Source organism: Mytilus galloprovincialis, chromosome 6 (genome assembly GCF_965363235.1).
Source record: "Mytilus galloprovincialis chromosome 6, xbMytGall1.hap1.1, whole genome shotgun sequence".
In the NCBI taxonomy this organism is placed as follows: domain Eukaryota; kingdom Metazoa; phylum Mollusca; class Bivalvia; order Mytilida; family Mytilidae; genus Mytilus; species Mytilus galloprovincialis.
The window spans coordinates 35,998,012-36,142,190 of NC_134843.1; the positions used below are offsets into that span (position 1 = coordinate 35,998,012).

Sequence of the window (144,179 nt, forward strand, 5' to 3'; positions counted from 1 at the left end):
GAAAATTTAAAGCTACATCAATTTTATTTTTTGATTTTCGGGCTTTTGGCCAAACTATAAAAGAACACAAATCCATGTTTGTCAATGAACTCCACGTTACTTAATTTCATAATACACAAAGAAGCCCATTTAGGGCCAAACATTCTCTAGTCTTATATAGCATTAAATGTTTTAAGGATGTCATATTATCATAATTCAAAATTGAATTTGTGTTGTTTATAGTTTATATCTGAGATACTGAAATTTCAGTGACAGTCATGAAGTAGCTAATATGAATAAAAAGATGTGGTATGTTTGCCAATGAGACAACTTTCCACAAGAGACCAACATGACTCAGAAATTAACAAATATAGGTCACCGTACGGTCTTCAACAATGAACAAAGCCCATACCGCATAGTCAGCTATAAAAGAAATGACACTGTAAAACACTTTTCAAAGTTATCCCTTGTTCATCATAACTTTTAAGTTGTGATATCATCCATGAAAAATGATCGAAGTGACATGAAAACTGTAGCCACTAATTTCTCGTCAAACGGTTTTTGACGAATACTAAATGTCTTTCCTACTTCGTTATGGCATAATAGGGTATGTTCTAGAATTAAATCAGCAGTGGCTTCCCGGGGGCAGAAATAGCACATATAACCACCTACAATAAAATAATTTAAACAATATTAACTATATTTACTATTTACTTCAGGATAAATTATTTTTTGTTTACTGTCTTAATCAGAAATCTGATGTAAGGTGACACATGCGTGTCGCCTGACAATTATTGTCACGTATCATAATTTCCATCGCTCATTCACATATTTTGTGGCATACCTAGTTTAATAAATTTCTGTATATTAACAAAGTTCGTGTTTTCCCATTTCCAAATTTCTTGAAGCTTGTTCACCCTTCCAATTTTATAATATACTAGTATGTAGCTGTTTTCATAAGAACAATTAATTATATATGCATAAAAAGAAATGTCATAAGATGTTGGGACGTTTCGTAAATAATTCATCGCCATAATTTCATAATATGCTATCAGATATACGTTTTTAGTGTCAATATCAATAAAACAGTTTCCAGTTACGATTATCTTTTTTATTTTTAAATACCATAATTACGATTATCTTTTTTCCGAGTTACGATTATCATCCCGAATTTTTCAACGGCTATTTTCAAAGCGCTTAGACAATTCCAGTGCACCGTTACGATTCAAATATGATGAAATGGTATAGATAAACCTTGCAGCTGAGTAACTATTGACAAAAACATGCTACAATTAAGAAAAATGAGTGTAAAGATTTTACCTATATCTACCGTCGCCATATTGGGATAATCGTAATTGCAGTTACGATTCTCTCTTTAATACCAGTGATACTATGATCATGCATATACTATAAATAAAGTGTATTTGCTATTTACTATCAATTCCAAGTTTACTATCCTCGGCGGTCACTGATGTATTATATAGAGACTAATTCCAAGTTTATATATTATATACAGAGTCTCTATATAATATATAAGTGACCGCCGTGGTTAGTAAATAGCAAATACACTTTATTTATAGTATATATATGTTCATAGTATACAGAATAACAGAAAACAAAAAATAACGGACTTTGGAAAATAAAAGTGGAGGGCTAAACAAAAATGTCCTATAACTTTTGATACCTTTCCCGAAATTCTCCAGTCATAAAATCTTTTACAAAAATTCATCCTACAACAGTTTACATACTTTCAATCACGCTCTGAACGCCCGCGATTTCGTGGGTGTGTTCTAGTGTTAATTAATCACCAACATTGAAAAAAGACTAAAATAAAATAATCGTAGATAACAGCTTCTCTACTACGTCCACTGATGAAAATGTCGCCGATGAACACGTTTGGACAACCACTAATTAAAAAATAAATTAAAACCCACTGAACATTACAATATTAATAGTGTGTTGGATAGATGATTTCTCACTTTTAATCACGAACATTGAAAAAAACATAACTAAATCTCATGATCTTCTGTCTCGTAACAACTTCTGGTAAATTGAAGCAAATGTGTGGGTATGTTTACTTACTTAGTAATCGAAAGGGTTCACATAATATCATGTATAATATTTCTCGGGGTAAAAAGTCTACTCCGGATTTTATGGTCTATGGTGAATCGGGAAGATATCCTTTAGAAATTCAATCAAATTACGAGTGATTATTTTTTTTTTATTATTATTTTTTTTTAATTTGTAACTGGAAAAATTTACAAATTAGCTTTTATTTTGTATAACTTAGCTACTGCCAAATGTGGTACAAATATGTTAATATCGTTAAAACAAGTCGCATCAATGTAAGACACGTGTGGTTTGTCGTATATTTTAGACTACATATCTGTGTTACCTAAACTATGCGACTTGTAACCGTAAATAGAACTTAATTGATCAATTTAAACAAAATTTTCTTGCAAGTCTACAGGGATCACCAAAATCATTAAACTACCGTTTATTTAAGGAGAATTTGAAGTTTGAGAAATATTTCAGTAGTTCGAATGAGAGGCAGATTTTTTCATTTTTAAAGTATCGAACTCTGAATATAAATTACCATTTAAAACTGGCAGATGCCAAATGTTAGAAAGAGAAAACAGAAAGTGTGTACATGTATTATGCAAATTAGATGATATTGGAAATGAATACCATTACATTTTTGATTTTTCACCTTTTAATGACGGTAGAAAATAATGTATTAAATTTCATTATAGGAGACCTTTCCCTATGATTTACTGAATTCCAAAACATGCTCAGAACAAAATCAGCTGTTTAAACTTATTAAAGAGATCAACAACAAATTGAACTCTTATGGGTGAATGGTCCGTGTATCACTTAACAATTCAAAATTTTAAAAAGTTTTGAAATTTAGTTTTTTGGGATTTTTGGTCAAAGTTTTAAAATATCAACATTCTAATTTTTTCAATTGTTTTCATAATTCTAAAATTTGTTTTAAATTTAATAGTTTAGATATTTATTCAAACTTTAAAATAATAAACATAACATGCAGTTTTGGTCATTTCTCTTTTTGAAAGTTTTTGGGTTTTTTTTATTTTTTATTAAAATATACGAAAGGGGAAAGGACCAAAAAGTGGGTAACTGTTATATGTGCGAAACGGAATACAAACGGAACGTAACGACATGAAATTTACCATTATCTAATTAAAATATAGAACTCGGATTTCGTTATACTACATACGAGATCTAAGTACTACCCGTATAACCTTTCACTTCTGAAGGATTTTGCATGTGACTTTTTCAACCAATCAAAATTCTAGTTATCTAATCTAAACAGCGCACGCGGAACATATATTTGAATGAGGTTAATTGAAAGGTCCCGAGAGTATCAAAAAATAAAAACAATGGGACTTCCAAATTTATGGCTTCGATTGTTACATTGTTTGGAAATAGTTTTTAAATCTGTTTCGGCGTCATTACATCATATAGTACCATTCAATACAAAACATTATGATAGTAAATAGTACATTTCGCCATGAATATTTGAAATATGTGACGTTTGTCGTAGTTTTCAGATATGCCCCGTGCCCCATATGCTTTATGACTTGAGGTCGGATATTAATCGTAAAAATTACGAGTACCGTAAACACTCTTAAACTGTACACTGTAGCGGTGGATCAAGGATTTTGATAAGGGGGTGCAAACTATGCATCGTTTGGAATGGGACATGTAGAAATGTCTAAGCATTAACCATACATTTATATGTGTAGCTCCACAACCCCCCCCCCCTTTTTTTTAAACCACATCGGCTTACCTACAAGACAAGAAAAATAACCAGCGGCGGATCCAGAAATTTTCATAAGGGGAGCACACTGACTGCATAAGAGGGGTACCGCCCCAGTCATGTTTCAGTGATTCCCTATATATAAATTAACTAAATTTGTCCTATAAAAGGGGGCTCGGGAACCCTGGGCTACCCCCTAAATCCGCCTCTGTTAACTGTCCTCAATTAGCTGCTCTGGTGAAGAACTTTAGCTTAGTTGGTAGTGAGGTGCCTTACTGTCCTATTTTTGTGAACTATCAGGGGGGGGGGGACGCTTATATTTTGTATCTAGTATGTAGTATAACGAAATCCGAGTTCTATATTTTAATCAGATTGGCATAATGATAATTTGGTATAGAATTATTTGGTTTAAGACAGGGTTTACGGGGAGCGATAGAACCAGCATGTTTTATATCTGGGCGGAAGGCTATTTCAAAGTCGAACTGTTGATGGAAGGAAACTATTCATATAATAAGTAGTTCGATAGGATACTGATGGAAAATTATTGAAGTAACAAGTTATATACTGGTGTTTGTTTCTAAACTGATCTGGTAGAATATCATTTAGATAACATGGGGTCTTTCCATTCACCATATTATGAAAAAGTAGGAGTTTATGCTAATCTCTTCGCTGTTGAAGAGTCTCCCACCCACATTCTGCAAAAAGTAAGCGTAAACTGGTGAGTTTTGTTGCACCGGTAACGATGCGTGTGGCATCGCAGTTTATATGTTCAAGCTTGGTTTTTAGGTATTCGGGACAGTTATCCCAGACAACATCAACATACTCAACTAATGGGCGTACGCAGCTAAAATACATATTTTCAAGAGATCTTCTGTCAAGCCTAAATTTTAGGCGACGTGGTAAGTCAAGTCGAGGTAATGTCTTTGTTGTAACTTTTTCGATGTGAGAAAGTTAATCCTACGTTCTTATGTGTCTGAACTCTTTTTATTATGACGCCATTCATATTCAGAGGTGGATAATAATCTGGTTCGCTTTTCCGTGAGGATACAAGGGATTCTGTCTTAGACGGATTAAAGTTTACTAACCATTTATCCGCCCAGCTTTTTATTTTACGCAAGTTGCAGTTTAAAGAAATCGACAAAACAAGTGGATTATCTACAACCGCATAAAATGCATGTTTTGTCCGCGAATAGTTTAATATTACAGCTTACTTCCTTTATAATGTCGTTGATGTAAATTAGGAACAACAAGGGACAAGAATTTAGCCTTGTGGTACTCCACCATTTACAGCAGTCCAGGAAGATTCTATTGCATTTATTACAACCCTCTGTTTTCTGTTCGACAAATAATCATTAAGCCATGGGAGAAGGTCTCCAACAATACCCATTATTTGCAACTTATAGAGCAATCCCTTATGTCACACACGGCCGAAGGCTCTACTAATATCGAATAAATATGAATCTAATATGTTTGGACTTCTGACTGTCGTAACAGTGGTTCTAAACAATCAACCTAATTGTGTCAACAAAATTGAGGTCCATGCTATCCCTTTATGAAAGAAATCAACCTCTGGGTAAGTCTTAAAACTTTTCGATGTAGTCCGGCCTGTAAGTGATTTTTTTAGGGTATGCCTTCCCTACATCTTTAGAATAAAACTAAATTGAAAATCCAAATGCCTATCAATGTTCTGAAAAAAAACGCATACTTTCGACTGATTTTTAACTATTTTTGAAAAATTAAGGTAGCATGTATAGGTACCTTAGACTTAAGTATTATCTTAGGCGTTTCCTAAGTATAAGGAGTTTTTGAACAGATATATCATGTTAAGGAGGGGTATTTGCGAAAAATACCAGTCGAGAGAATGTTAAATTTCACGAGCCGTAAGGCGAGGGAAATTCATTCTCAAGACTGGTATTTTTCGCAAATACCCCTCAATAACATGATATATCTGTTTAATTACACCGAATGTTAGTGTACTAAAACGCATTGATGATCGTGACGTTACAAGCGTCCAGTCGGATAGAGTATTTTTTGGCAAATACCACGGCAGAGAGGGTAAAAAAGGCATATCCTTTTGGCAAATACCCCGGTGGCGTTAAAAATGAACGATATTCATTTGATAACAGTAAATTGGTGAAAAATACACTGGCTATTAACCAATCAAAACCCCGGATTCTTACATAAGGTGTAATTAATGCATGTATACCACTTAAGTTTTGTGGGCGTGACTTAAAACAACTAAGATTTTACTGAGGAAATACTTAGTTTAAGATTTTTTATGCATACCACTTAGATAAAAAGGGCGGAGTTTCCTTAACTTAAGTGTTTACTAAGGAAAATCTTAACTTAAGTAGCTGTATGCATACGGGCCCAGAAGCGCTTCTCTGGATTTAACTTGAAACGTGGTACACGTGTTCCTCGTGATATGTTCTTTATAATTTTAATAAGAGTTTTGACCCCAATTTCACGGTCAACTTAATTAAGAAAATAATAGTGAGAGTCGGGAATACTATGGACACATTATTGTTTCTGTGTGTAATTACTGAAAGTTGATTTAAACTAGATTGCAGTAATCCTGGTAATTACGAGTGTCCAAAACTTATTGTTATCTTCATTTATTTATTTTGATTTTGTTATCCAAAGAAGATCAAACAACACATATAATAATCCTCAATCGTATTTTAATATATCGTTATTCATTTAACAGCAGTATACTACTATTGCCTTTAATAGTATATCTCTAAAGGATGTACTTGGGTGAAATTAGGCAATACCAAGAATTTAATATGTATACTATAAGTCTAACTTAACGAAAAAATTAATATAAACAAGACCCCTTATATAACTATCTACCGCAAAGTTATGTATGGGGCTAGTATCGTGAAGCAATCTTAGTGCTAACGATCATCTAATTTTCTTTAAGTCATCTTCGAATGATCGACGGCCCTTAAAATTCATGTTGCATTCGTAACCATAAGAGTACTCTTTCAAGGGGTACAATCAAAATCACGTGATGGATATACACACACCGGAAGCAACAGTCGAGCAGACCGCTTGAAAGGTAAGTAGTCGTATTTACTTGTTTATATCAATAAAATTTAATAAATAACGTAGTGCACCGAATGTAGGATACTATCTAGTTTTGAAATACACAATTATCCTTGCTGGAAAGCGTGCAGTTAATGCTAACACTTCGACACAGTTCCAAAATTTCACCGTCGAAGTGTTTGCAATAACTGCACGCTTTCTAGCAAAAACAAGCGTGTATTTTAAAACTACATACTATCCGACATTCGATGTTATCAGATTATTACATGGCATTTTTCATATCGCATGTATTATCAGCCCTAGGTTCAATATCAGCCCAAGAGCCGCAATGACATGTTATGATCTTTTTATCATATGCTTCAACAGTAGAGAAAAATAACAGATTCATATATTGATCCTTTTACGTGGTTCCCGAAGTTTAAAGAGTAAAAACATGAGTTCACGGCCGTCGGACCCAAAATTTGATACATTCAATCTGAAATCTTTCTATTATATGCCTCAACAGAGAGAGAAAGAAAAAAAAACATATTAATATGGACGAATCGACAAAAAAAAAGTCAACAATATACATAATGATCATTGTTTGGAAAAGTCAACTTTTTAAAGAAACTTTCTAAATTATGTTTCAGAAAAACTTAAAAAATGCATTTGTTAAATAATTTGTTTGGTTTGTTTTTTTTTTTTTGTTTTTTTTTTTTTTATTATTTTAAACAATATACTTTCCAGTATTCAAGAAATTATTTTGTACACTACTTTGTAATGTTTTTCACTGAAAACGTAACATTAAGGTGTATTTTCCGGAATTGGCCGAGTATTACCGGAATGCCATGTGATAACGTTACGGAAAGGCATGTGATAACAATTGAAGCATGTGATAAACTTTTCATATCAGCCCGCTAAGCACCAATTCGAAAAATATGGAATTTACGTCAATTTAATGCTATTATCATACGGTAAAAATTATATGTTATTTAGTCTAAGTATATGATAATCCAACTTATTAATCAAAATGTAATTGATATAAACAAGAAAATGCAACTACTAACCTTTCAAGCGGCGAGTTCGACTGTAACTTCCGGTGTGTGTATATCCATCACGTGATTTTGATTGTACCCCTTGTCTTTATCCTTCTCAGAACGCTATCTTATTTCGATCTTAACGACTGAATATCTCGAACGCCGATAATCAATTTTATATCGTCTTTGACTATTCTTAACAAATTAAGAGGGTGTCAGCTTTCTTTTTTGACTAAAAACTTATTTGTATAAATTTGTTAAAATTGGTTTTATTTATAAAAATAAGATGTGATATGGTTGCTAATAAGACAATTATCTAACGATCTTACAAGGTTCCAATGAGGGGGGTGTAAAGAATTATAGGAAGTCGTATGGCCTTCAACAATGACAAAAAATCAATATTATATAGTTGGCAAACAATTCTCGACATGAATAAAAGGAAAATTCAATTGAGAAAAACAACGGCCTAATCTGTAACCAAAAAAAATCAAAAAATGAATATGAACGACATGAACCAACGTCAACCACTGAACTACATGCTCCTGACTTGGGACAGGCACATAAAGAAATGTTGCGGGGGTTAAACATGTTTATGAGCACTCAACCCTCCCCTAACCTGGCCGGACAGTGGAGTTTCAGCACAACATAAGAACAAACTCTGAAAATTAGTAACAAAGGCTGACAGCTAGTTCAAAGCCAATAACAACTAATGAAAATATCATGTACCAAAGACTAAAATATCAGTCAGTACAGTCCGTACACAAATGGATCTGTGACAAACGAGATGATTTTAACTTAGTAGCAATATTCCAACTTCACCTGTATTTGGTATAAAAGCAAAATACTCAAGCAAATCAAACGAATGGATAACAACTGTCATATTCCTGAATTGATACAGTATTGTTTTCATGTAGAAAATAGCGGATTTAGCTTGGTTTTATAGCTAGGTAAACATCTCACTTGAATGACAGTAGGATAAAATTCCATTATATTGACAACGTTGTGTTATGATCTTAATCACGTTAAAAATAAACAAAGAAGCACAAAAAGGCATAAAGTAAAAGCACATCAAAAATGAAGGTCAAGAATACAAAACATACAATAGCACAATAACGAACAATAAGAACAGAGATACGTCATATCTAAAAAAAAAAAAAAAAAAAAAAAAAAACGTCATATCTAAAAAAAAAAAAAAAAAAAAAAAAAAAAAAAATCACACACAAAAACACATAAAGGCATATAGACATACATGTTAAATTGATATCACCAAAAACACACTATACAGTAAAAGTTATATTCATAAAGACAAATAAGAGAATACTATAACACGTTATTAAGGTGTCAAACATCGCCGTTACTAAAAATCTATACCTCAAGTCCTTTGTGTATTAATAGGATGCTGAAAGTTACTCATCGTCTGAGTCGGAATAAATTAAGACATTCATGTTTTCCTTTGTAATCAAACATGGTGTTGGGTATTTGTAATCAAAGAGCTTCGTTTTATTTGTAATTATGACATAAGTACGATCAAATGTTTTTACTTACATTCATCTTGAAACTTTATTGAAGTCTGTATTCTGGGTTGAAATGAACTGAAATATAAAGCGAGATAAACAATAACGACTTTAAGTAAAACTATTCCAACGCTTTCCAATCAAAATACGCAAGTAAACAATACATCTGTGATGAACCCTGTGAGTATTAGGACCATATGCGAACAATTACATTACACTTATTGTTCATTAAAATACGTTATTTTAATAGGCTAACAGCAATATCGCGTCATTCTGGATTTTAACCTTCATTTCTCAATGAAATATAACATTCATGATGACACGATAAAGTGTGCAGGTGAATAAATGAAAAACTTGATAGAAATTGTGTTTCTATGATCTAGCTTAGCAACAAAATGTAATTATACGTATTGAATGCTTCTTTAAGTAACGTTATATAATATCTTATGATTTTAACTTCCACATTATCGATTTCCCATTTCTTAGCAGTAATATACCCTCTGCTCCGCAAGGCCGTAACTAGCCTCTTTTAATAGTGAGGCAAAATATATTCGCCGAGCGTAGCGAGGCGAAAAAATTTTGGCGAGGGGTCTTGGGGCCGCTCAAGGCCCCCAGAAGTTTTGAGAAAGATAACGCAAAATCGTGCATTCTGAGCGTTTCCCTGACTCTTTCTTACATAGAACGCAAATAATTTTTATACGACCGCAAAAATTTTTTTCGACAATATTCTGGTCTCAAAGCAAAAACATAGATTCGTTGTTATTTAGGACTTTAAGGTTTTAGGGAAAACATCAAAAGACCGACATGTATGATAAAACAAAAGTCATTATTCTCATAATCATTTTAAAATACCGGATCTGTCTGTCTGTTCTTGTCTTGTATTGTGCTGACTTCTGATTTTTTTATGACTAGATTTAAATATAGTGACAGTGCAGTAATATACTTTAAGTACTAGTACTGCTCAAGTCGACACTAAGGACCATATTGACCTTGTTTTACGGAATATATGATTCTTTCATTATTGAAGATCCTCCAGCAACTAGTCTATCAAGATGAAGAACAGGAATAAAAACTTTTACCATTGATCATTTGTATTTTTTTCTATACATTGACATTGTGTGCGATTAGCTCCTGTGCCCGTGTACTTCATATTCCTTTATTTTCTGTTAAAGGGTCTGAACACGAATGCAATTTAACCCTTGAATGTAAAATGTCATATGGCAATACATTGGTGTCTTTTTCAACAAATGATTTGATACCGGGAAATTGGTGGTCTTACTTTAATTTAAACCATGTCAGCTATCTAGTTTTATCATATACTTAGACTGAATAACATATGATTTTTACCGTATGATAATAGCATTAAATTAAAGTATTTTCCATATTTTCCGAATTGCATGGTGCTTAGCGGGCTGATATGAAAAGTTTATCACATGCTTCGATTGTTATCACATGCCTTTCCGTAACGTTATCACATGGCATTCCGGTAATACTCGGCAAATTCCGGAAAATACACCTCAATGCTACGTTTTCAGTGAAAAACATTACAAAGTAGTGTACAAAACAACTATTTGAACAGTGGAAAATATATTGTGTAAAATGATTAAATTAAATTAAAAAAATATATATATATATATATTAAATAAATGCAGTTTTTAAGTTTTTCTGAAACATAATTTAGGAAGTTACTTTAAAAAAGTTGACTTTTCCAAACAATGCTCAGTATGTATGTTGTTGAATTATTTTTTGTCGATTCGTCAATATTTAAATGATTTTTTTCCTCAGTTGAGGCATATGATAGAAAGATTTCATATTGAATGTATCAAATTTTGGGTCCAACGTCCGTGAACTTTTTATTCTTTCAACTTCTTTTCGGGAACCACGTAGAAGGATCAATATATGAATCTGTTATTTTTCTCTACTGTTGAAGCATATGATAAAAAGATCATAACATGTCATTTTTCATATCGCATGTATTATCATCCCTCGGTCAATATCAGCCCTCGAGCCATGCGGCTCTTGGGCTGGTATTGAACCTAGGGCTGATAATACATGCGATATGAAAAATGCCATGTAATAATCTGATATTATCCACAGGCGCTTGGGTATATGATACAGATATTTTTTTTTGATTTTTTTTGTTGATTAAGATATTCAATTAATTTCTATATTTATAATACATATCTATCAGTTCTGTGCATATCTCACCTAGTTTCGAGTGATTTAAACGACTCAGAGAAAAAAAACAATTTTACAATCCTTACTAAGAACAATTAAACATGCACAGAAGTGATAGATATATATTATAAATATAGAAAATTCAATATTTCAATCATCAAAAAAAAATTTTTAAAAAATATCTGCATCATATACCCAAGCGCCTGTGGTTATATATACACAAAAGGCAGTTTTGTATTCTTTGATAGCAAGTTCAATTCTCCATGCAGAAACGACCATTTTTTCTGTGTCCAGTAGCATCGTATATTCTTAAAATATTTTCTCGCATAATGCCTGGACATCGGTGGACATGCAACATTACACAGTGTGACACGTTTACAAATAAACACTCAGACTATATATATATAGCTAGTCATTAAGTAGGACAATAAATGAACAAAAAACAAACCCGGGACACAGAACTACAAACAATAGACCATCAACTCTGAAAACCAAAGTAAAATAGAAACATGGAGTACGAAAAACATGCAGGGGCACATCAGAGAGTGAAGAGAACTTGCTTCTTGCAAGTCACTTTCCGTGAAAACAATTTGATATGAAGACAATCTTTTGGTTTTTTTTTTGTTTTTTTTTTAAATTTAAAACATGAGGCATTTGCCTCATTCGCCTCAATGTAGTTACGGCCCTGCTCCGTCTTATGGTGTTAACATATCTCAATTGAAACGTTATATTCGTGCATGCTCACACTATACGGACGTCATATACATGAGTGTGCTCTTTACACAGCAACTGGTTCAACGGGGAAATGAGGGGGAAAGAATAAAAATGTCATTGACCGTTGACACTCCGTAAATTTCATGGACATCATCACGAATTTGTTCATCTAAATTGTGATTTTTAAAAAGACCAAACAGCCTATTCATTTCTACCAGTGATTTTTCCTCAAAATTTTGTGTGGAAGTATTTTATGATTTGGGGAACAAAATATGATGCAAAAAATTGGAGGTCACTGACTTCGTTTTGTCACTATAGCAACCTCAATTTGGTGTTTTCTCGAATATTAACATAATATTTGCTGATTATCCAAACTCTAAAAAAAGTCCGTAATATCAAACCTACAAGCATAATTCTTGTTTCACGTTAAACAGTAGATTTGTATCTATCAAATACAGGTTCAAAAGTTTAAGACTCGTATAGTTTTGATCTTGAAAAATATGATTTATTTCGTTCCCGCCAAAAATAAACGAAAAAATGAAAAACGTTTCCAGTATTTAAAAAAATATCTACCAGTGATTTCTTCATAAAAATTTCAAGACGGGAAGTGCCATGTGTACTCTTCAAAATAAAGCAATAAAAAGTGTATGTCACCGACCTCTCAAAAAAGTTATGAGTGATTTTCATGTTTTTTTCTCGTTCGTTTTGAAGAAAAGAGTTGTCTTTCTTCAGAACATTGCATCTGACGTCATAGTACAAACTTTCCTTGCTGGCGCACTATTTACAAAAGATCGCAAACTGGACGTTTGAAACCCACATCTTCATTTCCAAGAATTACAACTATATTCAACTATTTTATTGTCCGGTAATACAAGACATTAAATGCATGTATCAGTATCAGTCTGAGATCTTATGATGTTTTGCCGTACAATATTAACCTTCAGAAACACCCATCCGTCGGAATGGAAAATTGTTTGAAAAAAACTTTCACGCCACTTTTGTTAGGAAAGTCTGTTTTCTGTCTCTGCCCCTCATTAGCAAAATTTTTGAAAATAATAAAAAATAAAAGATGGCACTGGCTTAATTACAGAGTATTAGACTAAATCAGACTAGATGTGTGTGGTTTTTTTTTTTTCGCGTCAATTTCAGAAGTTTGCCGTAACAACTCATTCGCTGCTGTTGACAGACGGACATACAAAAGCATGGACGGACTTCTTTATGTCATTATTTTACAGTTTGTAACGACTATTATATTATTGATTTGTACGTTTCTTTGTGCTGGGTATTCTTGTTTTTGTTTGAGCAGTATTTCTATCACGTAGTGATGTCATTTTAGCGATAGTTTTGCCCTGTAATCGGGAGGTGTGGCTAGCCATAAAACCAGGTTCAGCACACCATTTGTTTTAATGTCCCGTGCCAAGTTAGGAATATGGCAGTTGTTAACAAATAGTTCGTTTCTATGTATGCTGGGGTTTGTATTTTTGTTTAACTTCAGTATTTCTATTATTCTTTTGTTTTCCTCTTATAGTTAATGTTCCCTCGGTTTTAGTTGTAACACGGATTTGTTTTGTCTCAATCGATTTTAGATTTTGAACAGCGGTATACTACTGTTTCAAATATACTCATATGGTCCGGTAATTAATACGATGAACATTACCTTTTCTGAATATTCCACAATATGTCATAATTTAAGTGTTCCTAAAATGATATTTGACATATCAAATCATTCGGTAATAATTGTTACATGGTTTATAATTAAATAAATTAAGCGCTTTGTACTCACATGTTTAATTAACGTAAAAACAGTTTTACATGGTCATTATTGAAGTTTCCTTGTGAAACAAAGTATGTCTACTTCAACTTTCCAAAATAACGTTTCAAGAACTATCTAAATCAACCTTTCAACAAGAAGTCAGCTGTTTTATTAGAAGTAACTTGATGAATTGAACCCTTTTTTTATATTTGTTTTGATGTTTAAATTTGTAATTCAGTAATCAAAATTTCTTAAATAGTTAAAATTAATTTTAGTTATTTACTGAATAGACAATTAAACATTTGTGCAAAAGAGAAATTTGGAATATTTTCACTTTATAATTTTCCACGTGATGATGAAGAAAACAGGATTTCCTTTTTTAATGTAATGTACCTCTGGTATTTTGTTTCCAGATTTCCCCATACCTTATAGTGTTGGTTTTTAATATATTGACAGTTCTGTGTTAACGTCTGTAGAAACTTCTACCAGCTGTTACTCAAAATATTGAGTAACAGCTGGTAGAAGTTTCTATAATTTTGATATTATTTGTCCAGATGGTAGTAAACTACATTATAAAAATAGAGATAGAGTTGGTGCGATTTTTATATTTGAATATACTCTAAAAGAAATGCACTACGAAATAACTTGTTCTCGGGCCAGTTGGGAGATACGTTCTTTGAGAAGATGATTTCCAATTTTTTTTTTAATTTTAAGTTATTATTTGTCGGAATGTGTCCTTTTATGGCATTTAAACAAGTATCGTTCATGCATATACATTTGCTGGAGGACTGTTATTCCCTAATTATAAAAGGTATCGGCAGCCCAGCAGCCCAATATATTGGTTAGCACAAACATGCAAATATTTTTTTTTAATCTGAGGAAAAATGTAAAACAAATAATTATTCCTATTCATCATACCTTTCCTGAACCAAAACCGATTCTGTGATGCCGTGTGGTGACTGAACGGCTCATTACAGTAATGTTTCTTTTATAGTGTCGCTACGCCTATTGTTATCGATTTATGTACAATTGAACAATGTGTTAACTTGAATTGCAAAGTGAAAGCACATGTCTTGAATAACACAACGGATGCCACGTGGAGTACGAATTGCTGGAGATTATCTGTTGTTGTTTTTTGTTTTTTTGTTTTGTTTTTTTTTTGTGTTCATGTTGCTCGGTCATATGTTTATATATATGTAGTGTTTTGTAGTCTGTTTGGATTTTCGTCGTATTCCATTGCTAAGATTTTGTCGGTCTCTTTTCAACTTATGAATTTGATACTCCCTTTGATATCTTCCGCCTCTATTCAACTTATGAATTTAATACTCCCTTTGATATCTTCCGCCTCTATTCAACTTATGAATTTGATACTCCCTTTGATATCTTCCGCCTCTATTCAACTTATGAAATTGATTCTCCCTTTGGTAACTTCCGCCTTTCATGTGTGTGTCGTTTGCATGCATCCTAAATGTGTCTGCTTAAAACTTTTGTCAATCAAGATTCGTTATATGTAAAGTATAATACATTTCATCCGCATTTGTGGGTCATCCTGACCTACAGTTCATTTTAGAGTCAATTTAATTAATTTTAGTAATACGCAGAGGAGTCTTACGGACACATATTTTGGTAGTAATAGGCTACCGTGTTATATATAAATGCATAAGCAGAACACCATAGACTTGCTCAAGTTTCGTTGTTTTATCTTATCGTTTACTATTTTGAGATTATACTATTGATAATAAGTATATGAAAATAAGCAATCTTAAAATGAATGAATAAATTAAAGACACAACAAGTGAAAAAAATAAGGTCGAATATCTTATATTTGACAATATGTGTTATTACGAACTGCTGATCAATAATTAAAAAAAATATCATTCTTTCTCGCAGGGAACTTACTGTATTTATAAAATTTTCGCAAAATTTGCATTAATTGATTTTTTTTTTTTCGTTTAAGGAAGTTCACTGCTCTGTTTCAAAATAACAAGCTTTTTTAAAGACTGTTAAAAATTGATTGTATAGAAATTAAGGACATAAAAAGCAGTAAAATTTAATGGTCCGTGTGCTTATTTTCCAGATACAAGCCATTGTAAATTTTGCAGGAATTAAATCGCTCTAGACTTTTCATAAATTAAAATATTGGCACCCTTTTTCTATGAAATATTACGAAACATAACAAGGTTTTGAATTGCTTTTTAAAAAAATGGCTATTTAGACTTGTTTAAGGATACAAGAAAAAAAATGTTTTTTCAACTTTTTACCATAAAATGTGTCAAAACCGGCACCGTCCAAAACCTTTTGAAAAAAAATGTTGCTGATTATTTGTACATTATTATTTTGATCACTAGTAACTGATGAATTTCTTTTTTTTTCTGTCTGAATCTGCATGCAACTTCTAATCATTATAGAATAGAGAATTGAAACTGAATATGACAAAGAAACAACAACTCGACCAATGAACAGGAGACAGCCCAATGATTCCACTGGATATTCCACACAGCGAGAGATCCAGCGACTGGAGACGGGTTACAGCTTACAGCTGGCCCCTGAATAGTAATGTAAATTAGTTCATCAAAATTGAAGCTACAATGAACTCCGAAACATTCAAATGAACAAAAATGAAAAAATACAAAATTCTAAAAAATGCGAGTGATTCCCGACTTAGGACATACGCATAAATGTTTTTTTTGTGAGATCTCAACCATTTTCTTTACCTCTAACCAATGTGAAATATATTATTAAATGCAGACTTGATAATTTTCCCAATACACTTACGATGTGTTCAGTTGAGATAGTTAAGATGAACATGTTGCTGATTTCAGAACCGCATTTATATCGTCTGTCATCTCAAATGTGACGTCACCGAATCGAACTTTATATCATCGATTTTGGGTGATTTTGTACTTACATAAGGTAGCAATACACAGTTAGGAAAAAAACTTAAAATTGACACTTATAATTTTTTAACACCCTCTTTCCCTTCCTGTCTAACAAATAAGGCTTAATATTTGTGTTATACATGTATATATTTATAGAAAGAGAATCTTCCATAGATCTGATTTCTAATGGTCATAATGGTGAAATATAATCCCTTTTGGGTGTAACCATGGCAACAATTTGCATTTCTTTTACACAAAATATAGCAAAAAAGGGGAACATGTCACAAAAGTCTCCAAAATTTGGTCCAAAGGAAAATTTCAATCAATTACAATGATACCTTTCCTGAAACCATAGGTTTATATCTATCAAGTGGTCCAAAAAAAACATATGGCCTCAGAACACAATTATTCTTCCCCCTGGCTACAATGCATTTTTTAGTTAAAGTCAAATTGAATTAAAAAATTTGCACCGCTACAAACATGAAATAAATTTAACTGCTTATAGACCATTATTATTCTAATAAAATATGCTTGTCCCAGGACAATCCATCAGTGCTTTTTCTTTTGAGGGCCCTATTAGCATGCCAATGGTAGGATTTGAATCTTGAATAAATGATGAAGGCTGATTTCTACCCTACTTTCATTTTGGCCAAATCACTACTTTCACTTTCAACAATAATTTTTTTCCACATGTATTACTTATTTCAATATATATGCAACTGATAGGACCACTTAAATAGTAAACATTTCAAAGAAAACAGTAGACAGATTACTTGGGAAGAAATACCCCATATAATAATTGGGAACTATATTCCTAGACCACGAACAAAGGGAATTAATTGTGATCTGAGGCCTATTAGACCTCAAAAAATTAAAGTATCCATATGAAACTTTACAGTTACTTAGCATTATATCTTAGTAGTATAAATGCCAAATTTTATTACATTCTGACAAATAATAAAAAAGTTTGGAATGTTTTTATATTAGTATATCATGTATATATGTCTGCGGAACATGCTATTTGCAAAGTTTTAAGAATTCAGTCAAAATTTTATTCAGAAAATATTTTTTTGGTATTGTTTTCCCAAAATAAGCCTTGATCCAGTTATTATAACTTGTATTTAGTTGAAATGAGACAACTGCTAAAGCAAACTGCCACTTATATGCCATTATTTTTCATATCTATATCTCTATGTGTATTAAATCAGAATTGGTCAGTATGATAAAGGTACAGACATAAAAAGCATAATTGTGGATGAATAAACACTAAAAAATTGATTTATTCCCTTCAATCTATCCCACCTATTGGTTATTTACTTCTAAACAACTAAAAGTAATTTAGACTTGACTCTTTTAAATTTTTTAAAACATTTTATTTGTCATTATTTTTAAATGTCTTTGTATGTCATGTTATGTCCCAGGATCAACTCAGTTTTGTAAAACCTTATTAAATTGCATTTATAAGGTACCCTTATGATTTAATGAAGTAATGTGGTACATTATCACAATTTTATTCCTTTAATTTTCATTAGAAATCATGTAAACTTTAAAAAATGCCAATATCTGCCACATATGCCCAAATATGGTAAAAATGTCTTATTTTAATAGACTTTGTGTAATTTCTGTTTTCTTTCTTGAAAAGTAATCAGACAAAGATCATGTTGTTATCTGTTAGACCCTTTATTTACAATAATTGTGTTTTGTCCAAACTCATCTCCTAGGCCTCAGAACACAATTATTCTTCCCCTTGGCTACAATGCATTTTTTAGTTAAAGTCAAATTGAATTAAAAAATTTGCACCGCTACAAACATGAAATAAATTTAACTGCTTATAGACCATTATTATTCTAATAAAATATGCTTGTCCCAGGACAATCCATCAGTGCTTTTTCTTTTGAGGGCCCTATTAGCATGCCAATGGTAGGATTTGAATCTTGAATAAATGACGAAGGCTGATTTCTACCCTACTTTCATTTTGGCCAAATCACTACTTTCACTTTCAACAATAATTTTTTTCCACATGTATTACTTATTTCAATATATATGCAACTGATAGGACCACTTAAATAGTAAACATTTCAAAGAAAACAGTAGACAGATTACTTGGGAAGAAATACCCCATATAATAATTGGGAACTATATTCCTAGACCACGAACAAAGGGAATTAATTGTGATCTGAGGCCATATGCATTTCTGCTCGTTTTTCCATAAAATTGAATTGAAAAGATCGAGCGCAAAATCTTTGTTGGTAAACACTACAATAATTTATGGACCTATGGACGGTACGGATAGGAAAATACGGACTGTCAAACAGATAAATTTCCTATAAAACATGCTAAAAACAATATAAGTGTTCATATAAACCCATTAAGACGGCTATATTCTTCTTCAATTATCTAGAAATCAATTTTATTGTACAAAAACTTTCAAATCTAAAAATTCACCATGGCCATAATGCGAAACTTAACTTCTAACTGTGTATTGCTACCTTAAGGATTAACATTTTTTTTTGCCAATTTCACTTTAAATGGATTTCTGTGTTCTGCTAGCTAAAACGAGCAAATTGGCCTGCTAACTTTGAAAATCGGTTCAGAAATAAATATTTTATGAAGATTAGCAGTTTCCACTGAAATGCAACAAAAAAGTGATTTCATGAAACATGCCATGTCAAAGTGCATTTTCTCCTTTTTTAGTCAAATTTCTAAAACTATACATTCTAAGCCTGTCTTTTCTTGTTTAAAAACTAAAATTAACCTTAACAGTAGACAAATTTTACAATTTAAAGCTATTTTAAAGCTCTAGAATGTCAATTTTGTTGTGTATTAGCATACCAAAGCCTTGGTTAAAATTTAGTAAATACTGAATTTATTTATAACAGCGGGAAAAATTTAGGCTTAATTCATACTAAATTGTGACTTTATACTTGCTAAAATAATAAATTTGAAATAGTCGCATGAAAAAATATAAAGTGTTCCATTCTAAGGCTTCTACATAACGCGCAATCTTCTTTTCCAAGGGGTAGCCAATAAAGTATCAATGTATGACCGAACCAAGTCTTTGTGTCAATGATTTGTCTAAAAATAAGCAATTCTGTGCTTTGACAAATGCCATAAGGTAGCAATACACAGTTAGGAAAAACACTTAAAATTGACACTCATAATTTTTAAACACCCTCTTTCCCCTCCTGTCTAACAAATAAGGCTTAATATTTGTGTTATGCATGTATATATTTATAGAAAGAGAATCTTCCATATTTTTGATTTCTAATGGTCATAATGGTGAAATATGATCCCTTTTGGGTGTAACCAAAAAAAGGTCCTGTTTTCTGCAGGGTTCGTGGTGCTCAGTTTTTAGTTTTCTATGTTGTGTTTTATAGACTGTTATCATATATAACTGGGTTTTATTTTGCCCTGGCGTTGCCTTTTAGGCATCAATGAACTTATAATTTTGAATATCCCTTTGATATCATCTGCTTCTTTTTCGCTAGAATGGCATATACTGGAAAAAATGTTGACGCACATTCTATAGTAAATCGGATTGTTTTAAAAATTCTCACTTACATTGATATACAAGGTGGCCGTGTATCGGATAAAAAAGTAAATGGTATGTTAATTAATCACCAACATCGACAAAAAAAAACCGAAAACAACTTCTCTTTTACGTCTACTGGTGAGAATATCGCCAATGATTGGACAACCACTAATTAAAAATGGATTAAATCCTATTGAACAAACATTATCAATAGTGTGGTGAATTGATAATTTCTGACTTATATACATTGATATTCAAGTTCGTATATACATTAATAACAAATAATGAAAACTACATGATTAAATTAATATTCTCTTCCAAGATTGTGACGTCACCGAATTGAACTCATCATCGAAGGAGTAGGCCTGGTAAGTCTCCTTTTTGACCCCAAAATATAGCACTAATAGGTGTAAAACCACTAATTCATAGCCCCATTGCTTTCTATGTTAAATTCTGCAATTTCAAGCATTAATAGCTTCTTTGTCTTAAGTTCAAATAAAGTGGCAGTTATTTCATGTCAAAACTGTACCTTATCCTGACTTATGATGCAAAAATCAACATACCTTTAATTGCATATTAGAGCGTACTGGTTCCCGAAGTTTGATAGTACAAAAACAGGAACTTCTGATCTGAACAACATGTCAAATGTGCCTTCTTGTATGTTCTTTCCGACCGGGCCTGAATTTGTGATTCTATACCTATAACAGCACTAAACTTGTTATATTGACTTCTGCTTGGCTAAATTTCCTTCTATGATCTATTTCTAACACTGAGAAACACATAAAGCTGTTGTCAAAACACTGTATCACTGAATTCAAGCTCTAATTGGACTGGTAGTAACATATGCGTCAAACAAAGAAAACTACATCTGGATACTAATAGTGACAGATATGACACTTTTTCAATTTTACTAGTTTTGATTTGTTAATTACTTCTCAAATAACAGTGTTCTGACCTTAATGTCTTTTTCTTTATCAGAGATTCTTACTTGAATATAAATACAGTGGTCCATATATAAAATATAATTGATAATTTTGTCCCCCCTTTTTTCTACATGTTACAAAGGAGAGTGATTTGATAAAAACCATACTGTTGTGTATAAACATGGATCAGCAAGAGTAATTTATATATCTCCAAGCTAGACAACTTGCTAAAATGGTTATGAAATGCATTTCCAGTGAGATTTTGGAATTCCTATATAAGTATACACCAATTTTCCTTGAAATAAATAATTCACTAAGAAATGTCCAAAAAAGGGTAAACTACCTTAGTGTAACAATTTGAAGGCTGTAATTTGACACTAGCATATTTGTTACATAAAAAAAATAATGTAACATCATTTCTCCCTCTCTCTCTCTCTCGTTCTCTCTCTCTCGTTCATTCACGCACTCTCTCCAGCTCATTCACTCACTCTTCAGCTCATTGACTCACTATCTCCAGCTTTCACCCATTCTCTCCAACATTCACTCACTCTCTACACTACAGATCATCTACTCTTCGGCTCATTCACTCACAGCACTCACAGCTCTCACAGCTCTCTCTCTCTCTCTCTCTCTCTCTCTCTCTCTCTCCAACTCACTCTCTCTCTCTCCAACTCACTCTCACTCACTCACTCTCTCTCTCCCACTCACTCTCTCTCTCTCTCTCCCACTCACTCTCTCTCTCTCTCTCCAACTCACTCACTCTCTCTCTCTCTCAAACTCACTCACTCTCACTCACTCTCACTCACTCTCTCTCTTCAACTCACTCACACTCTCTCCAACTCACTCACTCTCTCTCCAACTCGCACTCTCACTCTCACTCACCAACTCACTCACACTGTCTCTCTCCAACTCACTCACACTCTCACTGTCTCTCTCTCACTGTCTCTCTCCAACTCACTCACACTCTCACTGTCTCTCTCCAACTCACTCACACTCTCACTGTCTCTCTCCAACTCACTCACACTCTCACTGTCTCTCTCCAACTCACTCACACTCTCCAACTCACTCACATTCTCCAACTCACTTACACTACTCACACTCTCTCACACACACTCTCCAATTGACTCACACTCTCCAACTCACTCTCTCCAACTCACTCACACTCACACTCTCTTCTCTCTCTTCTCTCTCCAGCTCATTCCCACTCTCTCCAGCTACTTACCATTAAATATAACCTTTCCTTAGACATCCTTCTAGGCAATTTACAACCCAATAGGACTTAGTTCACTTATATGAACAATCACAGTATATCCAGGAGAACACCATTGTCTACCAGTATCAAGGAAAGGGCGACACCTTACTTTCAGTTAAACTTCACTACAGATCATCTACTCTTCGGCTCATTCACTCACAGCACTAACAGCTCTCTCTCTCTCTGCAGCTCACTCTCTCCAACTCAAGCTCACTCTCTCTCTCCAACTCACTCACTCACTCCCACTCACTCTTTCTCCAACTCACTCACTCACTCCCACTCACTCTCTCTCTCCAACTCACTCACTCTCACTCACTGTCTCTCCAACTGACACTCTCACTCAGCAACTGACTCACACTGTCTCTCTCCAACTCACACTCTTACTATTTCTCTCCAACTCACTCACATTCTCACTGTCTCTCCAACTCTCTCCAACTCACTCACACTCTCTAACTCATTCACATTCTCCAACTCACTCACACTACTCACACTACTCACACTCTCCAACTCACTCACACTACTCACACTACTCACACTACTCACACTCTCCAACTCACTCACATTCACTCACTCTCAATCACACTTTCCAACTCACTCACACTCACTCACACTCTCCAACTCACTCACACACACACTCTCCAACTGACTCACACACACACTCTCTCTGACTCACACTCTGCAACTGACTCACACTCTCCAACTGACTCACACTCTCTCTGACTCACACTCTCCAACTGACTCACACTCTCACTCTCACTCTCTTCTCTCTCCAGCTGATTCCCTCTCTCTCCAGCTCATTCCCACGCTCTCCAACTACTTATCATTAAATATAACCTTTCCTTAGACATCCTCCTAGGCAATAGGACTTAGTTCACTTATATGATGATTGGCAGGAGCAATGCTTATGTTCTACTCCGCTGTGAACAATCACAGTATATCCAGGAGAACACCATTGTCTACCAGTATCAGGGAAAGGGCGACACCTTACCTTCAGTTAAACTTCATTAGGTGAGGAGCCAGTTTATTGGTTTTTTGACATGAAATTTTAAATCTAAACCAAAATGTTGTATGCTTTGGTATTTTTATAAATGACTTCTTGCAGTTTTATCTTACAGACGGATGTTTATGATATATTGCTATCATTTGCATGATGGTTTTTCATCATTCTATGTACTTTTCAAATATAATTGTGGAAACATGTTTTATTTAATAAATTATTGAGAAAATTGCAAACATCCATATTAAAGGACGATAACTGCAATTGATATTTTATTCAGGGCCCGTATGCATAAAGCTACTTAAGTTAAGATTTTCCTTAGTAAACACTTAAGTTAAGGAAACTCCGCCCTTTTTATCTAAGTGGTATGCATAAAAAATCTAAAACTAAGTATTTCCTAAGTAAAATCTTAGTTGTTTTAAGTCACGCCCACAAAACTTAAGTGGTATGCATAAAACTCCTTATACTAAGGAAACGCCTAAGTCTAAGGTACCTATAGAGCTTCCTTAAATTTTCAAAAATACAACAATGTAGTTAAAAAATCAATCGAAAGTATGCGTTTTCTGCAGAACATTAATAGGTTTAAAATGATTAATAACTATATCAGTATAAAAATACTAATTATTCGTTATTATGCTAAAAATTAACGATCATCGTAATTTTCTTCAAATCACGTATAATCAACAAATCAAGAGATAACAGTAAGTAGTTATATACTATTTCCCATATCTCGTGTGTATACCGAAAAGAACTCGGTTTTTATACTCATGTTATTCATAGTTCTATTTTATTTTCTTTAATCTGTACGTGCACGTTTTTTTTTAATTTTTAAATACACCGCGCGGGTATCATTTGTAACCGGTATCATTTGTAATCGTTAGTTCTAACAGAATTAAGGGATGAAGAGAGAGCATGCAATCCCACATTTTTGATATCATCGAAAATTTGTAAGACCTACCCAGAGGTGGATTTCTTTCATAAAAAAGGGGGGTGGACATGGACCTCAATTATGTTGAAACAATAAGTTAATTGTTTATGGAATCACTGTTACGGTAGTCCCCACTGCTACACCTCATGGAATTCGAAGTTTATATAAGATCATATAAGGTAATAATGATACCTTACTCGTATCAATTTTTTTTTATTTCCTTATACATGTTATATATTCAATGAGATATATTGCGGTTTCGAAAATATTGGTAAGTCAGTACTTCAAGATATTGAGAATATACTTACTGTAATAATTTGTTTTAGTAAAGATTGTAGGATTTTTGAAAAATGCCCTAGTTTGTATACATATGGGCCCGTATGCCTAAAGCTACTTAAGGTGGTATGGGAGTCTAAAATAAAAATGATAGAATTTGTTCATACTTTGCCAAAACGTTGTATCTATTGATACATGTTGAAAAATATAATAAAAATGATAGGTCACCGCGCATTTTCTCAAGCTACAGGACGGGACAAAATGACACATTTTGTATGGATTATACAGGAAAAAAACACCATTTTGTGATTAGAAACTAAACAAAATGATAGAATTGTTAAATACTTCAGGAAAAGATAGCTTTCAGACACTGCTTTGAGAATATCAAAAGAAAAGATAGGGTCACCGTACGTTTTTTCCGGCTAAAATACAAAATAGGAAAATTCCATACAGAATCCTTCAGAAAATGCACTTTTTTAGAGTTACCTCCCCTTAAAATGCCAATTTAAAAAAAAAAAAAAAAACATCCAAAAATTATTAACATTTGCAAAAATATCAATATTTAGAAGTTATATTCATATAAATTGGTACTTTTAAATGAAAATGTACATTAAACATCTGCATTCCTGCATCAAATTTTGCTAACTTGATGGAAAATCTGGACCTTTGATTCTCTGTTTTTTACAATCCAAGATGGAGGAAGACACCCATACCACCTTAAGTTAAGATTTTCCATAGTAAACACTTAAGTTAAGGAAACTCCGCCCTTTTTATCTAAGTGGTATGCATAAAAAATCTTAAACTAAGTATTTCCTAAGTAAAATCTTAGTTGTTTTAAGTCACGCACACAAAACTTAAGTGGTATGCATAAAACTCCTTATACTAAGGAAACGCCTAAGATAACACTTAAGTCTAAGGTACCTATAGAGCTACCTTAAATTTTCAAAAATAGTTAAAAATTAGTCGAAAGTTTGCGTTTTTGGTAGAACATTATATTGTTACCTACAATTTGATTGATTAATATATATATCAGTAATAAACTAATTATTCGTTTATTTATTGCTAAATAATAAGTAAATATTAAAGATCATCGTTATTTTCTTCGAATCACGTATAATCAACAAATCAAGAGATAACAGTGGGTAGTTATATATACTATTTCCTAATCTCGATGTTATGTATACCGAAAAGTACTGAGTGTTACACACATGTAATTCATGGTACTTTTTTTCTTTTGTTTACTTTGTACGTGCACGTTTTTTTTTTTTTTTTAATTATTAAAATACACCGCCCGGTATCAATTTTAACCGTTAGTTAAAAACCGAATCAAGGAATGAAGATAGCATGAAAAACCACACTTTATATATGTGTGGGGGTGGTTTCTGTTTTGCCGGGTGGATGGGGTTGGGTGGGGGGTGGTGCGTCATTTGAACTTTCAATTCAGTTTTATTCTAAAGATGTATGGCATACCCTAATTTTTTGTTCACTTACCGGGACAAAATCGAAAAGTTTTAAGACCTACCCAGAGGTGGATTTCTTTCATAAAAGGGGGGATATGAAACAATTAGGTTGATTGTTTGGAATCACTGTTACGGCAGTCAGAAGTCCCCATGGAATTCGTCGGTTATATAAGGTATTTGTGATACCTTACTCGTTTTAAATTATTTTTTCATATTACCTTATATATTCAGAGAGATATATTGCGGTTCGAAAATATTTCTAAGTTCGTTAAGATGTGGAGAATATACTTACTGTAATAATTTGTTTTGGTAAAGATTGTAGGACTTTTGAAATTTACCCTAGTTTGTATATGGATTTCTGGAAAACAATCTACCCTCCCCCTTTTTTTGTTGTAAAAGGGAAGTGATAAAAATGTTAATTTCACATCAAAATAGATTTTTTTTAAACTTTAAGCAAATGTATGTTCTTTCCGACCGGGCCTGAATTAGTGGTTCTATACCTTTTACTAAGTTGTCAAAACGAAATTATTACATCAAGTTTTCTTGTTTTTCTCTGAATTTTGTATTGGTGGCGTAATGAAAAAGGCGACCATGTCTGATGACGATACATAGAAAGAACCCATATTTTTACTTAAGGTGGTACCTAACACTTTAACTAAAATTAATTTGGCTCGTTTAATTTTCTTCAAATTTTGATAAAGTATTTACTTTGACCCTTTTACAGAAATATAAAAATTTCAAAAAATTTGAACCAACCGTTTTATCAGAAAAATTACACTGGTTATATAACAGTTTGACAAACACTAATTTTGATCATTGAGAAGCTTTATATTGCCTTCACACCGCAACGTAATTAAAACGTTTAGCTGATATTACAGAGTTATCTCCCTGTAGTGTTAGGTACCACCTTAATTATTAACAATTTCATCACTTCAGTTACTGAACGCAACACTCGTCAATCAGACTACATAAATTGGAACAATGGAAGCAAGAATGGCTTACGTCATTTAACCTAAACAAATATTAAGGGTATACTTCAAGTTAGGTGATTTAAGGTAAAATTAAACAAATCAAGAAATCTAAATTGATACTTTAAGCTAGAAGAGTATTAGTTAAGTACCATCAGACAAGGAACTCGAATATAAATAACATCACAAATAAAGCAAATGCGTCATTAAGATTTAACAAAAGAAATATAAAAAAATCAGCAACGTGCTTACAAAACATATGTCAGACCAAAAAATTAAACTGGTCGAGGATCAATAACAAGGCCAATGCAGAAATAATTAAGTAATGATATCTTTATTAATTAACTAACAGTGTTATCTGGGGTTGTTGTTTTTTTTAGTTTTTTTTTTATTTATTTATTTTTAATTTTTTTTTTTTTTTGGGGGGGGGGAGGGGGGTTTCCTTTCAACATATTTTAACATGTTTTACCTAGAAATTGAACTATCAAAATTTGAGTTTCCTCAATGTAAAATGATCTGGTGCTGTTTAGAAAAGTCTTCTACTTTTTTTGTTGTTTTAAAGGTACCGAAAACTTAATTTTCACAAATTGTAATAACATATATGTTATCAGTAAGTCGCCAAACAGACTTTATTCTTTTAAGAAACTATTCGGATATCCGCACTTCTACATTTTGCAATTTTTCATCTCCCTTGGTAAAAGTGGAAAAAGGAAAAGGTGTTCATTTAATTGAGTGGAAACACAACGCCGAAGCTTGCAGCATGGTTGTCCAACGATTAATAAAATTGAGAATGGAAACGGGGAATGTGTCAGAGAGAAAACAACCCGAACATAGAACAGACAACAGCAGAAGGTCACCAACAGGTCTTCAATACAGCGACAAATTCCCGCACCCGGAGGCGTCCTTCAGCTGGTCCTTAAATAAATATATATACTACATTATTGTAGTTAAGTGATAATGAACACAATACTAAACTCCAAATTTTGCACAAGTGACTAAAATTAAAAATAATACAAGACTAACAAAGGCCAGAGGCTCCTAACTTGGGACAGGCGCAAAAATGCGGCGGGGTTAAACATGTTTATGAGATCTCAACCCTCCCCTATACCTCTAGCCAATGTAGAAAAGTAAACGCATAACAATACACACATTAAAATTCAGTTCAAGAGAAGTCAGAGTCTGATGTCAGAAGATCATGATGTAACCAAAGAAAATAAACAAAATGACAATAATACATAAATAACAACAGACTACTAGCAGTTAACTGACATGCCAGCTCCAGACATCCATTAAACTGATTAAAAGATTATGTCTTCATCATATGAATATCAGGCACAATTCCTCTCGTTAGGGTTTAGAATCATACCATCATAACATATATGAGAAGAACATAACCTGTGTCATGCCAACAACTGCTTTTTAACCATTTACCAACGAATATACCATCCTTCAACGATTAATACAAAACTATAAGGAGAGCTGATGGAGACCGTGTTTTGTTAACAAAAATTTAAATTTTTCGAAAAACTAATGATTTTCTTATTCTAGGCATAGATTACCTTAGCTGTATTTGGCACAATTTTTTGGAATTTTGGATCCTCAATGCTTTTCAATTTTGTACTTGTTTGGCTTATACAACTATTTTGATATGAGCGTCACTGATTAGTCTTATGTAGATGAAACGCGCGTCTGGCATACTAAATTATAATCCCGGTACCTTTAATAACTATTTAATGCATAAAAGATATATAAACAAGGCCTAATTTATGCAATAGCAACTTTAACATATCAACACAACAACAATCAAAGCATACGTCAACTTGGACAATGATACAATGATAACCATTTAGTAACTGATTATTGACTCGTAGACTATAGCACTAAAGTAAATGTAATGGGTATGGTATACAACATATCACTCTTTGTAAGATTTTGGAGGATGATCATAGGTCATGTATATGTTGTGATTTAAAGTTATCTCCTTCTTGGTCATAGTGCTCCGTCACCTCATACTGTGATGCCCGGCTGTACTCTGATTGCCTCTGAAACTGTTCAGTGTTTATGTCATTCCCGGGTCTATGAGTTTGTGGAGGACTCGTTATCCTTCCTTGCTGAGTAGAACTGAAGTAAATTACCTAAAGTGTAAAAGGAACATTGTAATATAGAAATAAAAACAATTTTAAGGTTATACGTCCGCCAAAAATGGGCATTATGTGTTTTTTATAAATTATTTATCAATATTGCTGTGAAAGCGCACAAAAATGCTCAACCCCGTTACATTATATGGCTGTCGTTGGTAGATGTATGTCATTTTTATTTTTCGATTTTTGTTTTATCAGACCGTTCGAATTGTCGTTTGATTATCCCATTTTATCATGGCGGGTACTTTATGGTTCACTATATCAGTATGGATTTTCTCATTGTTGAAGTCCGTACGGTAACCTATAATTGCTTACATCCAAGTCATTTTGACTTTATCGATTGTTGTCTCATTGGCAGTCTTACTCATTGCCTAACTTCTAACATACATGTGCAAATTTTATTTACCAAAGGCCGTAAAAATTTCAAGTTTTGTTTTATTTGAAAATGATTTTACGAAACACCAAGCTCACTTACTAAATGTGGGGTAATATAATACTGAAAACATATCGTATATTAAACCGTATACTGAGCTAAACGTGTTTTTATACTTTTTTGGGTGGTTACTTGCTATCTCAGTGACGTATATATGTATACTTTTATTCGTTGTAATTGAAGAACAAATGGCAGAATCAATACTTTGAAAATAAACCGGAAGATCTCACATGGATCTTATTTTGTTTGTTTTATTTTTACAAGTAAATTAATTATCAGTAACTGACTTGCTGTTTTCTTTATTCATTTATCTATTTTTATATTTACATATGACATCTTACTTCAAAATATAACTTCAAAATAGTTTTGTCGATGGAAACAGTGATAAATCTTGCTTGTATTCGTCATTAAAAATAAATTTAAAAAAAAACATGTGAAAAACACCGAAGTGACACTCAAACTCCTAAGTCGAAACCAAACTGACAACACCACGTGACAAAAAACGAAAAAATAAACAACAGTATACAAAACACAACATAGAAAAATAAATAATAAGCAACTAGAATATGAAAAATAAGATGTAGTTGTCAATGACACATCTCTTCACAAATGATACAGAAATTAACAACTACAGGTCACTGCACATCCTTCATCAATGAGCAAAGCCCAGTTGGACATATGTGTAAATCTTGAAACCTGCCAAAATATAATGTGAACTAGTGCTCCGTGATGACTTTGAAAACAACGAAAATATATATTATTTGGAACAGGATGGGTAAATGAATTTGTAACATCCTGTTTCTAATAGCTGTAAAATCTAAAATACTAGTATATATATATATATATATATATATATATATATATAACTTAGGAATACTACTAAACTTACTGTGGGTTCCGACACTGCCCATGGAGAACAACAACAGCAATAAGACGCCGAAATGATGCCCACAACAAACTGAGCAGCGGAAAATATGATCAAAAAGGCTGACAACACTACTACTTTTCCTTTGTGGAATTCTCGCTGAAATAAAATCTATAATAATTTCTCTTATTATAGAAGTTAGAAGTCGTCCCTTTATCTACATATGACTTGGCTCTGTACTTATACAACCCGTCATGATGTTATTGTGCTATTGTAAATGTTTGTATTCTTGTCTTTCATTCTTGCTAATGTGCTTTGTCTATTTGCCTTTTTGTGCTTCTTTATTACAAATGTACATGTTTGTTTGTTTTTAAAGTGATTAAGATTATAACACAATTTTGACTGTTTACCTATGTCTGTTTGATTTATTCTCACATCGTTGTCAATATAATGGAATTTGATGCAACTATCATACAAGTGAGAGCTTTAGCTAGCTATAAAACCAGGTTTAATTTACTATTTTCTACACAAGAAAGGTCTGTACCAAGTCAGAAACATGACAGTTGTTATCCATTCGTTTGATGTGTTTGAGCTTTTGATTTTGCCATTTGAATAGGGACTTTCCGTTTTGAATTTTCCTCGAGGTTCAGTATTTTTGTGATTTTACTTTAAAAGTTTTGAAACACGGGGAATTATGATTTTAACAAGATAGAGAAGAATATAGATACATGTATAACATTTATACATTACTCCCAAAATGTTCAATTATTTAAAAATGTATGAAATTGGTCTATACATCTATAGAATGTGTGTAAAAGTAACAGCGGAGTATATTTTTTTTCATTTTGAAATCCGACTTCCTCATAATATATCAACAAAAATCATTGGTACAAAAAATTTGTAGAAATTCTCGTTGCTTTCCTCACACTTTCCGTTTGAAAAAATGGTTTCACGACTGATAAGTTTATTATACACTTAATTATGGTCAAAATTTGAAAAAAGTTACAAAGTGGATTACCTCCCATTTATTTAATGAATTTGATGATTTGTTGTGAAATTGCACACATTATTGTTTCTTTTTGAAAGATTTTCAGTTAAACAAACCTTAATAAGTATAAAAGTATTATAGTTTAACATGAAGAGTTTTGTTAGAATTTTAGTCCTTGATTTTGGTCAAAATTGAAAAAAGCAACAAAAGGGATTACCTCCCTTTTATTTAATGAATTTACTGATTTTTAGTTAACTTGCACACATTATTGTTTCTTTTTGAATGATTTTCAGTTAAAAAAACTTTAATAAGCATATAAGTATTATTGTTTAGCATGAAGAGTTTTGTTAGAACTTAAGTCCTTGATATTGGTCAAAATTGAAAAAAGCAACAAAATGGATTACCTCCCTTTTTTGTTATGAAATTACTGGTTTTTAGTAAACTTGCATACTTTTTCGTTTCTTTTTGAAAGATATTTATTTAAAAAACTTTAATTTGCCTAAAAGTAATACAGTTTTACTTGAAGAGTTTTGTAGAATTTTTATCATTAAATTGGTCAAAATTAAGGAAAAACGGAAAAATGGATTATCTCCCTTTTGTAGCCATTCATCTATTTGAATTTTGTAAATTTGCACAATTTTTTTTTTTATTTCTGGTTTAACTCCAGTTAGTATTCTTTAATTTGTATATACATAATAGGATGTTACTTGTTGGGTTTTGTGAAAAAATTTAACTTCAAAATTGGTCAAAAACAAGAAAATTCCAATATTAAGAAAATTGTGTTTTACCCCTTTTTGGTACAGAGGTAACAATGAAAAAAAACTTGAAATATCTCTTTATTTTTTGTTATTGTGTTTAGATAATATCTGAAAATAAATAATATATCACAGCAATTTGTCTGCTTTTTTATGTATTGTTTCTGAATGAATGTTTAAAATACTGTAATTTGTGTATATTTGTCTAAACCAGAACCAACAATCTGACACTTGGTTGCCATGGCAACCAAAATGTCCTAGCAACAAAAATGAATATTTTTTCATCAATCTTGATTGAAGGCAAGATAACATACCAAATTTGGTGATAATCTGTTGACCCCCATGTATCACTCATTGCATGATTTTTACACGGAGCCCCAATTACAAGTATATGCTAGATGAAGCTCCGCTTATCTATTGATCGCAGAAGTCAATCTTAATTACAACGCTGGAGAAAACATTTACCAAACCCTTAAAACTACAAAATATAGGAAAATAGCACTTAAGGTCTTTAAATTACTTATAGTAATTTGTGTAGAACTTAATACATTGATATAATCTTAGTGTCGGCTCATACGTACGTAAATAGCTCCAATGACTCCAAGACTGAATATGATTGGGACAAACAGAGCTGATCCAATTATACTACAAACCATAAAGGCAATTTTCTGAATAATAAATAAAGTACAACGTTTTAAGAATACAGTAGTCGAAAGCAACATAATACGGCATTAGCAAACTTTATATTTCGTGTATGTCTTAAATTAGATAAATGTATATATTATTATATTGAAACAATAAAAAAAAATGAAAATATAGTACTTTTTTAAATTTCAAAAATTGTGCTCGTAAACTTGGCCTTTGTTCATCGATTTGAGCTAAAATAACAAAAAAATCTAATGTACAAATATAATTATGAACATCGTATATATATTTCTTAAATCTTACTAATTAAAACGATACATTGATAATAATGCATTTTTATTTGGATACCAGACTATGTGATTCGAACGTCCATATAAATATGATATAAACATAAGTCTTGATTCTTTGATGATTTTTTTTTTCAAACCTAGATCTTTAAAAAATGTCGTTTTAACTGTAATTTATAGAATCTCATCAACATGTAATATGTAATTTAAAGCTCTAAAATCATTCTGTCGTAAACTTGAAGACGTGAGTGTTGGGGTAGGGGGTATGTTGTTGGGTCGTTTAAAAATAGGCATACTTAAATCTTGCGATTAAAAAAAAAACCCTTTGTGTCTTAGAATATAATTTTGGAAAAACCAATAGTACGTTTCGTCTACAAAAGACTCGTCAGTTGGGCTCGAATCAGAACAGTCTGATTGTCAAATCAATAACGTATTTAAAGAGCAGTAAAACCCAAAATTCCAAAAAGTTGAAACAAACACGGTTGTAGATAGTAGACTTGCAATAAGAGCAAATCAAATTTGCAGCTAAAAGCTGTTCCTAATGCCAGCAAGTTAAAGGTTTGGTTGGCTTGCTTGCTTTGTTTATAAAAATGTTTGCTCAAGCATTGTAATTAAGATTGACATATGAAAACATTATAAAAAGGCGGAGTAAAACATGTATACATTATATTTAAAATTAGATTGGATATTATCAAATAATCAATGTTATCTATATACAGGTTTAACTCAGCCAGCCTACCTAAATTGTATACCACCAACTAAACCTTTGACTTGCAAGCATTAGGATAACAGCTTTAATGAGCAAAAAAACCTCAAAAACATATAATCAGGCAAAATAAGCCTATTTACTTACCAGATTTTTCCAGTTGTGTATTTTCTTTCGTGACATACAAATGGGAAAGAATCCGGTGAATAAAAACTAAAAAATAAATACACATTCGTTTTTTAGTGCAACACTGCTTGTTTTTCTTTTAATGTTCTACTCAATGTGAACGAACAGTTTGTCACACAAGTACTTACAAAACCTTTTGAATGAACTAGACCTCATCAGTTTATATTTGTATAGGCGTTAAAAAAATGTTCAAAACAGACCGGAACAGAAGGAAAATATAAAAACTTTGTTAAATTCAACGGCTTCAACAATGACCAAACCCCATTATATAAAAGGTCCAAATGCAAAACAATTTAAAAGAGAAAAACTAACGGCCTGATTAACGCAGTGGATAGATGTATCAAAATAATATGATGCACAGCAACGAACTCCAACCACTAAAGTACAGACTCATGCATGCCTTATGACACGCACGTACAACATGTTGCTAGATTAAACATTTTAGCAGAAGTCAAACCCTATGCCTAACATCAGACAGTGGGATAACAGCACAACACATGATCAAACTGTTCCTTTACTGTTATGAATCACTGTTTTGGCTTAGATTCATATAAATCTACAAACAAACAGCCAGCAACTTAGTATTGACCTACCCATATTAAATCCAGACAGACAGACAGACATATGGTTATTGAACAACACATAACAAATCGTGACAAAAGTTTTAATGACATCTAGGTAGATTAGTTCGTATAGCTGCCATTAGAAAAAAAGAAGCTGGTACAACATTATTTTTTCTCGTTCAAATTATTCATAAAATTATGAAAAGATTGTGTATGTATGTATGCGTGTGTGAGTTTGATTGCTTGAGTGTGTGTTTTGTTCAGTTTTCTAAAGTAGAAAATCCACATGTATTACATTAAAAACATGGGAAGATGTTAACTTAACATACCCATCCTGAGCATATCAGACAAGTAAGATCAAATGCAAGTAAAGGTTCTGTGTATCTTCGCCATATCCAGCACTGCCAGAACCAGGGATCATGAACACCATAATAAGTTTTGTATGAGTGACGACAGTTCCGGTTCATTTCTATGGCATCCAGAATTACACCAATGAAGCTATGAACCATACAAAGAATAGCTAGAGCAATCTGTGATCCTCCAAGAATCCGGAATGTCCTCACAGGAAAAATCGGTTCTTGACTAGGTGCAACCAAATTGTGGCCTATATGAGCAACAGATGGGTGCGTGACAGTCTTTACGACTGGGTCATGTATTACAGTTGCAAATCCAGGTTCATTGATTGGGTGTGAGATCATACTGGTAGCTTGAATTAAAAATTACATGGAAAACATTTTAAATAATTCTTCTTTTTCAATGTGACATGTTTGGGTTTTATTGACGATTATATCTTGCTCTTATAGTCTCTGATCATCCCCCGTCCTACAAAAACTGATAAAGTGCAATTAATTTGACAAAGGTTAATTCAAAAATACATTGTCAGAACTTGGACAATGTGGAATAGTACAAGAAACAATAGGAAAATATAGTTAAGAGAAAAAAATACATAAGTAGTATTTACAATTCTGTTTGGTGGATTTGGATACGTGCTAGCTACGGGGCGCCGAACAGGACTCTTGTGGTTTTCTACTCGAAATTCAATTTTGTACTGACAAAAAGTGAGTTTTGTTCAACAAAAATGAGTTTAGTTTAACACAAATTTAAATTTTGTCATACAAAATTATGTTTTAGTGGACAAAAGTTACTTTTGTCATGACAAAATTCATTTTTGTATCACAGACTTGACTTTTGTTACCTAATTTGAAAATTGGGCGACGAAAGTCAATTTTGTATGCAAATTAGTTTAGTTTGGATTCTGTGAACTAATTTGCATACAAAATCGACTTTTGTGACACAAAATTGACTTAAGTGAGACAAAATTGACTTTTGTCTCACAAAGTTGAATTTCATATTCACTCCGTTACACTTACCTGATAGGTTTACATAATTGATCATAATGTGATATTCTCTCCGGTATTTGGTCTTATCTCGATAGTATATCAGGTTTGTGAACCAAATTATATAATTTTGACTCACAAAAGTCAATTTTGTCTCATAAAAGTCAATTTTGTCTCACAAAATTGAATCTTGTCTCACACAATGTGTTTTAATTTCCATATCAGTTAACAAAAGTCAATTTTGTATGCAAATAAGTTTATATTTGCATACCTTTTTGACGAAATTGACTTTTGTCATGACAAAAAATAATTGTGTCTACAAAAATGAATTTTGTCATGACAAAAATGAATTTTGTCATCACAAAATTGAAGTTCTCATAAAACAAGTCTGTATCACATAGTTTTGTAAGACAAAAATTATTTTGTTATGACAGGATTGAATTTTGTACAAAAACCACAAGAGTCCCATTCGGCGCCCCGTACTAGCTAGTGTTTGGCTGCTGCTGGAAAACAAAGCTTTTTTATACTGCCAGAAATTACGGATCTCCTGTCATCCCCAGGGTACTATAGCTAAAAGAGAGCATGAAACATTCCAAACACGGTATACTGCATGGATGTTTTTATACTAAAATTGTTCTGTGTAAACAATCAGTTTAAATGCTGATGTTCCATTGTTCTCAATTGACCGATATCCTTTTTTAAGACCTCGATAATAGAATAACTTAGGTTATAAGCCTACAGAAATTCGTGGTAAACGGTACGACTCTTAATTCCGTTCTTATTGTTAATTTTCCTTTCCATGGTAGTGATTTTTCGTTGGCTCCTTCTTGTTGAATTTACACATATCTCTACTGTCTAGATGTGCGTGTATTTGCTGTGACATTTTATATTTCATTGAACGTAATTAATGTTTTCATTAATGAAGAATCTCTTTTAAAAGAGGGAAAATATATAGAAAATTATCAAAATTTTTACTACTAAGTAAATTTTATCAGAAATATTGTGAAAGTATGACTTCAAAAATTGTTATTTCGCATCTACCTTTCTGTGGTTATTTAGTTTATTAAATGTTATATCGGAACATTTTATTTTGTGCACAGAAAATAATACTTTATCCATATCCTTGTATATCTTACTTATTATGCTACGCATGTATACATTTCTGTCTATAATAAATCAAAAAAAAAAATGTACGCGCTATAATTATCAATGCTATTTTCTCAAATAAAACAAAAAGCTTTATTACACATGTACTATGTTAATTTACAAATAATTAACTGAATATCTAAATAGAGAAGAGACTATACCAATGAATAAATATATACTATAAGATTAATTCTGTTTCATTTTTATTTACCTTGTGTTCTGTTGGTATCAACTTGTTACTAGTAAAGTTTGGTGAGAATCAGTAGAAATATAAGTTTTCATCTTCTGTAAGTATTGATGTAACGACCATTCATACGTGCAGAAAGTGTACCAACGTAAGGTGATAATATTTACCAACCTTTCCAATGACATTTTAAATTAATCTCAGCGAGATTTCATTTGAAAAAAAAAACACTTTCAATGTTTTCACACTGTGTTAGGATCGCCAAATGATCGTCATGATTGGAAAAGTATAAGAAGTTCAAGGTACAGCTGAATGTGCTATGCCACAGATTTTGGAAAAAAAATCCGTTCAACTTTGCCTTATTGAATAGTTTAACCAAAATTACCAGTCTATGGAAGAAGCGAATCGATAAAAACTTTTCTTATATCACAAAGCGATATTGTCTAATATCAATTGTAAATATGCAGACATTCCATGCGGAAAATGTTGTTTTCGGAAACGAAAAATTAAGAAAATACAAATTTTAAAACTTATTGTTCAAATATAAACAACAGTTGAGTCTTAATATACATTCAGAAGTTAATTAGAGTCAAACGTTTATGTCCGTGTAAAATTTGAAGTGCTGTGTTTTTCTTATATACATAAATATACAAATGCTATTAGTTCTAATATCAATGCGATACTTTTAAAATATCATAGCGGTGTTTTTGTTATATCAATATTAGTACTTTTTAGTATTAATATTTGACTGCAGTACCCACATTTTGACAATTTTACCTATTATGTCTGTTTTGTTCACGCATCGTTGTAAATACGACAGAATTTGATGAGATTGTCATACACGTGAGAGGTTTAGCGCTATAAAACCAGGTTCAATCCACCATTTTAAAAATTTGAAAATGCCAGTACCAATAGGGTTTAATAAACAATGTCGTTATCAAATAGCTAAGTATCAAAATTATTGTTCACATATATAACATTTTATAGCAAATTTTATAATGAACGCACCGAAATAATATATATCTGATATTCTCGCAACGCACGCATGGAAGACTTTCTTTATTGATAACAATGAAACTAACTTGTGACAAAGATGAATCATACTGTCCTCGTTCAGATTGATTCGACAAAATCTGACGTGTACTTTTGAATCTCTTTTTTTATACAAATTAGACTGTTGGTTTTCCTGTTTGAATGGTTTAACACTAGTAATTTTTTGGTTCCTATATAGCGTGGTGTTCGCTGTGAGTCAAGGCTCCGTGTTTAAGGTCATACTTTGATCTATAATGGTTTACTTGAAACAAATTATTACTTTGATGGAAAGTTGTTTCATTCGAACTCATGCACCATCTTCTTATATCTATAAATCTTTAAAATTTCCACTTATAAATAACTGCTTTCCAGCCCTCCAGAAACGTCATTTGGGTGCTTAATCTTTTGTAAAGTGCAATATGAACTAGCACATTTCTAAAGCTTTGACGGTAACGACAGTTATGATGGTACAAGAACGATTACGTCAATAAAAATACCAAATAAACAGCACTGAACGATCTAAATTTATAAAAATAGAAAAGATATATGACGTTACGCACGGTATTCGGTCTACATTTCATTTGACCATTTTATTGATGCAAAAATAGGACAAAAACAAACCAATTCTGCGTATTATGAAAAAATTACTTGTCTTGATTCATCATTTTAATCGAAATTTAATGTTATGTATTATTACATAATAATTCTTATATCATTTGTATATCTATAAATACTTGAATTGGATTGGTCAATTCAAATATTTCTCTTGGTTTACACTTCGATAAACCATGTTTCCGAAACTACTTTAGTAATCTATTCATGCACGATACACATTCTTGCGGGGATACTGGGATTTTCAGAAAATTGCGATTATAAAACAATTGCATAACAGTTGTTTATATTCTAATGCATATATAACCAAAAAAAAAAAGAAATAAAACAAATGCACTAAAGCTTCGAAAGTGTATAAAAATAAAATTTAAATAAAATTCCGTGAAATTTCATGAAGGAGTTGCCGAATTTACGTCTTGTCATAACATGACGTCATACGGGTGGAAATTTTCAAGGGAAAGATTATTTCGTTACGTGTACGCTTCAAATTCGGATAATATTTAATCAAGATGAAGTTTTTGAGGTAGGTGATATATTTCATTTTAGATTCTGATGCATTTATCGGACATTTATGGTTTTAAAAAAGTTAAGATGGCGGTGTACTCCTTAGTTACGACATGCCATTGTGCTTTTGATGGCAAATATAGCAGCCATCAAACAAATAATGAAAATTAATAATCGCGTATGTTTGGCTAAAGAATTATAAGGAATAAACACATTTTTTTCTAGAGGTTATTGATGTGTAAACCAGGTCTCTTTCTCACAAACTTAACATAAAAGTCCGAACGGACTTTTATTCAGTTTGTGAGTTAATCGCCCCGGTTTACACATCAATAACCTCTAGAAAAAATGTGTTTAATACTATAATAAAGCCATGATTCCGTGTTTATACTGCCATTTTTGCCGTGTAAGACGTAACAACAATAACTAACCATCCAAATATAAACGAAGAAAAAACAAAAACTACTGAATGGATTTCGATGAAATTTGTTCAGGTGGGATACAATAGGATCATATTCATGATGTGAAACGGGTTCGATAAATAGCATGTCAGTTCGCAATCTAGTGGCCATTTTCTAAATTCCATAGATCTGTGAGATTTGAAAATTCGAGTTAACAAAAATAAAAGCAAGCACTTCGATATTTAAATATTTTCACATAAATCATAGAAAAGGTTCGCCACCTCTACATGCAAATGTGATTTTATTGAATTTTACGAAAACATTTTTATTTCAGTATTTTCCGTGTCTCCCTTAAATGTTACCATAGGTCCATTGTTGAAGATTTTTCAGTACCATGATAATTAAGGGTATTTTAATTTTGTGACAGACAAATGAACTACGAAAACAAATGTTACTACTGAAATGTGATTTTTTTAAAGACTTATTTAAGCCTTCAATGTCAAGGAAACGTTTAATTTTTCATCAATTTCAATCAAGTTTTCCATGTCTCTCCAAAATGTTACCACGTCCAAATTGAACGATTTTTGCACGGAACGTCAATGAAACGTAATTTATTATATTTTTTTATCTTTTGATAAATAATACGTTTTCTATAATACAGAACCTTTCGACTTTGGAACCTAGTAACAAATATGTTTCTGCTAGTACGAATGTTTGTTGTATACACTAACAGTCATTTTCAGACATCCAACAAACAGACGCATGTGAAAAATACTCATTCTAATTCAAGGACTGTAGATCAGTTTTAAATTATAAATAAAATGAGCAATTCCAAACTGCCGTTTTCTTTCCTAAAGTTGAGGATGAAATTGAAATTATAGATCAAGCAAAAAGGGGATTTATAGTAGCTGTGGCTGCCATAGACCCGAACGAGGATTATTTTTCATTATAATCTTCTCGAAAGACACATATTTGGGATTTTGGTAGTACGGTTAGAAAAACCCTAACATTATTAGATAATTGTAGTTTGAAAACTACAATTGAAGGCGGGTTGATAACATTTATACTCTTAAAGCACTAAACAGCTGTCGTACTGGCTTACCTTAGATACTTGTGATGACGGAATACTGAGCATCATCGAGGATATGCATTTTGCAACAATTGACATGCTTGGGCAGTGACAAATATTTGATATATAAACTTTCAATAAATTAAGATTATGAGGAAATAAATAAAATTGAGAATGGAAAGTTTATTAGTCAAAAATATATAATCAGTCATGTTAACAGTCTAAATTTTTAGATAAGTAGTTAAACATTAAAATGCTGCCAGCTGTATTAAAAATATTGCAAAGCTTTGACGTTTTGATTTTTCTAATAGATTGGACTTGAGTAGGCATTAATATTTTCTCGCAACTTTCCTGTGATATTCTTCATCATGCGTAAACACAAATTTTCTGTAATTTTGATTTGTTATAATATTGATATATATATATATCTCCCACGACAAGACATTTCAAATTGTTTATCTATGTTTTCAAAAATAATGGTCATGCATATTTTTTGGGGAAATTGATGTATAACAAGCGATAAGGAATGTTATTTTGCGTTTAGTTATCAGTCAAAAACGAAAGCCACGAAAGCCACGAGGGTTGAAATGTAGTTAAATGAACAAATTGAACCTAAACAAGATGTATTCTAATGCAACAACGTTTGTAACGTTCATTTTGATTGGATAACGTCACTTTCTTACATGGCATCAATTGACAATTGATGCTATGGGACGTACGCGCAAGCGCAAACGGCATATGGAAGATTTTAAATACATGTTTTAACGTTGTTTTCTGTCAGTTTTATTAGAATGGAGATAACAATATTGTATTTTAAGCTCCGACGGCATCAATTGGGGATTTGATGGTCGCAAATACCCGTTTACTGTCTCCGCTAACGCGTCGCCAGTAAACTTAATTTGCGACCATCAAATCCCCAATTGATGCCGTCGGAGCTTAAAATACAATACAGTTATCTCCTAAGTCTTGATTGATTGTTTGTTTTCGACTGAGGTTTTCGATGTATTGTAGCATATTTTCTAGAATGCACAACCGCTGGAAAAAGTTAACACTATAACTATAAAAATGTAAACAAACTCTTTGACCATTGTAGTGTCGAGTCGATTTATAAACCAATGAAAACACCCGACATATCAATTACGTCTAATGTGCATACTAACGCACCCTTTAATAGCGCACCCGTTATCACAATGTTAACGGAAACGTTTGTGAATACCACGTTAAATTTTAACGGACGCACCCGTTAACGTCTCCATTAAGTTAACGCGTCCGTTAGTTAACGGATGCTTCGTGAATAAGCTCCCAGAACTCGGTTGAAACTACGTCGAGTAACGTTACCATCACTAAACCGAACACTGTGCGTAACGTCATTTACACATTTCTACCGTCAACAGACATTTAAATCTTATTTATTTGTTTTCTAAAAAAAATTTTTAGTATTCATTGAAAAAAAGAATTTATAACAAGCGATACGGATTGTTATTTTGCACTAAGAAATGTTCGCGTATTTATACGATCGGTTACTAGTCAAAAACTAAAGTCATATCTCTGTGGCAACAATACATCGGAATGCCTTCACGGTCATCGCGATGTAAAAGAGCGCCCACGCGGTGAGCTGAATTATGTTCATAGAGATATCGATTTACCAACGGGAAAAGTCTTTGATATCCAAAAAGAACTGTTGTCCTTCACAATTTTTTTTCTATGTTAATAATAAATACATTTTCTGTTTGTAACGTTACCATTACTAGACCGAACACTGTGCGTAACGTCATATACACATTTCTACCGTCAATAGACATTTAAATCTTATTTATTTGTTTTCTAAAAATCATTTTTAGTATTCATTGAAAAAAAGAATTTATAACAAGCGATACGGATTGTTATTTTGCACTAAGAAATGTTCGCGTATTTATACGATCGGTTACTAGTCAAAAACTAAAGTCAAATCTCTGTGGCAACAATACATCGGAATGCCCTCACGGTCATCGAGATGTAAAAGAGCGCCCACGCGGTGAGCTGAATTGTGTTCATAGAGATATCGATTTACCAACGGGAAAAGTCTTTGATATCCAAAAAGAACTGTTGTCCTTCACAGTGGCGGATCCAGAACTTTTCCTAAGGGGGGGCCCGCTGACTGACCTAAGGGGGGGGGGGGGCCCGCTCCAGTCATGCTTCAATGATTCCCTATATAATCAACCAAATTTTTCCCACGAAAGGGAGGGCCCGGGCCCCCCAGGCCCCCCCCCCCCCTGGATCCGCCTATGCTTCACATTTTTTTTTCTATGTTAATAATAAATACATTTTCTGTTTGACAAGATTTTTGATTTTGGTTGTATCTGAAGTTCTTCAATTTATAGTCTGAGGCTACTCAGTTGGTATCTTCAAAGTTCGGGACATCAGCATTTGTACATTTAAATTTGTTTGGAATATTTATTTTACCATTTGAATATTCATTTTTATTTGGAGCTGTATTGGATTGGATCGTTTAAATGAGTGGTTTTTCTTTTCTTTTAAGTTATGATATTTTTTTTCTATTTCGATATTACCCATGTGGATAGGCTATAGCGATGTGACCTCAAGGGCGGATCCAGCCGTTTTATAAAAGGGGGTTCTGAACCCAGTTAAAGGGGGTTCCAACCATATGTCCAAACCCCCGGACACCGCACCCCCTCCCCCTGGATCCGCCATTGGAACTATATCAGAATCTAATAGGTCGGTAGACTATTTACGACCGTATTTAAATTCTGCCATTTCATCATTACTTCAAATAGAATAAGTCGGTTAAATCATGTGATTGAAAACAATAGACTGAACAGGTTGTTAACATTTTCCACTATCAATAGGGTCAAGCACAATTTTCCAAATGATAAGTTCTTGTACGCGTTAATTTTGTTACAGATACGAAATTTTAGTGATATTGATCCTCAAACATTAAGCCGATTATGAACTAAGTTTGTGAATTATGTTTGCGGTTTTCTTGACATGCATTGTGACGTGTCAACGTATTCATCTTATACTGATTAGAAAGCTATAGCAGTTATATTAGAAAAGTATCGAATTCATAATGTTTTGATATTAAAAAAACATCGCTATGATATAAGACAAACATCGCATTGATATAATAAAATATAGCAGTATCTTTGACTTATAGGTGATTTGGGCTTAGCAAACAATTGAATTCATCTCAATTGCATTCAACTGAATTTGCTACATGATATTTATTGAATGACGTGTACATCTACAAATGATAAATCGTGCGTTTATGTTTCATTTATACAACAATTCAATTTTCTCGTTTAAATACACCGTGCTTGTTATTACATAAAATAATTCATGTAAATTATACAGCAGACGTATGTCGTGTTAAATGTCACCCTGTTTTAAGAAAAGAGTCATTACTTTATACCGAGAAATCTGCCTTTCTTCGTACAAATGCTAACATTCGTCTGAAATTTCCCACAATGCATCTCGTTGATATAAGACAATATCGCTCGTTGATATAAGAAAAGTTTTTCTCGATTCGCTTCTTCCATAGACTGATTACGGGAAAAAAATATTGCATTTATCTCTTTTATTTTCTAATATATTTCTGAATTTAAAATTCTTTTGAAATAGGTACACCTGTTTATAGAAACGGGTCTAAAATCATCAAATCTCCAATAACCAGCTAGTCTTCAGATTCTTCTTGTTTGCGTAACGTGCAGTGGAAACTATTGAAGATTGACGATTGACACTTTAAACTGAAAAATAGGTCATAAAAAATAATTTCCTCAGTCTTTATATCAATAAAAATGTGTGGTATGATTGACAATTTGCTGACTCTTTCGTTCATTTTCTCATTTTAATTTAAATACAGTATGAGTATTTTGACGAAGGTAACCTATCTCACTAGTATCTATCTGTACATATTGTAAATATAAATATGTTTTCTGTTTGTATTTGTTCATGTTGTTATCTCTGTACCGATGTAATGCATTGGCTTTTATGATAATAACGATGTCTACGTATCCCGATAAAATTTTAACAATTTGACGCTAATGGTAGCCGAAAATGACCGTTTGATCCCTGGCGGAATTAAGTTATACTTTTGAATCTAAGCCCTTCTGTTTTCGATTTTGGACTCATGCAGAACGATTTTGAGGTTGCCTTAGTGTATAGCTGTTATTCATGTGTCTTCTGATTATCTGTGTCATTGGGTTGTTGTCTGGGATATAACTGACGTTTACCCCACATCTCATTTCACACCTTATATCTAACATAGCTGTCAGTTGTAGTGTCAATGACGTATGTCCCACATACCCCACATATTCTTTCTCACTTAATATATGCTTAAGAGGTTATAACGACTTACTTTATGTAAGCATCGATTGTTATTATATAAAACAAAATATCAATAGCATATGATACACACCTTATTTGTTTCACCTGTGCTTGATGATGTAACAGTGGCGGATCCTGAATTTTTCATAAGATGATACCCACTGATTGTATAAGAGAGGTGCCGCTCCAGTCATGCTTCAGTGATTCCGTATATAATCAACCGATGTTTTTTTAACAAATGGGAAATTTCGGTACACCTGGCGGCACCCTCTTTATCCGCCTCTGGATTACAAGTTCAGGGTAGAAATCAATAAGGATCTCCTGGTTGCGTAATATTGCCAAAGTAATGGTAAAATGGTGCAGGGCCGTAACTACATTGAGGCAAATGAGGCAAATGCCTCATGTCAGAAATCAAAAAAATAAAAAGAAACATGATGGTCTATTGTTTGTACTTTTGTGTCCCGGGTTTGTCTTTTGTTCATTTATTGTCCTACTTTATGACTGTAGTCTGAGTGTTGATTTTCATTTGTAAACGTGAGGCTTTGCAATGATGCATGTCCACCGATGTCGAGACACTGTGCCAGAAAATATTTAAGAATATACGATGCTACTGGACACAGACACAAATGGTAGATAAATCTATATAGTTTTAATTAAAGTAAGGTCATCAATTTCCTGGTATTAAATAATTTGAAGAAAAAAAATATTGTTTTGCCATATGACTTTTTACATTGAAGGATTAAACGTGCATTAAGTCGTGTTCAGACCCTTTAACAGAAAATAAAGGAATATGGGGTAAACGTGCACGGGACAGGCTAATCGCACACTAAGTCAATGCATCGAAAAAATACAAATGGTCAATGGTCAAAGTTTTTATTCATGTTCTTCATCTTGATAGCTGCCGGAGGGTCTTCAACAAAAAAAAGAATCATTAATACCGTAAAACAAGGTAAAGATCAGGTCCCTAGTGTTAAATTAATCAGTACTAGTACTTAAAGCATAATACTGCACTGTCACTATATTTAAATCTAGTTATAAAAAAACAAGCAACAAAGTCTTAGCACAATGCAAGACAAGAACAGACAGACAGACAAATTCAGTTTAATAATTATGAGATTTACGATTTTTACTTTATCTTACATATCGGTCTTTTAATGTTGTCCCTAAAACCTGAAAGTCTTAAATTACACTGAATATATGTTTTTGCTTTGAGACCAGAATATTGTCGAAAAATTAGCTAAAAATTAATTGCGTTTTAATGTAAGAAAGAGTCGGGATATGCGCAGAATGCACGATTTTGCGTTAATTTTCTCAAAGCATCTGGGGGCCTTCAGCGGCCCCCAAACCCCTCGTCAAATTTTTTTCGCCTCGATACGCTCGGCGAAAATATAGTTTGCCTCACTATCAAAAGAGGCTAGTTACAGCCCTGTGGTGTGTGGTGATGTGAAGGTAGGACGTAACATATATTTCAGATTTTAATCTCTTAACAAAACTGGGTATAACGAGGCTTTAAACAATTCACAAATTGCCTGTCTTTTTTAATCGTAGTACAGTTCGTTTTTCTTGGTCTTTTTCCAATCTTTAAATAAACCAAATTGCTGTTAATATTACACGTGTCGTATAATAAGAATGTCTCGTCTTGCATTTTCTGATGTGTTGGTATTAATTTTAGTTCTGCAGGTTTTCCCTCGTAATGTATTGGAAACAATTTGCACCAAGTTACTTTCGGATATACATAAAAAAAAAAAAATGATTTGCTTAAGGACGGGACAGGACAGGACAAAAAAAGTCAGTAAAATAAAAGAACAATAATCTACAAAAGAGAGGCGTAAGATACCAAAGGGATATTCAAACGCATAAGTCGAAAATAAACCGACAAAAAAAAAAAAAGAAAAACAGACTAACTGTACACAAAACACAACATAGAAAACCAAAGACTGAGCATGATTTATTCCATCAAAATCTGTGGGTGATCTCAGATGCTCCGGGAGGGTAGCTTAAGCAGATCCTGCTTCACAAGTTGCACCCGTCGTGAAGTATCATGATTCGTTCAATTATTATGTTTTACTTATTTGACAATAAACAATTATTCATAAAGTGGGTTTCAACTCAAATGTACTGGTATATTTCATCAGTCGTCCATATTAAACCTAGCTGGTTATAAATTAAGTCATGACTTAGGAAAATGGTCAGAGTGTTGCTACGGAACGAATCCGTGCAACCTTTTGCACTAAAGTCCTTTCCCGATTAACTACAATATGAAGTCGGTCGATATGTTTCTAAATCAATTAAAAAAACATACTATAAAGAAATCCCTTTTTTTTATAAGCTTCTGTAGTTCGTTAATTAGATTCTTTAGTTAATAAAATCGGACTATAGAAAACATGAAATAAAGTATACTCTGAGATAGAAAAGAACCTCGTGTGCGATTGCAGCTAAAATGTTGCTTTTGATTTAAAAGATGGAAACGGCACAATGGGAAAATTGAAAAGGTATATTTTGTCAATCTGAATACAGATCATACCTATGAATGTAGACACAAATCAGTTAAGAAAATATAACCAGAGAGCGCGGTTCTTTCAAAAATTCGAACCACTAAAAATCATCAAACGATACAGTGTAAAAGAGGGACGAAAGATACCAGATGGACAGTCAAACTCATAAATCGAAAATAAACTAACAACGCCATGGCTAGAAATGAAAAGGACAAACAGACAAACAATAGTACACATGCACAACATAGAAAACTAAAGAATAAACAACACGAACTCCACCAAAAACTAGGGGTGATTCTCAGGTGCTCCGGAAGGGTAAGCAGATCCTGCTCCACATGTGGCACCCGTCGTGTTGCTGTAATAACAAATCCAGTAAATAGTTTAATTCGGTAGGTCACATTCATGAAAGGGAAGGGTATTGTCGTTACGACGTAAGGAACATATCCGATATCATTTGTGAAACGGTTATTCCATAACGGTCAACCAACTCATGATGGCGTCCGTAGAATTTACGAACATTACATGTTGAAATTCAAAAGACCGAATTTTGGTTTTTTTTTATAGAAAATATTTATATTTTCTAACCGAGAAAAATTAAACTAGAACAATTAACTTTGCCCGTTAATTTGTCTCACACAACATGCACACATGGATCATTTTCCAAAATGTCTATCAATCTAAAATTAAATTCACCATATAACAGTCACCCAATAGGTAACGGTCCAATAGGTGTTATTTAAGATTTTAAGAATGAAATGGCTTATTTCACATATCACCTAATAATAATAATAATAAACAGCAGTTAACCAAATAGCGAAATGTGTACAGATTTAGTTAGACCAAAAATGTATAAGAAGGAAGTCGTTAACTTAATCCAAAACTTTGTTTTAAGTTAAGTGTTTGTTGTCTTTCTGATCCGTGACACATTGATACAATTTGGTAAGCGACGTCCTTTACTCGAGAGAGAAAAAAATGTAAACTATGCAATTTTGTATTCAAAACATGGCAAGTTGGTTTTATAGAAATAAGTCAAATTGTTGGAAAATATTCCCAGAACAATCATGATAAAGACAATTTAACATTCATTTAATTTAAGGATTATAGTTCCTTAAGGTTTTACCCTGTGAGTTAATCTGATTAACAGATTAACATGTAGAACTTTATTATAAGTACATGTATCATAAGCTATTTGTGTGTCCTATCCCTTTTCCCGAAAGCCGCTACTTTCTTGTTTTCTATTCATTTAAATTATTTTGCCGTTTTTTATGTATTATGTGACCATTTAAATACTAGAAATAAAATGTATTTGCTATTTATATAACACTAAAAATAAAGTGTATTTGTAGTAAATAGCAAATACACTTTATTTCTAGTATTTACACTTTATTTATAGTTTTCAATTTAGCCTCGTATGTATATATGTATATATATATATACATACGAGTCTAAATTGAAAACTACGTTCAAACTGGATAAAAACCGCAATTTTTATACGTGTGCATGTAAAACATATATATATATATATATATATATATATATATATATATATATATATATATATATATATATATATATATATATATATATATATATATATCAATTCCAAGTTTACTATCCACAGCTAGCGCTCACTGATTTATTATATAGGGGGAGAGTTAAGAAAAAAATGTCCTGTCCTATGACTCCCAGTGGCAAATATTTCTGCTTATTCAAGTCGATAACTACTCAATACAATATGCATGGTATGCAAAATGTGGCCTCCCACTTAGGAACATGAAGCTATGTTAAATAGAGGCAGACATTTTGCCTCGCAATAATCTATCTACAGATACCTCAGAGACAGAACACAGAAGTAGTTCCCATAAGACGAATTTAATGTTATTGACGATATAGATTTTTTATGTTTTGACACAATCATTTTTTTTTTCTCAATGTAGGTCAGACTTTGTTTATTTAAAAGAAAAATTGAAATAACAAAAATACTGAACTCTGAATACAATTCAAAACGGAAAGTCCGTAATCAAATGGCAAAATCAAAAGCCCAAACATCATGTTATAGCTTAACTAGATCTGACTGTGTATTGTTGAATTTTCTCTGGTAAAACTCTGTACATCGACTGGTTAAACATGCTGAAGATCCTATCGATGACTAAAGCGTAGTTAACGGATTTTATTTCGCCGGACTCACCTCTAAAACCCGTTGAAGAGTAATTACACCACGTCTGAATGTACCACTGAAAGTTGGTTATCTGCATGATCAGCAAGTTCAATTGTATAAAGCCGACACTTGTTCTGAATTAAGTTATTAAGTAAAAAGTTATGAGAAAGTTTTGATAACATATCATCTGTAGCTGAAACATATGTGCACGCTTAATGTGTCCACTTACCCAAATCTCCCCTACTATTATTTCAGGAGCATCTATTAATGGAAACTAGTTCAATATAGGTAGTCATGATCAGCTTGTACAATATAATCATGTTTGTTCAAAGGTTGATCCGGGATACCCCCAAAAAAGTCCGAAAGGTCAGTTCGTCTGATGAGGAGGGAATTTAGTGGCTGTCAAAAATCTAATGCCGAAAGTAATACTTAAAACTCAAATTTACCGACGTCAAAAGTCCTCAGGCGGCGGGCCGGGTCGCCTAGTCCCCCCTCCATGATTCCAATCCTAAATTGTTGATCTTGACTCAGACATGTACAGTGAACAATTTTCATGATGGTACATGTTTACAACATCAATACTACCGTGACTAACGTACGGTACCCAAATTGCACCGAGTACCCAAATTGCGCCTATTTAGCAAAAATAGCAGCGGACATCTAGGTGCAATTTGGGTATATACCGTCACGTTACGTTCCTCCTCATCATGCTCATTTCTGAAACACATTGAAAAAATATTGATCCGTTAAAAGTTTAGACTGCCGTGCGTCTGCATAAGAAAACAAAGAGACAGACCACGGAAAACACTTGAACAAAACCAATTTCACTACGTTCTCATCAAAATGCTCAAATAATAGTTGATTAAAAATATATTCCAAAAGAATCATGAAGACATCGATATTGAGCGATGCACATCATGCACAAATTTCCGGCGGAAACTTTTTTCACGAACTGAAAGCTGAAAACTTTCGGCGTGTAAATTTTCTAATTTGTGAAATAACTTTAAATGTTGTGATTTTAGAATGACAGATTGTTTTACCGTTAACCATTTAAACTAACTGAAACTGGATATTTGTTTGATCAAAATATTTTTACCAATAACACATTTTTAGTATTATTATAGTACGTGTCACATGATCCAATGCTTCGTTTAAAGTCGGGAAGTTTCGGCACGGATTTAACATGGCTGCTGTGACGCCATGTCGGTGTTGAAAATGACAATGTAAAACCGTAGAAATTTCCAGATGCCAGGCCAACAGAGGCCCCATATGACTAATTTACTTTATAATTATTGTGCAGAGAGTGTATATAGTGGACTAGGAGAGCTTCAAACTGATTTGGGGCTTTCGTTTTCAGTTTAATGGAATAATATGAATCTTGACTCATTATCTTTTGCCTTGGCTGAAATAAGTTATTCAGTGGCCAACTTGACAAAGAAAAATTTTAAATCGAGTATAACAGAAATAAGTCATGTACGTATAATCATAAGATTAATTCCAATATCGCTTATATACTGTTTATAACCAGAGATTTTGTCAAGAGTATCGTTATCAAGGGAGATAATTTCAGCTCGTGTGATCTTGACCAATATGTGCACATGGTGTACTGGTAAATTCAGCTGATATATTATGTTGTTATCACTTTGAAATAAACCATGTCATTTGTTTGTATTGAAGGCATTGCCCCATGATAGATTTATGCAGCCTTTTAGTTTGACTGTCTGAACTTTGATTATGAGTTTGAAAGAGGTCCAGTGCTGTGATCATGTGGAATCAGTTGCTCCATAACACATATGCACTTAACATGATCACATCCTATATTTATTCAAAATTAGGTTGAATTAATTTTCTTGTATTGTTTCGGTGATAATATCAATATCATGAATATATATATGTTAGACTTAGATTGACGTCTGCTCCTCATATTAATCGACTTCCAAATGGTTTCCAGTCGTTCTGGCCCCAAACTGATCCGGCCCCACTTCGTTCCGGCCCCTCGTCGATCCGGCCCCATAATAAATGATGAGGAATAAACTACAGACTTTTAATTAGTATAAATGGATTTTGTAAAAAGTATCAATAATTGATGACAACAGGCAAGTGTGAGGAATTTTAAAAACTTCAAACAAAAACAAAGTTTGTACGTATCAGCTTGGGGATCGGCTTGAACCGTTGTGTATGTAACTATTTATTATTACACAGGATTAAAGACTTGTTAAGATCACAGTCAATTGAAAGAAATTGATAATTTAATACTGATGATTAATGTTGATTGTCCTAATTTCTGTTATATTTTTTTTAATATAATTATACCCAATAATCTAGAAAACTTATAGTGAAAACATTTTGTTTTACATTACACCTTTTACATTATAATAAAATTCATAAATTCAGAAAAACATCAACATGCATATTAATACATATGTATTTTGGTGAAAAATGTTCATATTATTGACCTACATTGTCGTTTTATTCTCTTTTTCAATTAAATGATTGACATGTAGTTTGTCACTGGTATTCATGATTTCAGTCTTATTTATTTTCATAAATGATAAATACAAATTCGTGAACTATTTTTTTTTTTTAATGAATTAATTTTTTTTATGATTATATGATGAATTAGTAATTGCTGAATATTTATGATTACTTTTATAAAAATTGTAAGGTTAGTTTCAAAGCAAAATTGGTATCCTGGTTATTTGTTTGAAAATCACTATTGTTGTAATAACTAGCTTTTATGTAAAGTAAAATACATACAGTTAGCTTAGTAAGGCCAAAAAATCATTACCTGGTTCCACAGTCTTCACGATGAACTGCTAAATCTACAGGCCCAGCGCTCAATTTTTGAAAATTTTTAGTTAGATTCTGTTGGCCTGTAGATACAAGCCTGGGCTGCCACTCAGCGTGACGACTGGGTTCTAGCTACCCTATATCCCCTTGTTTAATTGATTTCAATGCGAGAGGCTCAATCAATCCTACACTGATTCATTTTTAAAATTTATTGGTACAAAAACTATGCTAGTCACACAATAAGCTATTGATATGGCACCCAATAGTCTTTTTGAATCATGAACATGATGAATGAGATTAATAGTTTCAATTATCTTAAAAAGTCACTGTAATTTTATGCCCAATAAGGGGCATTATGTTTTCTGGTCTGTTTGTCCCTCTGTCCCGCTTCAGGTTAAAGTTTTTGGTTCAGGTTAAAGCTTTTGGTCGAGGTAGTTTTTGATAAAGTTGATGTCCAATCAACTTGAAACTTAGTACACATGTTCCTTATGATATGATCTTTCTTATTTTAATACTGAAGTGGAGATTTTTTCCCCATTTTCGCGGTCCATTGAACTTAGAAAATGATAGTGTAGATGGGGCATCCATGTACTAGGGACACATTCTTGTTTTCAATGTATTTCATTTTATGTTTTAAAATTGGTTATTTATTTTTCAGCTTGTAAATCAACACGGAGCAGAAGCTGATAGACATTTATTTCGTTGTCTTTTTTCTCATGTTGACTTTAGTGGTGATGGTCGTAGTAGTGGAAAAGACTTTCACCAGGTATTAAACTAGAATGATTAAATATGTACAACTGGGTGTCCAGCTTAAAAAAGTTGTCATGCCGATATGAATTAAGTTTACATGTATGAGATGTTTTCCATTTCTGATGAGTGAAAAAGATCAACATGCAAAGATTTTTTTTTAGAAACCAGAAACATTTGCATGGTGACAAAGTAGAGGTAAATACATTCTGAGGTTGTGAATAACAATGAATAAAAAAAAATTTGCAAAAGAATGAGAAGAACAGTTTAAGAAAAAGGAATGAATACTTAAAAATTACAAAAAATCAAAGGTTCACTTAAGGGGAGGGGAGGGTGGTAGGGTGGAGTGTATGATATGAATTTGAGGAATTTCGACTATTTGTTTGCTTGAAATAAGATGCAACACATCATGCATGTTAATACTTTTATAGGCTTACATGATCAATTTAGTAACCATTTAGAGCAATGTAGAATTTTTAGTCATGTAAAGTTAAAATGAAAATTATATTTACTATATATGTTTCACTATTTTTCAGACTCAGTATTTGATTCAAGAGTGTTGTTCATTGCTGAGTAAACCCAATTTTGTATCCATTTTGTGTTATTCTGTTGACAATCCATTACATCATCAAAAGGTTTGTACTGATAGAATATGCTAATCAAAATAAGTGGAGTACACTTGATAGGGACACAAAGTGAATTATTGCATAGATGACACTAGGTAGTATTCCCACCTCTCTACGAGCTAGGACTTTATGACATTAATATCACTCGTTTGTTCTTAGTCTAACAAACAAAAATTTGTCACTCTTTTCTTAAGTACTACATACCATGCATACTGAAACGAATGATAATATTTTAATCTGATCTGTGAGTGTCTAAAACCTACTTTCTGTTTTGAATACTTTAAATTTCACCACAGCTTCGAAAGAAGACATCCATAGCACGACACACATACAAATTCTTGTCAAAATTGACTGTGTCACCTTTAACAAAATACAGACAGACACTTTTGGAAGCAGAAAACAAAAATCAAACCTTGATTAACAACAGTTAGGATGAGTTAAATCCTAAAAGGTGTACTGAAAGGTATTCCAGGGGGTGATCAGAAATAGCTGATTTGTGACTAGTATATTAGGTTTTCAAATTTATTGTCTTTTTTGTGAGTTGATGCACACTATTGTCCACTACTGTTTCAACAACGGTTTAAATTAGTTACTTTAGATATATTTTTAAGATATTGTATTTGTACCTCTAGCCTACAAACCAGCACTTTTCTTTTTCAGAATTTGAAACCTTCCCCTCATTTGCTGCCACAGATCAGCAAAGTTATAAAATTAAATCGTGTTCAAGAAGTAACATTTGGCATTGCACTTCTCCATTCTTCAAACAGCGAGACTCGTCAATACGCAAGCCAGTTTGTCAGACAGAAGCTTCCTGACCTTATAAGATCCTATGTCGATTCAGGTTAGTAGCTATCTATACCCAACATCAAAGAATTATTGTTGGAGATAATTCTGAAATATTATGTAGTAACCTAGCATTGAAAGTTCAAATTTGAAAATGTTTATTTAAATTAAAAAAAATATCTGACTTTATTAAAAAAATGTATATCAAGATGATTTGCCTAAAAATATAATTTAATGTCTATCCCAGGGATTTGTCTAAAGGAATAGGTCCGGTAAGGGCCGATTTTGGCCTCAAATTTCAGGTTCATCCAACGAACATTTTTGGACAATTTTTAAACGCTTAAATGTCTACTTCAATTGATTCGATTAGTTTATGTGAAAGATTTTAACTGATTTAGTCATTAAAAACGCTCTGATTCAAGATTAAATATGAAAATTCTATCAAATATGCAAAAAAACGTCACTTTTCAGATGGTTTTTGTCAAAAATGAAAGTGGCCGCATCCGTGTTCATCCTCACCCTTTATATATGTTTTGTATTATCATCAAATACAACTTGCATTTCAATATTATAAATGAACACGAATGCGGCCACTTTCATTTTAGACGGAAACCGTCTAAAAATTAACCAAAATGCAAAAATTTTGAAGATTTCAGTAATTTAGCATGACTTAATGATGCTAGTACGCGATATTTGTGTATTGTATTGTCAAAAAACAGCTCATATTTATGTAGCAGAAGCATTTTACTTTCCAAAGTATAGCTTAAAGATTACATTTTCACAATTTTGTAAAACTGCTATATTTTGGGGCCAAAAAGGGGTCTTACTGAACCTACTCCTTTGTAAATCAGTTGTAATGTGAATCCAATTCATTGTCATTCACCTGCTTGACTATAAAAATAAAGAAGTTGTTTAAAAATAGAGTTATTATCATGATCATTAATGTACAAAATTATTTTCTTTTTATAGAATCAAGTTTAAGACAAGAAGGTGGACTACAGGACGTTGCCATAGAAGTTTTACATCTACTCGTGGTTCACCTCATTCGTAACAAGGATAACTTTGGGATCGGAAACGATCAAAAGGAAGTCTTTTTGTCAACATTAAGGAAAGGTATAAAGCAGCTTTAAAGTTATAATCATTTAGATGGAGCATTTTGTTAACCTCTATTTTTGTAAACTGTTTACAATACATGCAGATAATTTACTAAATGTAAAACTTAAGTTTCTAAATTGTTTGATTCATAATCAATTGTGTTTTATTTAATTGATAGCTAAAAGTTCAAGAATTTTTCAAATTCCCTCCTTCAGTACACAAAGGCTATAACAGTTTAATACTCAGCTCTAGTTTTATACTTCAACAATTTTTATTCCAGTATACCTGGTTCCTTAGCCACAAGACTAATGGGAAAAAGTCTTAATTCACAATTTCTGTGCCCCTGTTGTAGAGGAGGGCGTTTTAAATTTTACTCTTGTCTATCTATATGTCCATATGCTTTAAAATTGGTTTCCTTTCTCTAAACTTTAGTTTGCCTCAATCAAAAATTATGAAACTTGATACTCAATACTTATTTCCACAAAACGCAGATCAAATATGAATTTGGGTGGCATCACTTTGATTACTGTTCATTATACCCCCGCTTTAAAAAAGGGGGGGTATACTGTTTTACCTCTGTCTGTCCTTCCGTCAGTCAGTCCGTCCGTCCCATGAATATTTTTCGTCGCATTTTTCTCAGGAACTACAATACAAGGATTTCTGAAATTTGGTTTCAGGGTTTATCTAAGTCAGCTATACCGTGTGATGCGTTTTCAGATTGATCACTTGACAACTTCCTGTTTACCGAACACTTGTATGATTTTACACATGATAGCCAAGTTAAAAATTTTCGTCACATTTTTCTCAGGAACTACAATACAAGGATTTCTGAAATTTGGTTTCAGGATTTATATAAGTCAGCTATACCGTGTGATGCGTTTTCAGATTCATCACTCGACAACTTCCTGTTTACCGAACACTTGCATATTTTTACACTATTAATATTATCCACTTGCGGCGGGGGTATCATCAGTGAGCAGTAGCTCGCAGTTTCACTTGTTTAAGCTGCACAAATTTTAATTATCTCTTCAACAAGAACTATTTTTATATTTGACAGATTTCCCACACGAAAGAGTTCCAGTTATTTTGGGACCTTTATTGTATCCAGAATCTGAAGATTTAGCTGTTGATAAATTGACAGACATATCAAACATGCCTAAATCAGTGGTATGTAAATCTAACATGCCAAACTCAGTGGTATGTAAAGTTATAAACATTGTTTCACCAGATTTTAGTCAATTGCTTTCTCTTATTCTTTGTAAATTACATTTTCACTTGTTCTAGGCCTTTTTTTGCCCTTATGCCCCACCTAAGATAGTAGAGGGACATTATGTTTTCTTCACTGTGCGTCCGTCTGTTCGTTCGTCCATCTGTTTTGTCTGTCCCCTTTCAGGATAAAGTTTTTGGTCAAGGTAGTTTTTGATAAAGTTGAAGTCCAATCAACTTCAAACTTAGTACACATGTTCCCTATGATATTTATGATCTTTCTTATTTTAATGCCAAATAAGATTTTTGACCCCAATTTAACAGCCACTAAACTTAGAAAATGATAGTGTAAGTTTCAGGTTAAAGTTTTAAATTTGGTCAAGGTAGTTTTTGAGGAAGTTGAAGTCCAATCAACTTGAAACTTATTACGCATGTTCCTTATGATATGATCTTTCTAATTTAAATGCCAAATTAAATTTTTATCCCACTTTCACGGTCCACTGAACATAGAAAATGATAGTGCAAGTGGGGGCATCCATGAACTGTGGACACATTCTTGTTCTTAAATAAAAAAAAAAAAAAAGCATAATCCCATTGTCAAACATAGTGAAACTGATATTGGTTCCACCTGAGATTGTAATTTAAGTAAATTATAAAAATAATTCTAGGAATGGTACCCATAGAAGGCATTTTGAAAATGTGGAACCATGGCCGTGTATAAATGCTGTTTTATGAAATCACTGTACCAAAAAAAAAAAAACAGTTGACAACCTGCAGAAGTAGAGATCTTGAAGTGCCTTCTCTGGATCAGTGGGTCCCATGTTTGTTTAAATAATACATCTTTTATAATTTTGGTAGATACTGTGGATTCATTATAATTTGTTGGATACTAATTTTTGTGGATTTAGGGGGTACAGGCAAACCACAAAATTAAATGTTTAACGAACGATAAATTTCCTATAGGCTTGTATGAAGACTTCGGAAAAACCACAAAATCTAACATCCATCAACATGCTAGTTTTCCTACCCCAAAAATAAACAAATCCACTGTACTTGATTCCCTGGTATTCGAAAAATTTACACACAGGGCTACATGATATTTATATTTTGTTGTATCCCAAAATAATCCACAAAAATAATACCCTATGAATAATAATGAATTGCAAGTATGTAACAAACTGTAGCAAGTATGTAACAAACTGTATAAAAACTTTTGTGATTACTATTGTTCTACTTCAGTTTGATTCCTCCTTGGATTACATGATCTTAGAAAGAGGATACAGTTGTACACAAAGGTAATATTAAAGTCATGAGAAACCTCAAATTAAAAAAAATAATGCATATGTTTTTTATAACTCAATGGATAGTTTTCATTGTAAAATGAATATACTTTTTTCTTAAGAAAATTCTTTAATTTGTTCATATTTAGAAAAAGTTTAGTTTATTTTAATTGCTTCCTTCTAGGAAGCAATTCCCCGACATTGTCCGTATGCAAAGTGACCTCAGTGTGACCCATCTCGTAAAAGTCTGGTGATCGCAATACGCATGGATGTCCTTAAATAAACTATTATCTGATTGTACATGTTAAACATGTGCTCAATATCCATGCTTTTTTGTTAATTGCTTACAAACAGGTGACTATCGTTCAACTTCGGCTTCAAAACACGAACTTTAATTACCTGCCATATTTTCACAACAACACTGACCGATCGAAAAAAAAATTACGATTATACGAAATTTATGCGAAAAAAATGATAAAATAATGCACAGAAGACGGAAGTTTATGATGTTTGTATGCATTGGTTCAAGAATTGGAATAACATAATTTTTCACCAGTCACTCGTTTCATATGACTTTAACAATAAGATAAATAATACATGTTATTACATTCAACATTTTGACATTCTAATTAAGGTGACATGGTCCAGTTAATTGATTTTCATGCCCCCTCAAATGAAAGTTATTTTCTTTTTGTTTACACCATGACAAGTCATAGAACAAGTAATAATTTTGTTCCACTATAATGAATCTTGACCCAATACTCTCAGAATGCTTGTTATGTTTGTCCTTTGTAACAATTCCAGTTGATTACTAATTAAGAGATCGTTCTTATACACTTTGCTGCATTGTCTTGACTATTTACTAAAGAAATTAAAAAAGCTGTTTCTAAAGCACAAATCGACTTCTACATAAACATGTAAACAAGAAAAACTTTGACAATAAAGTTAATGCTACCATTGAACTTCATGGTAACCACCAATGGCACTATCACACTTCAACATGATGAAAAATTTACTTCAGCTTCAAACCATCTCAAAGTTATACACTTAAATACATTTTGAAATAAATTCTGCTTTTCAATTCAGTCCTGAAGAATGCAGACAAATGCTAATGCAGTTTGGAGTAAGGGAAATAACTCCTGCATCAGTTGCAAAGGTACTTGGAATGATGGCAAGAACACCCACAGGGCTAAATGTGGACCAGGTAGTTATTTCTTAATACCAATTATTGAGTTTATTCCATGTACATCAAAAGCAGGCAAAGTTTAAAGTGTTTGTTCTGTATTTCATGATATGTGCTTTTAAATAAAAGAGAAATTAGAAAGAAACAAAAAAAAGCTTTGATCATGTTTTCTAGATAAATTATCTAGAAAACTTTTCAAAAAGAGAGTTCCAAACATCATGATAGAACGTTTTCATTCTACTATCACTGTAACTTGTTCGATATGGAAATGGTTGGATTGTAGTTACAAATGTTTACTTTTATGCATATAATTTTTGAAAATACTTTAAAGTTATGACTCATTTAATGGTATCCTGTGATTAAATGTAAGTCAATGTTGCATTTGGGAGTTTCAACTTAAACTGTTTTAAGTATATAGTTTCATATTGACTATAGAGATGGATGAATTATATAATCTTTCAACTGTTTTGATTCTTATTCATCCCTGGCTTACAAATGTTTGGTTTTGAGCGTGCCTGATGTCGAAAATATCAAGAAAATTGCTTCTGATGCATGAAATTTATAACTATTTTTTACATTTTCTCTACAGGTGGCTTCCGACTGGGATATGTCAGATAAGACAGAGAAGCCTGGGGTTAATACATGGAATGTAGATGTCTTCATTGGTGTGGTACAAGAATTGGTATGTACCTCATGGAACAATAGACAGGTACGTTATATTTTTATGCCCCACCTACGATAGTAGAGGGGCATTATGTTTTCTGGTCTGTGCATCCTTTCGTCTGTCCGTCCATCCGTTCATTTGTCCATCTGTCCCACTTCAGTTTAAAGTTTTTGGTCAAGGTAGATTTTGATGAAGCTGAAGTCCTATCAACTTGAAACTTAGTACACATGTTCCTTATGATATGATCTTTCTAATTTTAAAGCCAAATTAGACTTTTGACCCTAATTTCACAGTTACTGAACATAGAAATGAAAGTGCGAGTTTCAGGTTAAAGTTTTTGGTCAAGGTAGTGTTTGATGAAGTTGAAGTCCAATCAACTTGAAACTTAGTACACATGTTCCTTATGGTATGATCTTTCTAAATTTAATGCCAAACTATATTTTTTTTTACCCAATGTCATGGTCCATTGAACATGGAAAATGATAGTGCGAGTGGGGCATCCGTGTACTTTGGACACATTCTTGTTATTTATTGACCATTAGAATGGGGGATGTATTCAGGGGAACGCTACTTTATTTTTTGACCATTAGAACGGGCAATGGACTTACTGATAAGGTAATTTAATTTAAGCCCCTCTTCCAATATTTTGGCGATTAGAATGAATGGACGTAAGGGTAAGCTACTTAATTTTGTGCCCCTTCTGTGATATTTTGGTAAGAAGTCCTAGTCAACAGCCATATACTTATATTCAGGTTAACTCAAATCTTAAAAGTTTATTTCCTAAAAATAATATAAGTTATTAAGAATGGGAAAACTTTTGATGATTAGGCATTTCAATAATGAATTCAAAGTTTTAAATTTTTATGTGTAAATATTTTATACAAAATACATGTATGTATATAGTTGTAAAATTCTGTTTTCTTATTTAGGTGACTGTATTTAAAGATAATGTTAACATATTATTATTATTTGTATTTGATATACATGTATAGATATAAATGAAAATTATTGCACCCTCAGTGAATTAGTGACATGATTGATTTACTGCCATCACATGGTGACCCATTTATGGTTAGTTTTCATATGGGTTCATGACATCACATTTACTATTAATGGTGTTGTCATCTTTAAATGTTGTTATATTTCTTTAAGTTTATTTTGATACAAAACCTGGCATGAAAAGTCTTGTGTACAATAAATGTGTTCTTCAGATGATCACTGACACCCTACCGATTCATAGAGGGTCAGTATATAGTTAACCGGATTTTTGTGACAAAAATGTCGGTTATTGATTTGGGGATGTACGGCGGGTGGCCGGGCGGCCGGGCAGTCGGGCAGTCGGGCGGCCGGGCGGTCGGGCGGCCGGCAATCAAATGTTGTCCGTGCATTAACTCATGAACCGTTCAACCAAAGCTTTTAAAATTTTAATATGTTGTTACTGACAACTAAATGAAGGTCAAGTTCAATAATGGTGATTTTGACTTTTACCGTTCAGGAGTTATGGTTCTTGAAAGATTGAAAAATGGAGTTTCCAGTCGTGTCCGAGCATTTACGCATGAACTGTTCTACCAAAGCTTCCCAAATTTTAATATGTTGTTACTGATGACAAAATGGAGGTCAAGTTTAATAATGACGATTTTGACTTTTACCGTTCAGGAGTTATGGTTCTTGAAAGATTGAAAAATGGAGTTTCCAGTTGTGTCTGTGCATTTACGCATGAACTGTTCTACCAAAGCTTCCCAAATTTTAATATGTTGTTACTGATGACAAAATAGAGGTCAAGTTAAATAATGACGATTTTGACTTTTACCGTTCAGGAGTTATGGTTCTTGAAAGATTGAAAAATGGTGTTTCCAGTCGTGTCCGTGCATTTTCTCATGAATCATTCAACCAAAGCTTTTGAAATTTTTATATGTTGTTACTGATGATAAAATAGAGGTCAAGTTCAATAATGACGATTTTGACTTTTACCGTTCAGGCGTTATGGTTCTTGAAAGATTGTAAAATGGCGTTTCCATTCACGTTGTTGCATTTACTCATGAACCATTCAATCTAAGCTTTTCAAATTTTAATATGTTGATACTGATGACAAAATGGAGGTCAAATTTGATATTGACGATTTTCACTTTCACCATTCATCAGTAATGGTTCTTGTGATATTGCCAGGACACAAATAAATATTAATAAATCCGGTTTGCTGTCGTTGTGACAGCCTCTTGTTTATACATGTTATAATATCTCATTTTACAAGCCAAAATTAGGAAATGTATGATTATTTCAACATTCACCTATGAATAGATGATTATGTGTATGATTTAAAACAATATGATTTCTGAGCTTTGATAGTTTAATAAAATGTTTTTTTTATGATATCATGGAATGCATTGTTTATGATTTCAGGCTCCTCACTTTAACTGGAGAGATGTGGTGATAGAACTTGATCACCCTAACTTCATGGTCCTCAACAAAAAGGGACTAAGGTTACTTGTACAGGGACTAATTAAAGGACTACAGGAAGTGTTCCCCATTGATTACATATACAGACCATGGAAAAACACAGAAGGACAGGTTTGTCGATCAATCAATGTTACATGTATATGTTGTTTTGATAAAATAAAGAAAAATGACTGGTAACAAAAGTTTTGAAGATTTATATTCGAAATGCACTTCATTAAACCCTTTCTATAATACTGAATTTGATTCAAAAATATTTTTTTTATACAAGTTACTTCCAATCTAAAAGAGTACATCTGGTTTGAGTGTGGAGAGAACTTTGAGAAGTAAGCATTTACCATTAGAATTGGTGATACCTGAAGGCCAAATAAGGCAAATTTTAGGATTTCTTTGACCGTATTTCCATCATTTGGCAAAGTAAGAGAGAATTAAGAATAGCACTTCTACTATAGATCAACAATTTTTGCTTATTTTAAATGTTTATTTTTCAGTTGTCATTGATTGTACAGGCCTTGCGTAACCCAGATGTGTTCTGTTTTGCTGATTATCCATGTCACACAGTCGTAACAGACATACTTAAAGCAGCGCCAGATGATGACAATAGAGACATTACAACATGGTAGGCTAAAATTAGATGTATTACTTATTTTTAAGAGTCGAATGCTTCTTTTGTAATTTTATTGGTTGTCAAATTTTTGATGAAGTACCTTTTGTTTGAAGAATTTTTACATATAATCTGAAAAGCTTTTACAACCCTGTAAGTTTCCAAGAGAAGCATTGAATTCACATATAGTTTCAAGGTTACTTTCATGAAATTAGGGGATAAATCAAGCCATATGTTTGTTTTTGCTGTGCATGGTTAAAATTTATTGAGAAATTCTTCATCTGCACTGCTTTACACACAATGTAATGGAATATTTTATTAGTGCATCCTGATAATGTGTTACTACCTTAAGATTTTTTTTGGATGGATGATATAAGTTCAAGATTCAAGCTTCTTTCACTTTCTTACTAAAAGAACACTAATACAATCTGATTACAAGTTAGTTTAGTTTATTTTTAAATATGCAGGAAATACAGTTGCAAATTTATTGACAAACAATTGCTGTAGTTCTTTTCAGAGTAAGTTAAACATGTTTGCATTTCCTGTTACACATTGTTTTAGGAGATCATTAGATATGGTTGAGACATTACTGAGGTTATCTGAAGCAGGACATTACCAACAAATATCAGAGTTATTCAAGTTTCCAATACAAAACTGTCCAGATATGCTGGTATTGGCGTTACTACAAATCACAGTAAGTTTTATGATCTAAAAATATTTTTTTGTAAATTCTGTGCACAAATACAAATTCTAATAATTTGCCTGTACAACTCGTAGAAGAATTGACCTCAATATGACCTGGTCTAGATATAAATTTTGTCTTTTTATTTTTGTCAACCGTTTTATCTGCGTTGATAAATTTATATGATAATGTAATGATATTTATAGGATTGAAATAATGGATGCATCATGGGTAGTCAAGGTTGTTTAAACAGCACATAGGAGTATGTAGATATCTCAACTTAAGTTGATTACAAAATTGTTTTCATTTGTTTGTTTGAACTTCAATTGAAATATTCTTTGTAGAAAGAAAAAAAATATTATAACTAAAACACTTTTCTTGCAGCCTACATGGAACACATTGAAACAAGAATTAATCTCCACTTTGATGCCAATATTCCTTGGAAATCATCCAAATTCAGCTGTTGTACTGCATTATGCATGGCATTGTCAGGTAAAATATAAATTGATTTATTTAACAGTTTATGATATGTAGATAGAGACCATAAACAAATGCAAACTTCATGAATTGTTACATTCAAACTTTTAATTATGTTATTGAGATAAAAATACAATTAGATATGTGTCATACATTCTATGTTATGTATCGTCTAGAATGACATTTATTTCTTTGTTCAAGGCTTTGTGTAACAAATTGCATTAGCCTTAGTACAATTACAAAATTGTATGCATTGAAAATTTGAAGGTTAATTTGCAAGCTGTGGTTATATCTCTTAAGAAATACATGTAACTGCTGAATATATAATTTGCTCTGTAAGAAGAGACATTTTATCCTAAAATATAGTTTTCGATCATCTTTACAGACACAGAGATCAATATATTAAAATTAAAGACAGTAAATTGGGATTTTTTTTGTCTCTTTATTACTGTGACTGTTGAAAAATAAAATAAATGCAATAACAATTATTCCTGAAAATGGTACATACATATTATACTGTCAGAAATTAAAATGGGAGTTCTAATTTTTGTGAAACCTATCCAGTCACTATCGTTACAAGTATCAAAAAAATATTACAAATGTTTCTGAATTTACAAAAACTGATTGTGTTGAATTAAAAGAAAAATATGAACTTTTGTTTTAATTAATTTTTCTTATCTATGATGACATCATTTTTGTGATGGAATAGTTAAGGACTGGTTTTGTTTTTACTACAGGGTCATTCCAATACAATACGTACCCTGATCATGCACTCTATGGCTGAATGGTACATGAGAGGAGAGCAACATGACCAGAACAGATTATCTAGAATTCTGGATTGTGCTCAGGACTTAAAGGTAATATAACAACGGTGATTGTTTTCACATTAACAATTTGGCTTGTTAAGTTAGAAGAAATTTTAAAACTATTTTAATAAAATTGTAATTTCATTTTTCTGAATCAAGATGTTATGTCAAAATGATTTGAATATAAAGTGATTTCTTTTTTTTTATTTCTTTTTTTTGCTGATTGATAATTTGATATATTTGAGGAACAACATTTAAGATAATGATGCTTACAGGTTTGTTTAATTTCTTTACTTTTGTTTTCAGGCATTATCAATGTTGTTAAATGCCACACCATTTGCCTTTGTGATAGACCTAGCTTGTCTTGCTTCCCGTAGGGAGTATCTTAAGTTAGACAAGTGGTTATCAGATAAGATCAGAGAACATGGAGTAAGTATACAGATGTTTTAGTCCCCAATATTGTTAAATGCCACACCATTTGCCTTTGAATTTGATTAAAAATTTAATCAAGCTGACTATGTTGTATGTTTTTAAAATTAGTGTGAATTGCATGTAAAGACAAAACTTCATTACATTGAAATATTATCATGATTATGGTTTGACAGTTTTTATAAGAAAAATAATTTCTTATTTTCATAACATTTGACTTGATGGCATTTATCATGGAGAACAACAGTGATATATAAAAAAGATATTCTTTCTATTAGGATTTTGTTTGTTTCCCATATAAGTAAATGAAATAAAACCATGTTCTTTTGTATTCATTTGTGATTAGACAAGTTCTACATTTAAGCCTCTTAGCATATTAGTATTTTGTTGAACAGTTGCCCTTTCCCACAAAATCCATGAAAACTGGTTCCCTGTGAATGATGACTAATCCACAGTAGATAGATTGGATTACATATTTATGTGAGATAGATAAATGTTGCTAGACTTTTTCCTTATTGTTTGCAAGATCCTAAACTTAGTGCTTAAATTTTTTTTCAGGAACCATTTATACAGACTTCTGTTAACTTTTTGAAAAGAAGATGTCCGCAGTTGATGGGTGGACCACCAAAGGATGACCAACAACAGATCAAAAGTCAAATGCTACCTCCAGATACTATAGGGACAATGTTAGCTTGTCTACAGCAGTGTGCTAGGTAAAACTTTAAAATATATGTTTAATCCTTACCATGCTGTGACTGTTATTTGGCGCCAATAGTTTTCCATACTTTTAGAAGTCAACTGTATGACACTTATTTCCAAATTTATGCATTTTCTTTCAAACTGAGGCTATCTATTGTCATGTTTCTCATTTATAAATTGCATTTTGAGCTCAAATACGAATGTTGGAAAATTTAAATTGGATAAAACTGGTTTTTTTTTGAGATGTGGGCTTCCCTTCGGTGCCTTACACAGGAAATTCAGAGGCCTTAAACTTGCAAAATTAGTGCATACCTTCAGACATATAACTACTGATCGTAATTATTATTGAAATACTCATAGGAAAAGACTACTTCTGGTTTCAGGTCCAGTTGAAATAAAAAATCTAATGTTATTGAAATGGATTGGTTATGTGCACACAAATTATAATAAAAAAATATTTGATCACAAAGTTTTTAATTTTTCTGTTTATTTGTGATACCTCTGGATTTTTCCTAGGCATTGTACTCTTTATGGCTTAATTTCTAATGTTTTAGAAGCTTGTAAAAATAAAACAAAAACATACCAGTCTTATTATCTTTTGAAATTCATGTACTCTACATTCTCTATTGAAAAATACTTTCATTTGTAAAAGTGTCATTTTATATGTCAGCAGGAAATAGTCTGAACATAACTTAAGAATCAGCTGATTACAGCAATATTTGGAAATTAATTTGACTTATGTATGAATGTTACTAATATGACGGGGTTAAAAAATCTTATAGTTGCTACAAAGAGGAATTGCATGAATTTGCCTTACATTACAAAATGTTATTCTATTCAATAGATCTTATTCTATTCAATAGATCTTATTCTATTCAATAGATCTTATTCTATTCAATAGATCTTATTCTATAAAATAGATCTTATTCTATTCAATAGATCTTATTCTATAAAATAGATCTTCTTCTTCTGGTATCCAGTTACAGCTTCATTAATATTGAAGATTATGAACTGTTGCATGCACGGAGTATATGATTAAAAATATGAACAAAAATTTATCTTTAAATTTGTAGAATACTTGGTGATATTTACATCTTGTATACAGTGTTTTATCTATGAACCCATTTAGTCAATAAAGTAAGATAACAATCTCTTACTTATATGTATGATGATTGATCAGCAAGAAGGTGAACCAATGTTATACAAACATACAATTTAATGTGCATATTGTTCTTTTTCAGTCAAGTATCACAAGAGCTGTCAGAAGCCATATTAACAATGGTTGCCAATGCCAATATTTTGATGAATAAGACTAGACCAGTTGGCCCTGCTGGAATGGGACCAAAGCCTACTATACCAAATATTGGCCCAACATTAGGAAACCCTGTAGGTTATTTAATACATGTAATAGTTTTGATGACCTTTTAGTTTAAATTTAAATTGTTGCTTTCTTCTCCAGTACAAATGTATTTCAAATGTATAAATATAATCCTTTATGTTGAAAGCGAAAATAGTTTAAATTTTATAAAAGGCAAATTTGTATGTTATATTGGATTCATGTAACAAAATGTTATTTCTAAATTTAAATAAGGAAGTAAAAACATTTTAATTAAATAAACGTTTGTCTCTTTCAGCTGGATTCATTAGAGAATTCAAACCCATTAGGAATCCCAAAATCTTGGGGCATGAGTGGTGGTGGTTTTCCACAAACTTTGCCTACCAGTGGAACAGGATTTCCACCGAGTTTGTCTTCAAGTGGAACAGGATTTCCACCTAGTTTATCTACTAGTGGAACAGGATTTCCACCCAGTTTATCTACTAGTGGGGCAGGATTTCAACAGCCTTTGTCAAGCAGTGGTGCAGGATTTCCTCAAAGTTTATCCAGCAGCAACTCTGGATTTCCACAAAGTTTATCCACCAGTGGTTCTGGTTTTCCACAAAGTTTATCCACCAGTGGTTCTGGATTTCCACAAAGTTTATCCACCAGTGGCTCAGGATTTCCTCAAAGTCTTTCTAGCAGTAACTCTGGATTTCCTCAAAGTCTTACGAGCAGTAACTCTGGATTTCCACAAAGTCTATCCAGCAATAGCTCAGGATTTCCACAAAGTCTATCAACCAGTGGTTCAGGATTTCCACAAAGTTTATCTACAAGTGGCTCAGGATTTCCACAAAGTTTGTCCACTAGTGGCACTGGATTTCCTCAACCTTTGTCTAGTAGCAGTGGAGCAGGATTTCCACAGAGCCTGGCATCCCTTACGACATCAACCACACCTGGTTCCCCAGCTAAGGGATTTCCTCCCACAAGCGCTAGCTTTGGTGCAATACAATCTTTAACATCTCAGCTACAAAGTGAGTTATGTGTATAAGTATAGATTATAATAGACTAACAATTGCCATTTAAATGATTGTATTCATCTACATGACAGGAACTAAATCAAGAGCAGAAAATAAATTTCATTGGGAATTTTATCAAAAATTGGAAATATTCTTGTTCTGTGGAAAGTGATACATTGGAATAATTCTGCAGCCAACCTTTCTACTACACAAATTTAAAAAAAAAGTCATGAATGATCACATGAAGCAATAAATGTATAGAGATCTTACTTCTGTTGCAAGCGAAAGGCTATTTTCCATAACAGTTTAATAAAGAGTCATTGCAGTCCACCTTTTAGTCATGTCAATTTCATTCATAAAGAAGTTCAAAAAGCCTTGTTTGAATTCCTTTATGTTTTCCTTAAGCTCATCAAATAAATTTTTGTCGAGCCTGCAACTTTTGTAGCAGAAAGCTCGACATAGGGATAGTGATCCGGCGGCGGCGGCGGCGTTAGCTCACTTCTTAAAAGCTTTATATTTTAGAAGGTGGAAGACCTGGATGCTTCATACTTTGTATACAGATGCTTCATGTTACGAAGTTTCCGTCAGTCACATGTCCAATGTCCTTGACCTCATTTTCATGGTTCAGTGACCACTTGGAAAAAAAGTTCAAATTTTTTGTAATGTTGAATTCTCTCTTATTATAAGTAATAGGATAACTATATTTGATATGTGCGTACCTTGCAAGGTCCTTATGTCTGTCAGACAGTTTTCACTTGACCTCGACCTCATTTCATGGATCAGTGAACAAGGTTAAGTTTTGGTGGTCAAGTCCATATCTCAGATACTATAAGCAATAGGGCTAGTATATTCGGTGTATGGAAGGACTGTAAGGTGTACATGTCCAACTGGGCAGGTGTCATCTGACCTTGACCTCATTTTCATGGTTCAGTGGTTATAGTTAAATTTTTGTGTTTTGGTCTGTTTTTCTCATACTATATGCAATAGGTCTACTATATTTGTTGTATGGAATGATTGTAAGGTGTACATGTCTAGCGGGCAGATGTCATGTGACCTTGACCTCATTTTCATGGTTCAGTGGTCAAGGTTAAGTTTTTGAGTTATGGTCTTTTTATCTAATACTATATGCCATAGGTCAACTATATTTGGTGTATGGAAATATTTTATGATCTTTATGTCAGTCGCCCAGGTTTTATTTGACCTTGACCTCATTTTCACGGTTCATTGCACAGTGTTAAGTTTTTGTGTTTTGGGCTATTTTTCTTAAACTATAAGTAATGGGTCAACTATATATGTTGTATAGAAGCATTGTTAGCTGTACATGTCTGCCTGGCATGGTTCATCTGACCTTGACCTCATTTTCAAGGTTCATTGGTCTTTGTTTAGTTATCTTGGTTAATGTTAAGTTTATGTGACAGTTGTAATAAAGCTTAGCTTTATACTTAGGACTATCAACATGATATCAATGATTAGTATAGAAGGCGAGACATTTCAGCGTGTGCACTCTTGTATATTTTCTTACCGTGTACGAATATAGATATTTATATATATAATATATGACAAATCTTCTCAATAAAGAGGGGCATAAAGAGAGGGTAAATGTATTTGCACAGAAGAACACAAAATAACATTGCCATTTCCTGATGAACGAACAATTAAAAATGTCTTGCACGTTGATCTTTTACCGATTTCACGAAACATGGTCGTTACGAACCTTTTTCACTGCTGCATGTGAAATAAAAATGTCAAAACAAGTTGCACAAAAATAACCCTTTACCACTCTCACTAAAGAAATTATATTTCAGATATATCGATGGGGAACAACCCTATAGGAGCCCCTAGGAGCTCTGTGAACTCATTAGGTGCCATAATGGCTGGAGCTGGAATAAAACCAACACAGCCACAGCAGCCACAAACACCACAGCCAACACAGCTTCCAGGTCAACAACCACAACAGCCACCCATTAGACCAGGTAGGATAACACAATTACTGTTTATTATTTTAACTTTTTGCATAAAAAAAATCATTTACAAAAGATTTTATAATCAAAATCAAACAGTTGTATCAACTCTTTTGATTTATATAATGTTGTCCTGAAGTTATTCATTTTGATGCCTTGGATGATAATTATTTGCTGTTAATGCTAAAGACAACATTATAACTGATTTATTTCAAATTTCAAAGTAGTTTGTGTGTTAACAAAACCATTAAATCTGTTTATTACTGACTATGTAGGGAGGACCAAACTCTCTACCAAATTATTCAATGAAAACAGAAAACTCAATATCTTAAGATTTAAATCAAGTTGGCATAACTTTGCCAGTTTGAAAAAATATGGGTCATTATCAAAAAAACATGCAAAACTATGTTATTGGGTCTTTTTAATTCACAGACATTATTAGTTACATAGTGTGCTATAGCTAGTTACCTAATACGGTATATATGGGGTCAGTAAATTCCATATGGGGTGAGAGCGAATTAATTTTCCCCATTGCATATTTCTGAATAACGTTGCTACCATACTATAGAATACAGAGCCACATTCAAATGTTTTAAACAATGACACCATATTTCAAAATATTACCTCGTCAAAATTTGCACTTTTTTTTATAATGACCCATATAACAAAAAAGTTCATTCAATTTACAAGAAAAATTGATTTATTGACAATCATGACAATGGACACCTGGAAAATCAACTGTTAAAGTTTTTAAATTTCATTTACATTTGCAAAAATATTAAAGTATAATCTCATTAAGAGATTTTATTCTACAGAATAAGATATTGTAAAGGTTGTTTTTTGTAATGCCCTCAAATGTGCAAATATATTATCAGTTACAGAGATGAATAATCAAGTTTTTTAGATAAAACTTGTAAATCAAAAGTAAAATTTTTGCAACCATATAAAAATAATATTTTTTTAATTCACAGCGCCATCTGGTGACATGACAAATATATTTGCCGACATATCCCAGCAATTTTCTACTGAAGTAGAAGACGAAGCCAATTCATACTTCCAGAGGATTTATAACCAACCTCCACACCCTACCATGTCTATTGATGAAGTCCTGGACATGCTCAAAAGATTTAAAGATTCTCCTAATAGGAGAGAAAAGGTTATTGTCAACATAGAAAAGTATAACAAGGGACTGAACGCAAAGCAAATTCAATAAATTTTGATTAGCATTACAACAACTTCAAACAGTTTATGGTCAATAAAAACTGTCAAAATCAAATGCTATCAATCAACAGAACAAGTGAAAAACTACTGCCATGTTTCTGATTGGGTACAGTCATTTTCTGAAAAATCCAGGTTTATTATTTAATTGAGCATTTTCTCTAATAAAAAAATAGAACTAGGAAAAAAACTTGTTTTGTTTATTTAGATGCATCCTTAAATAGCAGTTTTTCAATTGTTCTATTTTATTTATATCGGATTTTTTAAATTAAAATTTCATATTATAATTTGGTATTCCATTTTTTGTTAGATTAGGTTTAGTAATAACATGTATACATATTTTTCAGGATGTGTATGAATGCATGCTGAGAAATTTGTTTGAAGAATACAGATTTTTCCCACAGTACCCTGAACGAGAATTATTAACTACTGCATACCTCTTCGGGGGTATAATAGAAAAAGGGCTTGCAACGTAAGTTTGAAGATATTGTTTTTATTGCAAGAGAATTAGCTGTTAAGTTGATCAGAAACGAAGAATAGTTAACAAAGTATAATTTCATTCATAAAAGTGGTTGATAAATTTCAGAAAAGGAAAAAAAAATACAAAAGGATAAGTGTTTTATCCATATTTAAAACCTCATTCTACAATAAGATTGAATTATTGATACTGTTGCAGGCATTTATGATCAAATCATTTAAAAAATTTCAGAAAAATAATTATAATTGTATGTAGAGACTTACCAAGGTCAATCATTTATTACAGGTATATGGCTTTAGGCATTGCATTGAGATATGTTTTAGAAGCCTTGAAAAAACCACACAACACAAAGATGTACATATTTGGTATTGCTGCTTTAGACAGATTTAAAACCAGGTAAAAAATTATGTTTATAGAATACGCTTGTTTAGTTAAATGCCTTTCAGCAGTATTGACCTTATTGATCGATAGTGAGTTAGTATTGCTCCCACATATTGGTATAGCTTTGGTTCCCCTCACTCTTTAAGTGTTGCTACTCTTACTGGAGGTTAATAACTCCAGGTATCTGGTTTTGTGGCATATAAGATAAACCTAGTACACTTTTAAATAGAATTGGCTGTTTTAACAGAAGAAATGCTGACAATAAGGCTTTAAATTGTGCACTTTTTAAATTCAGAATTGTTGTGATTAATGAATAGTGTTTCATAAAATGCAGACAGAAATTAAATATTTTGACTACATGATATGGTGTATGATATTTTTAAGTAACTATGTGATATATACTGTAAATTCAGTAATTATTGCATGCATTTATCATTGAGTTTTGTCAATTTAGACTAAAATGCGAATTTAAATTTTGTGATATTGAATAAAATCCTGTTTAATTCATAAAAAAAAATTCAAAATGCAAGTTTAAATTATTACAGTGATAACTCTTGCGAATAAATGTACAAAATTTCTATTTTTCAGATTAAAGGATTATCCTCAGTATTGTCAACATCTGGCAGCTATACCTCATTTTAGTCAGTTCCCTCCTCATCTCATAGAGGTAAGGCATTATTTCTCTATCAGCTATATCTCATTTTAGTCAGTTCCCTCCTCATCTCATAGAGGTAAGGCATTATTTCTCTATTAGCTATATCTCATTTAAGTCATTTCCCTGATCATCTCATAGAGGTAAGGCATTATTTCTCTATCAGCTATATCTCATTTTAGTCAGTTCCCTCATCTCCTAGAGGTAAGGCATTATTTCTCTATTAGCTATATCTCATTTAAGTCATTTCCCTCATCTCCTAGAGGTAAGGCATTATTTCTCTATTAGCTATATCTCATTTAAGTCATTTCCCTCATCATCTCATAGAGGTAAGGCATTATTTCTCTATTAGCTATACCTCATTTTAGTCATTTCCCTCATCATCTCCTAGAGGTAAGGCATTATTTCTCTATAGCTATATCTCATTTTAGTCATTTCCCTCATCATCTCCTAGAGGTAAGGCATTATTTCTCTATTAGCTATATCTCATTTAAGTCATTTCCCTCATCATCTCATAGAGGTAAGGCATTATTTCTCTATCAGCTATATCTCATTTAAGTCATTTCCCTCATCATCTCATAGAGGTAAGGCATTATTTCTCTATTAGCTATATCTCATTTTAGTCATTTCCCTCATCATCTCCTAGAGGTAAGGCATTATTTCTCTATTAGCTATATCTCATTTTAGTCATTTCCCTCCTCATCTCCTAGAGGTAAGGCATTATTTCTCTATCAGCTATATCTCATTTAAGTCATTTCCCTCCTCATCTCCTAGAGGTAAGGCATTATTTCTCTATCAGCTATATCTCATTTAAGTCATTTCCCTCATCATCTCATAGAGGTAAGGCATTATTTCTCTATTAGCTATATCTCATTTAAGTCATTTCCCTCATCATCTCCTAGAGGTAAGGCATTATTTCTCTATTAGCTATATCTCATTTTAGTCATTTCCCTCCTCATCTCCTAGAGGTAAGGCATTATTTCTCTATTAGCTATACCTCATTTTAGTCAGTTCCCTCATCATCTCCTAGAGGTAAGGCATTATTTCTCTATTAGCTATATCTCATTTAAGTCATTTCCCTCATCTCCTAGAGGTAAGGCATTATTTCTCTATTAGCTATATCTCATTTTAGTCATTTCCCTCATCATCTCCTAGAGGTAAGGCATTATTTCTCTATTAGCTATATCTCATTTTAGTCATTTCCCTCCTCATCTCATAGAGGTAAGGCATTATTTCTCTATCAGCTATATCTCATTTAAGTCATTTCCCTCATCATCTCCTAGAGGTAAGGCATTATTTCTCTATTAGCTATATCTCATTTTAGTCATTTCCCTCCTCATCTCCTAGAGGTAAGGCATTATTTCTCTATTAGCTATACCTCATTTTAGTCAGTTCCTTCTTCATCTCATAGAGGTAAGGCATTATTTCTCTATCAGCTATACCTCATTTTAGTCAGTTCCTTCTTCATCTCATAGAGGTAAGGCATTATTTCTCTATTAGCTATACCTCATTTTAGTCAGTTCCTTCTTCATCTCCTAGAGGTAAGGCATTATTTCTCTATCAGCTATACCTCATTTTAGTCAGTTCCTTCTTCATCTCATAGAGGTAAGGCATTATTTCTCTATTAGCTATACCTCATTTTAGTCAGTTCCTTCTTCATCTCATAGAGGTAAGGCATTATTTCTCTATTAGCTATATCTCATTTTAGTCAGTTCCCTCGTCATCTCATAGAGGTAAGGCATTATTTCTCTATTAGCTATACTTCATTTTAGTCATTTCCCTTATCATCTCCTAGAGGTAAGGCATTATTTCTCTATTAGCTATACCTCATTTTAGTCAGTTCCTTCTTCATCTCATAGAGGTAAGGCATTATTTCTCTATTAGCTATACTTCATTTTAGTCATTTCCCTCATCATCTCCTAGAGGTAAGGCATTATTTCTCTGTTAATGTGCAATCACAAAACAATCTTGAGCATTGGTTAAGTAAATTAAAGCATGATATTAAATACTGTGGATTCATTTATTTTCGTGGGTATCAATTTTCGTGGATTGCTGAAATTTTGCATATTCGTGGCTATTTAATTTCGTGGTTTTGCCAATCTCTGTTATACAAAACCTAATTAATAAGTGTATTCGTTGAACATTTGAATTCGTGGTTCACCTGTACCCACGAAAACCACGAAAATTGATATCCAACGAATAATAATGAAACCACAGTTACAGGAATCAATATAATAAGTAATGTTCTTTTACTTCCTGTTTTAAAACATTCATCCAATTTTTAATTGTAACATCTTTATACATGCTGCCTATAAAACATACATTACCATAAGATACATAATATAATAACAAATCTTCTGTATTTCTCTATTCTCACCTTTTTTTGTTTCAGTTTGTCGAATTTGGTGCTAGATCTCAAGAACCCCCTCCACATACAACATCATCTAGAAGTTTGACTCCAACGGTGCCAGGTATTTCTAATGCCCTCACAGCAGGACTGACCAATAACCTTGGTATAACGTCGGGCACTGTAACGCCGACTACAACACTGGAGAGTATGGTGGCCACTACAACAACTTTGACAACTTCTGTAACAACAACAGCAACAACAACCACATCAGTAAAACCAGCTGCAGCTCTTCCAAAAGTAAGTCTCACTTGAGCTGTAAATCTAACCTTATATGAGTGGGCACATACATGTACATATATATATGACTTTGATTGATTATGAAACATTCTAATATGAAATAAAAGATGAATTTTGGTCTGGTTTGCAGGGTTCTTTTAACAATCTAATTGTCAACCAATTACAGACTTTGCATTGAGATTTTTTTTCCTGAGCAAATTTATATTCACATGTATTAATCAGGGCTTCCAAAACGGTCATATATCTGGACAATTTTGTAATACCGGGTAAAAGTCCAGCTGGGCAAAGCATGAAACGGTCATCTCCTTTTTAGTTTTCAAGGCTTTTTCGGTCATTTTAACATAATTCATGATCTTTTTGACCCAACCTTTTGCCTTTAACATTCACACATTTCCGGTCATAAAAGTGACATGATGATTAATTACTATCAAAACAACCCCTACTTCAATACTTTCTAATTTTAATCAAGGCTAATGAGTTGTTGGACAGCTGAATCAACCTGTCCAGGTAACAGGTAAACTATTTTCAGTACCGGACATGGTATAAATTGATCGGTCTATTTCCAATTATTTTCTTACATTTCAACGGTTTGTATCTAATTGATGAAGTCAAAAAGATTGAAATTATAAGAAATACGTTAATACACATGATTTGATGAAAATTTAAAAAGGTTTTAAATGAAAAATCATCAGAACTACGTTGTATGAACTAGAACATGTGTGTGCATGTGCACAGGTGGGAAATTTAATTATGCATCCTACATTTCTTCACAAATGATACCTGTATCTAACATTCATTTTAAGTATTTTGTTGATGAAATAAAGTGGAAAGAGCTTCTTCACTCAGTCGTGCTTTGTAATCGTACACGGATTTTACATATCCGTTTATGGTCCATGTTTTACCATTTTCAAGTCAACATCCGCTTTTAGGAAAATGTGATTTTAAAAACGAAAGTAAAGTTTTTGACGTCATTTTGCACAAATAAGGAGTCTTTGTCTTTGTCTTAATGATTAAAATCTGGATCAGATATAAAATGTCCAGCTGGCTTAGATATTTTCTTGAAGCCCTGGTATTAATATTCATTTGCATAAGGTCTTTTTCTAACCAACGTAGATCACATTATATTTCCACTTTTACATTATGTTCTATGTATATGTAAGGATTTAACTGTTCACTGACCATAATACTTTGTGTTGCAGCCATCAATAGCAAGTGCTACAAATATTGACACATTGTTAGCAGGACAATTGAAAGAAAACATACCACCACCTCCAGAATCAGTTCAGGACAAAATCTTTTTCATATTCAACAATCTATCTTTGGCTAATATGAATCAAAAGGTGAGTCATTTGTATATACAAAATATCCTTTATATATATGTTCCACTGTTTCCAGTCATTTTTATGGGCATTTAATCTGATATTCCTAGTTGGGAGAGTTCCAATTGAGTTGAATATACAAGAATAATGGCAAAAACTAGTAAGGCCACACTTAAAAATATTTTGGTTTGCCCAAACCCTACCCAAAGGTTGAGACAGTGGGTAGGAAGGTAGGCATTTTCTTTTTTTTTTCAAAAAAGAAAAAGTAACAGATGTTTATTAGTCTTCATGCCTATTTGATTAAAAAAGACTTCTTCAAATCAGGACAATAAAAGAATTTGAGTAGGCAGCTTTTTTCTGGGTAGGTAGCGTTTGGGCAAACAAACCTATTATTTATTATGGCCTAAAGATAACGAAGTTTCAAATTTTTCATGCCAGATTCTAAATTTTGTATCTGACTATACAGTATGGGTTTTTTTTCTTTGTTAAAGGTTGTGCTGTTTGCCTATAATTTTTTTTATGTGTGTAAAGAAATAAAATTTTGCTGATCTCTTTTAAAATGAATTTAATACAGCAAAATGACATTTAAAAAATTTAATAAATCAAACATCAGATTTGACCTTTCTTACTTTTGCAATAACTGTTGATTCATTATTTGTGTGGTTCAAAAATTTGTGTTGATTTTGTCAGTATAGGTTAACCAGTAACTTAAATGTATATAAAGTTTAAGCATTTTCTTTAAGTTTGTTATTAGACTAAAAGACCAGGAAATCAAATATTCTTAAACATACCATTTGTCCTCCATGCATGAAATTGTTATGCATGAAGGAAGAAAAAAATCCAGAGTATTTGTTAGAAATTGTAGAATTGGACTGTCTTCATTTTGTCTACCATAAGTACAGAAATTTAGTGTGGCTAGTCTACATAGACAACTGTAAGATAAAATCTCTTGACATCAAAGAAAATATTTTACCAACAAGAAGTTTTTTTTTCATTTTTGAACAGGGCGAGGAATTGAAGAAGGAAGTATCAGAAGATTATATGCCTTGGGTTGGTCAATACCTGGTCATGAAGAGGGCCAGTATTGAACCTAACTTTCATACATTGTACGCCGCATTTGTTGATGTACTTGGAACTGGAGAATTTCAGCAGCAAGTTATCAGAGAGACTTTTAGAAATATAAAGGTAAGAATCATTGTTCAAATTTTTGGTTACACAAAAAGACATTGTGAAATGATAATACACAAACAACCATTCTGTAATGATGAGTTAAATTACATGGTGCTTGTGCTTAGGGCTGTTCCATTAAAACATACATGGTACCAAGGGAAGGCACTTTAAAAACACAGTGACCACCCGTAGAAGCAATTTTAGAGTCCTGCATACATTTAAAGCCCATTAAACACAATATTTCACACCCACCCATAGTGACAAATTTAAGTTGCCTTCTCTGGGTCCCATGTATGTTTTTATGGAACAGCCCCTCGGAAATTTAGCTGTACTTTGATAACTTTTTTAAGTCCAGTGTTTCATAAATCTTTTTAGAATGGTATTACTGCTTTATATTAGTCTATGTATTTATGTTATATGTTATGTTTTGTAATATTATTGGTAAGACTTAAATATACTATTTTAATTGTATTGTATTTTATCGCTATTACACTATTAAGCAAACTCACACAGTAAAGCTCACCATTCTACTTGCTAAGTAAAGCTTACTATTCTACTTAAACACCAAGCTCACTATCTTACCTGTAGATTTGTAACTGTATCATACACTTATTTTTCATTTCAGGTTTTGTTATGCAGTGATAAAGGAGATGCCAATTTTTCAGACCGAACATTACTGAAGAATTTAGGTCATTGGATAGGAATGCTGACGCTAGCAAAGAATAAACCTATTCTTCAACTTGTAAGTATTCTTCACATTTTATAACATTTCATATCAATAAAAAGAGATGTGAGACATAAGACAATGAAACTGACCGTGCAGAGCTGTAAAGTTAGTTAAGGTTGTTTAAACACTCCCATCATCAGTCAATGAAACAGCAACCTAACAACAAAAATGACCAAAAGACATCAGTCAATTTGAGAGTCATTATTTATTATTATTACAATTTAAACCTAGAAAAAATATTTTTGAATTTGAGTCATATGACTATGTGTCACATGCAAAAATGAAAATGTAGGTTTAAAAAAATAAACAGTTTCAACGTTTTTTTCTTGAATTTCTTTAGTTCAATTTGAAAATAGAGTTAATTTGATTTTTGATTAATGCAAAACCATGATCTTATGAGTATAAATCAATTTTTTATTTAACAGGAGATAGATATCAAGTCCTTGTTATATGAAGCTTACCACAAAGGGGCAAGAGAACTACTGTATGTTGTGCCATTTAGTGCTAAAATAATAGAATCATGTGCTAAAAGTAAGGTAAGAAAATTGGATAACTAAGTATGGTATAGAACATTTATTTCTAGGAAGAAGACGCAACCAAAATTAATTTATCACAAGCTAAGCAGTAATAGAAAATTATTTTCCTCATGTCTATCATTCTTTACTACTATCATATAGAACAGTTATCTGTTATTTGTTTATAACAAGCCTTCTAGTTATCATTAATTAGTTGTATCATGATCAGTTCCAGTTGAGTTTGTTTTAAAAATAGAAGATTGGGTCCAATTTCCAATGAGACAAATAAGCAACGGATACTTTAATTATGTAGGAGTGTTGTTTTCCAAAATATGTACACTTCACTTAAATTATGTCCCTTGTTCGTATCTCCCTTCTGATAGTAGGGTATGATACATCTAGTCAAAATCTAGAGAAATGCTATACATGAATGGTAAGTTAAGTAGTGTTTTTGTTGATTTTTCATAGACATATTCAATAACCCACCATGTCATTCAAGTACTGTGGATTCATTATTATTCGTTGAATACCAATTATATGGTTTTCGTGGGTACAAGTGAACCACGAATTCAAATGTTCAATGAATAACACATGTTCTATAGGCTTTGTATACAGAAATCGACAAAACCACAAAATCAAATATCCACGAAAATTGATACCCACGAAAATAAATGAATCTACAGTATACTGTACATTGTTAACAACACAAATTATCTAAAAGCATGCATTTGTTTTGTACTAATTGTTAATAAACTATTTTAGGTTTTTAAACCTCCAAATCCATGGACAATGGGAATAATGAATGTTTTGGCAGAGCTACATATGGAACCAGATCTGAAATTGAACCTGAAATTTGAAATAGAAGTTTTATGTAAAACTCTAAGCATTGACCTCAGTGTAAGTGTCAGAATGAACTTAATTATTTATACGAATATAAAAGTTTTGATGATTGAAACAATTCAGAAATTTCTCTTCCGTCCTTGTAGATTTTATTGCACGATCTTAATAAGGAGGTCTAGAATATCAGAACAGCAATATTTTCCATGCATCACCATTGCTTTTTATGCCCCACCTACGATAGTAGAGGGGCATTATGTTTTCTGGTCTGTGCGTCCGTTCGTCCGTCCGTTCGTCCGTCTGTCTGTCCGTTCGTCCGTCTGTCCCGCTCCAGGTTAAAGTTTTTGGTCAAGGTAGTTTTTGATGAAGTTGAAGTCCAATCGACTTCAAACTTAGTACACATGTTCCCTATGATATCATCTTTCTAATTTTAATGCCAAATTAGAGTTTTTACCCCAATTTCACGGTCCACTGAACATGGAAAATGATAGTGCGAGTGGGGCATTCGTGCACTGAGGACACATTCTTGTTTGGTCTATTATATAATCAGTAAAATGTAATCATATGAAAAGTTGCATTGTAGTTAAGTCAGTAAGGGTCAATATATAAGTTAAGTAAAGTCATTTAGTTTAGTAAGATTGATGATTTGAACTGGTGGGGGAGGCACTTAAAGTAGTTAAATATTAATCGTTGCATTTTCTCAGAATTTTGTAAGAGTTATAGTGAAATGTAAAATGATATATTTTTAAAAAACATGCCATCCGTGCCCCATCCATTTAATTTTGGAACCAACCTGATCAAAAGTCAATATTTTTTACAACTGAAAGCAAAGTAAAAAAGGAAACTAATATTTTATCTTTTTTTGCTTTTGATGAACAGGACTGTCGACCAACTATGTTTCTGAAAGATGTAAGTAGAATATCAGATATAGAGCCCCAGTTGTCACCAGGTAGTAAACTACCACATCCACTGCCAGACTTGACCCCACAGCCTGGAGACCAAGCAGCCATGATGACAGCTGGAACACCAACTGTTCCCACGACAGCCAGAGGAACAACACCAACAACGACTCCTAACTTACCACCACGTCCTCAGTTCTCATACGATGATGTCAATACTGCTAACATGGCAACCATTGGTAATCTGTGTACTATTAATGATCAGGTAATATTATTTTATGGTTGTTTTTGTGTTCAAATTTTTTTTGAGAAGAGAAACTATTTTGTTGTGATATTTTTGCCTAAAAAGAAAAACAAAGGATATGGGGTATACATCCTTGACACAAAATCAGCATAAAACCCACACAAAAAAAGCGACAAAGGTACAGCACTTTTCTTGCTTTTCTTCATCTCAAAGCTACTGTGCTATTGTTCTGTTCTTAAATGGAAAGCTTTTTGAAAGGCTGTGCTGTTTTCTTTTCTTTTTGTGAAATGTTTTAGTCTATGTAGGCTTGTTTGCCTTATGTGTAAGATTAACAAATCATGGTGCCCAAAATTTAAGCTATACAATCAAATGAATTACAAAATAAAGCATGGTAAATGGTTGGTAAATGGTTACCGTGTGTATTTAATACTATAAAAAGCATGATCTCAATAGTCGTCATTTATTTTAATTAAAAAACCAATTGTCATGAAAACTTCATTAGAATTTTGAAAAAGAGTCCTGATAACTTTTCCTGCTTTTTGGTAAAAACCAGATGGTCTTAATATTTAATAAATTAGAATTTGAATTGCAGAATTAAAGTTTGTATTCAATTACTATATTTCAGATTGCCCTATTCCAAGCCAATCCTCAGCTGAAACAGTTGGTTAAGATCGCAGTTGAAAAATCTTTACAGGAGTTACTTCCCCCTGTTGTTGATAGAACAATTAAGATTTCATTGGTGACCTGTGAACAAATTATCAAAAAGGTAAGGATTACTAGTTTCATCAGGTAAGATGCAGTGTGGAAAACAAAACAAATATTATTCAAAGATTAGAGATTAAGCCTAAAATGATTTTGTAAACCACAATTGTGATAAAATGCAAGAGTAAAAAAAAAAGAAAGAAAATTATTACTAATAATTAATTTGATAACTGTTTTACTGAAATTTTTATAGTTCTTTAAATTGTTGGTTATTTATTTATAATGTAACTGTGAAATAACTAAAAAGTTATACCGATGATTTTTTTTATGCATTCAGCATATATATTTTTGCAATAATTCGGTAACATTATGTAGATCTATTCCGAAAGTTAACGTTTGTGAAAACAAATAAAAGTTAACAAAACACCAATTTGGATGAATGAGCGAAACTTGAGCCTCATTATAAAATGTTGATATTGTCATAATATATTTGTTTATAAAGACATGATTGCAGAACCGTTTTAATGTTTGAATTTTTTTAGTATTATAAGTTATAAAATAATTTCAGGATTTTGCATTGGATCCTGATGAGAGCAGAATGAGGGCAGCTGCACATCATATGGTCCGTCACATGATTTCTGGACTGGCTTTAATTACTAGCAGGGAACCAGTACTTGTTAATATCAGTAACAATTTAAAAAGTGCTTTCCTGTCAACACTAAGGGTAAGAATTCAGAGAAGTAATGTAGTTTTGAGAATGAGCTGAATATTACTTTTTTATGCCCTGTTGAGTCTAGGATAGTAGAATATGTTTTCTGGTTCTGTATCAGGTGATGTTTTGGTTAAAGTTTTGGTTTAGGGCAGTTTGTGGTCACTTCAATTTGAATTTTAGTGCACATGTTAATTATTATGTTGATTATGTCATGATGATACAGCTCACTGAACATGGAAAGTGATAAGTTAAAGATAGTTTAGGATATTTGGTACATCAACTTGAAAATTTATATACTACTAGAACACACCCGTGATATCGCGGGTCCGTGACTGAATTAAAGTATATAACTATGCGTAAGCCTTATTTTAGTATTGGTATTGCCAGTCATCTGATAAAGTCGTGCCGATTATAAGACACACAGTTTTCTCTGCTTTCAAATCTTTCTGTTTGAACCCGTCGACCTGGAACTTTTCAATTATTGGTAATATTCAGGTCCTGGAATTGAGTATTTTTTAATCAACAGTATTGTCCAATAAAGTTCAAATCTTTGATTTGCTGTTTTACGTCATGCCCGCGAACAAATTGAAAACTGTACCTATTCGCCTTAGTCCAAATTTTTAGTATTTGTATTGTTATCTTAGAAAGTCTTACTAATTAAAAAACTACAATAGGGAACAATTTGACAATGATTGAATTAAGTTGTGTCGACTTTGTGATTATGACCTGTGTATATAGTAAAATTAAATACACCATTTGGTGGTGCGCCTATTAGATGCGGAACGTACAGATAAGGTAATAGGTAACAGGTGAATATACTATTGGTATCGGTACCGGATTCGACCCGGAACTTGTTAATTATTGGCAATATTAATTATGTGGAAAACAAAAGGGCCTGGAGTGGTGTAATTTTTAATCAACACAATTGTCCTATATTAGCTATATATATAAAGTTGATTTCTTTGATAAGTCGTTTTTACCTGATGCCGGCTGATAAATTGGACCTTGTAATTTTAGTATTATAGAAGCCTAAGGAAAATAAAAGGATAGGGAGTAAATGTGTATGGGACAATTATGCACACAAAACATAGAAAAAATAGAAGATTTATCAATGAACAGGGCTTTTATTCCTGTTATTCATCTTGACATTTGATGTAGGGTCTTTCACAATTGATGAATCATTCATACCCTACAACAAGGTACATTCTCATTATGAACATAATGAAGTGAAATAATTGATTTATGTGCCAAATTTATGCCAAAATTTTTACCAAGAGGTCAAATTTCAATGAACAAGGAAATAAGATAGTGTGCATGGGACATGGTTTCTATTTGACACTTATTCTTGCTTTCATTTTGTTTCTCTTCCGTTATGTAAAGCAAGACACTATTTTTATGCCCCACCTACGATAGTAGAGGGGCATTATGTTTTCTGGTCTGTGCGTCCGTCTGTCTGTTCGTCCGTTCGTTCGTCCGTCTGTCCTGCTTCAGGTTAAAGTTTTTGGTCAAGGTAGTTTTTGATGAAGCTGAAGTCCAATCAACTTGAAACTTAGTACATATGTTCCTTATGATATGATCTTTCTAATTTTAAAGACAAATTAAACTTTTGACCCCTATTTCACGGTCCACTGAACATAGAAAATGAAAGTGCGAGTTTCAGGTTAAAGTTTTTGGTCAAGGTAGTTTTTGATGAAGTTGAAGTCCAATCAACTTGAAACTTAGTACAAATGTTCCCTATGATATAATCTTTCTAATTTTAATGCCAAATTATATTTTTTACCCATTTTCACGGTCCATTGAACATGGAAAATGATAGTGCAAGTGGGTCATCCGTGTACTTTGGACACATTCTTGTTGTAAATACCATTTGGAGGTAGCTTTAACTGGATGTGTTGTAGCTATAAGAATAGTATATTTCCTTGAAATGACATACATGTAATAGCTAAAAATGGTTGGTAATTAGATATATAGATAATGAAAATAATATTTATTTTTTATAGATTGATGCAAATTTCCAAGGAGCAACACCACAACAGAAAGAAATGATAGAACAAGCTGCACAGCAAGTAGCCCAGGACAATACAGAATTAGCTTGTGTCTTTATCCAGAAAACTGCCATAGAAAAAGCAATACCAGATATTGACAAGAGATTAGCAACAGTAAGTTTGACAATTGGCAAGCTTAAAAATACTCCCATTTAATTATCTGCTACTAGACACATTCATTTACAATACCCATAAAAATCACCTTGCTCATCTGTCAATGTGCCTTGTAAACATAAATTGTAAATAAAAAGGACACCTCTAAAACATATCATTAAGTAACCTCTAAAATCCACACACAGATAGGGAAAAAATGTTGTTACTCAAATTGATAATGATGACTAAAATTTGTTCAACTTGTTTACAAGATTTGTTGATATGAACACACAAAAGTTTAATTTTGATTTGATTCACATATAACATTAAAAACATATAATATTGTAGGAATTTGAACTTAGAAAACATGCTAGAACAGAGGGAAGACGTTACTGTGATCCAGTTGTACTGACATATCAAGCTGAGAGAATGCCTGAACAAATCAGATTAAAGGTAAGTAACTCTTTAGGCAATTTTGCCAAAAGGATATTTCTATGCATTTGATATTTTTTATTCTATTTTTTTATCGATGTGTTGAAATTGAAAGTTTTAAAAACCTTGATAGCTTTTAATTATGTTAATATAACATTAATTATGTTAATATAACATTAATTATGTTAATATAACATTAATTATGTTAATATAACATTAATTATGTTAATATAACATATATAGATATAAGAAGATATGGTATGAGCGCCAATGAAACAAATCTCCATCCAACTCATAATTTGTAAAAGAAAAACCATTATAGATCAAAGTACTGTCTGCAACACAGAACCATGGCTTACACCAAACAGCAAGCTACAAAGGGCCCTTAAATTGACTAGTGAATAACCATTCAAACGTGAAAACCAACAGTCTTAATATATATGAGAAATGAGAAACACTCATGAACCACATTAACAAACGACAACTACTGAACATTTATAGGTTCTTGATTTAGAACAGGTGCAAACAAATGCAGCAGGTTTAAACATTTTAATAGGTACCAGCCTTCACCCTTACCTGAAACAAAAGTGTAACATTATTATCTTTACAGGTTGGAGGAGCAACTCCAAGTCAGTTATCTGTATATGAAGAGTTTGCCAGGAACATCCCAGGATTTCTACCAGCTGGAGATCCCTCCTTTCCTCCAGGAGCTGTACCTGCTAAACCACAGCCTGTAGGTTTATCTTTTATTGGGGATTATAGTTTCATTATCTTACAAAAAATAGCTGTTTTATGGAAACTTATATACTATATGATAGCTTTTTACTATATGTCAGATATTATAGTTGTACTAATTAAAACTTTGTTGAATCAGTACACTGAAGTAAAGTGAATGAGGTTTTCACTGTAGGATTTCTGATTTTGTCCTAAATATCCCTCCAGACGAAGTTTATATTTTCCTAAATTGTCAGAAAAATGCCCCTAATTGCTTTGTAGTTTTGAAATGCTGTAGTTACAAGAGAGCAGATTGAATGACACCCAAGTTCAATAAAATAAATACATATGATCTCTCTTTAAGCTGTGATTAAAATTATCCTGAGTGAATGTTTGACATATTTATAATAGCATAATTTAATATCCTATGTACATTTCTAAGTCATGTGTCAAAGTCACCCTTAAACCTGTCTAATCTGTTTATTTTGTCAGCCACTATTTGCCAAAAAAAATTTTAAAAAATGACTTTAATCATAATCTGTATTCTTATGCTGAACATCTGATGATAGAAAAACAGTCTGTATCTAACTGTTAAATGGACTTCACTTTTGACAATCAACATTACACTTTCACTCTGACAGCAACAATTTCAGGCATGACACAGGGTTCTTTGGAACCCTTTATAATTTTTTATTTATTCAAATGAATGGAAAATAGTTTCTACTTATTGTTGAAAGAAATCATTGATCATAGACAATACATTTATATAAATATTTCCATGACAAATGAAACTTTAATGGTGTCATATTTCTTGTACTTTCCTATAGGGAACATGGGATAGATGTTCATGTGTCCACATGGCTGAACTACATTAACATACCAAAATTAATGTAGGGATGTTGGGTAGATCTGCTTGTGTCAACATTGCTGAACCACAATAAAATACCAAAATTCAACCAAGTAGGCTATTGGTATTAGAGATCAATGTCAAAGTGTAATACATGTATTGGAGGGGGGTTGCAAACCAAACAAGATTCAAACAGTTTTTCAAAGAAAAATATGTTCTTACATCTTATAAATAAAAGTGTTTTGGTCAAGATTACAAAGCAAGCATATCAACTAGCTACATTTATCTCTAATACCTGAGATGGCACACATGTCAACTGACATATCTATTTAAGGATTTAGAAGGAGTGAATTCTAAATGACACACATCTCCCTGGTCAGTCCCTGAAGTCTACCTACCATTTCATGAGCTTTCCCTTTGCCTACCATAAATCAGTCAACTGTTTATCAATTTGAGGGAGTTGACGAAAAATATACCAGTTTCCAATTTCAATTTTATGAAAAAGCTATCTCTGATGACTTGGGATCATTAAGTGGGAAAAGTTCCATAGAACATTGAACTTTGTATCCGAAACATTTTTGCTTTATGAAAACACCATCATTGATAGATTGTGGGTAAATTTGGGACTAACATATAAACAAATATTTCCATTGATTTTATTGATAAAAAAATTTAAAGCAATGTGGCATGCTTGGATATTATTCATAATGTTCATTTTCTTTTAAAATAGGCAGAAGAAAATTCTTTTGTTTCTGAAAAATCTAATTTTTAGAAAAAAATCAAGACACTCTCTCATCTTTTTTGACAGAAGGAGTCTAGGAATTAATTTGGTTTGGCCATACCATGATCGATTTGGTGCACACTTTATGTATGGAAATAATTTACAGGAAGCCTGCAGTGTTCGCTATATATTCAACTGTATTTTGAGCTTTTATTTTGATGAAATTAACTTTCAATGCAAAATACGTTGTAAACTGACATTTATTGACAAGATAAGATCTAACAAAAAGACTGTATATTATTGTTTGTTTTCTAGACATACAGTGATGAATCCTTCCAATTGTTTGAGAGAATAATTCGTGAGATAGAGCAGCACGTACAACAGTTACAGATCATGTTCCCTGCCAGTAACCCACAGATCAATCAGCTCCACAGTCTTCTGGAAGCCTTGACCATGCTCAGGAATTCCAGGGAACAAGTCACAGTAGTTAATCTGATACAGAAAGTATGTTATCAGGTCAAATTATCTAATAACTGTGGTCAATCTGATACAGAAAGTATGTTATCAGGTCAAATTATCTAATTACTACGTTCAATCTGATACAGAAAGTATGTTATCAGGTCAAATTATCTAATTACTACGTTCAATCTGATACAGAAAGTATGTTATCAGGTCAAATTATCTAATTACTGTTAGTCAATCTGATACATTAAGTATGTTATCAGGTCAAATTATCTAATTACTGTTAGTCAATCTGATACATTAAGTATGTTATCAGGTCAAATTATCTAATTACTGTTAGTCAATCTGATACAGAGAGTATGTTATCAGGTCAAATTATCTAATTACTGTGGTCAATCTGATACAGAAAGTATGTTATCAGGTCAAATTATCGTATAACTGTGGATTCATTTGTTTTTCGATGGTGCTACTTATCCTGGATTAAGGAAAATTACATGTTCATGGATATTTAATTTCATGATTTTGCCAAAGTCTACATACAAGCCTATAGGACATTTGTCATTCCTTGAAAATTTAATTTTGTGGCTAACCTATATCCACTTAATCCATGAAAATTGGTATCTGAGGAATAATAATGAATCCACTGTAGTTACTCTTTGGTTAGAATATCACCGGTTCCCTTAAGAAACTACTTATACACTAGAACCACTCTACCTGTGGGTTTATACTTAAGATTCTCATACAGCCCAAAGTATTTTTAAAAATAGTTGATTTCAAATTGAAACCACATCATCTTGCATTGTTCTCTGGTTAATTCTTGCAGCTTCTTGAACAGTCTGAACTTGTAATAGTACGTCATGTGACATCAAACAAATGAAACGTTACATTCATAAAATATAACTAGAAAAAATATTTAATGCTTACAAGTGTCGAAAATCTAAAATCGAATAAAACAGGATGATTAAGTTACCTTCAATTCAATCAGGTCTGGTAATAATTACATCAGCTAATGAAATTTCAAACTTCTAATATTTGAAGGTGTGTTTTAATCCGACCAAACGAAAGGACCCCGGCAATAGGTCTTAAACAGAAACTAGAATGTAGTGTTTTTCGGTTGCCAGTAAGCAAAGCATTTGACACACAAGATCTGTATTTTTATTTATCAAATAGCTTTCAATCTTTTGAGTAATTTATTTTTGTTTACGTTTGTAGGCTGTTGAAGGTTTATTAGAACATCTGCAAGGATTGTCAGCTGACCAGGAACTGACGCTGAGGTTCAAAGAATGTAACTTGACAGTTCTGAGAGCATTACAAGAAATGAGAGCATTTGGATTTGGTGGATCTTGGACAAATAAACAAGTCACTAGGTCAGTTGCATATTAAACTTGTTTGTCATGTTACTTGAGATTAAACAAGGTTTTATAGATATACCAAAATAAAGGTTTTTCTAGTGGCGGAAACCAAAACTTTTCATAAAGAGGGGTGGGAAGGGGCTGCTCCTGTCATGCTTCAGTGATTCCCTATATAATCACCCAAATTTTCCCAACCAAAGATAGGGGGCAGGCCCCAGCCCTAGATCCACCTATGTTTTGCTTTATCCAGGTCTGAGATTTGATATAAAGCTCTTTGTCCTCAAAATAAAGTAAAAGTTTGAATTGAGGTGATGTTTTGATATTAAATATGTTTGTGGTACCTGAAAAGCTCAGAAAAATATGTCATAATTAATAAAAAAAAAAAAAGTATAGCATATTTTGTAAATATGTGATAAATAAATATCTAAATATCTATAAAAATGTTATTAAGACAAACAAGCAACAGAGGAAAATGTTGATCTATGAACATCAATTGTTGACTCCACTGCATCGCTTTATTCTAGTCATAATTTTTGTGATAAGTTGTGCAAAAGCATTATAAATTTTTCATAGTACAACTTTTCAAGAAGTATTTTGTTTAAATTGTAGATTATATTTTAATATGTTACAGGTGTATGATAGAAGCTAATGAACAACACAAATATACCATAGAAGCTGTAGATTGTCTGATAAGAAGTCAGCTAGTAAATATGCCCCAGTACGACATGTATCTAGCCCAGCTGATGGAGAATGGTATGAATTATATGGCTGTTACTCTGGCCATGCAAGTAGTCCAAAGATTCTGTGTAGATGATAAGGCTTCAGCTACTGAGGTAAACATTTATCTAACATGTTGCAGAAACCCTATATTATAGAAATGTTAGAAATATGTATATTAATTGGCTTAAAAAGCTTTATTTTATTTAGTTATTATATATAAAGCAGTAATTGTGAGGGGGAAATGTGCTGATCATTAAAAATGTAAATCTTAATGGAATTACAAAAGTTTTTAAATGACCTTATATTGAAAACTTTAAAAGGGTATACACTAAAAGGATTAAAATGAAAATTAGAAAAAGAAAGAGGAGTGTAAATTGTGTATGTCCTTCTTTTTACAGAGTGACTTTACTAACACTATAGAAGCATTGACAACAATTTCTACTCGAACTAGACAATCCCCAGAAGGGTGAGTACTATGGTATTTAGCATGCAATGTCATAAATGTACATGCTAAGTGTGAAAAGGATACAAAATTATTATAAGATTTCCTTGACAAGTAATTAGCTCTATACCTACCACTGACGGAGATATACATGTTTTATTATTATGCCCCATTTATGGGATTTGTGTTTTCTGGTCTCTCCGTCTGTCCCCCTTCAGGTTAAAGTTTTTGATCGAGGTAGTTTTTGATGAAGTTGAAGTCCAATCAACTTGGCACTTAGTACACATGTTTCCTTTGATATAATCTTTCTGATTTTAATGCCAAATTAGAGATTTTACCCCATTTTCACGGTCCATTGAACATAGAAAATGATAGTGTGGATGGGGCATCCGTGTACTGGGGACACATTCTTGTTATCATTCTGTTCGCAATGACTGATAAATCTGCTTGCATAATCCAATGTGTATTGGGATAGAGTGCTGTTAACAAACATATGCACAATTTTGGTGACAGATATTTTCATAAAATTCACCACTGTTGAACATTTAAGATTGAACAAAACTGTTGGGGAATCCCAAACGAAAAAATGTAATTGTTTACTACATTAAATGGTGTTCAAAATGCCTTTTGACACCTATATCTTTATGATATGGAATACCAAGGGAAACGTTTCTCTTAAAGTTAATGTTCATCTCGTTCAATTCAAAGGTATTTTGAAAGAGTGAACCGCACAAAGTATACATGCCTAACTTTAAAAAATTAAGCACATCATACTTTAACAGTACAGTGAAAAGAATTTTAGGTACCAAATTTTGACTTGACATAACATTTTTAGAATGGATTATTTAAATAATATGGACTAGCATAATGTCAGATATTTACAATGGTATAGACCACCATGATACCATTCAAACATTTGGAAACTATATTGTGTGATGAAATATGTCTCTAGTTTGATACTGTTTCATTACATACTGCAGTTTCTTTAGTCAGCCTCAAGATGTATATGGATAACATAATTTCGTTTATATCTTCTCAAAAATGAAGTTTTTTTATATGTATAATGTAGCTTGAGTAATTTACTGGAGAACTTAAGACCAAACACTGACTTTGGTTTAGAGAGAGCATTGGGAGGTCCTACAACTATGATGCAGACTGGTATACTACAAGCCAGAGAGATAGATGATCCTCCTGGACTCCATGACAAAGCAGAACTGTTGTTGAGAGATTGGGTCAACATGTACCACTCACCCCAGGCAGGACGGGATAGCACAAAGGCATTTACAGCGTTTGTTCAATCGGTCAGTGTTATTACAAATAATTCTTTGATATTTTGCTTAAGATGGAAATGATAATAATTATTCCAGGATTTCATCTGTTTGTTTTTTGTTGAGCATTTAGCAAAGATAGAAAAGTAAAATGAGTTTAACAAAGAAAAAAATATTTTTGAAATAGTCACCAAGTATAATGATTTTATTATTTTCAAACATATGTCACATTGCTTAAATTGTTTCTTAAGCCGACTTTAGAGAAAATCATATTTCTGCTTCGACTTCTTCTCAATTGAAAGATTAAGTGCACAATTAGAGAAACATTTATCCTATTTTGATGTTTCAGCAGTAAAGTACAGGCACAATGTTAAATTATCCTATATAAAGATATATCATATGTCAAATTGAGAAATATGTTTTTCTTATTTTAGATGCACCAACAAGGAATACTGAAAACAGATGATCTGATTACACGCTTCTTTCGTCTTTGTACTGAGATGTGTGTAGATTTGTGTTACAGAGCCTTGATAGATCAGACCCAGAACCCTGCTATTGTTAGGACCAAATGTTTCTATACACTTGACGCCTTCGTAAGGCTGATTGCACTGCTGATCAAACATTCTGGTGACACAACAAACACAATCACAAAGATCAATTTATTAAATAAGGTAATTATATTGCAGTATTGCAGGTTCATTTTTATGGTATAACAAAAATGAGTAAAATTTGTTTATTTGTTTAAAATGAGTAATTATTCTGGTCTGGTTACTTTTACATGTTGTAAGATGAAATTAAAAACATAATTGATTAGTATGTACTCAATGGGGAAAAAAAATCTTATTTTGGATTGTATACAGTTGACCAACTAATTTTATTTCGCGAGTAGAAAAATAACTTGAATATAAATTGTCACAAAAACTAAAATCTTTTACTTATCTTATTACATCGAGTGAATTTGAAAATCGCAAAATTAAATTGGCGCGAATTGGGATAAATACACCTGAAATGAAGTATAAGAAAATAAGTTGGTTTACAGTATAGCATTGCATAGAAATCTTCAGATTTAGTCTCATCAAACATGGATTAGAATTTGAACATTTACAGCACTACTTAATTGTACCTCATAAAACTTATAAGACAAACATATACATGTATGTTTATAAGTCAAACCTATATATTATAGCATTTATTCTTGGAAATTTATGATATGAAACAGCAATAACAATATTCAATTCCTTAATAATTTTTACATGACGTAGCTTACATACATGAAATGAATCATGACAACCAACAATCAATCTGACCTATATTCCATGGTTGAATGCTTTTGTTCTATGTGATAGGTACTTGGTATAGTAGCAGGTGTATTACTACAAGATCATGCAGTAAGAAACACAGAATTCCAACAACTACCATATCATCGTATATTTATCATGCTATTTATTGAACTCAATGCACCAGATCATGTACTGGAAAATATCAACTATCAAGTCCTTACAGCTTTCTGGTAAGAATTTATTAGTATTGTTGCATACAGGGTAGTTTCATATCCATTGCCCATTGTTGATTCATTTATTTTCGTATTAAACTACCAAAGGAGTAGGTTCAGTAAGACCCCTTTTTGGCCCCAAAATATAGCAGTTTTAGAAAATTGTGAAAATGTAATCGTTAAGATATTTATTTAAAAGTAGAATGCTTCTGCTACATAAATATGGGCTGTTTTTGACAATACGATGCACATATATCGGGTACTAGCATCCTTAAGTCATGCTAAATTACTGAAATCTTCACAATTTTAGCATTTTAGTTAAATTTTAGACGGTTTCCGTCTTAAATGAAAGTGGCCGCATTCGTGTTCATTCATAATATTGAAATGTAAGTTGTATTTGATGATAATACATAATATATATAAAGGTTGGGGATGAACACGGATGCAGCCACTTAGGTTTTTGACAAAAACCTATGAAAAGTGACGATTTTTGGCATATTTGATAGATTTTTCATACATTGTATTTAAGCTTGAATAGGAGCGTTTTTAATGACTTAATCAGTTAAAATCTTTCACATAAACTAATTGAATCAATTGAAATAGACACTTAAGTGTTTAAAAAGTGTATGAAATCTTTCGTTAGATGAACTTGAAAATTGAGGCCGAAATCGGCCCTTACCGGACATACTCCTTTCATTGATTGAGAAAAACTTTTATTTTCATAGATATTTAATTTCATAGATTTGCAAAGGTCTATATGTAATCCTTTATAAAATGTGTTTTTCGTGGAATGTTTGAATATAATATCCCTGAAAATTAGTAAACCACACATAATAACGAGTCCACAGTAAATTGTTTCAACTGTATCTTAATTGCCTTTAAAAAATAGATTCAATAAAAATTAATGGATTTCATTTCAGCAATACCTTCCATGTGTTGAGGCCTGCCAAAGCTCCAGGATTTGCCTATGCTTGGTTAGAGTTGATATCACACAGGGTATTTATTGGAAGGATGTTAGCACTGACCCCTCAACAGAAGGTATGTTATACTGAAAAAAATTATATATATATTACATTTTTGACAATGTATACAATAGATTTTTTTCAGTTGTGATGAAAAGTACAAAATAGTATAACAAAAATAACAACTTCCAAGGTAAATTAAAGAAGAGGAAGTCCATAAAAAATGACAAAATTAAACATTATTATTTAAACCATTAGAAGAGTGTCATGTTCATTGTCTTGTGGATAATTCATAGAATCAATTGGAGATTTAGTAAACTGTTTGTCGTAAATACAAATAGCAAATACTCCATTCTTATTTTGATTGTACTTCTTGTCATTTTAGTTAATTATGATGTAATTATCTATTTTTTCAGGGTTGGGGAATGTATGCTCAGCTTCTGATAGATTTATTTAAATTTCTGTCTCCATTCTTGAGGAATGCTGAACTTACCAAACCTACACAAATGTTGTATAAAGTAAGTAATACAAATATAATTCATATTGGATGTTAGATAACTTGTGTTAACTTTTCATGCATAATGGTTTACTTTTTTTAAATTGTTATTTGGATGGAGAGTTGTCTCATTGGCACTCACACCACATCTTCCTATATCTATGTATAATTTCTTACGGCAGATTTTAGTATTGATCATGTAACAGAAAAACATTAAATACTGTGAAGTCATTTATTTTCATGGGTACCAATTTTCGTGGATTAAGGAAAACTTGCATGTTCCTGGTTATTTAGCCAAAGTCTGCACACAAGTCTATTGAAAAGTAGACATTTTTTTTAACATTTAATTTCATGGTTTACATGTACCCACGTAGTCCGCTAAAATTGGTATCAAACGAATAATAATGAATCCACAGTACTCCTTTAGAACAGTTTTTTCAACTATTCATAGATTTCTAACAAAATTTGATCTTTGTTCGTAATCATCACAAGGTAATGTGATTGTGTGAAATGTAAATTCTTTATGAGTATAAGCAAACAAACCAGAATAATCTTGTTGTTAAATAAATTTCAATTTGCAATATACTTCTTAATATGGAACATGTGTGAAACTGGTACCTTTCATATTCTTTTATTGTTTTGCAGGGAACTTTACGTGTATTATTGGTGCTACTTCATGATTTCCCAGAATTCCTTTGTGATTACCATTATGCTTTCTGTGATGTGATACCACCAAACTGTATTCAGATGAGAAATCTAATCTTAAGTGCTTTCCCTCGTAATATGAGGTTACCAGATCCATTTACACCTAATCTCAAGGTGGATATGTTGGCTGACATTGCTCATGCCCCAAGAATACTTACAAACTTTGCCAATATGATTCAGCCACCACAGTTTAAAAAGGTATGACACTTATCTGAACCGCTTTGATGGTTTGTAGTAATGTGGGAGGTTTTGAGTTGATCTACTGCTTGGTCATATCAAAGGTATGACACTTATCTGAACCACTTTGATGGTCTTGTACTAATGTGGGAGGTTTTGAGTTGATCTACTGCTTGGTCATATCAAAGGTATGACACTTATCTGAACCACTTTGATGGTCTTGTACTAATGTGGGAGGTTTTGAGTTGATCTACTGCTTGGTCATATCAAAGGTATGACACTTATCTGAACCACTTTGATGGTCTTTTACTAATGTGGGAGGTTTTGAGTTGATCTACTGCTTGGTCATATCAAAGGTATGACACTTATCTGAACCACTTTGATGGTCTTGTACTAATGTGGGAGGTTTTGAGTTGATCTACTGCTTGGTCATATCAAAGGTATGACACTTATCTGAACCACTTTGATGGTCTTGTACTAATGTGGGAGGTTTTGAGTTGATCTACTGCTTGGTCATATCAAAGGTATGACACTTATCTGAACCACTTTGATGGTCTTGTAGTAATGTGGGAGGTTTTGAGTTGATCTACTGCTGGGTCATATCAAAGGTATGACACTTATCTGAACCACTTTGATGGTCTTGTAGTAATGTGGGAGGTTTTGAGTTGATCTACTGCTGGGTCATATCAAAGGTATGACACTTATCTGAACCACTTTGATGGTCTTGTAGTAATGTGGGAGGTTTTGAGTTGATCTACTGCTTGGTCATATCAAAGGTATGACACTTATCTGAACCACTTTGATGGTCTTGTAGTAATGTGGGAGGTTTTGAGTTGATCTACTGCTGGGTCAAAGGTATGACACTTATCTGAACCACTTTCATGGTCTTGTAGTAATGTGGGAGGTTTTGAGTTGATCTACTGCTGGGTCAAAGGTATGACACTTATCTGAACCACTTTGATGGTCTTGTACTAATGTGGGAGGTTTTGAGTTGATCTACTGCTTGGTCATATCAAAGGTATGACACTTATCTGAACCACTTTGATGGTCTTGTAGTAATGTGGGAGGTTTTGAGTTGATCTACTGCTGGGTCAAAGGTATGACACTTATCTGAACCACTTTCATGGTCTTGTAGTAATGTGGGAGGTTTTGAGTTGATCTACTGCTGGGTCAAAGGTATGACACTTATCTGAACCACTTTGATGGTCTTGTACTAATGTGGGAGGTTTTGAGTTGATCTACTGCTTGGTCATATCAAAGGTATGACACTTATCTGAACCACTTTGATGGTCTTGTAGTAATGTGGGAGGTTTTGAGTTGATCTACTGCTTGGTCATATCAAAGGTATGACACTTATCTGAACCACTTTGATGGTCTTGCAGTAATGTGGGAGGTTTTGAGTTGATCTACTGCTGGGTCATATCAAAGACTTTATTTTTATTTGCCTCTTTACTGCTAAGTATTAAGGAATATGTAGGGCAAAGATTGATAGACTCAGAGTTAGGGCTATTCCAGAAAAAAATGTATGAGGGGGTTGGAAGGCAGTTTTTGTCAGCACCCGCCACCCAGACAATTGTAATTGAGAATTATAGTGCATTATAGTGTGAAAAGTTGTCTGATACCCATCACCCATGTATTATTAATACAATGTGCCTTCCAACCCCCCATACATTTTTTTCTGGAATAGCCCTTAGAATAAAGTGTCTGGGTAGTGTAACTATAAAGATCTGACTCAAAGTGTCTGTCTAGTACAAAGCAGGATTCATATTCATTTCATATTTCTCAGTTCTTTTCTTGAATATGTATTTAAATAACCACTGAACATTAAATAGCTATCTGTTCTCATCTTCATCAGTTCTGAAATTGCAAATTGTTTTGCTGTTGTTTGATTGCACCTGACCTGTAAAGTTATTATACAGATTTCTGATTGGAGAGGGTAAATAATAAAACAGGGGTATTGGTAGAGTAAATACAAAATTAGAATTAGAAAAGGAATGAAACAAGGAATACAATAATTTCATCATTGATGATTAATAAAAGGATGATATCATTTAATGAATATTCTCAAAAAAATCTTTAGAAACAAAATAAATAGAAGAGCTGCAGCATTTTCACATCTTCAGATTAAAAACATTTAACGTGCAGAAGTATAATTTAGAATAGAAGGAATGCCTTTTGTTAAGGATATTATCAAGATATATTAATTTATTTGAATATATTTTTGAACTGTTTGTTTATTTGTAGGATTTGGATTCCTATTTAAAGACGAGATCACCAGTCACTTTCTTGTCTGATTTACGTTCATATCTACAGGTAAAAAATGTAAGAGCAATCGGGAGGACATTATACAATATGTACAACACACTTTTAATTCTTGTCTGATTTACGTTCATATCTACAGGTAAAAAATGTAAGAGCAATCGGGAGGACATTATACAATATGTACAACACACTTTTAAAGACTAGAAAAGTTCTGTAACAATTGTGAAAGTTACATTTTAATTCTAAAAAAAAAATTCAAAAGCATCAAAAGACATGTGATTTTAATATCAACATAATCAATGATTCAAAACATTCTACTTAATGCTTTAAAAATTGGTATAAACATTTATTTCCTAACTAAATAGACTGGAAATGTGCAAGAAGAGCCAACAATAATTTTTGACTGGTCCATTAATTTCTTTTTCTATTCGAAACACCCTTTACCATTTCAACACTATACACGGCATATGCCGCGATGACATACGCCTTCCAACACTGCTATTCGCGACATATATGCTGCGATGACAACAGATTTTTCATCAGGACTCTTAAACCATTCGGCTTTCATTTGGGTCCTCTCTTATTTTTCCTCTTATAAATCAAGGATATACAAGGTCTCATTTGCGCTTGAAATCCCGGCAATTTTTATTAAAAACAAATATTTTGACAAATGCAAATGGCGGAAATCGGAAACCAAAAACGAAGCTGTAAATATGAAAATATTTCAGCATTTCTATGGCGAAACTGACGACAAGGATTGGTTAAAAAGGTTTCTTGTTATCTCAATGTGTGTATTACATTTAATTCGTGTGGGAAATATGATTTGATCGATCTTTACGAGACGTAGAAAAAGAGGGGAAAACACAAAAAAGAAGCAGCAGCAGCAGCCATTTTTCTGTTTTTTTTGTGTAGCGTTGAAAGGGTTAAAAAAGATAGTTAGTGGTTGTGCTATTTTCATATGCTTTCTTTACTATACATGCTAAATGGGATACTGTTAATTCAGAAGTTATTGCAAAGTTTCTATTAATGGCAATAATGCGACTGGGTGGGTATCTCAATAAGAAGAACAAGCATTCTGATATCTTATACATATATCTGTTTTCCTGAAATTGGAATAATTAATCTCGCATTTTTGTCTTTTCTTCAAAAATGACAGTAATGAATGCTCACAATAATTTCTGAATTTACAGTATCCTTAAATTTTATGCTTGTTGGTTATATTTAAACTGAATTTTCTTTTTCAGTCGAATGAGCCAGGAATGAGATATAATATTCCTCTGATGAATGCCTTAGTATTATATGTAGGGACACAGGCAATAGCTTTCATCAATAGTAAAGGACAAACTCCTAGTATGAGTACCATAGCTCACTCAGCTCATATGGACATCTTCCAAAACCTTGGAGTTGATCTGGATACTGAGGGTAAATGTTTATATAGAAAAATTGTATTTTATACTAAGATGCTTTACTATGTACAGAGCTTTGCAACCCTACAATAGTACCTTATGGTCAATTGTCTCTCTTTGTTGACAAATTTTAAATATAGCTTTGGTGATGTACATTATGTGATATACCCAAATAATATTTTGAATTTCATATTTCATAAACCACTTTTTATTGCTATTGTTCCTTCTCTGCGGTAACTTGAACAGTGGAGTTAAAACATCTCTTCAATCCATAAGAACAAAAATTACCAGGTATGGAAATAGATGGTCTACAGAAATATTTGTTTAAAAGACAGTATACGATAACATTAAGAATAGGAGCGAAACAAATAAGTACATTTATCAACCCTTATTGACTAACATAATCAAAATTGTTGATGTATTCTGATTTTTTTTTTTATTATTGTTGTTTGTATTTCAGGTCGATATTTATTCCTGACAGCAATAGCCAACCAGCTGAGATACCCCAATAGTCACACTCACTATTTCAGTTGCACGCTCCTCTACCTGTTTGTAGAGGCTAATATTGAGGCTATTCAGGAACAAATTACCCGAGTTCTATTAGAGAGACTGATTGTTAACAGGCCACATCCATGGGGCTTGTTGATCACATTTATTGAACTTATTAAGAATCCTCAGTTTAAATTCTGGAACCATGAGTTTGTCCATTGTGCTCCAGAAATTGAGAAGTAAGTATTTGAAACATGTGATTACTTGTCTTAGATCATGATGTTTTAAAAGAACTAAACATTGATTTATTGTGGAGTGAAACAAATGCATTTCCAAAAATCATTTAGTTTTTTCATATATTGACAAATTCAGCACTCAAGCCAATTTAAAAAAATAATTGTTGAATTCTTAGTAACGTGGTCCTTCTATAGTCAAGAAATAGACAAACTATCACTCATAAGAATAATATTAAATCCATGGTTTTGAATATGTTCAACATGCAATGAATTAAAGTTTTATAGTTTTTGGTAGGATGACCTTGATTTCAGGGCTGTTCCATAAATAAATGTATGGGGGGAGGGGAGAGGCAATTTTTATACGCCCGTCAAAATTTTGACGGGACGTATTATGGTATACAAATGTCCGGTGTCCGTCCGTCTGTCCGTCTGTCTGTCCGTCCGTCTGTCCGTCCGTCTGTCCGTCTGTCTGTCCGGCGTAAACATGTCGCACCGTAACTTGAGAACGACTTATCCAAATTTCATGAAACTTAACATAGTTGTTTCTCATAATGGTCAAATGATCTGTATACTTTTTGGTGAAAATAGGATTAAAACTTTTTGAGTTACGGCACTTTGTAACTAAAACAGGGGTGTGTTTTTTTCACATGTCGCACCGTATCTCAAAAAAGATTCTTAATTATGGCTTAAAACTTTAAACACTTCTTAGTTATATTAATCTTAATATCTGTATACTTTTTGGTGATGATTCAAAATTTTATTTTTGAGTTATTGAGTATTTTGTAAAAAAAGGGGGAGGGGTTTTTTACATGTCGCACCATATCTCAAAAACGATTTATGATTATTGCTTAAAACTTTACACATGTCTTTGTTATATTAATCTGAAGATCTGTATACTTTTTGGTGATGATTAAAAATTTCATTTTTGAGTTATTGAGTATTTTGTAAAAAAAGGGGGAGGTTTTTTTTACATGTTGTGCCGTATCTCAAAAACCAATTATGATTATTGCTTAAAACTTTACACACTTCTTTGTTATATTAATCTAAAGATCTGTATACTTTTTGGTGATGATTCAAAACCTTGTTTTGGAGTTATTGAGTATTTTGTTAAACAGGGGAGGTTTTTTTTTACATGTCGCGCTGTATCTCAAAAATAATTTTTGATTATTTCTTAAAACTTTACACACTTCTTTGTTATATTAATCTAAAGATCTGTATACTTTTTGGTTTTGATTCAAAATTTTATTTTAGTGAAATTTACTTTTTTGTAAAAAAAAACAGGGTTGGGGATTTTACATGTCCCGCCGTGTCTCAAAAACAATATATGGTTATTGCTTAAAACTTTCTCAGAAACTATTTATGATTATTGCATGAAACTTCCACACAAGACGTCGGGCGTATCATGCGCTCATGGCGCAGCTGTTTATTATTTTACCCAAACATGTATGACTTTTAGAATTTTCACACATTGTTTGGTAAAATTTGTACTGAATTGTATTATGAAAATATCTGCATCAGATATGAGACAAATATAAAAAAATAAGTAGATAAGTAGATGTGTAATGATTGCCAATGAGACAATTACCCAACAGAGGACAAATGGCATGTATTTTAAAATTACAGGTCACTGTTTGGCCTTCATCAATGAGCGAATCATACTGTATAGTCCCCTATAATAGGCCTTGTCATAACAAAATAAAAGCAATGTCAGGTTTTACATATATTATTGAAATGGAATTGTCAGATTTATTTCTTTTTGTTTTCCAGATTATTTGAGTCTGTAGCCAGATCTTGTATGCAGCCAAAGTCCGGTGGAACAGGCAATACACAAAACCTTAGAGAGACTGACACCACAGAACTTCACTGATTTACAAAATCATGGCGTCACACAAGACAATAAATCCGTCAAAATTTCGTTGTTGTTAATTGTTGTGAACATTTTTAAGGAACTTTTTTGAAGGATTATGAAGACTTTTGTATTTATTTTTGTGAAATGACATCAAGAGAAGATATATTTTGTTGAGAGTACATCAAATTGGGCCACTAAGTAACTCGTTTCATTTGTAAATATGGTGTCAGATCATGACTCTGACTACAATGAGTATTGTTGACAAAGATGTGTTGAGTGTCAATACTTCCCCAAATTTGTTTGAATAAATTATAACATATTTGAAATCTTTGTTTTTTTATGTGATTTAAATTAGACTTGGTATACTGTGGATTCATTTATTTTTGTGGGTACCAATTTTTGTGGATTTTTTATGTCGATGTTTTAGAAAAGTTCGCATACATTCTTTTAGAAAATATGTATTTTGTTGAACATTTAAATTCATGGTTACACTGTTCCCACGAAATTCACAAAATTGGTATCCAACGAATATTAATGAATCCACAGTAAACTTCATTAAACTTAAATCTGTCACATATACATTTTATATCAAGACATATTAGAGGTCTGGTGGAAGTGTGGGAGCTCATTGGTTTGAAACCTGCCTAGATCAAACAGGGCACTTTAAAATTTGTATTTGTGGCTACTCCACTAAGCATGGATTATGGAGAAAGAGGAAATATTGGTTGGCCTGGAGATGGAATAATATGACTGCGGATTGTCACCTTGTGAATCTGCAAGTATAAAATCTGACTCAGTGTGTCAGTCTAGTACAAAGCAGGGTGCATATTCATATATTAACATGTTGTTGCCCTGCATATGAATTTTATATGCCATCATTCCAATAAGTAACTGTAAATTCAGAGATTATTTCAAAATTCTGATACATATATTGGAATACAGCATTTCCTAAAATAGTAATAAGTGATCTAAAATTTACAGTACCAAATGGTTTCAATGATGGAATTGATAATGGGGACAGTCATGTTCCTACTGTAGTCTTAAAGGAGTTGTGATGACAACATGGATTGGTGATCAGGTGATAAATTGTCAATTCAAAGGAGCATTAAAAATCCTTCCACAAATAATTGCATATCATGATGAATCATATTGAAAAAGATTGAAGCACATTTGCTGTATACCTTTGAAGTAACTTTGGAAAGATTGTCTTACTGGCAGTTTATATCATTTGTAACAGGCTTATACTCTTAAATATCATTATTAGTCCCCTACCGACGAAGTCGAGGGGACTTTAGGGTTGCACTCTGTCCCTCTGTCTATCCATCAGTCTGGACTTTTTCTTCACGCTTGAAGATATTGTTTTAATATTTGGTGTATTGTTTAATCATGACGAGTTCCAAATCAAGTTCGATTATCCAGATTTAAGCTTTTCTCCTTGTTTAGTTTAAGCCCTTTCCCTAGAATTAAATTTTGGTTGAAATGCTTATTAATTACTAGATTTCTGGTCAAAGGGAAATAACTCAATTTTTTAATGACTGCCCAAAAAGTTTGCAGTCGTATATTGGTATCACGTTGTAGTCTTCAGAAGACAGTTGGTTATTGGACACTTACTTCAGTATAAGTTCATAGAAATTCATGTAATTTATACACAAGGTTTATAATCACAAAAGGAAAGGTGGGATTGATTTTCAGGGTTATGGTCCAAACAGTTAAGGAACTAGGGGAACAAAAAGGAGTCCAAATAAGCATTTTTGTAGTTTCCATACAATAAATTTTGTTTTAGTGTATGAATCTCACTGAAATTATACCACAAGTTTCAATATCACAAATTGATGGTTAAGATTGACTTTGGGGGCTCAAACTAGGAATTGGGGACAAAAAAAGGTTTTTTTCTGGTTATTGGACAATTAAGACAGTTTTAAAACAGTGTAGGGAGGTATTCCAATCACATTTAAAGTTCAATGTATTTAAAAGGGTAATTTTGGTTGCAAACTCCATTAGAAATTTGAATTGAGATTATGACCACATCTTGAGGGAAAGATTTTTTTTAGAAAAAATGAAAAAAGGGGAAAGGGGGGGGGGGGGGGATAAGAAATTGTGGGAGGGGGAAAAAGATTAAAAAGAAATGAATATTAATTCAAAGCATATAACCAATTTAAGTTTTTTGACTACAGTTATTCTGTGTCAAATATTTAATTACAATCCAAATTCGGACACGTATCAATTGCTAATATTGTGTCCATTTTTGCCCCAACTGTTCAGAGTTTGACCTCTGCGGTAGTATCCAACTGCGCTCAGGGAAGCAATTTATTCAACTTCAACTCTTAAATTTGATATTGGAATTATTAATTGCCAACTTCAGTTCTGGCAGTGTCGGATTTGATCACCAGCAAGTTCAAGCCAAATATATAAAAATTATATTTGATGCTTCTCAATGAATAATAAGGAAGGAGTAAGAGCAAATGCTTGGATGGCCCTGACTGAATAATATGGCTGGCTAGGGTGACATGTCTTCTTGAGGACTGGTACTTTGTAAGCTTTATTGTACTGTAAAGTGTGAAAGTTTTAAGTGATGAGCTAATTTCCTGAACAAAAAAAATCTTCAAAATATCTCGCCTGTTCGTATGATTTTTACAGCAATTTAAAAATTACTACCTATCCCATTTCGGATGGCAATTACAGTGAAAAAATAGATAGAAATTATTAGAATGGCTTTTCATAATTTAAATATCAATCTAGTCTATTAGGATTGTAAGTCTTGCATTTTCACGACTGGGCCGTTTTTCTACAGCAGTAGAATTTCTGAATAGATGGGCAGTTTAGTTTGATTAAACAAATTGCAATTTGGTCATTGATTTTTGATAAACTGCAATAGGTTAAAAGCAACACTTACAGTTAAGTCACAGCAAGAAATCAACATATTTTTTTTTATCTCCCTAGGATTTCGATGAAAGTGAATAAGTTTAATAAGCCATGTCAAACTGAACCATGGTACATAATCTTATAGACTATTCATAACAGAGTTTGGATTATTTAAATCACTTATTTGCCGAATTTCAAACTAATATAAGAAAATGTATACAAACTTGGGGTATTGAAGTCCCTCTGTAATTGTCTCATATTGCAATTTTATTGTAGTCTCCAGTATATTATCTGAAATCTCATGAGAGTAAATAATTCCTGTAGTTTAAGAGGTGGTTGTTTATGATTTTGTTATTGTAGAGTGGTATGCAATAACTCCTTTTATAGATGTATAGTGTCAGTGAGCAAAACATTTCAGGTTAACAACGACAGGCTTAAATAGAATAAATTTGACTAAATTATAATCCTGGTACCTTTGATAACTATTTTCTAAATATTTTGAGATATCTTTTATTTGCCTATCCGAAAGACCAACGTTTCATAATGTAAGCCTTCCATTGATGAAATGAAAAGTTTAATGTTCAAATCAACCTGTATTTTACAGTTGTAATTTGGATAAATTATTTTCTTTGTGTATTGATGAGAAGTTCTTAAGTCCAATATTTAGTATTATTAAGACATACTGGCTTAAAGCAGAAAGATGTTATAAAATTATGTTAGAATAATACCTTTATTATAAAACAATAAAATAAGTTTTTGCCTCGAGAAACAGTTCCAGCCTGAGCAAGTCGGCTTGCAACTTTCAGTGTGAGGAAGATTCTGCCCGCCCAACAATGCACCAACCGGAGAGGTGGAGCAAAGGGTACCCACAGAGGGAATGAGACTAGACATCTCATTTGCAGCTGGGGTGTGCAAGGTTTGCCACTTGGGATAGCCCATGTGCTACATAGGCGGACCCAAAGGCCCTGGGCGGGGGGCGGCGGGCCCCCTTTCGTTAAACGATTTCGTTGATTATATAAGGAATCACTGAAGCATGACTGGAGCTCCCCCTTTTAGGTCAGTCAGCCCCTCTCCCTTACAAAAAGTTCTGGATCCGCCACTGTGCTAGTAGAATAGCAGGAGTCTATCAAACTGGAGCTGGAATAAATTTGATGAATAAAATTTTAGAAATGACCAGTGATAAATTACCAAGATCTGAAAACTCAGATTGAAAAACTGAGTGCCCCCAAGGATTTAGAAGTGTGGACTTATTCACCTTCAATAAAGTCATGAGAAAAACGAAAAACAAAAACAAATGTATCAAAATATAATACAACTGTTTTCATATTGAAACATTATAATGTAAATACATTTTGAAATGATAGTATCAAGGATTTGTACAGTACATTCTTGTTAGTATAAACATCATAATGCTATTTCTCTTGCAAATCTTGTGTGTACTTTATTGAAGAAGATGCCACTTTTATATACCTGCAGTAACTACAAAGGACCAACGTCCTAGTACTTTGACCAAATGGTCTTCAATATGTGCTTTACATGCAGTTGTGGCAACTCAAATGAGTAGGCTGTGACCATTGTAGTGATCAGGATTGAAGCCACACAAACTAAGTACTTAATAGAGATAATGAAATAATTTCTTTTTAAGGCTTAAGAATTTTATGAGACAAAAATGGACCAGATGGGAGAGAGATAAGGGATTAGATTTAGACTATCTTTTTAGTTGAATATCAATACCCTTCCTGACGAGATCTGGTTTTGACTGTCACATCTTTATGAAATATAAAATCTTCAATACATGAATTTACCGGTCATTCAAATTGGTTGGCATTCAAAACAGTGAATTCTCCACAATTCATAAAGCCATAAAACCAACTGTACAGCATTATATCAATAAAAGGGATGAACACTTCTTGTTTAAGATGATGAATTATGATTTTTTTTAAATCTCAAAAGTAATAGGTTATCTCTTATAGTTCCTAGGTTTTTGAAGTTCTTTTGACAGAGTTCAAAATGTAAGAGTCTGAAGGGTGTGTTATTGCCAAATTCTAAAGGGTCCTTACAACTATTCCGTTAATACCTGTATCTTATTCCACATAAATACAATTTATGGTAGAATACCGTAGTTGATAGAAATGGAAAAAAATATGCTATAAAGAATTTTAAAATGTCTTCTGAAATAGGAGATAAGACATTCTTTTTTAGAAGTGTACATCAACATAAATCTCTCAAAATGTTTGAACCCAGTTTCATATGCTCTCTTTATTTTACTTGCAATGGCAACGTCCCAAAATTGATAAAACTACTTTGTTCCGGACCACATTACCTCTAAACTGGCTGATGAGGTTCTATAGTGCTGCATTTGGAGCCAGTCTCCGGAAACAGTATATATTAACGAGATTATCCTGCTACATGTTTCACACTAAAATGGATGTTATATGTACAGGCACACCATGTTAATTGTCGCATTAATTTCATGATCTGCAAGCATTGAGAGTGACTTTTTCACTATTGCAACTGTTGCCTCTTTATTGCACCAATCATTTTAGACCACATAAAATCCCATAGAATAGCTTCCACTTCTATAAGGTAAATTTCTAGGAAAGCCATGGATTAGTGGGTTTTTTCATATGGTAATTCCACATTTCCTGACCATGAAGAATAAAACCAGTATCCTTTATTGTAACATTTAAAACCTTTAGTTGATGATGCATCTGTAAATAGTTCAAAATCAAACCTTGAAATATAATGTTTGTCGTAAAACATATTTACTCCATTTCAATTACTGAGAAACCGCCACCAATCATTAAATCCCCAGTGGAAGGCCTCTGACAAACTTAGTGAGCGTAAATGTAAAATTATTGTTATCGATAGCTGATGTGATCATGAAGTTAAAGTCTAAATCTGTTCGGCACTCCATACGTAGGTAAAAATAATCTGCAGATCATTTGCGGTAGAGGATAGATTAATCATATATACAACAAAGGTGCGACCAATAAGAGTCACCCTTGAGACAAAATTTAAATGACATAAAAGCTGTAACAGTTCACTTTTTGTGCATTTCCTTTTCCTATACATCTATAGATATTAACTCACGAATGCAGTCAACTTTATCTGTAGGCAGGCGAGCTTCCATTTTTTCGATGTCCAATATGATACCTAGATATACAAAACATTTGAGTGGACCTGGGACCAGTATTTCTTACATGTCAATATATATGTTGCTGACTACCTTATCATGGCTTATGTGTTATGACAGCTACCGTTATGTTAAGTCTCTTAAAAATCCTCATCATTATAGTCATTGTTCTTTCTCCATCTACTAATAGTTAATCAATGATTAAAATATTATCAAGCAAATGTGTAGTTATGCTTTGCAATGTTGCAAATCGCTTCTGACACATGATCAATTATTTTAACCAAACAAATTAATTAAACATCTCGCACCATTTTATACAAAAAGGTGTCCATTTACTAGGAGAAATAGGACACCTTTAAACGCGTCGAATACATCATATTTACACAGTTATGAATTTCGGCCTAGACACAAACTTATATGGATGGCATCATCAATCTTGAAATAAGACATTGAATATTTTTGTTATCCAATTGAATAACAACACTGTAAACTATATCAACCAGTCAGACTGCTATGAACATAGAAAGTGATTATACGAAGACCATGTATATGGCTTCACACAGAGATTGGGTACATTAGTCATACTGTTGTAGGAGACTGACCTCACTTGGCCTTCGGAATGATAAACTAATAGCTGTGCAATAAATTTTGTAAGATCTGTTATTATAATTTGCATTTCCTCACCAAGAGTAATTTTTGTATCTGACTAGGAAAAGATAAATATATGTCCTGGTGATACTCCATAATCTCAAAATGTCAAAAACCAAAGAAATTATTCTCAAACTAAAACAGGAGGTCATTGATGTTAAATGTAACAATGACGTCAGCATATTTCACAAGATATTAATTATATGCTTGTTTGTTTACTAGTAAATAATACTTATATTGCAATAAGTAATATACTAACATGTATCACTGTTAATTAACTCCCTGATTATTGAATGTGTCGTCTGTTATCGTGTAGGTAAAATAGGGACGAAAGATACCAGACCGATATTAAAACTCATATGTAGAAAAAAAACAAACAACGCCAATGTAGGTGATGTACGTAATCTATGTATTGTTATGCCCCTGAATTAAGATATTTTATAATTTCAACACAAAAAAAAAACAATTTGACTCTGTGGCAAATATGAGGATAAAAAATGAAGAGTGTGTTCATTGAGCACAGATGTCCCCGCTTATAAATACCTGGTATATGCCAACTTTCAAAATTTGAAAATTAACAAAAGGACATAACATTAGGACCGTGAAAGTTACGCCAACCGAATTTGAACTTGATCTGGTTTAGGTGGTAATAAGCACTGTGTACTTTTCAAAACATTTGGTTGAGGAAAATTACAGTTAAAGAGTAAAAACTGCAAATCAGCAATTGTTATACAACCTCAAAATATTTGTGGCCTTATAATGGTATAGGCATGTTGTCATCTTCCTCCTAATTCTTGTCATAGTCGAAAGTCATTTATTTTCCAGAAAGTAACTTGAATATAAGTGTATGGGTCTCTTTTGACTTTTATCACAAGATATTTACCATAAAAGGAAGTAGGAAATTAGGGGCTTGTTTGACCATACCATTTTAGAGTTAGGGCCTAAATACAAGGATTTTCTGGTATGCAGACAATAACTTCATTAAAATATCTATGTATCTCTATTAAAATGTACAAGGTTCCAAACCAAATCTGGGAGGTTGATTGATTTGGTGGTTGTATCCCTAACTGTTAAGGTATAGGGGGCCACAAACAATATTGTTGTAATACTTTTTGTTTTTAATTTTACTTACTTTATTGAAAACTATAGTTGGAAACAGAAAGTACCGGTACCTAATCCCGGCCTCGTTAAACACTGTATTATATATTTATATAGCAACTAGTTAGTAATTGTTAGTATTCTAAATTATATAAATACACTATATTATTCTGTATCCATTATTTCTATTTTGTTCAAAAAAAATATTATTTTATTTCAGAGAGAAAGAAAAAAAATATTGATGATACAAACAAAAGCAAAATATAAAACGAAAAACAAAACTAGAAAAAATGACTGAAATTTGGATTTTTAGTAGCAATATTTTGGTCAAAACTAGCATGTATAGATAAAACATCAAATATATTTGGCAAAGCTTGTTTTCCATTGCAAAAAATTATACAAACACATAACAGATATATAAAAACGTACATGTGGTTTGGACACAAAACTTTAAAATAACAAAAACAATACACATCATATAACAATAATTATATAAAACATATATATATATATATACAGTGCAGGCGATTATGTGTCACGATATCTCAGTAGCATGGGTTCGAATCCCGGCGAGGGAAGAACAGAAAATTTGCGAAAGCAAATTTACAGATCTAACATTGTTGGGTTGATGTTAAGACGAGTTATATATATATATAGTACAACTCGTCTTAAACATCAACCCAACAATGTTAGATCTGTAAATTTGCTTTCTCAATTTCAGACGTACATATGTACTAATATATATATAGTATATATGTCTCTGCAGTAACATATATAATACATATTGTAGTATGTGTCTCTTTAAAAAATATATATATGTTTTATAAAAAGAGTGAATTATGACTCGTGCAATTCCAGAAGTTTCAAAGCGATACCCGAAGGAAACGATCGTTTTATGCGAATGAACCATCATAACTTACCGAGAAACAAGATTTTGATGGATAAAGTAATTGACGCAGTACACCAAACAGAGATCAAGAACCGATTATATAGAACCGACTTTTTTTTTATTATTATTAAAACGAAATTATTAAAATACATGTATAATAAATGATATTACCAATATGGCAAAACCAATGCCAAAGCAGCTATATTTGTCATATCATAGCTCGACCACTAAAGCTATGGAAATATTTGTAAATATAATCTGCACCTTTCAAATATGGTAGCAAATTAAAAGCAAATATATCTATTAACCATACATTTCTAGCTGTCTGAAATATCTTTCTTTATCATTTCTTTGCATATGTATTCAAAGTTACATATGCCCAATATATTTACACATACATTTCTAGCTGTCTGAAATATCTTTCTTTATCATTTCTTTGCATATGTATTCAAAGTTACATATGCCCAATATATTTGCACATACATTTCTAGCTGTCTGAAATATCTTTCTTTATCATTTCTTTGCATATGTATTTAAAGATACATATGCCCAATATATTTACACATGTCATTGATATTATCATTTGACCACATTTCTCAGTTAAACAAATTGTCTGCAAATCTATGTATTTACCATACATTTGGGAATATGTTCAAAGGCTTTTGATACGTTCTGATTTGACATACATTTCAGCCGACTATAAAGACTAACAAAATTGTTTCTTTACAATACATTTGACAGGTCTCTGTAGATTAAAGTAAATGATACTTTACACCCCTCTATAAAGTTCTCGTTTTGAATTGGTTTACATATCAGGAAAATGTAGATGCACCTTACACTTTATAACCCATATAAAATCATTTGAATGATGATGCTTTGCTACCTAGACAAAGAAACACATTTGCGGATAAATTTACATCATAGAAAAATACATGACAAAGATTTCCATTTGCAGAGGTATACAAATACATAAGTTTGCAAAAGTTTTGCGACGGTCATAAATATATATAAATTCTTAACTGCAAAATGGTTTGATTAGGTGTTAATATATTTTATAAACCGCGGTCTCTCATAACCGCCCATAGGAGGGTATAGCACAAGAAATATTAATATTTACAACATGTAAAGACAAGATAAACTAAATACAGTGGTTTGTAAATATATGTAAATGTCGATCTCTGAATACATTTACATAACATTTGCATACCTCTTCAAATCCGGGATTTCGTGTAGTGGTTATTTGATGTATTAGATAACAATTATGATAATAATAAAATAGAATTGTGTTAGTCATAGTGTTACATGCCGGCCTTTCTTCCAAATCAAAATTTTTTTTTTAAATATTTCTTGTTGGTTTGAGATTATTTTATTAACTTCCTGTGGTATGATTATTTTTTGGATGGTGCTTTCTTTGTTTGTTAGGAATGGCATTTCTGTTGATGTTCTCTCTTTTGGGTTGTTTCATTTTATAGTGTTTCACTAATTCCCGTTTTAACTTGCTGTATGGAGTGTGTTCTCTGCATTGTCTAAGACCGAATGCGTACTGGTTATCATTGACATCTTTGTTCTTTGTTTTTTTCTCTCGGAAAATTGTCACATTGTCAATCATAACACCGGGCATCTCCATATACTTATAAAGAGGGACGATGTATATACTAGTACAATCAAAAACGTTAGTACGAACATACCTCTTCATCAAAGATACCAGATGTATATAATTGCGATAATCAAAGTATTATTTGTTAAAGGATAAAAATCGATCAAAGTTTGGTATAGCATTATATGCGATATGGGTTTTTCTCAAGATATAGGCCGAATCTCTCTTCTTACATTGAATAACTGGGTCTAACATTCAATTAATGTCGTAGGATTATTGATATATTTTATTTGTTGATGTTTGATAAAAATGGAGACATTTTATATTTGAGATCCAAATTTTATGGTTTATCTCCCTATACATGCAACTATTAAAGGGAATTTCTACATTCTACGGGCTTTTGTCGGAACTATACTAGTTGGACATTGGACGTTCAGTGAAAAATAATTCTATTGTGTTTTATTTTCAGATGTCACTACTATAAAACATTTGCTATCAAAATTATCTTAGTACTATGCATTAGAATTATTTCAACTCAATCGTTGAGTCATATTCAGTCAATCAAGCACTGTTTTTTGCGCTTTGGTGGGGTTGTTTCTCTTTGACACATTTCCCATTTCATTCTCAATTATATTACAGAATTTTGAATTACTCAGAATTAAACAAAGCCATGGTATATCTTTAACATAAAATTTGGAAATGATGGGTTAAATAGCATTGTGTATTGCAGTGTTTTATACCATGAACATTTACTTAATTCGTTTTGGTTTTTTTCAAAAACAAATGAACGAAAAATTGCTAATCTTTTTTCTTAACTTTAGTTAAGGATATTGCACTTTTAAAATACACAATCAATTTTATAATATTACATTAGAAAAATAGATTTTACATAATTATAACATTCACACGATTTATTCAGTACGTGAAGTTTTGTATTAATAAAGTTCTATCAGAATGCGTTTGTTTAATAATTTTCTTACAGAATATAGTTCAATTCTTTAAGATTATCTTTTATTACTTTGATACTATAAATATTTATCAAAGGTACAAGGATTATAATTTATATCAACTGCACTGTGACTTAATTACAATGCGGCATTTTTCATTTGCTCTAAACAGCTGCATGACTCTGACTGAGTTTAAAATTTTAAACCCATCTAGTCTGGTTTCAAACCTAACCATTCATATCAGATTGCCCTCATTGATACAAATTATAGATGACTACATGAAATGCAAATCTTGATATGACAGTTCTCTTAGATTAAAAAAAAACTTTTAATTTGTTGCGCGTGAAGTTAAATGAGCTAGTAAGAATTATAAAATTGACGAAAAGTGCCCCAAGACTAATTTTGTGCTGGACGGCTTTAGGCAAGCTTTGGTTCCCTTTTGCACTTACTGAAGTAATATTTTATAGTGTTACACACATATATTGTGGTAAATATACTGTGAATATAGTATCATTGGTGATGTTTTGAAAACAATGAAATACCTGTATAGCAATTTAGTTAATATTTGATAACTATATATTCATTAGAAAAATGTGATGTACAGAGCACAAATACTAATGTTACGTAACGTTCATAGTTCACGTGGACGTTATAATTACATAAGCTTGAAAATGTCATGGCGGGTCACACATCTCTTTAGCACCTGCTTAAATTGAAAATCACCCTAACATCATATATAAAGTCACAAAAAATTTCTACGCTTAAAACAGAAAATTTAGAAAATGTATTTACAGTGTCTGAACCAGAGCAGGATAATTAAAAAAGAGAGATATTTAATATATTTGAATGTGATTTTAACTACAACACCAAACTGGTTTTTTTCATGTTCAAATTTGATCCTATGTGATGAAGATTATATAATCGGAAATTCTTATGCAGAAAAATTTTATACTAGTAATACATTATAATACATTGTATATCCTTTAGGTGAGCAAATCCTCTGCAAGATGAAAATAGACAAGATTCTGTGTGCGATGTTCATAATGCTTATATCAGTTTTAGCAGGAACAGTAAGTGGACATCCACCACCAGGACGACTTGAATTTAACAGAGTAAAACGAGATGCTAATGACAACACTGATGATAAAGGAAGGTAACTGACAATTACAAAAAGAATGATTATTCATGATGTTGAGTTTTGAATTACCACTACTATAATACTATAATATAATACTACTACTACTACTATTTCTTCTTCTTCTATAATAATAATAATAATAATAATAATAATAATAATAATAATAATAATAATAATAATAATAATAATAATAATAATAATAATTAATAACAATAATGATAATAATATTAATAACAATAATAATAATAATAATAATAATCATTCAATTTCTTTTATTATAATTATAATAACAATATTAATAATAATTTGTATTTTTCAGGTGAATAGAGATTAGATGGTCTTTGACACCACTAACTGGATCTTTCATCATTTAATAATGGAAGCTTAATTAAATCTATTTCTCGTTGATCTATATATTTGTTTTTATTTAATCTTTAGTGATACTTTTCCATATATCCGAACTGCTCTCCAAAATTGGTATTTGACCCAGTTAACACAATAATTTTTGTCTACCATTGTTTTTAAGTGACAGGATATTATCAACAGTATGATTTATATGATGTTCAAATCTTGTTTCGATTGATACGTTTGCCACGAAACCTATTATCATGTTGATTTTTATCAACAATATTCGTGATCTCGATAGAATAAGTTTAAGATATGTTGCCTTAAGCTTGTTCTATCAAATTGTCATTTAGACCTAGGGGATATGCTGTCTGCAGTTATTATAGCCAAGATTGTTCGATAATTGTTCAGGAATTTTAATTCCGTTATGTCATATTCGTTTTACGGATAATAGGATAGCATATATGTTGTCGTAAGTACAATCGCTTTACCTTTTTCCACGAATTTGACTTACCGAAAAAGAATTATTACCGGGTTTGTACTAACACAAGCAAAACGACAGGTGCCACATTTGCAGCAGGCCTGCTTACCCTTTCGCAGCGATTTAATCACCACCAATTCTTGGTAAAGTTCGTGTTGCTCTGTCTTAAGTTTTCTATGTAATTTTTGTGTACTGTTGTTTGTCTTTTTGTCTGTAGTTCTTTGTTTTGTGTAGCCTTTGTGTTGTTAAAATATAAAGGAAGATGTTGTATGATTGCCAATGAGATAACTCTCCACAAGAGACCAAATGATACAGCGGTATACTACTGATACAAAAAAAGAAATGTAGAACTCAGAGGTGAGATTGGAAGGCTGAAGTGCGATGGTAACGCTGAAATGTGATGATTTACACTTAAGTATGATGGTCCCTACGCTGATGTGCTATAATCTATTTGACTCATGGTTGTCATTCTAAAGTCAACAGAAGTGCAATCAAAATGAAACTAGATTTGATAATTGTTAGTACGAGGTGTATATACATTTATCTGCATTATTCATGGTCTATGGATGTCCTTACAATTGCAAAATAAATGAGAGTTCGTCCTCTTTGATTTTCTACATGTGGGAATAATTTTTGCATTAGCATTTTATCTGTAATACGTTGTTTCATTCATAAACTCCTTGTTTACCGCAAATGTACAGACTTGTACCAAGCTCAAATATCGTCTTCATTTTTGCTTCCACTGCTCTGGGTAGGACCTCTGTGGTCGTGTCCAGAAGCGCTCAGAAAAGCAATTTATTTAGAAACATTTTAGATTTGCCATGCTACAACAACTTAAAAGGAATATAACATGTCTTATATTGTTTACGATCGTTTTGTTTACTCTTCTATGGATATTTGGAATGTTTTGGACTTTTAGTAATTCATCACATATATTTGCGTCTATCGTCTTACATGAATAAACTGGACAGGCTAACACATACAAAAACATAAATCGTCGCAAGGTTATAACAATGTGTTCTATGTCGATATTTGATAAAAAGGAAGACATTCTATATTTTGGATTGAGGCGAGGAGTGATTTTCAGTCGTGGTAGCTTAGACGTTCAATGAGTGAATCATAAGATTTTTTTGTAGTCGTCATCAATCATGAATGAATCTGGAGTACTCTTTCTTGTATTTCCTTGTATTTTCGTTGTGTTTTGCTCACTGCAGAAGTGTCATGTATAAGAGGACAATAGCTGAGGTTTGACAAGATAAATGAGTGGTCTATTGTAAGTTTAGGAAGTCTGGGGGATGGTGCCGATTCTTTTTAGTAAATTTAGTTGTCATGCAGCTCTATTTAGATGCTAAATCTATTTTTTATCCATGGCAACTGTCAGGAATTAATCTCTGTTTGCCTGCATTTTGTTGAAAGAGAACAACGATATTAGGAAGTTACTATTTTCCCCTTAGGATTTAATTCTGACAACAAGAAAGATGTCATTTATAAATACATTTAATAATACAGGAACTAGTTTAGATTCCCGAGGAACACCTATGTAGTTATCTTGCATTTGACTGATAATCTGACATATTTTTACACACTGTATTTTCCTCGAAAAATATCTTTTGAGCAATTCAAAAGAAGATGGGTTATAAGGTCATATTTATCAATTTACAAAGAAGAAGATAATGTAAAAGACAGTCAAAAGCTTTACTGAGATCCATCAATATTGCTGCTAAATAAACTCATCATAGATACCAGGATTAAATTTTGTATATACACCAGACGCGCGTTTCGTCTACAAAAGACTCATCAGTGACGCTCGAATCCAAAAAAGTTTAAAAGGCCAAATAAAGTACGAAATTAAAGAGCATGGAGGACCAAAATACCTAAATGTTTTGCTTTGTCTTTATTATAATCACGTGCCTTTTCCCATCTTCCAACCTCAGCATCACTGATGATTCTCATGTAGACGAAACACGGGTCTGACGTATCAAATCAATATCCTGGTACCTTTGAAAACTATAAGAATGTCGAAATGTTCCATTGTGTTGTTTGTGTATTTCTCTTTCCTGAATGTTCTTTATTTGTACTGAAGTCCTGTCATGTAATGTTGTCATTTAAGTGTTATTGTTGACATTGCCATAAAAGGGCAAGGTTTGACTAACCGTAAAACCAGGTTCAACCCACCATTTTCCTTTAAAATGTCCTGTACCAATTCAGGAAAATGGCAGTTGTTTTCTTATAGTTTGTTTATGTGTGTGTGTTTTGTTTTGTTTTTTTTTGCAATTCAGTGTTACTGTTGTTTAGTTGTTATTCTCTTATAGTTAATGTGTTTCCCTAAGTTTTAATTTGTAACCCGTATTAGTTTTCTCTCAATCAATTTTTGACTTTCGAACAGCGCTATACTACTGTTGCCTTTATTAAAGTAATACTGACTGACAGCCATGGTCCAATTGTAAAACCAAAAAGGAAATGATCGAAATATTATCAAAGTGTTTAGTTAGTTGATTTTCTATGGCTGTTTCATTTTTTTTAGATATTGCCAGCAAAACAATAACTGGTTTTTAGCACATTTCAAAATCATTTTTTTTATGAATGGATGCCACTTTGGCAATTTTGAACGTGTCTAGAAAAATGGAAGTATATAATGATAGATCAACATGCTGTGTGATAGGTTTCGTCAGTACAAGATTAGCAGCGTATAAAATGTTTGGTAATTTACCAACTGTACCAGTTATATTTTTAACATTTATTTGACCACTTCTTTTAGCAACATGTGCTTCGTTTGAGGGCTGCAAAAGAAGTTTATTTGATATTAAAAGATTTAAGTATGAATTCGAAATATATTCGTAGTATATATAATGAAATTTGATTTGAATTTCATACATAAAGACATCTTCTTTTTTTGTATAAGTAGTATACCGCTGTTCAAATGTCATCAATCGATTGAGAGAAATCAAATCCCGGTTAAAAGCTAAAACCGAGGGAATAACATCAACTATAAAAGGAAAATATCGAACTATAAGAACACAAAAGACAACACAAAAAACAATAAAGCAACATTCATAGAAACAAACTATTAGATAATGACTGCAATCTTCTTGACTTGGTATAGGACAATTTGAGAAAATGGAGGTTTGAACCTGGTTTTGTGGCTAGCCAAAACTCCTACTTTATGGCAATGTAAAAAAAACCTAGTATACCGCTAAAATGACAACGATATTACATGGCGGAAACAGTGTACAAATACATGCAAAAACATCAAAGACAGAAATACATAAATAAACAATATGATAGTACATTTCAACATGTTAACCACAGAGTAACAATGAACTTAAATAATTTGTGTATTTCACAATACACAAAACAGCATAATAGTATTACGAAGTGTGCGTCTGTAACACGAATGGAACAACGCCACAAAAAATAAATTTAGATAAAAACGATAAAGATAACTTTCTAATTGTGTCATTTGATATATTCGATTACAATCACAAAAATACTAAAATAGAATTGTGTTAGTTATAGTGCAACTTACTATATCGGACTTTCTTTTCAATCAAACTTTGTAAAACAACTTAATCCTGTGCACATTGTTGCTTTCAACTAAAATCATACAAATGAACTGGGTGATTAATTATCATACACATTAGAGATTTAGCTAGTTATAAAACCATGTTTAATCCAACTTTTCCTACGTAAGAGAATCCCTGTGCCGAATCAGGAAAATGACAGTTGTTATCAATTCGTTTGACTTGTTTCAGCCATTGATTTTGACATTTGATTAAGGACTTTCCTTTTTTTAATTTTCCTTGGAGTTTTTTATTTTTCTGATTTTACTTTTTTCTATACTTGGGTGTTTTTCATTCTCATGAATTTTGTTGTCACCGATGTTTTTGCAGCATATACAAAACAAATATTTTTTTTAGATATTTCTTGTTGGTTTGTGATGATTGTATTAACTTCCTGTGGTATGTTTTTGTTTGTTCGTTATTGTTGATGTTCTCTCTTTTGATTGGGTTGTTTCATCATATAGTGTTTCACTGATTCCTGCTTAAACTTGCTGTACGGAGTGGGTTCTCTCTATTGTTTAAGACCGTATGGGTACTGGTTATCATGGACATCTTTGTTCTTTGTTTTTTTTCCTCTCGGAAATTTGTCACATTGTCAATCATAACACCGGGCATCTCCATATACTTATAAAGAGGGACGATGTATATACTAGTACATTCAAAAACGTTAGTACGGACAAACCTTTTCATCGAAGATACCAGATGTATCTAAAGGCGATAATCGAAGTATTATTTGTTTAAGGATAAAAATCGGTCAAATTCTAGAATAGCATTATATGCGATATGGATTTTGCTCAAGATGTAGACCGTACGGTGACAAATATTTCTGCTATGTTTATCATTTGATAGTCTAGACTGGTATTGTTTGTTTGTCTGAGTCATTATCTTTTTAGAAAATGTAATTTAAATCTCACTGAAATTTGTTATGTCGTCGGCTGGACTATCATATAAAGGTTGAATCATATAGTTCTCTACCAAATATAACATGTGTAATTGTTATTATAAGGCTTTGTTAGAAAAAGATGATGCACTTATTAAGATGATACAATTCTAATTATTTTATTAATGAAAACTCACGAGTTCAGATAATTTTTGATTGTAAACATTTCGACAGCTTGTTTATCAATTTATGCATAAAAGAATAATTTCAAATTCAAACAAAAGCATTAAAAATCGGCCAGTACTTACCATCACAGTATATAACCAAAGTAAAGTACTTTACCTTCTCTACATATACTTCGACAGAGCAAATTGAAAGAACTATCTGAAAACAGTCTTTAATTTGTAAGTGTTTGTTGATTTTTATAATATTTTTTCCAGGCTTTATAACTTATGAAAAAAAAAAATACATTTTAGATCTGCCATGCTACCAACTTAGTAAGACTATGAATTATGTCTTATATTGTTTCTGATCGTTTTGTTTACTAAGGGACGGTGCAATATTTATCAAGCAGGGGGGACCGGTGCAAATCGCAAAACCTGTTTGGAAAAAAGTATTGTCCCATGCTGATGTGATAGGAAAAAAAGTTATGTCCCATGACCTCTATTCATTAAAAAAGTATGTGTCCCATGAATATATTGAGTGAATTAAAACACAATCTGTACCTTAAATAACGTAAAGCAACAATATTTATTGTGATATAAATGTTTTGACAATCATTTTAACATTCTCCACTAGTCTTGACCTTCAAATTTAGTTTTGACTGGTGTAAATCAGCCCATCTAACTAAATTAAATATTGATCTTACAAAATTCAAGCTTATTAGGTAGTTTGATTTATTGCTGTGAAATGAAAGAGTTTAATTTTACAATAGGTAAAAATAAAAATTATGATATAAATTCAGATAGGCATCTTTAATTTTTTTTATAACTTTTTCAAATCAACTTGGATTTTCATCAAACTATGCAGCTATCTTAGATATATATTAAGCTTACTAAATCCCATGTCATTTAGTTTTTTATTGTATTGCTGTAAAATTTAAGAATTAAAGTAATCTTGGTAAAAAAAATCTAGGATTTGCAATTAAGATAGGCATCTTTAATTTTTTTAATAACTTTTTCAAATCAACTTGGATTTGCATCAAACTATGCAGCTATCTTAGAGATATATTAAGCTTACTGAATCTTAGGTCATTTTGTTTTTTGTTGTATTGCTGTCAAATTTAAGAATTAGATAAATCTAGGTAAAAAAAGCTAGAATTTGCAGTTTGAACAAAATAGAGATAGTACACTTTACAATTTAATTGTTAAATTTGACAGCAATACAACAAAAAACAAAAATGACCTGTGATTCAGTAAGCTTAATATATATCTAAGATAGCTGCAAAGTTTGATGAAAATCCAAGTTGATTTAAAAAAGTTATTAAAAAAATTAAAGTGTACTATCTCTATTTTGTTCGAACTGCAAATTCTACCTTTTTTGACCTACACTAATTTAATTGTTAAATTTGACAGCAATACAACAAAAAACAAAATGACCTGGGATTCAGTAAGCTTAATATATATCTAAGATAGCTGTATAGTTTGATGAAAATCCAAGTTGTTTTGAAAAAGTAATAAAAAAAATTAAAGTGTACTACCTCTATTTTGTTCGAAATGCAAATTCTAGTTTTTTTTACCTAGATTAATTTAATTCTTGAATTTTACAGCAATACAACAAAAAACTAAATGACATGGGATTTAGTAAGCTTAATATATATCTAAGATAGCTGCATTGTTTGATGAAAATCCAAGTTGATTTGAAAAAGTTATAAAAAAAATTAAAGATGCCTACCTGAAAATATATAATTATTTTTTTTTTTTACCTATTGTAAAATTATTTTTTTTCATTTCACAGCAATAAATCAAACTACCTAATAAGCTTTAATTTTGTAAGATCAATATTTAATTTAGTTAGATGGGCTGATTTACACCAGTCAAAACTAAAATTGTTTATCATATTCTGTTTCTGTTAGAATGTTTCTTGTGTGTATTTTTGGGCTAATTAAAATAAAACGTTTACTACTTAAAAGGATTTGAAAAAAGTGTATGTCCCATGCATTAAGATAATGAAAAATTATCAGGCCCCACTACTTTGCATGTTGAAAAAAGTACATGTCCCCTTACCATTTGCACCGGTCCCCCCTGCTTGATAAATAATGCACCGTCCCTAAATAGAACTTTAAACATTTAAAATACTAAGGTTTTTCTACCTGAGGATTATATTACCGTAGCTGTATTTGGAAAGACTTTTGGGAATTTTTGTTTCTCGATGATCTTCAATTTCGTACTTTATTTGGCTTTTTTAACTGTTTTGTATTCTTACTTTAAATAACTGGACATAACATACAAAAAACGTCGTATGATTCCTATTCTATGTTGAGGATTGATAAAAATGGAGATATTTTATATTTGAGATCCAAATTGTAGGGTTTATCTTCCTATATATGCAACTATTAAACGAAATTTCTACATGTGTTTGTCTAAACTATACTAGTTGGACATTGGAAGTTCAGATCAAAATAATATCATAAAGTTTTACTTTCAGATGTCACTACTCCAAAACAATTGCTATAAAAAAAGTAAAATCACAAAAATAATGAACTCATTTTCAGCAAATCAAGCACTGTTTTCTTCGCTTAGTTCGGGTTGTTGTCTTTTTGACACATTACGCATTGACATTCTCAATTTTATTATAGAATTTAGGATCACTCAGAATTAAACAAAACCATGGCTAATCTTTAATACAAAATTTGGACATGATTTGTTAAAAAACATTGTGTATTGTAGTGTTCTATTCCATATAAATTTACTTAATTTCTTTTCTTTTCTTCAAAAACTATTCATAAAGGGGAGTAACCCCTGATAAAAAACATATCAAGTGTGGTCCGTTTTATTCAAAATATTTAAAATCTTAACACGACTGAACACGATCTTACAGCTACCAAACAGATTGTTTACCTTTGGTCTTATTTGGTCTGAACGTGATCTAATCAAGTCTTATTTGAATGCTAGAAGAATCTGTCTTGTTTATCTTGACACGACTGATCTGACTTAACACGGTATATCTGAAAAGAGTCTGAGTGTCTAAACAGGTCTTAACGTTTTTTTCCTAGCGGTAAATTAAGCCGATCAAGACTTGATCAGACCAAAATGACCGTTTCAGACTTAAATCTGGCTACTAGTACAGATGTATGTAAAGGCTCTATTCGAAGTATTATTTGTTTAAGGATAAAAATCGGTCAAAGTCTAATATAGCATTATATGCGATATGGATTTTGCTCAAGATGTTGGCCGTACGGTGACAAATATATGTGATATGTTTATCTCTTGATAGTATTGACACTGAAATTTAATATTTCATTGACTTGACTATGATATCAAGGTTGAATTGTGTAGGTCTCTACCAATTATAACATATGCAGCGTAATTGTATATATAATCTATTACGATGATGCAATTATAATGATTTTATTAATGAAAACTCATGAGCTCAGATAATTTATGATTGCAAACACTTTGACATCATGGACATCTTGTTAATAAATTTTTGCATAATAGAATAGTTTCAAATTCAAACAAAAGCAGAAAAAATCGGTCAGTACTTTTTTCCAGCAAATTAAATAATCAAGGTAAAGTAGTTTACCTTCCTCACACATACTTCGACAGAGAAAATTGAATGAACGATCTGAAAACAGTCTTTAATTTGTAAGTGTCTGTTGATTTTATATTATTTTTACTTGGCTTTATAACTTATATATCATTTAATATATATTTTAGATCTGCCATGCTACACCAACTTAATCATACTAAGGCCGTGTTCACACCAAACGCCATGTACAGTAAACATGTTTACCTTTGGTTCAATGTAATGTACACTAGTTTCACATTTAATTTGTTCACATCTATACACTTTGTTAAAAGAGGGACGAAAGATACCAAAGGGACAGTCAAACTCATAAATCTAAAACAAACTGACAACGCCATGGCTAAAAATGAAAAATACAAACAAACAACAGCACACACGACACAACATAGAAAACTAGAGAATAAACAACACGAACCCCACCAAAAAACTAGGGGTGATCTCAGGTGCTCCGGAAGGGTAAGCAGATCCTGCTCCACATGCGGCACCCTTCGTGTTGCTTATGTGATAACAAATCCGGTAAATAGTCTAATTCGGTAGGTCACATTCATGAAAGGGAAGGGGATTGTAGTTATGACGTAAGGAACATATACATAAGATTTGTTACCTGTACATAAGATTTGTTCACACTTGTAAACTATATGTCATTTAAATGTTTAATACGTAAAACCGAATTCAAATTTTCGGACAACTTTTCTAGCAGTTAGGGAACAACCATTTGACTTTAAAAAAAGAGGGGGGTGGATTTTTCCACAGTTTGATTTAAAAAAAGAATCGGGTCTTACAGATGATTAGAATGAACAAATATTCTGAATCCAAAGTTTCCCAATACATTATAGTGTTTATATTGAATTACATCGAAAAAAAAACTAAATATAAACTTACGCGCGACAAACAATTATGACTCGGAACCCCCCCCCCCCTTTGTAAAATAGTGGCTCCTTTAAAAAAATCATTTTGGTTAATTTGCAGTAGTTTTAAGACGTCTCGATTACGCATTTAAAACAGAGGCTGCATCAGAGTGCTAACAGACGAAGAAAAAGAACTGCGATGTAAAGGATCACTACATTTCTATCGTTTTTGTTTGTTTCAAATGATATTTTTTCTCCAAGGTGTATCTAGTAAAGGGAGGGGTAATGGTTTTTTTTCTTATTTTTAATTGTATTTTAACGGATCTGAGATACTACACAAACAAACAATTTACCTCGACCTTTTTCAGTAATGCATTTATGAGTGAATTGTGGTTTGAGTAAAGAACAGTGGCAATTATTTCTGTCAGTGTGTACGTCCAGTCGATTCGAAAAGACCTTTTCAAATGAATTATGTGTCCGGCTATGATGATGGATGAGTCCTAATTAGAGATTAATAAGGCTACGTAAAGTGTTTTTATAACAAATAAATATATCAAGTTTAGACAAATATTTCTGTAAAGAACTTTATTAATAAGTGTTATAAGTATCAATTTTATATAATTTTTTTTTTTTAAATAAACATGGGAAAATTAAAGTTCTGAATGCCTAGTTTTGAGTACACTTAACCTACACAACGCCTACATCGACTATCGACTGCATGTAGACAAAACATGATTTAAACTACATGTAAGCATTGCGTTTTATCAATGAGAACGTAATTATGTTTAGTTTATGTGTGGATAACACAACACTAAGTTTAGGTCAATGTGAACACGACCTAAAAAAAAGTTTCTGATCTTTTTGTTTACTAGATAACACTTTGAATATCTAAAATTCTATTGTTTTTCTACCTGAGCTGTATTTAGCACCACGTTTGGGAATTTTTGGTTCTCGATGATCTTCAACTTCGTACTGTACTTGGCATTTTAAACGGTTTTGGATTCGAGCGTCACTGGTGAGTCTTTTGTAGAAGAAACGCGCGTCTGACGCAAATTCAAAAATTGAAATAATGATATCTATTTCTTCATATACATGGATATTTAGAATATTTTGGACTCTTAATAATTCATCACATATCTTAACGTCTATCTTCTTAGATAAATCAACTGGACCTAACATACACAAATCGTCGTTTGATTCTTATAATGGTCTATGTCGATGGTTGATAAAAGTGAAGATATTTTATATTTGAAATCCAAATTGTACAACTATAAAATGAAACTACATTCTACGACTTTATATCAGAACAATACTAATTGGACATTGTACGTTCAGTAATCAAAAATTGGATTATATTTTATTTTCACATGTCACTGCTATAAAAACAATTGCTATCTAAATTATATCTCAGTACTATGCATCAGAATTATCTTACCTCAATCGTTGAGTCATATTTAGCCAATCCAGCACTGTTTTTTACGCTTTGGTCGGGTCGTTGTCTCTTCGACACATTACACATTTTCATTTTCAATTTCATTACAGAATTTGGAATAACTCAGAATTAAACAAAACCATGGATAAAAATTGGAAATATCATTGAATGAGGTGAAGAAAAAAAATATGTAGAAACTTTATATTCATTTGGTTCCTGTATAAAACAAAACAATTTCAATAAATTTGCTGTGGATAGAACACTACAATATACAATGTGTACAATTTTATTACATTTAGAAAATTAGAATTTACATAACTAGAACATTCACCCGACTCATTCCCTTAATGATATTTGCATTTATACGGAAACTAAAATACTGAACATATTCATGCAGGCAATAGCGAGAAAAAATATGTATAATGAGAGACAGTGTTATGTTGAAATGTTTAATAGAAATAATGAAAATTACGTGAAGTTATCAAGAATATCAATTGTGAAAAATTAAACAGAGATGTTTTTATTTTCATGATTTTACTACAGAATAAAGTGCAATTATTGTGACTTGTTTAGTAGTATAACTGCACTTACACTGTGAAAAAGAAACGATTATGCATTTTTATTTGCTCTAAACATCTGTATGACTATTTGACTGAGTTTCAAATTGATCACCCATCCAGTCTGGTTTTAAACATAATCCTTCATTTCAAATTGCCCGCATTAATATCATTTATAGATGACTACACGAACTTATAATGAAAATATCGATATGACAGTTCTCCTGGATTATATAAAAAGCTTTTGATTTGTTGCTTGTGAAGTTTTAAATAATAGAAATCTATCAAATTCATGGTTTCCATAACAGTACTGTTTGTTCTTTTTTAAAATCACATTTCAAAAAAACCCACCGCAAGCCCTTATAAGCCATATAATTAATCAATATTTTGATAACATATTTATCAGGGCTCAATCATTGGTCCTATTTTATTTATTTTGAACACAAATTACCTTCCATTATATATATATATTCATAAAAAAGTGAAATACAGAGGTGTATGCTGATGACACAACTATGCATACATCAGGGAAGAGTATTGCAGATATGCAGATACAAGTACATGATGAACTCCAATGTGTTGAAAAATGGTGCATTAAATAACATGTTCGTAAATTCGCGTAAAACTATGGGTATCGTTACAAGACAAAGGTTGAGTTTCCATCAAGCAAAACCATTTCCAACTTTTCAGAATAATATTCTCCAAAAATCATATATTGAAAAAAATTTAAGTGTTGACTCTTATCTGCCATATTATTTACTTATGTTCATCAATATCATCTAAAATTCATTTTATTTCTGAAATCAAGACATTTCCAAATTATTGATTCAAGAAAATTATTTTTACAATGGTTATAATCTCCCACTGATATATTATTGTTGCTTTATTTGGAGTAGTTTTGCTAAAATGAGCTAGTAATAATTATAAAATTGATAAAAAGTGCCCCAAGATTTTATATATGCTGGGGGGCTTAAGGCAAGCTTTGGTTCCCTTTTTCACTTACAGAAGTAATATTTTATATAAAGTACTTAAAGAAATATAATTATATCTAGATACAATTACCCTAAAAATTCTATGGCTACATTCATGAATGTGTATTATGTATTCTTATTATTGGCTGTTCCAGTGTTACACACATATTTTATGGTAAATGCACTGTGAATATAGTATCATTGGTGATGTTTTGAAAACAATGAAATACTGTATAGCAATTTAGTTGATATTTGATAAATATATAATTCATTAGAAAAATGTGCTGTACAGAGCACAAATACTAATGTGACGTAATGTTCATGGTTCATGTGGACGTTATAATTACATAGGCCTGAAAATGTCATGACGGGTTTGATATGTCTTTAGCACCTACTTAAATTGAAAATCACCCTAACTTCATATATAAAGTCAAAAAAATATTCTACGCTTTAAACAGAAAATCAAGAAAATTTATTCACAGTGACTGAACGAGAGCAGAATCATTTAAAAAGAGGGAGATTACATATATTTGAACGTGATTTTAACCACAGCATCGAACATTTTTCATGTTCAATTTGATCGTATATGATGAAGGTTATATAATCGAAAAATCTTACGCAGGAAAATTTTATCATACATTTTAATACATTGTATATCCTTTAGGTGAGCAAATCCTCTCCAAGATGAAAATATTCAAGATTCTTAGTGCGATGTTCATTATGCTTATATCAGTTTTAGCAGGAACAGTAAGTGGAACGCCACCAATCGGACGACTTGAATTTAACAGAGTAAAACGGGATGCTAATGACAACACTTTGATAAAGGAAGGTAACTTACAATTATAAAAAGAATGATTATTCATGATGTTGAGTTTTGAATTACCACTACTACTACTACTACTTCTTCTTCTTCTACTCCCGTTATAATAATAATAATAATAATAATAATAATAATAATAATAATAATAATAATAATAATAATCATTCAATTTCATTTATTATAATTAAAGTAACAATGTTAGAAATAATTTGTATTTTTCAGGTGAACAGAGATTAGATGGTCTTTGACACCACAAACTGGATATTTCATCATTTAGTAATAGAAGCTTAATTAAATCTAATATATATAATTATTTGTTTTTATTTCATCTTTAGTGATACTTTTCCATATATCCGAACTGCTCTCAAAAATTGGTATTTGACCCAGTTAACACAATAATTTATGACTCTACCATTGTTTTTAAGTGACAGGATATTATCAACAGTATGATTTATATGATGTTTAAATCGTGTTTCGATTGAGACATTTGCCACAAAACCTATTATTATGTTGAATTTTATCAACAATATTCGTGAAGTTTAAGATATGTTGCCTTAAGCTTGTTCTATCAAATTGTCATTTAGACCCAGGGTATATGCTGTCTGCAGTTATTATAGCCAAGACTCTTCAATAATCGTTCAGGAATGTTAATTCCGTTATGTCATATTCATTTTACGGATAATAGGATAGCATATATGTTGTAATAATTACAATCGCTTTACCTTTTTCCGCGAATTCGACTTACCGAATAAGAATTATTACCGGGTTTGTACTAATACGAGCAAAACGACGGGTGCCACATATGGAGCAGACCTGCTTTCCCTTTCGCAGCGATTTAATCACCCCCAATTCTTGGTACGGTTCGGGATGTTCTGTCTTTAGTTTTCTATGTATTTTTCATGTACTGTTGTTTGTCTTTTTGTCTGTATCTCTATTTTTTTGTGTAGCCATTGCGTTGTCAATATATAAAAGAAGATTTGGTATAATTGCCAATGATATTACTCTCCACAAGAGACCAAATGACACAGAAAACTATAGATCGCCATACGGTCTTCAACAATTAGCGAAGCCTATAACTCACAGTCAGCTCTAAAAGGCCCGGAAATGACAATGTAAAACAATTCAAACAAGAAAACTAATGGCCTAATTTATGGTTAAACAAAGAATGAAAAACAAATATGTAACTCATAAACAAACGACACTGAATTACAGGCTCCTGTCTTACTACAGGCATATAGAATGTGGCGGGGTTAAACATTTTAGCGAAATCCCAACTATCCACCTAACGTAGGACAGTTTATTTTTGACTTATGAGTTTGAATGTCCCTTTGGTAAATTTCGCCTTTTTTCAAATTGTATACGATTGCTCTTGTTGATTCGGGATTCTTTCGAGTTTCTACAAAGACAAAACAGAAACAGTTATAATACAAATGAATAAATACATATTTAGGAACATAAATATATGTAGAGCGTGCGATGGTAACGTTGAAATGTGATGATCTACACTTAAGTATGATGGTCCCTACGCTGATGTGCTATAATCTATTTGACGCATGGTTGTCATTCTAAAGTCAACAGAAGTGCAATCAAAATGAAACTAGATTTAATAATTGTTAGTACGTGGTGTATGTACATTTACCTCCATTCTTCATGGTCTATGGATGTCCTTACAATTGCATATTAAATAAGATATCGTCCTCTTTGATTTTCTTCATGTGAGAATAATTCTGCATTAGCATTTGATCTGTAATACGTTGTTTCATTTATAAGCTCCTCGTTTACCGCAAATATACAATGAAAAGATGTATGTAATGCTGTAATTAAAAAAAATGTCACGCCCAATCGTTTTTTTTTCCGTTGATTTAAAAAAAACATTGCTGCAGAAGATTCTCTCTCCCCTATCAACTACGTAAGCCGTAAGGGGACACACAAAACATTAGAAAATATTTTTTTTAATTCGAGATCACGATAAAACATTACCGTTTTACCGAGATCTCGATAAAAAATATATCGTTATCTTGATAAAACGAAATTGTTATATCGAGATCTCGATAAAAAATATATCGTTATCTCGATAAAACGAAACTGTTATATCGAGATATCGGATTATTAAATCGTTATCTCGGTTTAATATATCGAGATCTCGATAAAAAATATATCGTTATCTCGAGAAAACGAAACTGTTATATCGAGATCTCGGATTATTATATCGTTATCTCGAGAAAACGAAACTTTAATATATCGTTATCTCGAGAAAACGAAACTGTTATATTGAGATCTCGGATTATTATATCGTTATCTCGAGAAAACGAAACTTTAATATATCGTTATCTCGAGAAAACGAAACTGTTATATTGAGATCTCGGATTATTATATCGTTATCTCGGATTATTTAATCGAGATCTCGGATTGTTAGTTATCACGTGTTAACTGATTACAAAATGGCGGATCAAGAGGTGGCAGGCAACCCGGCGGAAGGAGTAAGTATGATTTGTGTGTTTCAAAGCTTGTTTGAATGACTGTTCACTCGATATGCATGATAAAGAAGCCCGGAAAGTTACTTCCAATATTTGATGTGATCAGGATGTTTCACTATTATAGGTGCATTCACATAGGAATATATGATACGGGTAAGAAATCTGTATGGCAATATGTGAGTGAAGCAATTTCACAAATTCGTCAATTAGTCAATTTTTACAGTAAACAAACATGTCTTATGTAGAACTTGTACTGTTAAACCACTGTCCTAGGTTAAGGGAGGGTTGGGATCCGGCTAACATGTTTAACCCCGCCACATTATGTATGTATGTGCCTGTCCCAAGTCAGGAGCCTGTAATTCAGTGGTTGTCGTTTGTTGTTGTGTTACATATAGAAAATAAGAGGTGGTATAATTGTCAATGAGACAACTCTCCACAATTAACAACTATAGATCACCGTCCGGCCTTCAACAATGAGCAAATTCCATACCGCATACTCAGCTATAGAAGGCCCCGATATGACAATATAAAACATTTCAAACGAGAAAACTAACGATCTTATTTATATAAAAAATGAACGAAAAACAAATATGTAACACATTAAACAAACATATTTATTTTCGTTCATTTATTATACATTAATTAGGGCCTTAGTTTTCTTGTTTGCATTGTTTTACATTTGTCATTTCGGGGCCTTTTACAACTGACTATGCGGTATGAGCTTTGCTCATTGTAAAAGGCCGTACGGTAACCTATAGTTGTTAATTTCTGTGTCATTTTTGGTCCCTTGTGGAGAGTTTTCTCATTGGGAAGCATACCACCTCTTCTTTTTTTATATGCGTATTTTGCGATGTACCTAAACTATTTCAGTCAAAAATATAGACCCTATATATAGTTATGAGATATGATATATAAAAACGATTTCCAAAAACTCTTGGTAAAAAAGATATACATATAATAGCTTGAAAATTCTGAGACAAGTGCCTATGGTGAGTGTTAATGTATTTATGGGTTCGTATATATATGGTATATGAGGCTAATAAAGTTATTTCTCTTTTAGTGTATTACTCAAATTCTTATTTTATTTCAATGTGTTTTGTTTTGTTTCGGTTATTAATTCGTTTCGTTACGTTTCGTTTTGTTTCATTTCTTGTTTTAATTGGACCCTAACATGCATGCATTTAATTATGCAAGCATGGTCTTGTATTGTTTATTTAAGTTTTGGGATGGTTAACTTTCTGTTAGTAAGACCCGTTACGGCCTGTCTTTGAAACTGGATAGGCAAATGCTCACATTAATCTGTCACGGCCGAAACAATGTGCTAATATGTCCTCCTCTACAGCATACCTTATGGTGATGCTCCTTAGTAGGAGGTATTATACACATACAATAAGGTTCATATCTTTCCCCTTTATTATACTTTCCATGAACTAGGTAAGACATGTTAGAATATAGCGTATTTTTCACCACTATTTTTGCAGAAGTTTGCAGTCACTTCGACACATTCAAGATGTTAAGTGATCAGGCGTTCGGGTCGATCCGGCCCCACGTCGATCCGGCCCAAGTCGATCCGGCCCCACGTCTATCCGGCCCATATGTAAAGTCGATCCGGCCCCAATAAAAAATATATTTATAAGGAATAAAAATAAAGATATATATTAATTGTAATTCATAAATGTTTCTGATTTCTTTTAATTATAATGTAAAAGGTGTACTGTGTACGGTAAAAAAAAAGGCCTTTGAAAAATATTTTCTTTAGATGAGCATACAAAAAGGGTTCTGATCTTCTATCTACAATATACTAGAAGTAAAAAAAATATGAAAGTTTCACCTTAGTGAAAGATGATGATGTCGGAATCGTTATATTTTTGTGTTTCGCCAACTTGAAATGTCTTTGATTGTCTATGTAATGAAATAACTCAAGTGATATTTGCATGGATGGCACGGTTAACTATTCGATACATGGGTGTAAAATGGCAACTTCATTCCTCTTGTGTTTGTGTTACTTCCACTTTTTATCAAAATGTGGGATCTGCTTATTGATTTGTGCACAACCCGAAGACTAAATCTCCAGCCCGAGGTAGATAAATTGACTTTAAATGCGCAATGCATACTGCTATTACAAAAATTTCATGCTACTACAATCAACGGTTCAAGGTACTCAGATTAATTATCTTTAATATATTTTTTCCGGAATGGTTACTATTTTCGCGGAAAAGTAGTAAGGTATTTATTTCCGGAAACGTAGACTTTTTTTTTGCGGAAACGTAGATTTTTTTTTGTTGCGGAAACGTAAAACGCCGACTGTAATCCAATACGTCTTTTATCTTGTGTTATAACAAATAGCTACATACACAACGGTACAGGCCGATCCCCAAGCTGATACATACAAATTTTGTTTTTCTTTTTTAAAAGCTCTTAAAATTCTCAAATTGAGAAATGTTGTTAGATTTGCCTAGTCCTTTCTATAAAAGAGAAGACAGAATGCGTTTGTTTTTATATCACAATGGCTTTTCCTTGTGTATTATGGGACCAACATGTGCATTTAGTGTCATTGGTTTGTTATTTTCTTGCAATAAAGAATAATGGATACTCATATTACTTGGTTTTTTTTTATCTACACACAACTATTCAAAGTATTGTCAATTTTAAGAAAAAAATAAATTGACTATATTCGATATTACAAAAGAAAAACAAGTGTAACATGTGTTATAGAAGCCTCTGATGTTACCTGAAAAAAATACCATTAATTATTATTATATAAACACCAAACACCAAACAAAAGATCAAACTACAAAGACCTTGTTGATAACGTAACTTTAATTAATCAGGATACTTTTCAAAGTATTGTCAATTTTAAGAAAAAATAAATTGACTATATTCGATATTACAAAAGAAAAACAAGTGTAACATGTGTTATAGAAGCCTCTGATGTTACCTGAAAAAAATACAATTAATTATTATTATATAAACACCAAACACCAAACAAAAGATCAAACTACAAAGACCTTGTTGATAACGTAACTTTAATTAATCAGGATTTGATTGAATTAAGTGATTACGATTGGCATTACCTTAGTTCACAATCATCAGACAATTATTGAATAAACAAACCAATTATAGACTAATGATTTGGTTAAACAAGACATTAATGATGAGTTAAATTTTTACGGTTCCATTGGACTGTAAATATTTATTGAGCTACTCTGTGTGAGAAGTAAATAAAATAAAAATCGCCATGACATTCAAAGTCAACTTTGAAAATATCTTCACATTTTAAAATATCATTGGAGCTGCTGTACAAATAGACACAATAACTATAGTTCAAAGCCACTTACAACTAATAAAAAAATCATGCATCTAAGACTAAACTAACACTCAGTTACGTATCGATTTAAAGTAGTTCTTTAACTGGTACTTCAATACTTCGTTTACCTGTTGTGATCCATCATCGACACTTTTTGCAAATTCCGTTTATACAGTTCAAATTTGTCACAAATTTCTCCATATAGTGAATATAGTTTATTCATATTTTATTATGGGGCCGGATCGACTTGTGGCCGGATCGACGTGGGCCGGAACGACTTGGGCCGGATCGACTTGGGGCCGGATTGACTTGGGGCCGGATCGGTTTGGGGCCGGAACGACCGGATACCAGTGATCAGCCATACTTAGTTTTATAAAGGACCGACCATTTAAATCTTAAACAGGGGGGCTTTTGTTTAAAGTTCCGAAACAAACAACACTCATTGCGATCCTGAATTTTCAGGAAAAAGACTAGTCAAAATAATTATGACGTCTGGCAAGGCTATTTTAATTTTTTTTCTGGGACGCCTTTCTACGTCTATGACGTCTGGCAAGGCTTTTTTAATTATTTTTTTTCTGGGATGACTTCCTACGATGTAGGATTAATTAAAATAGCCTTGCCATAGGAAGGCGTCCCAGAAAAAAAATTAAAATAGCCTTGCCAGACGTCATAATTATTTGGACTAGAAAAAGACTAATTTGATAGAGGATCTTTTCTGAGGTGGCATTATTATGCTGTATGCAAAGATCTTTCATACAGAATAATAATGCCACCTCAAAGAATAATTAAATGTTCTGGCATTGTCTCACCAACGTTATAAATCCATATTCTTACTGAGAAAAATAAATCAAATCCCCCCCCCCCCCCTCCTCACTCCGGCATTTCAAGTTAAAGGGTAACTGGACCGTTTCACTCTAGTTACATGTTCGCCCTGGCCTAGGTCAGTTTGTGGTGGATTCGTTCGCCCATGGATTTCGTTCGCCCTAGGTTCGTTTCCAATTAAAAATACTTTAGTAATTGTGAAGTCAGCTTCAACTTTTTCTAAAAACCCTGTAAGTTATATCTTTAAGATCACCCTCTGTGTTTAAAAGCAGATTTATCTCATTTGGAAAGGAATATGAAAGAAAAATATTATAATTTGTCTATTATATTAAAATAAGATTATTAAACAAAGGAATCTTAAATTATTGATTATCCCTGAAATCATATTAGGGAGTTTGTATAATAATCATTAACATGTTCAGTGAGTATGTAAAATCACTGGTCATTTTCAGGGATTATATATAATTACTAATGATTTCAGTGATTCTACATATTCCCATAAAAATCAGGGATTCTACATAATGCCTGATTATACAAATTCACTGTAACATATATACATAGACATGATACATGTAGATATAGGAAGATGTGGTGTGAATGCCAATGAGACAACTCTCCATCCAAATAACAATTTATAAAAGTAAACCATTATAGGTCAAGGTACGGCCTTCAACACAGAGCCTTGGCTCACATGGAACAGCCAGCTATAAAAGGGGCCCAAAAATTCGTAATGTAAAACCATTTATATATTATGAAGAGAAAATACATGGTGTCTGTTCTCTCCGAGTTAATGTATAAAATGTATAAATGCAATCTAATTGAAATTAAATCTCTCACTCGCTATTTTTTTTATTCTTGGTCGCTGCGACCAATATATATTTCAATTAGATTGGTATAAATGTGATCAAATACAGAACACGATAAGTCATGACACACCTTGATTTAAAGTCTCAATACAGTAAAACAACTTTATGAAGGGAAAAAAATCACAAAGCACACAAACGTATATACATGTAAAACAATTTAGACAATACAATAAAATTGTATCACAGTGATTACATAACTTGCAGATAAATTAAATGATAGAAAATATACAGCAAAAACAAGATAAAAAGTTGGTGGAATTTCCAACAAACAATAAAATATATGAAACATGTATGAAACATCAGAGTGAACGGACATAGGACAAACAAGAAGTAGAGTGAACAGGTCCTAGGGCAACGTGAATTAGAGCAAACAGACCCGGATTCAAGTTCAAATATCCCTAAAGGACCGACCATTTTAACTTCAGGGGGCCTGACTATTTATAATATCCTGAAATTTGAGGGGGGAAATTATTTGTCCAGGAAGGGTGGAATAAATTGATCTCAACATGCTCAAAGAGAAAAGTGGGCCTCAAAGGTACAGACCATTTGATTTTTCTGAGGGGGGAGGGGGGAGGCATCTGAGTTTTCTTAGATAAAATTATCCTGGCCCTAAATTTGCTGGGGAAAAAAATCTGGGTCCACATGAAAAGCCAACCCATCCCCCCACCCCTGAAAATCAAATGGTCCATGCAACAGTTCTGCCCTTCTCCAAAATAGCTGGATTAACCGTAAATTCCTGTATCTTGGGAAAAACATGCTTTGTTTCGATGTGTGCAATAAATAAATAAAATTTCACGCACTGAAATTTTCTGACTCAACAGAGTTTTATTTGCCTACGGTCCTTTCTGTCCAGATTTAATACACAGACAGTAAGTGTGCATTCATTGTGACATGTCCACAATCTATGTGCCATCCCGATCCCGTCAATCTCTGAAAGCAGAGGACTCCCTAGATCCACATTCTCACTACTGACCTACAGAACTAGAACTCTGTGCTATGGATATTGCGGTTCCGTGTGCCAGGAATACCCGTCGTGAATATGAAAAAGTCTGAAGTAAGCATGTTTAAGTCAGTGCTGGTTGAGTATAACTTAATCAGCCATAACCCCAAAAACTAAAGTAAAGTTTTCCATACGATTATCTGTTTCTCAAAATGGGGAACATCTTTTCTCCCATTGTTGGCGAATTTCCATATTTTTGCGCAACGGCCTGATTTAATATTATTTAATTGAATTCAAAGGTATGTGTTTTCTCCATGGAAGAGTTATTGCCCCTGATAAGCGTTATTTATCGATTTTTTAAATTTTATTGTTTTTATTTATTGACTACTGCCCTGGATTTTTGCTCATCAGTTCGGTAATTTTGTTATTACTCTTGATGTTATTATCATATTGATATTTGTCTTTGTTTTACAGAAAGAAATGGATGACTACTGTGAAGTATTTGAATTTTTAAGAAATGGAAATGCATCAGATGAATCAATACAAACAATTGGAGAAGAGAAGGTACATTATCATTATAACATGTATATTCACATTTCAATACACAATACTACATTATAATTGGGGGTACTTTATACTACCTCAGGCATAGATTACCTTAGCTGGATTTGGCAAAACTTTTATGAATTTTGGTCCGCAATGCTCTTCAACTTTGTACTTTATTTGGCCTTTTTAACTTTTTTGGATTCGAGCGTCAATGATGAGTCTTTTGTAGACGAAACGCGCGTCTGGCGTATATACTAAATTTTGTCCTGGTATCTATGATGAGTTTATTTATACTTTCACAGTTTTAATCATGTTTATAAGCTCTTTAAATTATTTTGCTGGAAGTTTTATGGTATACAAATGTCTGTCTATTTGTCATCCACATGTCACACTGTTAATTAAGGCCACGCTGACTATCAACAGGAGCCCTAAAGTAATTAGATTGTCAGTCCGTCCAAATTGTGTCCGCTCTACATGATTGTTAACCAACATGAGAAAGTGTGTTGCATACAAGAATGCATATAATATGCATATGAATTTAAACCAATTTGTGTCCCCACCACAACTTTCTCTTGTGAGCTCACCTGGACCGAAGGTGCTTGTAAGCTATTGTCATCACTCAATGGTGTCCATTTTGTTTATCTGTTAAGTTAACAAAAGTATGAAGCCACTAAAGGGATTTAGACGAAACATTGCCACAATCCTCTTTAGGGTATATTTTCTTAAAAAATTGTGTCGCACATAGCCATTTTCCGAAAAACATGGCTGCCGTTACTACAAAATAGACCTTGGAGATGTGGACAGCCTATTTGGCCATATCTGGGACTATTATACTAAAAAATAAAAAAAGGCAAATCCAAACTATCACCTATAAATATGACTTTACAACAAACCGAACTTGCGTAATTCTTTTCAATCAAAAGTTATAAGACATTTTATGAATCATATACTTTTTTCCACATCGTCCCCACGCTATTTTAATCCTGAAAATTTCAATGTTTATATGTTAATTTTTACAATTAAGGCGGGATTTGGTGATTTATATTAACTGTCAAAGATCGGGATATCTTTTATCATTAAAGTAATCATGTTTATGTTAAGGATAATCATTACTAATACATTGTAACTATAAAATAGAAAAACAAATTACCGAAATTATAAGATCAAGGCACGATGTCACTGTCAAAACAATATGGCGTATCAATAAATAGCGCAGGTAAAGTCTCGTTCTAACGGCTGTGATGCAGATATTATTACACTGATTGGTGTAACGGTTTCCAGTCCCGTTAGTATTATAGTCCCAGGCCATGTAGAGACTAAAGGAGTCAACATTCCTTCTACCGAATTAGAAGATCTGCTAAAGTCTCCATTGTACGGCAAGTCGTACGACAATCCCTTATTTGGGGTTTATCCCCTTAAACTTCAAAATTGACCATATTTGCTGTTAATTGCATATATTTTGAAAATGGTATTATTAAAGATTATTACATGGCATTTTCCATATCGGCCCAATTAATAGCCAAAGACTCTCATATCGGACCAAGGGCTTTAGCCCAAGGTATAGATATGGGTCAAGGGCTGATAATAGGGTCGATATGGAAAATGCCATATTCTTCTTCTTCTTTATTCTTTCCTCCACTATATAGATCTGGAGTACCAATACTTGTGTAGTGTAGCATGGGTAAGCAACTGAGTAATGTAAGCAACTGTGTGCATGTACAGGAATAATTTACAGTGAATAATAATCTATTTATCACATATTTAGCAATTGAAAAAAAATGAGCTAAAAAGTAAACATTGAATAAAGAGTGTTTAGTTGTTTAATTTCTTTGTTTTTGTACATTCGTTCTTCATTCTTTATTGAAAGCTGAAAGGGAATGACAATGCCAAAAAGCAAGAGAGGAAGATTGAAATTGGGTGGTTTGATTACGATTACAGAAGTAGTGAATATCGTCAAGTCAGGACACTAAATGGGGGAGGCGTAAGATACATCAATGCACCGAAGACCTGGATGCAAGATGATATCCTGCAACATGGGAAGAAGGTATTTTTCCTGAATGGCAAATCGAAAAGAGGAAACGTAACAGATTTTCAATTTGAAGTCGGAAATTTTATGGGAGGCAGAATGGACAATGATTGCACAATTGGAGACCTATATACTTTGACAGGATCAAAACTTCTACGATTTTACATATACAGCAAGAAGTTACCAACAACTGTTGTGGGCTGTTCTGAAATGGAATCTCCATCCGATGATAGTTTACCTGATCACAAATTACTACAAGTAAATAAACAAGTCGCTAACTTATCTTCTGATCCATCAAATGAATCACCTTCAAAGACTTCATCATTAACTCCACAAACAGTCCAGCTAAGAGTTCAAGAGTTTATGAAGACAAGAACCCAACAGTTGCAAAAGTGTTGAAACTTCTAAAGTTTCCTGATGTTCTTGAACTCAAAGAACAGATTGTGGCTGGTTATCTTTAAAAGTTTATAAAAAGTTTAGACGAGAAAGGACTTCAAAACTTTATGCGTTTTTGTACTGGATCAAACCTCATGTGTTACCAATTAAATGTAGCATTTAGTATGCTTTCAGGTTTTGAGAGGAGACCCACAGCTCAGACTTGTGGGAATATGCTACAACTGCCATCTTGTTATGAGTCTGTTGCTGACCTCAGAGAAGACTTTATGAACATATTCAAAACAAACATGTGGGAGATGGATTATGTTTAGTCACTTCTTTGATTGAAGTTTTGACATTCCTTTCTTTTGCTTTTATCACTTACATTCAATAAGTTGGTATTGTATGATTTCATGCAATGATTCAAAGAAGAATCGACAAAATGTAAATTTGTCAGGGACTAAATGCACATTGTTTTAAGATTGTATTGTATGATTTCATGTAATGATTCAAAGAAGAATCAACAAAATGTAAATTTGTCAGGGACTAAATGCACATTGTTTAACCATGCTTACATCAATGCTAGATCACTGCAGCATCCTTTGAGTGACTGGGCTGACTGAATCTAGATATGTTTAACTGAAGATTATAACTGTAGAGTGTATACTTGTCTCAACAAAATAAACATGCATGGTTCAAATGGCATTAAAATATGTCATTTGAAGTTAATCCCACCTCTTGCATTTTTAGGTCACCAGTCTGAAAGTATTATCGATATGGGTCAACTATCCATCATAAACATATTAAAATCTTTGACCCTGTAAAAATCAAAAGGGTCCTGATCTTAACTAGGTAAACATAATCTAAAGGGTTTACTAACAATGTTCAAATGGCTTGAAATAGATCATGAGGGTAGACTCAGTATTTGTAAAGCAGTAAAGCTATCAAAATATTGGTCAGCATATTAATTACATTGCTCCAATGTCTCGTCTTGGAAGATATGTCCCTTTTTTGCCTTTTTTTTAATAAGCTGTAGGAGTACTTTCTGAAAGTATCAGAGAAGTTTCCAGCAACTGGGGTAATTTTAGGCATGTAACCAATAAATAACCTTTCCACCATTATTTTAACTCGTTGACACTTTTATTCAGTGTGAATTACACTTTTTTTTTGAGTCAGAGGTATTCCTGTCGAAATTTTGTTTTCATTTTTTTCAAATTTAGACCAATTTAAATAAGATCATAAAGTTTTTAGCTTTTTTTCTTTATTAAAACTTTAATATCATATGCACTGAATGTAACTTTTTAATGTAAATATTATTAAGTAAACATGATTAAGTTTGCTTTTCAGTTCAATATATAAAATGTACTGAGTATGATGCATTACTGAGAATGGCCTGAGCCTGTATTCATAAAAATACTGAAGTTAAGATTTCCATTTAGAGTACCAGTAGACGTCCATTGCTTTTGAAGAAAAAACTGTCCTTTACGAACAAATATAACCTTAAGATGTGTTATGCATACGGGCCCCCATTTTTCAGCTTTATATTATTTTGTCAGTTTTGTTGACCAAATAAAGATATTGAAGGAGATTTCATGATATTTATTTTTTAGCTTAGTATACCTAGCCGAAGACTATTTGTGCTTTTGCTTTCCATCGTATGTCGCCCGCTGTTAACATTCCGAAAATTTTCTCTCAAAAACCACTGAAGGGATTTACTTTGAACTTGGCACAGTCTATCTTTCATGTCCTTATGCTACATTTTAAGCTCACCTGACCATCAAGTTGCATCCGTCGTCCGTCGTAATCTTTTCACATTTTCATCTTCTTCTTTGAAACCACTGGACGGATTTAAACGAAACTTTATAGGAATGTTCAGTTGAAGGTTCTTTACGAACTTACTTATTTTTGTTCTGGTCCAATGAAAAACAGGGTCGCTATAGCAAATCTTAGATTCTCATTGGCCGATTTTCTAAAATCTTCTCCTCTGAAACTGTTAGGCTAAATGTTTTGAAACTTCACAGTAATGACGAACGACAGATTTATTTGCTAATTTAGTTGCGTGGGAATATTTGAAAGCTTCCGTGTCTTATCGGGGCCTCTTATAGCTGACTATGCGGTATGGGCTTTGCTCATTGTTGAAGGCCGTACGATGACCTATAGTTGTTAATGTCTGTGTCATTTTGGTCTTTTGTGGATAGTTGTCTCATTGGCAATCATACCACATCTTCTTTTTTATAAGTCCATATCTATAAAGCAATAGGTCTTCTATAATTGGTTGTGCAATGATTGTAAGTTGTTCATGTCCAACTGGCAGGTGACATCTGACCGTGACCTCATTTTCATGATTCAGTGGTCAAAGTATATTTTTTTTGGTGTTTTGGTCTATTTTGCAGATACTATAAGTATCCAGTCAATTATATTTGGTGTATGGAATGTTTGTAAGGTGTACATGTCTGTCTGTCAATAATAATCTGACCTTGACCTCTTTTTCATGGTTGACTGGCCAAATTAAAAATTTGTGATATGGTCTATTTCTCAGAAGTCAATTATATTTCGTGTATGGATTCCATTCTGGCAATAATCATTTGACCTTGACCTCAAGGTCATGGTTCATTGGCCAATGTTACATTTATCTGATTTGGCCTTCTTTCAGATACTAAAGGGATAGTATAACTATATTTGGTGTAGGGAATAATTGTAAGGTGTGTATGTCTGTTAAGTAGGTGTAAGTTGATCTTGACCTATATTTCATGGTCAAGGTTATTTTTTAAGAGGTTTATTCGGAGATACTTTTAGCAATAGGTAAACTAGATTTGTTGTATGGAATGAGTGCATGAACTACATTTCTGTCTGAAAGGGTTTATCTCACCTTCGTCTCATGTACATTGATCATTTAAATGTTAATTTATTTATAATGCTTGTGGTTTAAACTTGTTTTTTATACTTACAACATAAGTTATATTATGAACACTGGAACAGGCGAGACATTTCAGTGTGTCCACTCTTTTTCATACGAATCGAAATGTTGCTCATAGTGCTCAAAGCTATGCTAATACGACTCATGTCTATTTTTGAGGAATTTTGGACACAAGACACAAACACCTAACAAGTGAGTGAAAGAGACCGAGAGAGTCGTTGCTCGCAGGGTACCTCATACTACTCGTATGGTTGCTCATACGACTCGTGGCTTTTTCGTATGACTCGTTGGCTTGCTCATACGACTCATGGTTACATTTTGCATCGGCCACAGTCTCTCTTCTCCTCCTTTGCTGTCAAAATAACGCCAAAAGTAGGAAAAGCAAGGTTGTGAGCACGGATCAGAGCAGTGTAGATCACCGGGGGTACCGGGAATAGGAACGGAAAAGAGCCCATTGGAGCGAGAAAAAAAACAAAAGACAAAGGTGGGGATAAGTTGTGAGGGGAGAGCTATTTTGAGCGAAAAGAAGAAAAGAAAAAGGTTGGGATACGGTGCAAGAGAGCGCAAAAGAAGAAGAATTTTTTTTAGCAAAAACAACAAAAGACCAACGTTTGGATACGGTGTGAGATAGAGCAAAAGAAAGAGAAGCATTGGAGAATATCTCAGAGAATTGACATACGGAACAAGATAGAACAAGTGTAATTAGCAAACAGTTGATTGACAGTTCAAGTATCAAAAGACCTATATATGTACGCACTCGGTCTGATATACAACAAAAATCATTAGCATGGTTATTTCCACGTATCATTTTGGAACGTTTACAAAGTCAAAAGCCAAGATCTTTATCAAAAAAAAAACTACCATATTTTGTACCTGTGTGATAGAAGAACATCGGTTACACCCATTTTCGTAAGGTACTGCTTTGTATATCACTACATGCAAATACAAAAGAGCGAGAGCATAAACCAATTTATTTATTTTGTATCTCTTTCATTTTCATAGCTGTTGAATAAACCAGCGACGCAAACTTAGGTATAGCGCTACTGACTCGTCGACGTTTTCGGGTGGTTTCAGTAGATTTTCCTCCATGTAAATGCATCCCAACTCAAAAATCTCTTCTTCGCATGGGTACTCGTCCTCTTCAGCGCATTCTGATCGACAAAAGTGTAGCACGTCGTCATCGACCTGTCGAATATGCTCCTCAGCATTGAACAAGTCGGGATAAAGATACATGTTGACAGGCCGTCCATGAAAAACATACTCTCTACTTCTCCTAATATAATGAGTGTTCCATACCTGCGCAGTGTCATCTAGTTCGCTCTGTAAAAAAGACAAAGCCATTTTTCATTTTTAATCAGGACAAAAGGCCAATCAAATCACAAGATTTTCAAATGCAATCTTATTAAAATCTTCCCCATTAATTGTACACTA

At 32.4% G+C, this 144,179-nt stretch overlaps 1 protein-coding gene and 5 long non-coding RNA genes across 10 annotated transcripts in view; 4 read left to right on the forward strand and 2 right to left on the reverse strand.

The window, feature by feature from the left end:
- Positions 1–28,962: 28,962 nt before the first annotated feature.
- Positions 28,963–37,599, reverse strand: LOC143078115 (uncharacterized). The gene is made up of 6 exons (XR_012979061.1): positions 37,462–37,599; positions 35,097–35,473; positions 34,166–34,231; positions 32,962–33,048; positions 30,662–30,796; positions 28,963–29,333 (listed from the first exon to the last, which is right to left on the reverse strand). It is a non-coding gene; the product is annotated as an uncharacterized LOC143078115 (long non-coding RNA).
- A 13,652-nt stretch (positions 37,600–51,251) lies between these two features.
- Positions 51,252–102,842, forward strand: LOC143079478 (CCR4-NOT transcription complex subunit 1-like). 4 transcript variants are annotated; one of them, XM_076254835.1, is made up of 49 exons: positions 51,252–51,498; positions 53,474–53,581; positions 54,099–54,197; positions 54,849–55,029; positions 55,941–56,084; positions 57,124–57,263; positions 58,512–58,567; positions 59,639–59,756; positions 60,325–60,444; positions 62,800–62,967; positions 63,345–63,472; positions 64,019–64,151; positions 64,524–64,631; positions 65,354–65,473; positions 65,729–65,851; positions 66,410–66,564; positions 67,792–67,936; positions 68,185–68,899; positions 70,690–70,857; positions 71,817–72,001; positions 72,411–72,535; positions 72,827–72,937; positions 73,511–73,589; positions 75,967–76,221; positions 77,421–77,561; positions 78,546–78,725; positions 79,336–79,452; positions 79,863–79,973; positions 80,715–80,849; positions 81,669–81,953; positions 82,558–82,698; positions 83,203–83,358; positions 85,347–85,505; positions 85,833–85,937; positions 86,527–86,649; positions 88,514–88,702; positions 89,873–90,027; positions 90,644–90,845; positions 91,131–91,198; positions 92,244–92,475; positions 92,877–93,113; positions 93,789–93,952; positions 94,855–94,972; positions 95,313–95,414; positions 96,038–96,295; positions 98,519–98,596; positions 99,781–99,958; positions 100,403–100,670; positions 102,435–102,842. In XM_076254835.1, exons 1-49 carry the CDS (start codon positions 51,397–51,399, stop codon positions 102,532–102,534), a joined length of 7,788 nt encoding a protein of 2,595 aa, XP_076110950.1. In that variant the 5' UTR covers positions 51,252–51,396; the 3' UTR covers positions 102,535–102,842. The 4 variants fall into 4 exon arrangements, with proteins under 4 accessions (XP_076110950.1, XP_076110951.1, XP_076110952.1 ...); XM_076254836.1 differs by having other exon boundaries at positions 98,519–98,587; XM_076254837.1 differs by having other exon boundaries at positions 57,124–57,233.
- Positions 102,843–114,684: 11,842 nt separating this feature from the next.
- On the forward strand, positions 114,685–115,239 carry LOC143079479 (uncharacterized). The gene is made up of 2 exons (XR_012979415.1): positions 114,685–114,846; positions 115,151–115,239. It is a non-coding gene; the product is annotated as an uncharacterized LOC143079479 (long non-coding RNA).
- An 8,529-nt stretch (positions 115,240–123,768) lies between these two features.
- On the forward strand, positions 123,769–128,782 carry LOC143079480 (uncharacterized). Of its 2 annotated transcripts, XR_012979417.1 has the most exons (4): positions 123,880–123,903; positions 125,609–125,707; positions 128,317–128,481; positions 128,695–128,782. It is a non-coding gene; the product is annotated as an uncharacterized LOC143079480 (long non-coding RNA). The 2 variants fall into 2 exon arrangements; XR_012979416.1 differs by lacking the exon at positions 125,609–125,707 and having other exon boundaries at positions 123,769–123,903.
- A 7,262-nt stretch (positions 128,783–136,044) lies between these two features.
- Positions 136,045–141,419, forward strand: LOC143079482 (uncharacterized). The gene is made up of 2 exons (XR_012979418.1): positions 136,045–137,448; positions 139,298–141,419. It is a non-coding gene; the product is annotated as an uncharacterized LOC143079482 (long non-coding RNA).
- Positions 141,420–143,702: 2,283 nt separating this feature from the next.
- Positions 143,703–144,179, reverse strand: part of LOC143078116 (uncharacterized) — a 2,365-nt gene continuing 1,888 nt past the window's right edge. Inside the window, exon 2 of the long non-coding RNA XR_012979062.1 lies at positions 143,703–144,068. This is a non-coding gene — a long non-coding RNA (uncharacterized LOC143078116). The remainder of the gene's footprint in view (positions 144,069–144,179) is intronic.

Excerpts from the sequence above, each read along its gene's own strand:
- LOC143079478 (XM_076254835.1), top strand. The coding sequence starts at position 51,397 with ATGAATCTTGACTCATTATCTTTTGCCTTGGCTGAAATAAGTTATTCA. Across the intron at positions 54,198-54,848 it reads ATCCATTACATCATCAAAAG|AATTTGAAACCTTCCCCTCA; the intron begins GTTTGTACTGAT and ends TTTCTTTTTCAG. Across the intron at positions 79,453-79,862 it reads ATAAACCTATTCTTCAACTT|GAGATAGATATCAAGTCCTT; the intron begins GTAAGTATTCTT and ends TTTATTTAACAG.